This window comes from Emys orbicularis, chromosome 25, assembly GCF_028017835.1.
Source record: "Emys orbicularis isolate rEmyOrb1 chromosome 25, rEmyOrb1.hap1, whole genome shotgun sequence".
Taxonomy (NCBI): Eukaryota; Metazoa; Chordata; order Testudines; family Emydidae; genus Emys; species Emys orbicularis.
This window is the reverse complement of record NC_088707.1, coordinates 10119524-10260428: the sequence shown is the minus strand read 5'-3', so window position 1 is coordinate 10260428 and position 140905 is coordinate 10119524. Positions and strand designations below refer to the sequence as shown.

Sequence of the window (140905 nt, the reverse complement as noted above, 5' to 3'; positions counted from 1 at the left end):
ATCTAGTGGTTAGACCAGAGGGTGCTGGGAGCCAGGACTCCTGGGTTCTAGCACCAGCTTCCTGAGCTCAGCAGTGTATAATTGCCCTGTATTACTGAGTTATGAGGAGGTCACATGCCAGAGTCTGAGCTGCATCCGACCATCTCTGTTCTCTAGTCTCCCCCTTTGGGCCTGAGTGGGATAAATTCTGCAACCCCCACAACCAGACAATGGTCATAAACTGTTACCGCGCGGCAGCCAGGAACAACCTGCTGCAGGTGAGTCGCTGGGGGCCGGGGGGATGAGTGGGGGGTGGAGGACACACGCCATCCCCCACCTGGGCCCACCAGCACCTGAATGTTACAGTATCTCCTGATTGGGCTCCCCTCGCAACGTTAACCTGTCCTCTGCTGTGTCTTCCTCCTCTGCATCTTTACTGTATTCCCCCTGCCCGGGCCCTCCCCTCCCGGTCATTACTGTATTCCCCCCCGCCCGGGCCCTCCCCTCCCGGTCATTACTGTATTGCCCCAACCTGGGCCCTCCCCCTCACCATCTGCTCTGCTCCCACTCAGGCCAAGCTCGCCATGACCAGGTTCCTCGAGGAGCATGGGCCCTTCCCCATCACCGGGGACGGCGCCCCCCGCGCCATCTTCAACAACCGCTTCACCAGCTTCCTGAAGACGGAGCCCTGTGCGGGAGGCTATGGGCTGTCCCTGCAGCTGGAGACGTGTCCTGACTGCTGCAGTGAGCCCCGCACCCCCCTTCCCTCCCCCTTCGCCCCTGGGGCTGCCCCTCTGTCCCTGGCCTCTCCCCCCCCCTCCCCCCCGAGATTGCCCCATGCCCTTGGCCCCTTTAGGAGCTTCAGGCAGTGTAATTCTGTACCTGCAGCGCGGGGGGGCGGGGGGGGGGGGCGACCACTTTGAGTTCCTGGGACTCCAGGGCCCACCCCAGGTGTGACCTCCCCCCCCCGCCCCAGGTACCTGCCTGCTCTGAAATGCCCGTGTGCTTTCTCACTCCTGCCAGTCCTGTGCCAGCCAGGCACCTTCAGCGCGCCCAGGAGCAACGAATGTACCGCCTGCCCTGTCGGCACCTTTAACCCGCTCTACGGCCGGGCGGCGTGCAGCCGGTGCAAGGAGGGCCTGGTGACCAGGGCCACGGGCGCCACCTCCGTGGGGGATTGTGTGGAGGAGGAAGGTGCGGACCGGTACTGTATCTGCATCCCGAGCCGCAGGGCGGATCCCAGGGCAGGCGCTGGGAGGGGAGAGAAGTCGGGTGCTCCCCCCAGGGCAGCGCTGCGATCGGACCCCACCGTTCAGTGGGCAGATCCCACGTCCCTTGCCGGGGGCCCTGCCAGAGACCCCCTCTCCGTGTGTCCCATTCTGCACCCTCTGGGGTTCCCCTGGAGATAGACAACTCCTGTCTTCCCCCCACATTCTCAGGGCAGCTGATTTCCCCCGCGGGATCAGAGAACCCCAGTCCCTTTCCTCTCGCTGTCACTGTCCCCTGGCCACGGCTGAGGCCTCCGCTCTTTCTTCACCCCCAGGAGCCCCCTTCCGGCCCTCTGGAGTCTCTCACTGCTGGTCAGGTGGCAGCTCTGACTCTGGGGTAGCAGCGGCCCTGGCCCCCCGCCCTCTCCGCCTGCCCCGTGCCCAGGAGGTTGAGGAGCCCGTGCTGGTGGCAGTCACCTCTTGGGTGTTTCTGGCTCATAGCAGGGAGAGTGCCGGGGGGCTCAGGCCCCACTCGTGATGTTACCGTATCCCCTGCCTGCGCCGCCACCCCCCCCAAGATATTTCTCACCACCCCACCTGGCGTTAATTATGTTACTGACATTGTTCATCCCCGGTCTGTAAAGCAGAACCCTGGCTTCCCCACTCAGGGCCTTCGCCACCCCTTTGCCCCCCCCCCTCCGCGTCGCCCACACTTGGGCCCTCGGTGACACTCCCCCCCCCCCCAATGACGTCTCTCTGTCGCCCCCTGCAGTCTCCGTCCCGCTCAGGATCCCGGTCATGGTTCTCATCATCCTCTTGCCACCGCTCGGCTGCTCCTGCCTCATTATCTTGTGAGTCTGGGCGGGCTCGGGCTCCTTCCCCCGTCACGCCGTGTTGAATGGGAGAGGGGCTGTTTGGGTGTGGGGCCCTCACCTCCACCCAGGGATCCATCTCCCTTTCGCCCCAGGGGGCTGGCGAGTCTGGGTGCAGCTGAGTGTGCGAATGGAAGAGCCGGGGAGGGGATGCAGGGGGGTCCATTCAAGGCAGGAGCACTGAGGGCCTGTGGGTGAGGAAATCTTTGGAGCTGCCTTGGCCATTGCGGGGGGGGGGGGGGGGCATAAGACGCTAGGAAGAAGCTGCCAGGCCCTGAACCGTCACCCCCTCCCCAGCTCCTCACTCTGGACATCTCCAGTCTCAGCTGCTCACCTGGAGCTGCCCTCGGCTGGCTGCCCCCCTCTGTCCACCCGCTGGCACCAACAGGGCTAGATCTGGGAGCGCAGAAGAAGGAAGAGAGGGCTTGTCTCTCGCATGGGCAGCCCCTGGGGTCTTCCCTCCAGTCCCTTTCTCTCCCCACCTCCTGCGTGGCAAAGCTCGGGGTGTGCGGGTGAATGTGGGGCAGGGGGAGGCTTGGCTCGGGGATCCTGGCCCAGCGTGTGAGCGCTGCGTAGGCGGGAGCTCTGGGACACGGGGGAGATGCACGTACAGGGGCTGGCCACAGTTGGTGTGCAGCTGGTTCCTTGCATTAGCCCCCGTTTCCCCCACATGGGTCCATGGGAGTCTCTCTCTCCTCTGTACAGGGGCTGCTTCTGGTGCCATCGCTGCCGCCAGAAACGGAGAATGCCCCCATGGGCCTTTGGAGGGACGGCGGTGACAGCAACCGCGGCACATGCGCCCAAAGCCCCCTATGCAGCCAGCCCCCCCGACGCTGCTGCAGCTGCCAGCGAGACCGTCCCACCGGCCGTGAGTGCATCTGCAGGGGCTGGCCTGGAGGACACACCCAGAGGCCCGTACACTACTGGGGCCCCCTACACCGCGGCACCTGGCAGCAAGACCACCTCCCTGGCCAGCAGCCCCTCTGCAGGGGCTGGCAAGATCACACCCAGAGGCCCCTATGCGGCTGGGGCCCCTGGTGCTGCAGCTTCCAGTGAGACAATTCCCCTGGGTGCCAGTGCCTCTGCCTTGGCTGGCTTGCAGGACACACCCAGACCTACCTACGCTGCGGGGGCCCCTGACACTGCGGCACCTGCCAGCAAGACCGTCTCCCTGGCCAGCAGCCCGTCTGCAGAGGCTGTCGAGGGCACACCCAGAGCTTCCTACACCGCTGGGGCCCCTGACACTGCGGCACCTGCCAGCAAGACCGTCTCCCTGGCCAGCAGCCCGTCTGCAGGGGCTGTCGAGGGCACACGCAGAGCTTCCTACACCGCTGGGGCCCCTGACACTGCGGCACCTGCCAGCAAGACCGTCTCCCTGGCCAGCAGCCCGTCTGCAGGGGCTGTCGAGGGCACACGTAGAGCTTCCTACACTGCTGGGGCCCCCGGTGCTGCAGCTGCCAGTGTGTCCACTGGGGCCAGCGTGGAGGATCTCCCTCCTGCTCCCTCCCCTGCAGAGGAAGTCAGCAGTGGGGAGTTTGTTTTCCCCTCTCCTCCTGTCTTCTCCCCAGCCGGCTCCAATGGGAACACGCGGCGTCCCTCGTGATTTGCAGTCTCAATATATGTCTCTCCCAGCAAACGGAGCTCTTCGGGGTCTGTTTGAATAGCTGGTCTCTTCGCTGCTGAAGCGTCTGTGGGCGAAGCCTGGCAAAGCTAAAGTGGGGGCTACGCCCCTGGGGTAGCACAGGCTCCCTGCATGTGCAGATCCCGGCCCTGGTGAAAGACGGCTCCGACCGCTTCCCCTCCAGATGGGACCCTCCTGTCTATGTCCCGCCCCAAGTGACACAGCCAGGAGTGAGCTGGGCCTTTCGTTTGTGTTTCTCTAAAGGGCTTTGGGGGTGAGGTTAGAAACCGTGGCGACCAAAGGCTGGATCCGAATGGGGCTTGGGGGACTCCATGCAAGGTTTAACTGATCCCCGCCTGCGGGGAGGGGAAGGAATCGCTCCCTGGCCGTGTGAGCAGAGCCTTAAACTGAAAAGTGTTCTCCAGTGGTGGGCTGAAGATACTCCAGCGCGCCGCAGCGTTACTATGAAAACACGTCTGTCACCCTACCGGGGCACCCGCCACGAAGGTTTGAGTTTTGAGCAGGGCTGTTCTTTGGGGTCAGGTGCGTGCATCTGGCAGGATCCATTTCCTGCAGCCAATAGGATGGGTGCGTCCTGCCTGCTCCCGTGTCTCTGGGTCCTTGTATACAGACACTTCCTATGGACAAGGCAAGCCCTCGGGCAGAGAACAGGGTGTCCCAAAGTTTGGGGTTTCTGCACTGATTGCTAGGTGGGGACTGGGGAAGGTGGTTGTGCTTAGTTTAGTACCTGACCTGCTCTCCTTTGGGCTTAGCCTTTGCCGCCACACCGACTCAGTGATGTCAGAGCGGCTTCCCGCCTTCAGATCTTCCAAGAAGAAGAATTTCTTCTCGATCTGAAAGCAAATTCCTTGGCCCGGTTGCCTGAAGTTCTCAAAGGGACCAGGAGAGGGCAGCAGAGCAGCATAACCGGCCGGGGCTTGGCCCAGTACAAAGTTTGCTCCCAACAAGTACAAGTTAGTCCCACCCCTAGGAAGGGAGAGAGAGACCCAGCCAACTTTTTATGTTGGGAAACTTCATGCTGGAGCAGAGACAGCCCCAGTCTGCCCGTGGAGCTCCAGATCCAAAAGCAGGGCGGGGTTTGGTTCCTCTTGGGACAGAGAGAGCGAGTCCAGTTTCCGATCCAGCTCTAGCAGGGAGGGTGGTGGCTGCGGGGTGCCGAGGATGCAGGGCGCCCTCCGCAGGAGTCATGTGTTTGCTGAGTTACGGGGGGAGTTGGCTTCGTCCGTCTCCTGCAGCTCGGCAGATCCAGCAATGGGCAGACAAGGAAAAAGATGAGAGGGAATTAGTGGGAGAGGTGTGGGAGTGTGGAGGTAGGGGTGTGAGTGGGTGAGGTGGGGTGTGATTGGGGGGGGGGGCTGGATCTGAACCAGAGACCTCTGGCAATTGGACACATGCTCCCAAAGAACAGTGATTCCCATCCGCATCCCCCGGCCTAAACGACAACATCCAAAGATCAAAATGCAGGTGACCTTTGAACAGGGCCGGCACCAGCCCAGCAAACAGGTGCTTGGAGCGGCCAACCGAGAGGGGCGGCAGGTCCAGGTCTGCGATTGCGGCTTGGGGCGGCAAAAACCCTGGAGCTGGCCCTGCCTTTGAACACCCCCCATCACTAGGGTGACCAGATGTCCCAATTTTATAGGGACAGTCCTGATTTTGGGGTCTTTTTCTTATATAGGCTCCTATTACCCTCCACCCCCATCCCGATTTTTCACATTTGCTGTCTGGTCACCCTACCCATCACCATGCTGTGCCACACCACTAATAGAAATTCAGCTACCAGGAAAGCCCCCTTCGTTCCTCTGTTCTCCCTAGCCTCTCTGCAAGCCAAGGGCGAGTGGGGAGCTTAGAGGAATGCTTTCCAGAGCAGGATGGTGACTGTGAAAGCCAGACAGCTGCTGAAGAGTCTCATTGTAACAGGTCCCGCTGGTTCGTTCCCTTGCCTTTGCTTTACCCGTGTAGTGTCCCAGTGCTCGGACACCCCGATGGAAGCAAAGGGAAGCCAGAGTGGCTCTCAGTCTCTGGCGTCCAGGCACTGTCTGGAATGAGTGACAGGGAGGGCACAGGAGACCCCAATGGTCAGAGATTGCTGGGGATGGGAGGTTACAAAGGCTGGGAAAGGAGCAGGGACACCCAGCTTCAGTTCTGCTTCCCTCTCCCCAGACTCTGCAGCTTCCAAGCTCTGTGACCCTGAAGGTTGTGATGGGGATTTGCCAGGGGCACCTGATGTGTGTTCGGACTTCCATCATCTCCGTGGGCTGTCGGGGAACTGCTTGTCAGCGGAGTTAGCAGCAATGAAACAGGAATTGCCAGACCAGATCAGAAAGTCCACCTAGCCCAGTGTCCTGTCTCTGACAGTAGCCAAGACCAGCTGCTGCAGAGGGAGGTGTGAGAACACCACAGAATAATCTGGCCCCCATGTTAGATCTCATTCTGATCCCTAATGGTTAGAGACTGGCTGAAGCCCTGAAGCATGAGGTTTATCCCTTACAAAATGTTATCATTTTCTATTCATAACTCTGGATATTGACCTCAACAACATCCTGTGGTGGGGAGTTCCACAGTCTAATTATGCACTGAGTGGGGAAAGTATTTCCTTTGATCAGTTTGGACTTTGCCAGCTTTTAATTTCATCAAATGTCCCCTTGGTCTTGTGTTATGAGATAGGAGAACAGAAGCTACCCTCTACTTTCTCCATCCCCGTCGTTATATGTTTTTATCCTGTCTCCTCTCATTTGTCTTCTTTCTAAGGTAACAATCCCAATCTTTTCAATCTCTTCCTAGGGGAGTTTTTCCAGTCCCTTGATCATCCTCATCACCCTTCCTTGAACCCCTTCTGCTTCTGCAATATCGTTCTGGAGATGGGGTGACCAGTGCTTCACACAGTATCCCAGATGAGGCCATAGTATTGATTCCTATAAAGGCATTAAAATATTCCCCATATGATTCACAATCCCATCCCTTATGCATCATAATAGCTGTTTACTTTCCATCTGTAGATTGCAAAGCACTTTACAAAGACGGTCAATATCATTATCCCCATTTTACGGATGGGGAAACTGAGACACATGGTGGGCCCGTGACTTGCACACAGTCACCCAACAAACCAGTGGCAGATTGCCCATACACTGCTTCCTGTGGTTCAGTGGGCAGGCACTGAGACTCAGTTTTCCCCTTCCATAGACAGAGGGGGGACCAGGGAAAGAACTCCATAAGAGATAATCCTTGGTGTTCCCGCACGATGGCATGGATTAACCGCATTCTCGGGGGGGAGGGGGAAGGGGGAGATGTCAAAGGTTCAATTCACTTTCTGACTGCAGCTCTCCAAAAAACAAACTGCAGGAGATGCCAGCAGCCAGAGGCATCAGCAGCCCACTTTGCAGATCGGTTGACTTCATTTTAAAATGAGTGTAAATGGCTCCTCCACAAGCCCCTTGGAATCAGCCTGCATGTCTGACAGGGACGCAGCCCATGTCATAATCTGGTTAGTGAATGAGGCAAGGGCATCGCAGTTGGGTGGAGGTTGCATAATTAAACCGTTTCCTTGGCATGGGCTGGGCACGATCAGGCAGGAACAGCTGCTGGTTGGCGAGCTGCACACCCCAGACTGGAGGAAACAGCTTATACCTGACTAATCGTTAGACAAACACAATTAGCAGCCCCCAGGCGTGAGCAGTGGGCGGGGAGACACCCACCTACCCCACTCACACCCAGCAGAGTGGGCTGTAGTTATTGGAGATGGTGGGGGGGAGTGATTTCAGCACCTGGACAGCTCCTCACCCCCCCTTCTGGGGAAGGGGGCGAAACAATTCCTTTTAAGCCAGGCTGTTGCAGCAGAACCATATTTAGCAGCCGGCTGCATTTCCTGGATCGCTAAGCTAGAAGCTAGGCTCAGATCCGGCATAAATACTTACATGCGCTTAGAGGCACGTAAACTCAGGCTTAATTTTAAGCATACGAGCAGCCCCATTGATTTCAATGGGATGACTCACTTGTTTAAGAGTTAGCACGTGTGTAACTGCTTTGCTGAATCGGGGCCTAAGTGAATGATGCCGAGTGGAGTGGATCTGTTGCAAGAGGGCAGCGGTGGGTTCACAGCCGTGCTATGTTAATGCTGCCACAGAGATGCAATGAGAGAGACGAGGTGGGTGAGGTAATATCTTGTAGTGGGCCGGCTGCCCCCACTCCAGGAGAGCAGGGGTTAAAAGCAGCCCTTGGAGAGGGCTGTGGCGGGGACCCAATTAGAAAAGGGATTAAGAGCAGCTGAGGGAGGCTGGCGAGGTTGTTGGCCCCAGGTGTGGCTGGCTCAATCTGGCACAGCTGGCCTGGAAAAGAGGGGCTGCGAGGCAGGAGACAGGGAGTCTCACTCCGGCCTTGGCGTGGGAAGGGCCAGGCTGCCTGGGAGCACAGGATACCTGAAACAGAGCAGTGCTGGGGAGCTCTGGCCTGGTGAGTCCCCGGGCTGAGACCTTGCTGAAGGCCAAAGGAGATATTGGGGCTGCAGGGAGACAGCTGGGCCAGGAAAGGCAGCAGGTCCAATCCCCTTGCCAATGATAAGTGGCCATTACAGACTGCAGTTTGCCCCAGTGAGAGGGGGCTAGATGACGACTGCAGTAGCCACTGAGGCAAGATGGGTGTAGGGGATTGGGGTTCCCCTGGGAGGGGAGACCCAGAGTGTGGGGGTGCTGCGGTGGGCAGAACCCCAAAGGAAAGGGGCACCGAGGTCTGGGAGGGAGATGGGGCCTGAGGCAGGCAAGACACCGGCCAGCAGTGGGCGCTCCGAGGCTGGAATTGAGCTAATTCCCGGATGACCAGCAGAAGGCGCCGTGGCGGTGAGTGCCCGACTTGCCCCATATCTGTTATTGGACCCACTTCTGCTGGTGAGAGACACGCTTCCGAGCCACACAGAGCTCTTCTTCAGAGCATCACCGCTAAGTACAAGATCAAACAGATGGTTTAGCATGAGTAGATAGCACATATTCTAAGGGACCATTCAAGGTGAAAAGAACAGGAGTACTTGTGGCACCTTAGAGACTAACAAATTTATTAGAGCATAAGCTTTCGTGGGCTGTGAAGTGGCCCATTAACAACCCTGTAGTCACAGGACACAAAGAGGGTCAGTGGGTCACAGATTGTTGTAATAAGCCACAAATCCAGTGTCTTTATTAAAACCATGATTTTTAGTCTCTAGCAAAGTTATGAATTTAAGCTCCCAGACTCAGTTTTCGAAAGTGTCGTGCAGGTTTCTTTTGAGATGAGGTCAGCTGTAGAGTGATCACTTTATGAAAAGTGTCAGAGGGGTAGCTGTGTTAGTCTTATCACCACAGACAGCAAGGAGTCCTTGTGGCACCTTAGAGACTAATAAATGTATTTGGGCATAAGCTTTTGTGGGCTAAAACCCACTTCATCAGATGCATGAAATGGAAAATACAGTAGGAAGATATATATATATATATAACAGTACATGAAAAGATGGGAGTTGCCTTACAAGTGCTAACGAGACAATTCAATTAAAGTTGGCTATTATCAACAGGACGAAAAATCACGTTTGTAGTGGTAATCAGGGTGGCTTATTTCAAACAGTAGGAGAAAATTAGCATGGGGAAATTAGTTTTTATAGTGACCCATCCACTCCCAGTCTTTATTCAGGCCTAATTTGATGGTGTCCAGTTTGCAAATTAATTCCAGTTCTGCAATTTCTGATTGAAGTCTGTTTTTGAAGTGTTTTTGTTGAAGAATTGCCACTTTTACATCTGTTATTGAGTGTCCAGGGAGGTTGAAGTGTTCTCCGACTGGGTTTTGATTGTTATAATTCTTGACATCTGATTTGTGTCCCCCCAGGTGATAGGGTGTTTGTGTGTTTTATCATTTTCCTGGGTGAGCTCATTTGAGAGCTTAGGGATTGTCTGGTTGTTATGAGGCATTCAGTGCACTGGATGAGGTACAGCGATGCATCGACAGGAGAAGGGAAATGTCTCCCATATGGTATTGTAACACTGAGCTAGGGCTGACTGGAGCTGGGTCTAGCAATATCACTTTATGTGCAAGCTTCCCCTGGCCAGCCCACGCAGCTCTGCCATATTTTGACCTGATCACAACTTTTATTAAGCCAGTCCAGCCTGCCTGGGGTATAATTAACAAAAGATTCTAAAGGCTTGTCCACACGGTGCCACGGTCAAGGCTAGGGGAGCGTGACTGGTAGAATGATAGCTCAGTGGTTTGAGCATTGGCCTGCTACACCCAGGGTTGTGAGTTCAATCCTTGAGGGGGCCATTTAGGGAACTTGGGCAAAAATCTGTCTGGGGATTGGCCCTGCTTTGAGCAGCGGGTTGGACTAGATGACCTCCTGAGGTCCCTTCCAACCCTGATATTCTATGAATGCTCGAACATGTCCCACTCTACGTGCCCTGTGTAGATCTTACTAGTGAAGACTAAAAGGTACCTAGCGCACACTGATGGAATCCTGTTTGAAGTGGGTTTACATCAGCATGAAATCAAAACCAATATAAAGCGGTGTAAATAGAACTGGTCAAGAATTTTTCAGCAAAAATGTTTTTTCATTGAAAAACGCTAATCTATCCAAAGTGAAACTTCTCAGGAAAGGGACCGTTTCAATACATTTCTCACCTTGAAAAACTTTTGGACAAAAGTTGTCCCATTTTGACATTTTTGACATGAAAAACGTTGGTTTTCCAGTTCAAAGTGACTTTATCTTTTGAAATTTAAACATATTATAGTACAGCTTTTAAAAAAAAACCTAAAAGTGGTCAAAATCAATGAACTGATTTTTTTTTTTTTCAGATTTTCAGTTCACCTAACATGTCAAAATTTTAACTTTTCATCTGATTCAGGATGGGGGAAAAAATTCCAAAATCTCAAGATTTTTCATGGGATGGGAAAACCATCTCTAGTTTTAAACCAATATAAGCGTGTCCACACAAGAGTCTGCACCAGTTCGACTAAACCAGTTTCACTGAAATGGTTTCAGGAACCCCTTGCAGGTTAGTGAGTAGAAAAAGCCTAATGCTGCTTCCTTACTTGTTGGAGCAACATTGATCTAAGCCAGGGCTAAATCAATTTAAAAGCATCCACACAGGAATTGGATTAAAACTATTTTAATTTTTTTTTTCAAATGGGGCAACTTTTGTGAGATGACAGAGGCCTTTGTCAGCAGCCATGGGCTTGTGGGCTCATGAAGCAATCAGTCACAGGTGGTATAGATGGCATTCTCTCTCCCCCTTTCCTTGTGTCTGGTCCCCATCAGTCATTCAGCTTCTCTGGGAAGCTCTTGGCCAACAGCCCCTCCCAGGGTGGGGTTGAGCATTTCTGGCTGGTGCTGGGAAGGCTGGTACACAACCTGTTTCCCATCAGGCACTGAACGGAGCAGATCCCTTGGGAGCAGGGCTGGAATGGGAGGGGGCAGGGCAGAGTTTGCCCTGCTGTGGAGGCTGCCCTCTCCAGGGCCCGCAATCCAGCATCTTTGACCAGTCCAAAATTCATGACATTTTGTGGGCAGCTGTGCAAGCAAATGGGCACTCGTGAGAGCACCTGGGCACCGGGGCAGGCCCCTCCAAGCACACAGACACCCGTGTGAACACATTTACGGGACGGAGCCGGGAGCTGGATCTCCCTCCCCGAGCAAAGGGCCCATTGGTTCTTGTTCTACCCAAAATGCATTGCTCCTCCACCGCAGCAGCCTACATCAAGCCATGCCATTACAAACTGCTGCAGGCCACCGAGCTGGTGTCGATTGCCCATGTACCGTTCACCTCTGTGGAGCGAACCCCAATCTACACCAGAGCACGGGAGGAACTGGCTCTGTGTCATCATGGGCAGTTACCGTCAGCTTTGCTCGTCAAAATAGACCCCAGCCTTGTGCAGAGGTGACGAGTTATATGGGCCCATGGTGCCCAGGAACGTGGGCCCGGCTCCACCAATGTTTTGGCTTCTATTTTCAGAGCCATCCCATCCATAGGATGGACCGGGGCAACCACCCCAGGACCCACACTTTGAGGGGGGGCTCCGCACTTCAGGGGGACGTGGGGTCCAGGTAGGGTGAACAGATGGCAAATGTGAAAAATCGGGACAGGCGGTGGGGGGGTAATCAGTGCCTATATCAGAAAAAGTCCCAAATATCAGGACTGTCCCTATAAAATCGGGACATCTGGTCACCCTAGGTCCAGGGCAGCCTGGGGGGCTAGCAGGGGGGCCTGGCGTTGGCAGCAGCGGGCGACCCAGACCCAGCCCATCCCCCTCCAACCCGCCTCTTCCCACCCCTGCTCCGCCCCCACTCCAGCCCTTCCCCCAAACCTCCGCCCCACCTCTTCCCGCCCCTGGCCTTGTGGGTCCCTGGAATTATGAGGTCTCCTTTTGGGCCGGCTGTTGGCATTACAGGCCACATTCTGCTCTCGCTTAGACCAGTGTGAATCTGAGTCACTCCAGTGAAATCTGTTTGTCTGGATTTACACCAGCGTACTGGTGCAGGATCTGGCCCCAAGGCACTAGTAATGCCATACACTTATAGCTAAGGGGTCTTATTCCTCTGACACTAGTGGAGGAGAGGGTGTCGAATGGCAGCAGACCGGCTTTGTAGCACTTCACCCTGGCGCAACACACAACACAAGGGGCTGAGCCGAAAGGTGAACCGTGCCAGGCTGACGCTGAATGTCCATTGAGCTGTTCTCGGCGAGCTGAGACGTGAGAGAGAAGTAGGAGGGGTTGGTGCGGGGGATAAAATCGTCTCATTAAAAAAAATCTAGGCGACTACCCGAGTGTCAAACTAATGTGAGCAGCAAAAGACGCAGCAGGCTTCTCTTGCAGCGAAGCAAAGTGGCTAAGCCTCACAGAGCCCTTGTTAAAGATGATTCATAAACTGCTTTTAAGCCTACTCAATAAAGGAAGCCCACGGAGGTTTGGGGGACAGTTTTGCCTGCAGCCGTCCAGAGAGGAAGGCTACTCTGGTGGTTACAGCACTCGCTTAGGAGATGTGGGTTCAGTTCCTGGCTCTGCAGCAGATTGGGTAGGTCACTCAGGCACTCTGGGCCTCGGTTTCCCCATCTGTAAAATGGGGCTGGTAGTACTGCCCTGCCTCACAGGAGGGGTCATGAGGCTAAATTAATAAGAGATTGTGAAGGGAGCAGGTATTCTGGGAATGGAGGGGGGGGTAAGTACCTGACACAGATGGTGGGGCGCCTCCCCAGGCCTGCCGCCCCCCAATCTCTACCCTAGTGGCTCAGCTCTAAACCCACATCCCCAGCTCATGTGAGTCAACGTAGCTCCATAGAGACCAATGATGCTTTGCCCATTTCCACCAGCTGAGGATGTGGCCCAAGGCGCCATGTGGCATTGAACACTTGTGGCATTGTGCAGCTCAACGGTGCAAACTACCAACGGGTCCCCCAATGCGGGATTTCAGCTTTCCCCATATTGACTGGGTACGTCACCTCAGGAAGGGATGGAGAGATAAAGTTTCTTGACATCTTAAATGACTGTTTCTCGGAGTAGCTAGTCCTGGAACCCACCAGAGGAGAGGCAATTCTAGATTTAGTCCTAAATGGAATACAGGATCTGGTCCAAGAGGTGACTATAGCAGGACTGCTTGGTAATAGTGACCACAATATAATTAAATTTAACATCCCTGTGGCGGGGAAAACACCACAGCGACTGCAGCATTTAATTTCAGAAAGGGGAACTACACAAAAATGTGGAAGTCAGTTAAACAGAAATTAAAAGGTACAGCGCAAAAAGGGAAATTCCTGCAAGCTGCATGGAAACATTTTAAAGACACCTTAATAGAGGCTCAACTTAAATGTATCCCCCATATTAAAAAACCTAGTAAGAGAACCAAAAAAGTGCCACCATGGCTAAACATCAAAGTAAATGAAGCAGTGAGAGGCAAAAGGGCATCTTTAAAAAATGGAAGTTAAATCCTAGTGAGGAAAATAGAAAGGAGCATAAACTCTGGCAAATGAAGTGTAAAAATATAATTAGAAAGGCCAAAAAAAATTGTGAAGAACAGCTAGCCAAAGACTCAAAAAGTAATAGCAAAAAAAAATTTAAGTACCAGTGCGGCCACATTGCAGAGAAACTAAATGAATTATTTGCATCGGTCTTCATGGCTGAGGATGTGAGGAAGATTACCAAACCCGAGCCATTCTTTTTAGGTGACAAATCTGAGGAACTGCTCCATATTGAGGTTTCATTAGAGGAAGTTTGGGAACAAATTGATGAACTAAACAGTAATAACTCACCAGAACCAGATGGTATTCACCCAAGAGTTCTGAAACAACTCAAATGTGAAATTGCAGAACTACTAACAGTCTGTAACCTATCATTTAAATCAACTTCTGTACCAAATGACTGGAGGATAGCTAATGTGACACCAATTTTTAAAAAAGGCTCCAGGGGTGATCCTGGCAATTACCAGCCGGTAAGCCTGACTTCAGTACCAAGCAAACTGGTTGAAACTATAGCAAAGAGCAAAATTGTCAGACACAGATGAACATAATTTGTTGGGGAAGAGTCAACATGGTTTTTGTAAAGGGAAATCATGCCTCACCAATCTACTAGAATTCTTTGAGGGGGTCAACAAGCATGTGGAAAAGGATACAGAGGATATAGTGTACTTAAATTTTCAGAAAGCCTTTGACAGGGTCCCTCACCAGAGGCTCTTAAGCAAAGTAAGCTGTCATGGGATAAGAGGGAAGGTTCTCTCATGGATTTGTCACTGGTTAAAAGATAGGAAACAGGGTAGGAATAAATGGTCAGTTTTCAGAATGGAGAGAGGTAAATAGTGGTATCCCCCAGGGGTCTGTACTGGGCCCAGTCCTATTCAACATCTTCTTAAATGATCTGGAAAAAGGGGTAAACTGTGAGGTGGCAAAATTTGCAGATGATACAAAACTACACAAGATAGTTAAGTCCCAGGCAGACTGCGAAGAGCTACAAAAGGATCTCATAAAACTTGGTGACTGGACAACAAAATGGCAGATGAAATTCAGTGTTGTTAAATCCAAAGTAATGCACATTGGAAAACATAATCCCAACTATACATTTAAAATGATGGAGTCTAAATTAGCTGTTATTACTCAAGAAAGAGATCTTGGAGTCATTGTGGATAGTTCTCTGAAAACATCCACTCAATGTGCTGCGGCAGTCAAAAAACAGCACAGAATGTTGGACAGCATTAAGAAAGGGATAGATAATAAGACTGAAAATATCATATTGCCTCTATATAAATCCATGGTACGCCCACACCTTGAATACTGTGCGCAAGATATATTGAAATTGGAAAAGGTTCAGAAAAGGGCAATAAAAATGATTACGGGTATGCAAGGGCTTCCGTATGAGGAGAGATTAATAAGACTGGGACTTTTCAGCTTGGAAAAGAGATGGCTAAAGGGAGATATGATAGAGGTCTATAAAATCATGACTGGTGTGGAGAAAGTAAATAAGGAAGTGTTATTCACTCCTTCTCATAACAGAAGAACTAGGGGGTCACCAAATGAAATTAATAGGCAGCAGGTTTAAAACAAACAAAAGGAAGTATTTCTTCACACAACGCACAATCAACCTGTGGAACTCCTTTCCAGAAGATGTTGTGAAGGCTAGGACTATAACAGGGTTCAAAAAAGAACTAGATAAATTCATGGTGGATAGGTCCATCAATGGCTATTAGCCAGGATGGGCAGGGATGGTGTCCCTAGCCTCTGTTTGCCAGAATCTGGGAATGAGCAACAGGGGATGGATCACTTGATGATTACCTGTTCTGTTCATTCCCTCTGGGGCACCTGGCACCGGCCACTGTCAGAAGACAGGATACTGGGCTAGATGGACCTTTGGTCTGACCCAGCATGGCCGTTCTTGCATTCTTATGTCCCGTTTCCTTTTGTCGGGGAAACGCTAGCCAAGGGGCACAGCACGGACCCTCGTCATACTCAGATTTGCTGTGGAGCCTGAGGTAACAGCGTCACCTCCCTGGGCTCCACATTCTCCAGCTGGACAGCTCAGAAAATTTCCTACTGAACCTGTGTGACACCCCCAGCTGGTAGGCCCCTGTACAACCCCCCCCCCTTCCCCCAGGCATGCAGACCCCCATGTGAGCCACCCCTCCGAAGCAGGTGAGCCGCCATGCATGCTTCCCCAAGTAGGCAGGCCCCCATGTGAGTCCCCCCAGGCCCATGTATGAGCCACCCCAGCAGGTGGGCAGGCTCCCATGCACGTCCCGCTCCTGTACGAGGCAGACAGGCCCCAAGCAGACAGCCCCCCCCCCCACGTGAGCTCCCGCCAGGCGCAGCCCCAGTGTGAATTTCGCTTGTCATTATCCGCTCCATGGGGGACCCCCCTCAGCCTCGATGACATGTCCCGTTGCAACGCTGACACCCTGAACCTCGCCGAAGGGCTGGTTTTTAATGACACGGACGAGGCTTCGTTAGCGCAGAGCAAACAAGCAGCAGCCTTTGAAGCCCGTCTCCCTTCCCGGAGCAATGTCAGCAGGATCACGGGGCCCGTGCATCGGCTCATTAGGGGGCTCGCCCAGGCACAGGATGCACCCCTGGGAGAGCGCGCGCTGGCTCTGCTAATGAGGCAAGTTGCTGCCTGAGCTCCTTTGAGGTCGAAGTCTGTGCTGGTGGGGCCTGGCCACCTGACATGCATGAAAGACTCTCTCCCAATCCCCCCCTTGGAGCACAGCCCCTGCCCTAGTCCCCAGGGAAGGGACGGATTGAAATGGAGAAAACTAGTGTCTGGCTTTAGATTAGCGCCTGGCGGGGACGGGCATTCTGAAGGGCGAGGGGGCAGGTGGGTCTGATGACCAAGGCTGTGGCATCCAGAGAGAATCCCACATTCCCCTTGTGAGTGCCGGGAGATCGCAGACAGGTGCTGATGAAAGAGACCCAGAGGGTGGGAGAGAGAGGCCCCTTTACCTTCCCCTAAGCTCACAAGGGGGTATCGTACCAAGTGATCCTTCAGCCCTTTTTACCCCATCCCGTGGTGTGAGAGCTGCACAGAAATGCACGGCTGGGAAACGCAGAACCAACCAAAGGGAACAACCTAGGCACTTGGCACATGGTCAGTCTGTGGACTCACTGCCTCGAGAGGTACGACTCCAATACTAGGCTCTGTGTCTCCATTGCCCCTGCATCGTGAGTGGTCGGCGCAAGCTGGATGTAAAACACGGCCCTCCTGAGCTGGGAGCATTTGGTCCAGGTGTCAATGACAGCAGAGGGTGCATGAGAACCGGGTCCTATGGGTTGGTTTGACAAAAGGCTGGTCACGTCAAAACCAACAAGGTCCCCATAGCTGTGCTGTGCTTCAGGGCATCTGCTGATCTTCTGGACAGCAGGCCAGACCCCGGGGTTTTCAGCTGGCTCTGAAGCATCCCACTTGAATGCTAAACTTTATCCCTGACCTCTCGTGTCCTCATGCCCAAGCCCCCTGGCATAGTCTGTGCTCCAGGAGGTCACCAGCTGTGTGTTGAGGGTGACTGAGTGGAACTCAACAGGGCTGCACTGTTAGGGAGCATCATCCTAACCTGAGATCTTAGCACAATGGCTGATTATTTCCAATGCTGGAAACTCAGGCCTAATCCAAAAAAAACCCCATGGGAACTGCTTTCCATCTGAACAATACAATGGCTAATACCAAACTTGACGTGCAGTTCTGTGGCAAGGAGAGCGTCCACCACGAAGCTAATCTAAAGTATCTTGGCGTTACCCTGGACCGGAGTTTGACCTTTCGACAACACCTCGAGAACACCAGCGATAAGGTCAGGTCTCGTGTCAGGCTTATCAGAAAATTGGCCGGAACATCCTGGGGCTCCAGTCCACGGACCTTACGAACCGCAACAACTGCCTTGGTATATTCAGCCTGTGCAACCAGTGTGGTCTCACAGGCGTCACACTAAACTCCTTGACACTCAACTCAATAATGATCTGAGCCTAGAGTCGGGGATGCTCAAATTGACAGGCTCCCGGTCCTATCGCACTCCCAGCCTCTACAGATTAGAAGAGCTGCTCAGACATCTCGTTTTCTTAATCATGTCAATGCAAATACGAGGATCCCACTGCCCCAGGACCTGCAGAACCCGCCAAAGACGAGATTAAAAACCTTCTATGGAACCGTATCAAGATCCTTACACCCAACTTTGATGCTGAGCCCCAGTGGAGAGTCACATGGAGCACTTGACCGCTCAAAACAAACAGCTCGTCATTGATCCTGTTGAGGAACCACCGGGTTTTGACTGATGTTGGAGAGACTGGTGCAGATTGAATCGCATCAGGACGTCTCATGGGAGATGTGGACAAACCCTCTTTAAATGGAAAATGAGGCAAACACCTGTATGCCACTGTGGTCACCAGACACAAACAACAGAGCACATCATATCTGAACGGCCCCTTCGTTCTTTCGCTGGGGGCCTGAAGGACATTCACCAGCTCTCTGCTGCGGCAACGTGCTGGCTCTCAAACTTAGATTAGGATGACCAGACAGCAAGTGTGGAAAATCGGGACAAGGGGTGGGGGGTAATAGAAGCCTATATAAGAAAGACCCAAAAATCGGGACTGTCCCTATAAAATCAGGACATCTGGTCACCCTAACTTCAATATACATTTGTAGTTGTTGCTACCTACCCAAGCTATACGAAAGAAGAAGAAGAAGGGGGCGGTTCTGGGTTAGCGTGGAGAGCAATCTTGCTGGGGGGGTCAGGTGTCTGTTGCAGGGATAAGGTGGGTGGGTTGAAATGGGGCTGAGTGTGAATATGGGCTTAACTAGTGGTTTCCTCAGTAGGAAAGACACTTGAACCAGCTTAACTGTAAGCTAACGATGATTTTTTTGTCTGGGGCTAGGGCGGTGGTCCCCAAACTGTGGGGTGCACCCCCTTGGGGGGGCATGGCAGGTCCCAGGCCAGCCCCCATGGCGGGGAGGGAGCGCCACCCCGCCTCACTCTGCCCCCAGCTCCACTCCGGCCCCACCCCCAGCTCCGGCCCCAACCTTGGCCACCAGCTTCCGACCCTGCTCCCAGCTGCAGCTCTGCTCCAGGCCGTGGCCCCTGGCTCCCGGCCCCAACCACGGCCCCGCTCCAGGCCGAGGCCCCAGCTGCAGCACCGGCCCCACTCCCGACCATGGCTCCCGGGGTGGGGGTGGGGGGAGGGGTGCGGACCAGGTACGAGGAGGCCGCAGACAAAAAAAGTTTGGGGAACCACTGGGCTAGAGGTGCAGATTCTCTCAGGATCACTTCAGTCAACAGTCACCAGCTCTGCAGGGGCATGTGATAATGGCCCCATGTATTGCTATTTTCATTGGGGTCTCTCAACCCAAGTTGTCCTTCGAGGCAGTGAGGTTCAGTGGTTAGGACTCCTGGGTTCTATACCGTGCACGCATGGCACATGCCGATTCAGCCCGAGGTTAGGGGCCTGTTTACAGGAGTGGGTGGGTGAGGTTCTGTGACCTGCAGGAGGTCAGACTAGATCAGAGGGGTCTCTTCTGGCCATAAAGTCTATGTGTCCCGGGGAAGACACGCTGTGTACTGTACCGTGTGCTCACATGGCATGTGCTGGGTCCAGGTGGACACATGCTACTTTTAAAAGTGCTGCTGACAGGGCCACCCCCTATGTGCCTCGGGGCAGGGCCTCCTCGCCAAAGCCTGAGACAGCACCCAAGCAAACCACCTTCCTGCTTCCACCGCTGAGTCCCGCCCTGTCGCAACAGATTAATTCCGGTGTCATTAAACTGTGCTCCGGGGGAATCCTGGAAGCAGTGAAATTGGCAGAAATCCCAGGACGCTGCACACATGGGGAGAGCCGCGAGCAACTGCCCCCGAGCTCAGTAATGATCAGTCATTGGCACCCACGGCGAGGCCTCTGCTCTCGGCAGCCCGAGCCAGGTAAACAGGACTCGCTTGGTCTCTTGATCAGGCAGAAATCAAAGGACGGACATAGGCTTCTTCCTCCGGCCGGGTCAGCGAGCTGGGAGGCAGGAGGGGCCGATGCGTAGAGCGCAAGGCGAGGATGGGGGAGACCTGGCCGCTATGCCTGCTCCACTTCAGTGCGTTGTATGTCTTGTCTCTTTCTGCTGTCAGCAGTCGGGGCCGGAGGCTCTTTTCCTGTGTGTCTGTGCAGCGCCGAGGGTCCTGATCGCGCCTGGAGCCTCCGGCCACCCTGTGGTTTAAATAACAATCCGCTGAAATGAAGTATAGGTGGACAGAGAGGCAGCGTGGTCCAGCAGTTAGAGCAGAGGAGTGGGGACTCCGGAGTCAGACCCATTACACAGAGGATCTGGCTCTGCTTTTGACCTCAGCACTCCTGCCGGCAGCTCCTTGGTGGAATTAGCTAAGAGATTCCCCAGCAGCTAGAGCCTCTCCTGGCTAAATCTCCTCCCTGCGCTCCGCTCATTCTCTGAGTGCTGGCAGGGCCGGGCTGCTGGCTGCAGCTGTCAGCACTGAGCAATTAGAAGCGCTCCGGTATCGCTTCGGGGATTTGAAGGCCAGAAGAGGCCGTTGTGTTCATCGCGGCTGAGCCCGAGGAGAGAACGGAGCGAAGGCGCGACCAGCAGGGCGACAGCAGGGCTGGTGGCTCGTGGGAGGCGGTCCCTGGTCCCGATTCTCTGCACCCGGTCATTTACACCCGTGCGCAGTGGGGGCGAACGGCTACCATTGGTGCCCACTCTGCCCCAGTGTAAATGGTGGCGCAAGATGCCCGGCCATCACACTGTTGACTCATATTTAGCTTGTGGTCCACTATAACCCCTAGATCCCCTTCTGCTGTACTCCTTCCTAGACAGCCTCTTCCCATTCTGTATGTGTGAAACTGATTGTTCCTTCCTAAGTGGAGCACTTTGCATTTGTCTTCGTTAAACTTCATCCTGTTTACCTCAGACCATTTCTCCAATTTGTCCAGATCATTTTGAATTATGACCCTGTCCTCCAAATCAGTTGCAATCCCTCCCAGTTTGGTATCATCTGCAAACTTAATAAGCTCCTCTCCACCCCCTCCCCACCCTCCACTCGCTCCTCTCCACCTCCTCCTCGCCCGCCGCTCGCTCCTCTCCACCCCCAGGACCTCAGGGGGAAGAGGGCGAGCAGTGGGCAGGACCTCAGGGGGAAGAGGGCGAGCCGTGGGCAGGATCTCAGGGGGAAGAGGGCGAGCAGGGGCAGGACCTCAGGGGGAAGAGGGCGAGCAGGGGCAGGACCTCAGGGGGAAGAGGGCGAGCCGTGGGCAGGACCTCTGGGGGGAAGAGGGCGAGCAGGGGCAGGACCTCAGGGGGAAGAGGGCGAGCCGTGGGCAGGATCTCAGGGGGAAGAGGGCGAGCCGTGGGCAGGATCTCAGGGGGAAGAGGGCGAGCAGGGGCAGGACCTCAGGGGGAAGAGGGCGAGCAGGGGCAGGACCTCAGGGGGAAGAAGGCGAGCCGTGGGCAGGACCTCAGGGGGGAAGAGGGCGAGCAGGGGCAGGATCTCAGGGGGAAGAGGGCGAGCCGTGGGGGCAGGATCTCAGGGGGAAGAGGGCGAGCCGTGGGCAGGATCTCAGGGGGAAGAGGGCGAGCCGTGGGCAGGATCTCAGGGGGAAGAGGGCGAGCAGGGGCAGGACCTCAGGGGGAAGAGGGCGAGCAGGGGCAGGACCTCAGGGCGGAACAAGCGGGCAGGGCCACGGTTCCAGCACCAGGGCCCACAAAAGGTTCATCCAGCCCTGCGTGTGCCCCTGGATTTGGGTGGAAAGCAGCTGAGATGCTTTCCTGGCTTCTCCCCTCGTTTCCTAATATACCCCGTGGCCCCGCTTCAACCAAGGCAATTCAGCATCTCAGAATCACGAGGGGCCCCCCCAGGAATTGCACTCTGCTCTTCTGGGGTGTCCCCCAGCCCAGATACACTGTCCCCACGGGGAAAGGATGGCGTTCTTTGAGCTGGCGTCTGGACATCCGCTCTGCCGGCTCCTGGCCAGTCAATCCCGTCTCCTTATTTCAAGCCGAAGGCTAGGCTGCACTCACGTACCAGAGCTGAAACCAGGGCCCCGCTGTCCGGCTGGGTCAGTACCGCGGTATGCAGAAACCGGGGAGTGTCCCTTTAAATGCTGGGGGAGCCCTCGAGCGGCACCCACTGGGTTCTATTGCAGATCAGTGGTCTCCAAACTGTGGGGTGCAAGGAATGTTTGGGGGGGCTGGCGGCAGAGGCAGATTTGTGGGGCTCTGAGCCAGAGCAAGTGGGGGCCCCTCCCCACCCCTTCCAACTGCAGTCCCTCCCCCCCTCCCCCAGTCCCCTACCCTGCACTCCTGCCGGGGAGTGGGGGAAGCCCCCGCGCCCCGACCCCACTCTCTGGCAGGAGCACCAGGCAAGAGGGCGTACTGGGTCGGGGTGCGGGGGCACCCATTTTTCTGGGGGCCCCCCAGTTGGCCGGGGCCCCTGGGCACGAGCCCTGTTGGCCCAGTGGCTAATCCCAGTAGCGAGTCCTGGGCCAGCCCCCATGGGGCCCCCCAGCCATGCTCCGCCCCCAGCTCTGCCCCAGCCCCAGCTCCCAGCTGCAGCTCCTCTCCCGGGCCCAGCCTTGGCCCCCGGCCATGGCTTCCGCTCCTGCCCCCAGCCCCGCCCTCAGCCGCTGCCCTTGGCCACGGCTCCATCCTGGCCCCAGACCCATCCCCAGCTGCGGCCCCAGCCTCAGCCCCCTTATCCCTGTCCACGCCCCACTCCCCCCTCCTCTCCCGGCTCAGCTCCAGGGTGGGACGCGGACAGGGATAAGTGGGGGCGCAACCATGAAAAGTTGGGGGACCACTGGTGTAGACGTAGCTAGACCTTGTGTATTTGCATACGGTTAGTCCGCCCGGTGGTTCGGATCCCGTGTGATTTGTTCATATTCTGCAAGCTGCGCCGAGGACTAAGGTCCAGAGACGGAAAAGCACCTTCCAGGGGGTTCCCGGCCCAGCCTGCCCATTGCGGCGGCCGGAAGGGCGCCAATCGAGAGGCAGCGGCTGGGCTGCCATCTGGCATGCGGCGGGGCAGGAGGAGGGAAAGGCCAGAGTTGTCGGCAGCCTCCGCGCTTTGCCGCTCCTTTGTCATGGCGCCAATTACTGCGGCGCTGGGCGGGAGACGTCCCAATTAAAATAACACCTATTCAAGACGAAATTATCATGACAGTGGGTTGATTATGCAAATCGGGCAGAGCAAGTGCCTGCTTAACAACAGCCTCCCAGCCTCGAGATCTGTCCTCAGCTACCCGTCCCTTCTAGTAACAATAAAAGGAGAGACAGTTCCCAGCTCTCTGACATTCGTCTCTCTCTTTTTCTCGCTTGCGCGTCTCCTGTCTTCGTTTTCCTCCCCATGCTCTGTCCTGGAGGGCACTGGAATAGGGTGGGGTCCCCTTTAAATCCTTTGTGAGCTCTCGAGTGGCGCTCACTGTGTGCTACGGTTTGGAAGCTGCCAGGACGAAGGCAGTCAGAGCACCCACGGGGCCATAGCTAGGCCTGGCCTGTTTGGGTGTAGTTAGCAAACATGGCTTTAAATGCTGTGACCCGAGGAACCTTTTCATCCAAAAGCAGGAGGCGCCACTGTTGGAGCTTGCTGGGAAGCAGGCGCTGACTTATAAACCCACCATACTCCGTCTCGCTGCTCGAGGGAGGCAGAGAGTTCATAGCCATGAACCGTCATGCGTTCCCAGGTGAGCTGGGGTCTGCACCCTCCTCTCGGGATATGCAATAGCCCTGCAGGGTGGAGCTGCAGTAGCAGCGGGGACTTTCACTTCCATTAGATGCAACCGGAGCCAGCTTTACAATCCACGGCGCGGATTAGCCGTGCTGAGCACGAACTCGCCCGGACCCCGTGGGTGCGTCCTCAGGGCGATTGACCCGGACCCCTGCTTGCCACCACCGTGGCTCCGTTGCTATACTGAGCGTGCAAAGAGCACTCGCACGAGTACATCTACGTGAGCGGGGAATCACAGCCCCAGCTCCGAGCGTAGCCGGAGCCTGGGTCTGAGGGCATTGAGTGGGGGGTTGTCAAGTGGGGCCGGGAATCAGGAGACCTGCATTCTGCTCCTGCCTCTGCCGCTGATCTGCTGGGTGACGCCGGGCAAGTCTCTTCCCCCCTCCGTGCCTCGGTTTCCCCATCTTGCTGGCCCCACAGCTAGGCTGGGGAAGCTGTTGGGATGGAACGGTGCTGGAGAAGGGCAAAGGACCATTCGTTCAGGAAGCTGCCGTGGCCTGGGCCCCTCCCCTGAGCCCGCAGAACGATTCGGATTGATTATTTGTGTTGCAGGCGCCCCCATCCTGCGCCGGGCCCCCATGTCGCCAAGCGCTGAACAGACACAAAGCAAGACGACAGTCCTGATCTCTTGCAGCCAGGCTCGGGAATGTCTCTGCCTCACAAGCTTCAGAGATCTGGCCAGAAGCTGCTTTTAATCTCTTCATTGCCTCGGCTGGGCCCTGGGTAAGCCCAGCCTGAAGGCATGCTACTGGAATGCCAAGCAGACAGTGTCTGGAAGTAGATGCTCTGGTTTGCCCGATCAGTGTGGGGGCGGGGGGGCATCGGGGGGGTGTGGAGCCAGGTCTGCACTACAGACCTACATTGGTGTAACGACATGCTCGGGGGGGTGAAAAATCCACATCCGTGAGCGACGGAGTGACACTGCCCTGACCCTGGTGTAGACAGAGCTACGTCGACGGGAGAGCGTCTCCTGTCAACACAGCAACCGCCTCTCGGGGAGGTGGATTAACTACGCCGGCGGCAGGGCCGGCTCCAGGCACCAGCTCAGCAAGCAGGTGCTTGGGGCGGCCAAGGGGAAGGGGCGGCACGTCAGGCTCTTGGCGGCAATTCAGCGGTGGGTCCCTCGGTCCCTCTCGGAGGGAAGGACCTGCCGCCGAATTGCCGCCGAAAAAGAAAGTGGAGCGGTGGAGCTGCCGCCGATCGCGATCGCGGCTTTTTTTTTTTATTATTATTTATTTTTCTGCCGCTTGGGGCGGCAAAAACCCTGGAGCTGGCCGTGGCCGGCGGGAATCCATCCTGTCAGCAGAGGAGCGTCTTCACTGAAGTGTCACCGGTGCAGCGCGGTACGTGAAGACAAGCCCTAAAGACAAACAGCGCCGCGGAGGAATCTGTCCTGGGTGCCAGAGGACATGTGATGCCCGCCCACAGGAGCAGGCCCTGGCGCGTGCCAGAGGAGTGGAGGGGAGAAGCGGGCTCTATTCAGCACAGGGGTCTTGGCACCGTGTCATCCTACTGCAGTGATGAGTGGACGATGCCGTTTGGGAGGCGATGCCCCTACGGGGTCCCGTTGGGCTCTGCCAGGGCAGGAGGGAACGGTTCATTGCTGGGGATCGTCCAGGACCTGCCTCGCCTGCCATGGTGAATTCCAGCTTCATTAGAATGTCATCTCCCCCGAAGCACTGCCTGAGGCAGGAAGCCGGGAGGACGGGGCCGATCTCACCCCTATGGGATAACTCCAGGGAAATCTCTGCAGGCCCGCGGGGCTGCCCATTACCACCACTGACGACCTGATGTCCTCTCCCTCCCGGCGCTCCGGTAATGAGCTCTGAGCAGTCTCCAGGCAGGCAACGCGGTGTGACGTGGAATCTGCTGTTAAGGAGACAAGTGCTGGCTGCATGGAAACAGCCCCGGGTCCCTGGGCGGTGATGGGCCAGAAGCCTGCAGCTTGGCCCGGCTAATGTGTCTGGGTCAGGGGAGAAGGGATGAATCAGAGTAATACAAATATGTGGGTTTCAATTGCGCTCTGACTTACCCACACTGATGCCAGTGGGGTTCCCCCGGATTGACACCAGCGGGAGAATTCCCCCTACTCCAGCAGGACCGGACGCCCATCTGGCTCTTGGGACGGGATTTAAAGCTGGTCAGGACCTTGCAGGGACGAGCTGTTAAAAATTCCCTTTGTGCTGGGACCTGGCACGGAATGGGCCCGATGGCCACCCCTCCGCCCACCTGCCTCGGCCCCTCGTGTTGTCATTCACTCCTGTGCAAAATGGGTGTCAGTCGCTCCCTTTCAGTCCTGATGGCATCTCATCCCCTCTGGGCACATGACTGCGCCATAGCCCCCTGATTGGACACTCACTGCTCCCACCCAGCTGTAACTGCATGAAAAACAATCACAGTCTATGCCCGACAAACAGACATTACAATGCAGCAGAGTTCATCTGCCTCCCTGCTGCTCCCCTCTCCTACGCCCGGGATGTTTTAGGGCCAGATTCTGCTCTCTTGCCAATGTAATTCCTGGAGGCAACTGAGATCTGGGCCCCACGGCGCTAGGTGCTGTACGTACAGCCCCAAGGAGCTGAAATGGACAAAGCGTAGGAGAGGCAACACAAAGGTGGAGGGGCTCCCACCACAGGGAGGTAGGAATTGAACGCAGGGCTCCCAAGGTTCAGTCTAGCGCCCGACCATTAAACCACACTTGCTAAGTAGAACAAGAAGAGGAAGAACTTGAAGGATTGTTCCCTGCCCTAAATATTTGAGTGTTAGGTCCAGGTCTAGTTTTAAATCTCTCCCACTACTTTTCTTAAGAGCTTTCCACGGTCTACCAGGTCCCACCATCCGACTCCTCTTTTCCCCCATCTCTCTGCATTTCCTTTTGCTCAGTTGAACCCGGCTCCTGCTAGATCCGGGGAAGGCCAGGCAGCCTCTCCGAGCAGTAGCTGAAGAGCCGACGGGTCGGATTTCACTTTGAAATAAGCAGATGGAGCAGACAGATGGAGGAATGGAGCTATATATATATTCTTCTATTACACACATACACACACACACACCAAATAAGCAAGAAGATGAAGATGAAACCGGGTCCCACAATAACTCCGGCGCCGTAGCTATGGTAACGTGCACACACGATTCTGGAGAGTTGCGGGAGAAGAAACCTTTGTGCTCAAATGGAGCTTTTTTTATCATTAATATTTAACTAAGTGATAACAGCTGCACCAGCGGGTGGATTTTCACCTGCCAAAACTCTGCCTTCCACCTCGCAGCCAAAGGGAGGGCAAAAGGGGCACCGGGCTTTGTTCCCATTACCGCAAGCAGTGGTGGGTGGCCTGTTTTGCGGAGGAAGCTCTGGGCAACTGGGCGGTTGAGGCTTGGGGAGGGCATCCAGAGAGCGGCGAGCTGGTGACAGGCTCCCCCTGGGTGAAGACAGGACGTCTCCACAGCTGCTCTTAGCCCGCCAGCCCCACTAATAGCCCCAGACTGGGAGTCTCGTTCCCAGAGGCAATGAAGCTAAACCCTACGCCGAGGCCTTTGTGTCCTCCTGAAACAGGGTCCTCTGGGGGCCAGGGAGGCCGCTGGAGTAACAGCCCTGGAGGCCTGGCTAAGGGGATGTCTCCACTTGTTTCCCAGCTCAAGGAGACGTCCCCCTGCTAGCTCGCCCAAGCGGGAGGGCCAAGCCACCCAGAGAGCGAGCCCATTCATGCTGCTCGGTGCAGACTCGGGGCGGCTACGCTCTAATGGGAGCAGGCCAGCTCATTCGGAGCCCGCATGGGAACGTCTCCTCGAGCTGGAAATTACACCGCACGCCCCAAGCGTAGCCTCACCCTGCGTTAGGGCAGCGGTGGCAGAATCTCCTCAGCATGAATAGAACGCAGGTCCGGCTTCTCTGTGTGTGTGTGTGTGTGTGTGAGAGAGAGAGAGAAACAAAGGGAGATGGGGGGTGTATGTGTGTGTGTGAAATGAAGGGAGATGTGTGTGTGTGTGTGTGTGTGTGTGTGTGTGTGTGTGTGTGTGTGTGTGTGAAACAAAGGGAGATGAGGGGTGTATGTGTGAGAGAGAGAGAGAGACACGAAGGGATATGGGGGGTGTATGTGTATGTGTGTGTGTGTGAAATGAAGGGAGGTGTGTGTGAAACGAAGGGAAATGAGGTGTGTGTGTGTGTGTGTGTGTGTGTGTGTGTGTGTGTGTGTGTGAAACAAAGGGAGATGGAGGGTGTATGTGTGTGTGTGAAATGAAGGGAGATGTGTGTGTGAAACAAAGGGAGATGAGGGGTGTGTGTGTGAGAGAGAGACACACACACAAAGGGAGATGGGTGTGTGTGTGTGTGTGTGTGTGTGTGTGTGTGTGTGTGTGTGAAACAAAGGGAGATGAGGGGTGTGTGTGTGCATGTGAAATGAAGGGAGATGTGTGTGTGTGTGTGTGTGTGTGAAACAAAGGGAGATGAGGGGGTGTGTGCATGTGTGTGTGTGGGAAACGAAGGGAGATGAGGTGTGAGTGGGTGGAGGGGTGGGGGTGTAAAACTCTCCCATGTAGGCAAGCCCCTAGCTAAACCAGTTTAACTAATCCGGTGCTGCAAGACTGCGTGTCGTCACCCTGAATCTCTTCCATGAGAAGCCCACCCCAACTCCAGACCCCCGGTGCTGCTGTCTCCCAGAAAGGAACGACCAGCCTGCTCTGGAATGACTCGCAGACAGGACACACCGGAGTAGACACCCACAGAATGTGTCTTCACTGCAGACTTCGGTCCCTGGGTTAGCCTAGTCCGGGCATGAGCAGCTACGCTGCAAAGCCCTGCCCAAGTTAGGGTCCGTCCACATTACAGCAGCGCAGCTATGGGGTTGCAGCTGTGCCACTATAGCGCCGTAGTGCGGATGCTCCTTGCATCGATGGAAGGGGGTTTTCTGCAGACGCAGAGAAGCCACCTCTTCGAGAGGCGGTACCTAAGTGGAGAGAAAAATTCTTCCATCAGCCCAGCTGCGTTTACAGCAGGGGTTAGGTCAACCTAACTACAGCGCTCAGGGGGAGCAACAGAGCTAGGTCGATCTGATTCTTCAGTGTAGACCAGGCCTTCCCGTGTCCTCACTGGCGCTGCGCTCCCTGGTGTGCATCACTAGGACTTCTGGGGACGTATCCCCTAGGGGTTTGTGCTGCAGTAGGGCTGTGATTCTTTCCCAGGGAACGGTGGGAGAACCCAGCTGTCCTTTGGGGGCGGGAATTGTGAGAAGGCCTTGGAGGACTGTCAGCAGTGCTTAATTTGTAATGAAACAGATGCCAGGACTCAAGCAATGGAGATATCCTATCTCCTAGAACTGGAAGGGACCTTGAAAGGTCATCGAGTCCAGCCCCCTGCCTTCACTAGCAGGACTAGGGTGACCACATAGCAAGTGTGAAAAATCGGGACAGAGGGTGGGGGGTAATAGGAGCCTATATAAGAAAAAGCCCCAAATATCGGGACTGTCCCTATAAAATCAGGACATCTGGTCACCCTAAGCAGGGCCAAGTACTGATTTTTGCCCCAGAGCCCTATGTGGCCCCCTCAAGGATTGAACTTACAACCCTGGGTTTAGTAGACCAATGCTCAAACCACTGAGTTATCAATTTCCATTTATAACTAATGCAGCAAGTGCAGAGGTGCCAGGACTATTAATTGCCAAGCCTAGAGGTGCCGGGGCTCAGCCCTGCCATCCCTGGGCATAAATTAAACCCTGACTGTCAGCACTTGAAGGGTTTCGCCTGCGTCCTCACTGCAAAGTGAGTAGTTGGCCAGCCCTAGTGAGAGCAGCACCTAGCCCCAACTGGGCCAGTTAGCCTGGGTTGAAAGAAAACACCACTTCACTTGGGTTTTGTGTGCGGCTGGGAGGGGGGCCGGGGCAACACCCAAGTACCTGTAACCCACACGCCTCCAGGATGTGGTTTTCTGTCTCATCCAGTGGCACCGAGACCACTTAGAGAGAGCTTATGAGTCTGCTCTACAGCCAGTTGGCTTTTAGCTCATGCAGTAGAGGTTCATGCACTAAGCTCCAAAGGTCCCTTCATGGTCGCCATCCACTTGTAACACCGATAGACCCCGGTCGTTGGTGGGTGAGATCGAACCTGGGACTTCGGGAGCTTAGTGCGTGAGCCTCTACCGCATGAGCTAAAAGCCAACTGGCTGTAGAGCAGACTCATAACCTCTCTCTAAGTGGTCTTGGTGCCACTAGATGGGCCAGAACATCACACCCTGGAGGTGTGTGGGTTACACATAAGCCCAACATGCAGTGAAGACACCTCCACACACATGTCCACTCGCTTCTCCCATGAGTGCTGCCCTCCCAGTAGAGGGCAGAGGGTTCCAACTGTTACACCTGTGCATGGTGGATCTGCTGGAGACAAAACGCATACACATGCCTCCAGCCGGCTGCCTGGCCACCTCCGCTGCCCCGCCACCCTGGGAAAGTGTGGCCTCCCCAGTTCTAACTGCCCCCAAACCTGCCTGCATGGAGTGGCATGGGCAGAGGAGTATGGTCACCCCTTTGGCCCAAGTGGCCTACCCAATATTCAGGGCCTAGCAAGATCGTTCCAGTTAGAAGGAGAAACTGAGGACACGAATCAGATCTAGTCTTGGGGTGATCTCGTGTATTCACAAAGAACATCCACAACGCCCAGTTTTCCTGCACACAGTAGAAACAAACAACAGCAGGCAGCCTTCTTCGTTGCTCAGAAATCCCCACGCCTGACCCTCCAGCAGGCTCTGTGCCCAAGAAGCCCTGTCTCTCTGCTTCCTCTCAGGAGCATGCTCACTACTCCTTCTCCTGGCCGTCGGCTTCCAACACACCCAGCCTGCACCTGATATCCTAGCCCCTGCATTTGCATCCAGGGCAGCCCCTCGGTCCACATAGACCCACTATGCAGGTAGCCTCTTGCCTTGGGCTGTCACCGACATTGTCTTTACTACGGGAAAGGGCTTGATTGCGCCTTCAGCTGAGCCCAAAAGAGAGTGCTTGGCAACCCCCCCCCGCAGGTTTTAACGAGGCCTCTGATTGTCTTTGCCTCTCAACTGCTGGCAGCCATTAGCACCTTTCAGCGTGACAGTCCATTACTGTAGGCTCAGTAGGAGGGCCAAAGGAAGGGGACTGGCTAATTGTTCCAAGAAGATCCTGTAATAGCCAACATGCCTGAACATGTATCAACAGCAACTTGCCTGAAGCCCCAGCATTATTTTACAATCAATATTTCCCGGGCCAAAGGGGTCGCCGGTTGATGAGCGAGCTGGATTTACCAGTGGCCCTTTTTCCCGCATGAAAGTCTGTCCGTCCAAAAAAGGTTCATGATTATTGGCAGCAAATTTTAATTGGGGATTGGCAACGCCGGGTGTGTTACTCACGCTGGTTGTGTCCCAAAATAACACCAAGCACAGCCTGCGTCAGCAGCACGGAGGGCCGGGCACGCGCACCATCTGGGTATGTGTGTCACCCTCTGCGGGTGGGTGGCATGAGCAGTCCAGGGGGAGGTGGGCAGACAGACAGACACAGGAGAGAGACATAGACACAGCGGGGGGGGGGGGGGGGGGGGGCTGGGCCATCTCATCCCAGCCTCCAGGTGGCATTAAAGAGCGATCTCTTGGCATGCGAGCTGCTTCTCTCTGCTTCAGGGCAGGGGCGGGGTACAAAGGGGCAATTTGTCGCTCCCTGGCCTCCGTCTTGGGGAGAAGTTTCTGAACTAGGAGAGGGACAGTGTCTGCAGATAACACCTAGCTCTCACCTACCATAGATCACAGAACACTTTACAAAGGAGGTCAGGATCATCATCTCTATTTTACAGAAGGGGAAACTGAGGCACAGGGAGGGGAAGTGACTTGCCCAATGTCAGTCTCCTCTGGGTTCTAGCCACTAGGTCATGGACGCTGCCCGGCATTCGGCACATCCAGGCTGAGTGTGGATGCCGCAGCATTGGAGGAGGAATGCTGAGCAAATAACCTGCTCAAAAGCCACTCAGGAGCACCAGAGGGTTTGGCCCAGGGTGTAACCTGGAGCCCAAGTCTCTGCTGCCCTGCATTTTGGGCAGTCACTTACACCTGCGCAAAGCAGGGGTGAAAACACCAGCTCTGATTCAATAGCATGTCCCTCCTTCGTCACACGGGTGTCAAGGGAAGTCCACAAGGGGCAAGGCAAGGCTGAATCAGAGCTCTTACCTACAGTTCAGTGAGCCCAGCCCTGTTTTTAACTCACGCTCTAGAGAGGCTGATGCTATTAGCCAAGGGTTCAATCCCCTAAAGCCCAAAGCGGTGTTCATTACACTTTCCATTCCTGCTAGCCATGAGGGAGAGAGGAGGGGGACGGAACTGTGCAGGGAGCTCTTTGATACAAGATTTCCACTCAACTGACTTTAGGTTATCCGTGCTGACGGCTTCAGACTCTCCCTGCCTGGCAGTCGCTTATTCATGAGCCCTGTCCTGACTTCAAAGAACCTGGGCTCCTCTGCAGTCACTCAATGACAAGGGTTGGTTGCATTAATCATAGAATCACCCAGCTAGCGGATGTCACGTAACCCTTTCAGAGCCCCTCCAGCTGCAGAAAGCAGGGGCCTAGCCAGGAGAAACAACCCATGCCGCAGCCTGGTTCTCGTCTCACTCCCACGGGAGTAAATCTGTTGGAGCCAATAGATTTACATCAGAGCTGCCGCTGGAACAGACCGGAATCGCCAGACTGCCAGATCTGCAGACTGTCTGGCCCAGTATCATGTCTCTGACAGAAGGGGAAACTGAGGCACAGGGAGGCGACGTGACTTGCCCAGCGTCGGCATACGAGCCCTACAGGAGCAGATGCAGGATAATCTGTGCCCCTCATTAGGCCTTTTCCTGATCATTAGAGATTGATTTAAAATCCGACAGTGTTTTACCCTGCGGCTAGATGACATTTTTGGACTGAAGCCTTTTTCTGACAAACCCCCCTCCCTCACACACAGAGATTCGGTGACGCTGCAACGTTTTGCGAATCTGGGTTGATTTTGCCAAAATATTTCAGTCCAAAAAAAAAAAAATCAGAAAAAAATGACGACTTTCAAAAGATTTTCCAAGCAGAACGTTTCCATGGTTTGCTTCAAAACGACTCTTTGATTCCAACTGTCCCTGTCCTTTTATTGGTAACCACTTCAAAAAGGCTTGGGATCGACATGAACTGTTTGGGTTTGGGAGCGTTTCGACTTTTCCATTTGCAGAAAAAAATGAAAAAATGTGTTTTCGGGTCGACCTGAAATGGATTTTTTTGTTTTTCAGCATTGCCAGTGACGGGAAACATCCATTATTTGTAGGGCTCCATTTCCCCCCCTCATTGCACCGGGGTTAATGATTACGCAGGGTGCAGGGCAATGGAGAATCAGGCCCTGCAGCTGCTTATCTTGGCAAATGTAATTGCAGGCCCTTATTCCTAGAAACATCTGGCCTCTTGCCATGCCAATGCCTTGTCAATTCCACGCGCAGCTCTTGGGGATAAGCAGCGCCGGAGGGTGGGAGCTGCGTAGGAGGACAGATCGCTCTGAAAGGCCAGGAAGTGCGTGGCTCCACAGAGCCAAGCGCTTGGCTGATCTCATTTATCCTGGCCTGTTGCGGCTGAATTAACAGGGGCGTTGCACAGAAGAGAAATTAGCCCAGTGGAGGCTGGCTCCCCCGGGACTGCGGGCTGCTGCCCACTTGCGACACACTGAGCCAGCTTTGCTTAAATGGACCAGAACAGGAAGGTGCCGTTCAGAGCTCCGCCGTCCTGCTGGACTCTGAGCCTCGGACATGCTCAGTCCGGCTCTCCCCTCCAGCTGCCCATTCACACCAGCAGCAGGGGACTGGCACAGGGCCGCTGGCTGCCTCCCAGCCTTCAATCTCAAACCATCCGTCTCGAGACAGCCCAATTAGAGAGAGCCCCATGGGCTTATGATCGGGCTTGTTCTGGGGTATGGGCTGAGATAGTGCAGCGGCCTTAGAGGGCCTGCTCGGGAATGTGCAGGGAGGAGGAGGCAAAGGTAGGGTTGGGGGCTATCTGGAGGAATACAGGGCATGGTTTATGCTGTGCGAGCTTCTAGATGTCCCTGGCTTTTTATCTTTACAGCTCTGGTCTCTCTCCTCCTCTTTTAACCCTTCCTTTTCCGAGGGCCCCGTCTCACTAGAGCAGTGGTTCTCAAAGCCGGTCCGCCGCTTGTTCAGGGAAAGCCCCTGGCGGGCCGGGCCGGTTTGTTTACCTGCCGCGTCCGCAGGTTCTGCCGATCGCGCCTCCCACTGGCCGCGGTTCGCCGCTCCAGGCCAATGGGGACTGCGGGAAGTGGCGGCCAGCACATCCCTCGGCCTGCGCCGCTTCCCGCAGCCCCCATTGGCCAGTGGGAGCCACGATCGGCCGAACCTGTGGACGCGGCAGGTAAACAAACCGACCCGGCCCGCCAGGGGCTTTCCCTGAACAAGCGGTGGACTGGCTTTGAGAACCACTGCTCTAGAGGGCTGGTCCCAAGCAAAAGACCCCGCCCCAGGGAAGTGAAGCCAGTGTTTGAACAGGGGGGTTCTCTGAGGGGTTGCCTCCCCCACACAGGTGGTGAAAGGGTTAAAGGAGGCCAATTAACCCACCTGGTCGCACCTGGAGGGTGGGCCAGGCCTAATCAATGATGAAACCCAGCTGGGTGGGGAAGCTTGGTGCAGAATGGACTGAAGGGAGGACATCTGCAGTCGCTCTCCCAGTTGTGGGGTGCAAAGAGACCTGGAGGGAACAGGAGGGATCTGGCGGGGGCGGAGAAAGCCCAGGGAAAGGCTCGGTAGGAAGAATTTGGGGGAGGTGGCAGTGAGGAGTCAGGTGGAGTGAACCTGGACTGTTTGTCCCAGGGTCCCTGGGCTGCAGCCCAACATAGCGGGCAGGCCTGGGATCTCCTGCACACAGATCGGACATTGGTTTCTGCTGGACTTTCCATTCCCCGGGCAAGGGTGGGACTAAGCGTGGCCCAGTGGGAGGGCTGATCACCACACCTGAGAAGAGGCCGGACGCCCTGAAGCCGCAGCGACCGCAGGGAGCACTAGAAGGGGGTGTGCCCGAGGTAAGTCCACCCCTTTCCAGCTTCCCTGGGACAACCCTGCTGGGTGGGGGAGAGACAGAAAGGGGAGGGACCGGGAGCCCAGCAGGATGACCCGCGCTACAAGGAGATTTCCACTCTGTTGATTTCCGGTGATTTGTGCTGATGGCTTCAGACTCCCTGGTGGAGAGTTACTTAGGCATGAGCCTTTGTCCTGGTCTAGTTCCAGGCTGCAAAGTGCCTGGGCAAAATTCTTGGCCCTGCAACAGCCCCTCTTTTGTGTACAGGGGCTGTAAAGCTGGCGGGTCCTTCCCCGGGGAACAGCTGCAGCATCAAGGAGGTTCCCTGGTGGTGTAGGGCCAGCAGGACAGACCCCTCCCTGTGCCTCAGTTTCTCCCTCTGTGAAATGGGGAGGATGATCCTGCCCGGCTTTGCAAAGGACTTGGCGATCTATGGGAGGAAAGCCCTAGAGAAGAGGCAGGTGTTAGTGCTGGGAGTCCTTCGCCCCGAGCCCTGTCGCTTCTCTGCGGCTGGGGACACGGCACCTGCGGATCCTATAAACAGCTGCTCGCTGCCAAGTTCCACCCCCAGTTTCAGCCAGAGGGGTAGCGTGGAGGGGTCGCAAGGGCTGATTTTGTTTGATCCTCATGTGGCTGGCAAGCTGCCCCATGGGGCTTTGTGCTCTTCATAGGGGGTAGGGAGATCTGGGCCCTTCTCCGCCCCATTTCAAAGCCCAGGCAGCTTCCCCATCACCCAGGCGGTGGGTGCCCATGGTGCAGAGATGTCTCCGGCTGGGGGCGGGAAGGAGGGGACCCGGCCTGTCTCTGTGTGGGGAGCGGGAAGGCTGCTCCCGGCGCTTGGGCACTTTAAATAGAAACCCATTTCCATCTCAATGCATCTGCAGCAGATTATTGTGCTGGGGCCAGGCCTGCTCGGTGTGCGGGGGAGCAGTTTCCTTCCCTCCCACACCCCCTCCCTCCCTGTCTGTCCTTCCCACACGCTCCCTTCCCTTGACTTGCCTCTCCCTGTCTCCTCTTCCCTCTGTTTTTCCTTTCGGCCCATCTAGCGCACACCCTCCCTCTCACGCTCTCTTCTCCATCTCTCTTTCCCTTTCTCCCTGACCGTCTCTCTCCCACCTTCGCTCTTCCCCTTCCCTGCCCAGGGCCTTATTATCTCCTGGGGTGGATGCAGGGACTGGAACTGACACGCCAACATTTCCTGCGCTGTGGGCAAAAGGTTCTGAGTTTCTGTCCTTAAGTAGCTGAGCTTTAGGGACTCGGCTCTGCAAATCTCCTCTGGCTTTTCTCTGGCCTCCTGCATCTGGGGCGGATGGGAGCAGCCGGCCAGGGGCTACAGGGACGCTCCTGGCCTGAGCCAGCACGTGCAGAGGCTGAGAGAGGAACTGGAGGATCCAGGAGAGATTGATTCTGGAAATAAGTCGCTGGCTGCCTAGGACTTCAGGCCTTTCACCCTGCTGCTCGTCGCAGCCACTCCGAGCTTCCTGGCGACGGTGGCAGGGAAATCTGATCATCCTCCCCCGCCGCTTTAATTCCAGGAGAACCTCTGTTAGCTGTCCCCAGTACAGGGGTTAAGACCTGGAGTTGAGCAGTTCTGAGTCTTTCCAGCAGATGGCAGTGGCTCGTGCAGACACGCTAGCCAGTGACTGTGTTCACCCAGCTGCACAAAGGGGTGAATACAGGGAGTGCACAGGATAACCGAGTTGTGAAAGGGAGACAGATGTGCTGCGGGTTGAACTGAGACGTCCACTGTCCCCTTCCCACCAGGAGGAGAGCAAAGGGAGTTAACCAGCGGGCTGGGAGCAGTATCACCCATGGAACCAGGAGACCAGATGGGCTGGAGCTGAACATGGCAGAGCTGCATGGGCTCTGGGGGCAGCGGCTACTGCGCGGCCGTACAATCCCGTCCTAGCTCCTGACCAACAGCAGCTGCTCCCCGCTCAAACATGCGTCTAGAATCCGCTCCTCCCCCGAGACTGCAAATTAAGGGAACCATTTCCCCATCCCTGTCCCCAGTCCTGCAACCGCTCCTTTAAAACTTCCTCGCCAATGCAGCGAGCCAGGGTCTGTCTGTCTTGGGCCTGGTCTACACTACCCGCCTGAATCGGCGGGTAGAAATCGACCTCTCGGGGATCGATTTATCGCGTCCCGTCAGGACGCGACAATCGATCCCCGAATCGACGCTCTTACTCCACCAGCGAAGGTGGGAGTAAGAGCCGTCGACGGGAAGCCGCGGAGGTCGATTTTGCCGCCGTCCTCACAGCGGGGTAAGTCGGCTGCGATACGTCGAATTCAGCTACGCTATTCGCGTAGCTGAATTTGCGTATCTTAAATCGACCCCCCCCCGTAGTGTAGATGTAGCCTTAGATACTTCTTATTAATGCTTGTTACAGTGACATCTAGTGGCCAGCCAAGATCAAGGCCCCATTGCGCTAAGCGCTGTACCACAGAGTAGTAGCTCGTTGGGGCGGGTCCATCTTACTTCTCTGGCCCCTGTTACCTCCATAGCCGAGCACCTGCCGAGATTTAACTCGGGGGGGGGGGCAGGGCTGTCATTCCCGTGTGTAACAGGGGAAACTGAGGCACAGCGTGCGGCGAAGTCTGAGGCGAGCGCTCGAACCACCAGCCCATCCTTCCTGGCTGTGCGCGCCTTGAATGGACTCAGGGAGAAGACCAGAAATTGGCTTTTGGTGCCCAGCTGGGTCAGGCTATGAGAAAAGAAGAGACCGGGCACTGGATTTCTGTGCCCAAAGCCAGTTGGTGAGCAGCCACCCTTCTGTGGGACCATGGTCCAGCCAGAGCTTCTTGATTGCCCCTCCCAGAGAACCACGTGGCCCTGGCAAGCAAAGGGAAAAGCATGTCCCATTGGCTGCCAGCCCCTACCTGCAGCCTCCTGCCGTCTCTCTGGTTCCGGTGCCAACCATGTACACACACCATATGCCAGCTTTGAATCCTGCAGACAGTGCAGGAGGCAGCAGAGGTGACACACAAAGCGCTTGCCTTCCTGACCATCTGTCACTCCACTGCTGCTGCTTTCCCAAATAGTTGCATGCTCTGTGAAGGAACGACCGTTATTTAGCTTCCATCCCAGGTGGGCCTATGGGTGAAAGTCTCTCTCCTGGCACTTTCATCACTGTGGCAACCAGGATCTGACCAGCATGGATTCCTGCTGGATGTGAAAATCAGTCATGGGACCCAGCCCCAACATTCCTTAGAAATGAGAGATGCTAAAGCAATGGTCTCAAGTGGCAGTGGGGGAGGTCTAGGTTGGATATTAGGAAAATCTTTTTCACTAGGAGGGTGGTGAAGCACTGGAAAGGGTTCCCTAGGGAGGTGGTGGAATCTCCTTCCTTAGAGGTGTTTAAGGTCAGGCTTGACAAAGCCCTGGCTGGGATGATTTAGATGGGAATTGGTCCTGCTTTGAGCAGGGGGTTGGACTAGATGACCTCCTGAGGTCCCTTCCAACCCTGATATTCTATGATTCTAAAGGTCCCCCGTTCACCCCCAGCCAAAGGCTGTGCCAGGATCCGGTCGCTGCAGGGCATTTGCTGGTCAGTTTAAGTGTCTCTAGCACTAGGGCTTGGAGAGGCTATTCCACTGTCCATCTGCTCCTGCCAATGCCAAGGAGGTTCTGGTGAAGACTGAGGACCACGCTTAGCTGGTGTGAATCAGCACACAGTGCCCTTGAAATCAATGGAGCGACACTGATTTGCACCAGCCGAGGATCTGGCCCTAGGTGAAGAATGGTCCCGTAGCCTGGATGTTGCTTCGTTAATGAAGCAGCCTCCATGGATACGTCTACACTGCATTGTAAACTGGGGTCTGTGGGACCAGGCTTGTGGACTCACGTGAGCGTCCGCACTGCACTCTAAACCTGGGCCTGGGTCTCGCAGCTGTGCTAACGCGTCCACACTGCACGACGGAGACCTTCTGACTCGGGTCTGCAGTTTGCGAGGGTGGGAAGCCTTCTTCTATGGAGCCGCGCTACCATGGAGGATCTACCCAGATCCTCAAAGGTATTTAAGCAGCGAACTCCCATTGGTTGGAGTTAGACGTCTAAATACCTTCCAATTCTGAGTAGCTGGGCCTCAACCTCGCCTCTGTAGAGTAAGATTTTTCAGTGACCAAGACCATCCAAGATTCCCTCTGGGGACGCTCTCCACTGGTACACTAGTCAGCACAGCTCCCAGCCATTCCCTTTGCAGACTGGGCCCACCGGGCCGTGCTGAAGCAAGCTGGCATATAGGAGAAGCTCCCCCTTGCGTCCTGTTCTCCAGATGCTTCCCCCTCCGGCTCTTCAGTCACCAGACTGACAGCCCCCAGAGCAGACATGTAGGAGGAAGACAGAGTTTTGACACATTTTTGAAAGGAGCATTAATAAAATGGAGCCGGAGGCTGTTATGTTGGAGAACTCCGAATCTTCCGCGTCAATCTCGCATCAGGCGGTGAGTGACTGCAACTCGTCATCCAGCTGGAATTACGCCCTCGCGCAGAGACAGGTAATTCTCTAAGGTTCAATGGGAGATTTAAAGAGAGAACCCCTCGCAGGAGACCCACGCAAAACAACCCACTGCTCAGGATGGCTTTGAAATGGCTCCCACCTTCCCTGCCCTATTCAGAACCTGTGGGCTGGATAACATAAGGGCCATACTAGGTCTATCCCAATATCCTGTCTTCCGACAGTGGCCAGTGCCAGGTGCTTCAGAGGGAATGAACAGAACAGGTCATCAGCAAGTGATTGCCCATTCCCAGCCTCTGGCAAACAGAGGCTAGGGACACCATCCCTGCCCATCCTGGCTAATAGCCATTAATGGACCTATCCTCCATGAACTTATCTAGTTCTTTTTTGAACGCTGTTATAGTCTTGACCTTCATAACATCCTGTGGCAAGGAGTTCCACCGGTTGACTGTGCGTTGTGTGAAAAAATACAAACTACTTTTGTTTGTTTTAAACCTACTGCCTATTAATTTCATTTGGTGACCCCTAGTTCTTGTATTAAAAATGAGTAAAGAACACTTCCTTATCTACTTTCTCCACACGCGTCATGATTTGATAGACCTCTATCATATCCCCCCTTAGTCATCTCTTTTCCAATCTGAAAAGTCCCAGTCTTATTAATCTCTCCCAATATGGAAGATGTTCCATGTCCCCTAATCACTTTTGTGGCCCTTTTCTGAACCTTTTCCAATTCCAATATATCTTTTTTGAGATGGGGTGACCACATCTGCACGCAGTATTCAAGCTGTGGGCGTACCAGGGATTTATATAGAGGCAATATATTTTCTGTCTTGTCTATCCCTTCCCTAATGATTCCCAACATTCTGTTCTATTTTTTGACTGCCGCTGCACATTGAGTGGATGTTTTCAGAGAACTATCCACAATGATGCCAACATCTTTCTTGAGTGGTAACAGCTAATTTAGACCCCATCATTTTATATGTATAGTTGGGATTATGTTTTCCAATGTGCATTACTTTGCATTTATCAACACTGACTTTCATCTGCCATTTTGTTGCCCGGTCACCCAGATCCTCCAGTGCGTTCTGCCAGCTGACCCCAGCTGAGGATCTGGCCCTGAAGCACAGCTTGGTTTGTTGTTTTTGAAACACATCTCCGCCCTCGAAGTGAGTGCCCTCCTCTGTCACATCATGTCCTCTGCCCAAGACATAGGGAGAGCCATTGGTTGGGGCCGGGTCCCATTCTGCCCTTTGTAAGGTTTTTACTCCCTTTCCCCCTCAGAACCAAGGCCGAGGATGATTTTATTTGTATTCCCTTAGCGCCTCGGTGCCCCTGTCATGGGCCAGGACCATTCTGCGCAAGGGGCTGTACAAGTGCAGAACGAAAAGACAGCCCCTCCCGCACAGAGCGGACACTCTACCAGAGCCAGTTCCTGGGAAATGTCGAGTTACCGTTTTGTGTCGCTGAAAGCACCAGAGGAGCATGTGAGCTGTTCAACAGCCATCTCCAGGGTTGCTCTGGAGTTAAAATCTCCAGCTTCCCCCCGGGGGCTGTTGTTTCTGGGTAACCTGCTCCCTCGAAAACTGCAGGTTGGGTGCCTGGTAGCTGGAGCACCGGGACACTCGTATGGATGTGACCCCTAACTCCACTCCCACCCATGCTCTACGCTCGACCTAGCTAGCCTGGCCGGGGTGGAGAGTCGGGCGTAGAAGCTTGAGTGCAGCTGATGCTCCAGCTAGATGCCGCAGGGATGCCGTTGTTCAAGTTACAACAACTTAGCAGCAGCTCGTCCAATCACGCTTGTTACCTGCAGACTCTAGGGCATCACCTTTACTCTGTCCCTAGGGTTCAGGGCGTAAGCTTCTCTGTTACCTGCACACACTAAGCATACAATGCTCACCAGTCCCAATAAGGCAGATGAACTTTTCCTGGTGGCCCGTCAGGATCAGGTTGTCCGGGCACTCCAGCTTCTGTACAATATGGTTGGCACTGGCATCATGCAGATTCCTTCCAAAGCTTCTGTGACGTTTCACGTTGGCAGAACAGAGGGGTTTATCACAGGGAAACAGGCCTCCTCTCAAGATCCGTGCCTATTCCACTTCGAACGCCGCACAGAAGTACCAGCAACGTCTCCGCATTTCTAACGCTGGCCCCCTCTGGGACCTGACAGAGGAGAGGCTATAGCGGTATTTTATTTTATTTTATTTTTTTAACGGAATGAGAGTGCTGCATCTCAGACTCCACTCGGTTTGATTCTCGGAATGGCTGAAGCGTCGGTGGCGGGGCTGATCGGTTCTGAACTGGTTTGCCCAAGGTGGCGAAGTTAGCCTGGCTCTTAGAGCATTGACTCGGACTCTGGAATTGCCTGGCATTTGTCTCTGATTTAAGGGTGCATTAACTCTTTACTTCCTAGGCTGAGCAGAGAGTGTCAGCCCGCTCAAAGCACGGAATCCCTTTGCCATACAACTCCAGCCTTTCTCAGAAGTCACCGCAGCTCCTCCTACCTGCATCTTATCCTCCCGCCCCATCTCCTCCTTTCTTACCCTGCTGCCTGCCTGCAGTTCCCCAGTTGCAGATGCCACGCTGGTTCCCTCTCCCTACCCCTAGGACCTGTTCTGCCAACCACCTCTCCCTACACACTCATCTGGCTCTCTCTGCCCCTACTGCTCCCATTCTCCCCACACGCTGCTCCAGCTGTCACTGCATCTCTCCATTGATGCAGTGAAAGGGCTATGACACTGTTTGGCCATTGGCTGCGTGAGTCAATGGGGGGGCTGTCAGAAGCAAGCAGATGGGAACCAAAAAGAAGACGATAGAAGGAATACTCCAGGTCCAGCATCTCCTATCCTACTACGGTGCCTCCAGGTCTGGTACAGCAAGGGAGGCTGTGAAATGGAGTAGCTGCAGGGAACGGTGGATGGAGAAGATGCTGTAAGTGTTATACCAGGTGGCCAGCCACCCACAGCTCACGTTTTCAAAGCACAGGGCATGGACAGCTGGGAAGCGAGAGCTCTTGAGCTGGTTTGGGCTGGATTTTAAGGGGAGGGAGGGAGCTGAGAGCCATAAGTGACTCAACGTCCCCCCCCACACACACACTCTCTCTGATCACCAGGACCATGGAACCTTCCATGAGCACTGCTGCCTGGGCGCGGTCGTTGTGTATTCGGTGAGTCGCTGCTCCCTCATCTAGAACAATGGAACATTCCCCAAGACACCCTGCTCCCTGGGTGTGGGGGGGGGGGGGCGAGGCAAAGGAAGACCCTACACATATGTTTTAATTCTGCTGCTCAATACACGGAGCCCTGGCATCCTTTTGGGAGTTACTGACCTTACCGATCCTGCACACCCACCTCAAACCTGCAAATCCCCGTGTAGCATAAGCTAATAAGTGCGGGGAGAAAGCTATAAAAAGGGTATTGGCCCACTTATCCCGTTGGCTCGCTGTGCTTTTCCCGCATGTTGTTTACCAAGCGGTCAGGGAGCATTGATCACAGCCGTCTGTTAAAGGGTAACCTGTTCGTGTGTCTCAGAAAATAATGGCGCTATTAGTCATACTGGAGAGTCGAAGAAAGACACCCACACCCAGCAGGACTGTACTATTTCAAGTTACTATGGGGCAAGTGGCACCTTCGTAACCAATCTAAGCTTTTACTCGCTTTTTACTCCGGCCAGCCTGCCCGACCATGCCCAGCTGTAGGAGACGGAGCTGGAATTTATTCTGGTTCGTGTATCAGCAGAATCATGAGCTCAGTTTCCAGTGCAGAGTCTTTATTGTTGCTAAAGCGTAAGCCAGCAAAACCAAGCATGACTTTCAGATCCCAGGGGAAGTTTGCAGGCCTGGCAGTTGGAAAAGCCTGGGTCTGATTCTTTGTTACCTTATGCTTGTGTGAAGCAAATTGAAAACACGACTGGTCTGATTTAGTAGCATTTTATAGCCGTTTCACATGGGTGCAATTATTGTACAAAGAGCGGGTCAATGGAGTATCAGGACCCAGGCTAGTAAACTGAGCAGGAGTCGGCTGAAATTATTGAGAGGCAATAAACACGCAGACCCCAACATGCCATTTCAGAGTCATTTTTCAGAGAAGAGCTGCACTTAAAAACCAGGGCTGCGCTAGCCCGGAAATGCCTCTAATGTCCAGCAAATGAAAGGCCAAGCACAGTGAAGTGTGGAGGGGAAAACAACACGCTCCAAGAAAAACAAAATGCAATTGGCGACATTCTTCCACCTCCCAAAAAATACATTGATTACCTTTTCCCCGTAACAAAATGACAGCCGTCCAACGCTCAGCAGACTGTGTGTATAATTTTTCATCCCGCCATGCCTTGCTTCCTGAGACGCTTTGTTAAAATACATAAAGAAATGCAACCCCCCGGTATGCAGAATGCTGCTTCTCCGTGGGAAAGAAGGGAAATTTGTCCAAGGATCCTGGGTAAACCCATCCTCTTACTAGCAGTGGCATGGGCTCCTTGCTGTGCCATGAATGTGGGACAAAAGCTTGGGGTGGGGGCCTATACGGTAGACCTTCAGAGTTACGATCACCTTGGGAACGGACGATTGTTCGTAACTCTGAACAAAGCGTTCTGGTTGTTCTTTCAAACGTTTACAACTGAACGTTGACTGAATACAGCTTTGAAACGTCACTATGCAAAAGAAAAATGCTGCTTTTAGCCATCTTAATTTAAACGACACAAGCACAGAAACAGTTTCCTTACCTTGTCAAATCTTTTTTTTTTTTTTTTAACTTTCCCTTTATTTTCAGTAGCTTGCATTTAACATAGTACTGTACTGTATTTGCCTTTTTTTGGTCTCTGCTGCTGCCTGATTGTGTACTTCTGGTTCAAAATGAAGTGTGTGGCTGACCGGTCAGTTCGTAACTCTGGTGTTTGTAACTGAGATTTCTACTGTGTGTATATTTGTATCCCCATCTGATCCCATCAATTCTTGTCCCATTCCAATATGTATACTTCTGTTAGGGAGACCAGACAGCAAATGTGAAAAATCGGGACGGGGGTGGGGGGTAATAGACCCAAAAATTGGGACTGTCCCTATAAAATCGGGACATCTGGTCACCCTAACTTCTGTTCCCAACTGATCCTGTCTTCTCTTGTTCCGTCCCACTCCTCCTCCATACAGCCTGGGCACTAGCAGGGGAGCTCAGCCAGTGACATCGCCGCCCCTAGATAGGACGACCAATTGCAGGGAAGTTCAGACCTAGGCTGGAACATACTCAGTGCAGATGAAACGTTCAGAGAATTTTGCAGCCAGCCTGTATCTCCAGTATGGCGCATGTGTGAACGGAGATTTTCAGAGGCTTATGGATTTGCCAAATTTTAGCTGATTTTCACAGCATGGCAAAATAAACAACTCCCTGACGCCAGGGCAACCCTCCTGCTAAATTTCAAGTCTTTGTGTCAATGCATGGAGGCACTAGAGCGTTTCAATGAAATGGTTGTAAACCTGTTTTAACGCAGGCCCGAGCATGTGTATTTTTTTTTTAGAGCTGATCATGAGTTTCCCAACAGTTTTTGTTTGTTTTTGTTTTCTTGTTGGAAAATGCCAATTCGTCTCAACCAGAACTGTTCAGAAGAAAGGGTTGGTTTCGATTAAAATATGAATTCAAAAGAAATTGGGGGGGTGGGAAGAATCAAAATGATTGAAACAGGCTAAAAAGTTTTGTTTTTTTGGTTCAAAATAACTAAAGTTTCAAAAGTAACTGTCAATTGATACTCTTTTTTAAAAGTGTTTTTAAAACATTTAAAAAGCTGGAAATCCAAAGGAAACGTTTTGAAATAACCAAAATGAAATGTTTGGCCTGACCCCAGCCAAAAAATGTTTCGGATTATCGATTTGATGAAAATAACACGTCCTTATTTACTTTCTCCACACCAGTCATGATTTCATAGACCTCTATCATATACCCCCTTAGTCGTCTCTTTTCCTAGCTGAAAAGTCCGTGTCTTATTAATCTCGCCTCATACGTTCCATACCCCTAATCATTTTTATTGCCCTTTTCTGAACCTTTTCAAATTCCAATATATCTTTTTTGAGATGAGGTGACCACATCTGCACGCAGTATTCAAGATGTGGGCGTACCAGGGATTTATATAGAGGCAATATGATATTTTCAGGCTTATTATTGGTCCCTTTCTTAATGATTCCCAACAGTCTGTTCTATTTTTTGACTGCTGCTGCACATTGAGTGGATGTTTTCAGAGAACTATCCACAATGACTCCAAGATCCAAGTCACCCAGTTTGAGAGATCCTTTTATAGCTCTTCGCAGTCTGCCTGGGACTTAACTATCTTGAGTAGTTTTGTATCATCTGTAAATTTTGCCACCTCACTGTTTACCCCTTTTTCCAGATCATTTATGAATATGTTGAATAGGACTGGGCCCAGTACAGACCCCTGGGGGACACCACTATTTACCTCTCTCCATTCTGAAAACTGACCATTTATTCCTACCCTTTGTTTCCTATCTTTTAACCAGTTACCAATTCATGAGAAAACCTTCCCTCTTATCCCATGACAGCTTACTTTGCTTAAGAGCCTTTGGTGAGGAACCTTGTCAAAGGCTTTCTGAAAATCTAAGTACACTGTATCCTCTGGATCCCCCTTGTCCACATGCTTGTTGACCCCCTCAAAGAATTCTAGTAGATTGGTGAGGCATGATTTCCCTTTACAAAAACCATATCGACTCTTCCCCAACAAATTATGTTCATCTGTGTCTGACAATTTTGTTCTTTACTCTAGTTTCAACGAGTTTGCCCGGTACTGAAGTCAGGCTTACAGGCCTGTAATTGCCAAGATCACCTTGGAGCCCTTTTTAAAAATTAGTGTCACATTAGCTGTCCTCCAGTGATTTGGTACAGAAGCTGATTTAAACAACAGGTTACAGACTACTATTAGTAGTTATTTAATTTCACATTTGAATTCCTTCAGAACTCTTGGGTGAATACCATCTGGTCCTGGTGATTTACTACTGTTTAGTTTATCAGTTTGTTCCAAAACCTCCTCTATTGACACCTCAATCAGGGACAGTTCCTCAGATTTGTCATCTAAAAAGAATGGCTCAGGTTTGGGAATCTCCCTCACATTCTCATCCGTGAAGATGGATGCAAAGCATTCATTTCGTTTCTCCGCAACGGCCTTATCGTCCTTGAGTGGTCCTTTAGCATCTCGATTTTCCAGTGGCCCCACTGGTTGTTTAGCAAGCTTCGTGCCTCTGATGTACTTCTCATATCCTCGAGTTTTGCTCATCTGAAATTGATCGTAGACCCTAGCACAGGACTCCGAGGGCATGAAGCCCATCAGGGGATTGCAGCAGGACATTGGCAGGGAGGAAGGTGTTTCTAGGACTGTCCTCCTATGGAGCCCACAGCAGAAATTCTAACTACCTCCCTGCCTAATTATGACACCACCATCATCACCACCCTGGGATTCCCAGCTGGGCTTCCCCAGGAAGCTCGGCACCCACCGGGGGCTGCAGTGGGATTTTGCAGCTAGGAAAGAAGGGGTGTCTCCCACCCCCGAGCTGCTCTCGCCCAGCTCCAGGACCACTGGTGGTGCAGGCGTTCTCAGCTTCTGCCATGCAGGGCTGCGGCCGGCCTGGCTGCAGCGGGAACTCATCGAAACCAATTAGTCTGATTTTTCAATTATCTGGAAGAAAGAACCCAGCTAATTAAAGCCTAATTACATTTCGCTGGCTTCATCAGCCATCTTATCCTATTAAACCTGCAATCTGGGCCTCGGTGAGGCAGGAGGGGTGCACCGGCAGCTGTACAGAAATCTGTAGCCAGGAACGCGCGTGAGCCCAGCAGAAGGGCCGGCTCTGGATTTAACCCCGTATGCGCCACGCACCGCCCTAGCGTCTAGCACAGTCCAGCCAGCCAGTGGGGAAGGGGCTACTGCAATCCCCACTACAGCTGTGGCTCACCGAAATCAAGGCAGAAAGGGGAGAGGGGCTGGGCAGGGGGCTGCGGCTCTTTCATGGCTCTGGTGGTGGCTGTGCCAGGGTCCCCAGGGTGCACCCTGAACTGTGGCACTGCTAAGCCCTCTGTCCCATCAACCTGGGGTGTCCTCTCACACTGTGGCAGGTCCTGCACTTACACAACCAGCCACAGGCAGGGACACGTCCAGCTGAGTTACATAAATGCTTCTCCCAGCCACTCATGAACCAACACTAGAGGGGCTCCAGCCAATTCCCCCCAGCCCTCCAGCCTTGCACCCCGGAATATACTGTCTTGCCCTGCTCAGAAGCCTGAGTCGTGTAAGTTCATTACCTAATCTGCCCCTCCCTCAATGTGGAGAGGACACGCACTAGCCTTGGTACCCTGAGCTGAGTTTTCCCAAGCACTTCAACCAAAACACACTGTTTTAGGTGAAATATAAACAGATTTATTAACTACAGCAAGATAGATTGTAAGTGATTCTAAGTAGCAGGTGTAGAGATCAAAGTTGATGACCTAAGAAATAAAGTAAATCCGCAGTCGAAGTTCTATAAACTAAACAGGATTTGAATCCAGCCATGTCTCACCCTGGTAGATGGTACAAACAGGTCACAGATCTTCAGTATCCAGGATGCAACTCTCCTCCCGCCCAGGACCACCCTCCCCAGTTCAGTCTTTGTCCTCCAGACGTGTTTCCAGGTGTTGAGCTGTGGGGGGAGCGAGGCCAAGCCATGATGTCACTTCCCCTTTGTATAGTTTCTTCCAGCTTGCTGGAAAGATCTATGCTTGTGACCTGGCGGTCCGCCCCCACAGCTCAAGCAGCTTCCGTTGTCTAGGTGCTGTCTCTGAGAAGTCTTCTGGGATGGTCATTGGGAGAGTGAATTCCCTTTAATGGGTCATCAGCCCCCAGCCAGAGCCCTCACCCCCTCCTGCATCCAAACCCCCTGCCGCAGCCCGGAGCCCCCTCCCACATCCTGAATCCCGCATTTTTGGCCCCACCCCGGAACCCGCACCCCCAGCCCAGAGCCCATACCCCCTCCCACACCCCAACTCCCTGTCTCAGCCCGGAGTACCCTCCCATACTTTGAGCACCCTCCCATACTGGGCTCCAACCCCTGGCCTGGAGCCCCCTCGTGTACCCCAAACCCCTCAGCCCCAGCCCAGAGCCCTCACCCCCTCCCGCATCCAAACCCCCTGCCCCAGCCCAGAGCCCCCTCCCGCACCCTGAGTCCCTCATTTCTAGCCCCAGCCAGAGCCCTCACCCCCTCCCACACCCGAACCCCCTGAACCAGCCAGGTGAAAATGAGCCAGTGACAGAGGGAGGGAGGATGGAGCGAGCGAGGGGCAGGGCCTAGGAGAAGGGGTGTGGTGGGGCAGGGCAAGAGTGTTCGGTTTTGTGCCAGTAAAAAAGTTGGCAACCCTACCACTGCACCCCTCCCGCACCTTCCCGTATCCCCAGCACTTCAGCGCCATGTGCTTGCGAAGCGCCCATCTCTTGTTGAGGGAACAAGCCCAAGTGCCAGCCAAGCGACTGGAAAAGGCCGTTTATTTTTTGACTCACAAATACATTCAATCTGGATTGAGGTTACAACCTGGACAATGTCTCCCTGCCTAAAGAAAAAAATACAGTTACCATAACAACCTGACTCTGTGCTTCATTACCATGGCAATTTGCAGGAATTATGAAATACGGTGTGGCTTTTTTTATGCATGCATTTGGTGCCAGACTCAGGCTGAGGTTGGTTCCCCCCCCCCCAATCTATTTTGTCTCACTGCGGTTTGTTAACCATTTCATTCCTTTCAGTCCCCCATCATTTTGTATATGTAGTTGGGACTATGTTTTATAACGTGCATTACTTTGCATTTATCAACATTGAATTTCATCTGCCATTTTGTTGCCCAGTCACCCAATTTTGTGAGGTCCCTTTGTAACTCTTCACAGTCATCGTTGGACTTAACTCTCTTGAATAATTTTGTATCCTCTGCAAAATTTGCCAGCTCACTGGTCACCCCCTTTTCCAGATCATTTATGAACAGCACTGGTCCCAGTACAGATCCTTGGGGGACCCCACTATTTACCTCTTTCCACTGTGGAAACTGACCATTTATTTTCTCCCCATTGTTTCCTATCTTTTAACCAGTTACTGATCCAGGAGAGGACCTTCTCTCTTATCCCATGACTGCTTAGTTTACTTAAGAGCCTTTGGTGAGGGACCTTGTCAAAGGCTTTCTGAAAGTCCAAGTACACTATGTTGACTGGTTCACCCTTGTCCACATGCTTCTTGACCCCCTCAGAGAATTCTAATAGATTGGTAAGGCATGATTTCCCTTTACAAAAGTCATGTTGATTCTTCCCCAACAAATCATATATATCTATGTGTCTGATAATTCTGTTGTTTACAATAATTTCAATCAATTTGCCTGGTCCTGAAGTTAAGCTTATTGGCCTGTAATTGCCAGGATCATCTCTGGAGCCTTTTTTTAAACTTGGTGTTACATTAGCTAACCTCCCATCACCTGGTACAGAGGGTGATTGAAGTGATAGGTTACATACCAGAATTAGTAGTTCTGCAATTTCATATTATAGTTCTGTCAGAACTTTGGGTGAATACCATCTGGTCCTGGTGACTTATTACTGTTTAATTTATCGATTTGTTCCAACACCTCTTCTACTGACACCTCAATCTGGGACAGTTCCACAAATTTGTCACCTAAAAAGAATGGCTCAAGTGTAGGGATCTCCCCCACATCCTCTCCAGTGAAGACTGGTGGAAATAATTCATTTAGCTTCTTTGAAACAGCCTTGTCTTCCTTGAGTGCTCCTTTAGCACCTTGATCAGCCAAGGGTCATGCTGCCTGTTCGGCAGTCTTCCTGCTTCAGATGTACTTTTAAAAAATTACTGTTAGTTTTGTGTCTTTAGCTAGTTGCTCTTCAAATTCCTTGGCCTGGCTTATTATGCTTTTAAACTTGATTTGCCAGAGTTTATGCTCCTTTCTATTTTCCTCAGTAGGATTTGACTTCCTATTTTTAAATGATGCCTTTTTCTTTCTAAACACCTCTTTTACTTTTCCTATTTAGCCATGGTGGCCTTTCTTTAATTTTTTGATTCTCTTACCTTATTTTTTATAGGAGTATACATTTAGTGTGATCCTCTATTATGGTGTTTTTAAATAGTTTCCGTGCGGTTTGCAGGCATTTCACCTTTGTGACTTCCTTTTAATTTCCATTTAATTAGCTTCATTGTTTTTGTCTAGCTCCCCTTTTTTAAGTTATATGCTACTGTTGTGGGTTTCTGGCATTTTTTTCCCTGCAAGGATGTTAAATTTTATTACAAAAACAACAAGGAGTCCGGTGGCACCTTAAAGACTAACAGATTTATTTGGGCATAAGCTTTTGTGGGTAAAAAACCTCACTTCTTCAGATGACTCCTTGTTGTTTTTGTGGATACAGACTAACACGGCTACCCCCTGATACTTGACACACATTTAATTACATTATGGTTGTGATTACTGAGTGGTTCAGCTGCATTAACGTCTTAGATCAGATCCTGGATTTAGGACTAAATCAAGCCTTGCCTCTCCCCTTGTGGGTTTCAGGACTAGCTTCTCCAAGAAGTAGTCATTAATAGTGTCTAGAAATTTCGTCTCTGCATCCATCCTGAGGTGACGGCCCCAGTCAGTCTGGGGATAGTTGAAATCCCCCGTTTGATTGCATTTTCCGCTTTTGTAGCCTCACCAATCTCCCTGGGCATTTCACAATCACGGTCGCCATCCTTTGTCACCTCCCCTGCTCCTCAACTGTTTTTGTTCCTAGGACACAGGAGGGAAACGACCCATGAGAGCTGGGTTCTGTTCCTGGCTCTGCCGCAGACCGACCTTGCATCGGCCACTTCACTTCTCTTTGCCTCGGTTTCCCATGCTCCGTCTAGACGGCGAGCTCTGTGTCTCTTGCCATGTGTTTGTACAGCACCGAGCACCCTGGGACTCGAGTCTCAGCTGGGGGCCTCCCTATCATATGACAAATAATTAAAATGAATAAAATAATAGTCAACTGGCCTGGTTTAAAAAAAAATGGCTAAAAACTTGAAACCTAGCAGCCGCAGCTGAGCTTGAATTAAACGCGAGGGTGTGAGATGAGAAAGCTGGTTGCAAGAAAACAAAATAGAGCGGAAAAAAATTAGCAATGAATAGTGTTTGCTTTTTTAAAAAAAAATACAAGCCTCAGCCATCCCCCTCCTCTTGCTGGCGGAAAGGTTCACACTGATCCGGCCAGCTCGCGAGACGAGAGAACTCAGCAGAGCTCCGGGGTCCCAGAGATCTCTGGCTGAATAGCTCATCTGCACTTCTAACGGTTCATAAGGATAGGTGGGAGCAAAGCGTCAAGTCCCTTCTGTGTCCCTGCCCCCAAACACAGGTGTAATGCAGCCAATCTCCCGCAGCAGTTTCCATATGCTCAAAACCTCGCTTGGGGTTGGATTTTCACACCAGTGCCACAGGTTGGCTGCTGGTGTAACGCCGACAGATCACGGTTGTCGGCAGGCAGGATCGAACCTGCGACTTCGGGAGCTTAGTGCATGAGCGAAACGCCACCTGGCTGTCAGCTAAGGCAGGAGGCCAGAACACCAGCCCTAGTGTGGGTTACGCTGGCAGGGGAGGAAAGGAGGGATTCAGAATTAAACAGGTGCTGTAATTCCCCGAGATCTGCTTGAACAGGAAGCCGAGACCCAAGCCTGAGGTGTCTGCCGTGGTTAGTGTTGTGTCATTAACCATGGGGCTGAGGGAAAATTACACCTGCAGCTAACTGCAGTGTCTGTTAATTGGAGGCGGGGATCTTCACCGCGTGCCGCCGGTCTGGCTGTATCTGACGGGACCGTAGTGTCTATATTTTATATAAGAGGTCGCGTTAGCTTGGAGACACCTGAGCTGGCTGCTGCACCCGGCTGGCGGCAGATTTACTCACCATAGCCGCTGAGCGGCTGGCCTGGATGCTTATTGGATAAGCTACTCGCACCCACCCCCCCGTGGCTGAAATGCAGCTCCTTCTGGGGTGGAACATGGTAGCTATTGAACGCTACCCAGCCATTTAGAATCATCCTTCTCCGGCAGCTCCCGCGTGAGTCTCTCACCGCCCAGGACGGCGACGCTCACGGATTTCAGCTTCCTCCCTTGGTCAATAACGTCTTACGAGCCCTGGGTGGCACAGAGGGAGGAAGAGGAGCTAGGAGACTAAGGCCAGGATCCGCTGGGGTATTTAGGTGCCCAACTCCCACTGAAACGTATCCAGTGATGTCAATGGGAGTTGGGCACCTCTGAGGAGCTGGGCCTAAGTGACTTGCCCAAGGGCTCGCCAGAAGCCAATGACAGAGCCGGGAATAGAAACCGTGGTGGGCCTGGTTCTCCGCTGCCCAGCGCCTGGTGGCCTTGTTACGCTGGGGCAAGGCGGGGGTAAAACACTGCCAGGCCGGAGTGGGGGCACGTCACACACGCCATGGAATCCCTGAGGGCCACTGCAGAGGGGCAGAAGCCCTGAGGCATAAATACACCCCAGCCCCATGTCCTCCTGCCCCAGACACCTCCCCTTGCTCCTCCTGCCCCAGAACACGGCCTGCCCCAGGGATGGGCTGCTGCAGAGGACCTCTGGGCCGGGGAGGGTGGAGGGGGGGGCTCTCTCTCACGGGGGAGGGGCATACAAGCGGCACTACCAGCCCTTTGCACCGGGTGACTTCGAATGGAGCCTGGGAGCCCGGTTCTCAGACGTGCCAAGTACCTGCACCCCCAGCTGGGGGTTACTGCAGAGAGCTGGGCTGTCCCCACACCCACCTTGAAGCTCTGCTTGTTTCCCCTCAGGGTGGCCCCAGGGAGAGCACTGGCTGCGTGCGTCGCCCTCCGACCCCCTTGGCTTTGGGGCTACAGCGGGGTCAGGTCAGATAAAGGCCTGGATGAGTCTGTGTACCATGCTAGCCGCCTGGGGTCACTGCTCCTACCTGCAGCTCAGGGAAGAGGCAACCCGGCCTTACCAGTTACCCGTCCCGCCGATCCCAGGTCCCCCGCGGTTCCTGCAGCCAAGTTCCTTTTCCCAAAATAGCTCTCCTGGAAAGGGGGTGATTAATCTTTCATTGTCAACCTCGCTCGTGCTGAGCCGGGGCTTTGTCTGTCTGTGTCTTAAATCTGCTGCGAGCAAACCAAGCCCGCGGGGGTCCCCCGGTGCCAGCCGCACACCGTGGGACCTCATGAGGGTCAGGGATCAGTAATTAAAGAGCACGGAGGCCAGGCAGACAGCCCGCACCCTGCTAAAGCATAGAGGTTCCTGATCGGGGGGCTGCCACCTCTCCTCCCCATGCAGCACACACCGCCCCACATATGGAGCCAAGCCGTGGTATCCATTTCATAGTCATAGCATGGAGCCTCTAGGATGCAGGGACGAGACTCTGGGGTGACTGGTGTACTGCAAACTGTATGAAGCTGTCACTTTAAATTTCAGGGGGGTTCTCCTAGTCCTGCTTGCAGGCTAGGGAGCTCTGTAGGGAAGCGTGCGATCCGGGCCTTGGAGCAGTCAGTCTGCAGAGAGCCGGTCTAGAGCCGGGTGGGGTGAGTTGTGCCGTTCTATTTCAGGGAGCAGCCTGCTTTGTCTCTCTCTCTGTTCTAGGGTGCTTGGGTGTTGTCATTCTGGATTCTAAGAAGCAAAGTCACATTACGCTGCAGCCTAGCAGCAAAAGGATTTGTGTTTTTTATCTACCCTCTCTGTCTGTACACCGTGAACCATACCCGCTTCCCTTCCCCTTGGGGGCTGATGGGAGTGGAGTTTAGCCAGGCCGGGATTTAAGGAGACCTGGTGTGGTGACGTGAGGCTGCCCAGGCTGGGAGCCAGAGAGAACCCCAGGGTTACACAGCCTCCGTAAACAATCCTCTTGTCTCTGTGTAACGGGGTTCGTCTCCTCTCTGCCAAGAGCCACGCTGTGGACAGTAGCCCCGATCGACCTCTAGCCAGGACTTGCTAGGAGCTGGGGGAGAAAAGCAAATGAGCAATCGCAGCCGTGAGACGACGCCCGTACTGGACTCCAACCCCCCTGCTACGAGCGGGCGTGACTCATCCCCGGTCGATCGCACTCCCCAGGCTGGCAGCTGGGAGCGTCGCACAATCCCTCAGTTGTGTCCAAAGCGACAACTTCCAGCTGCCTGGCTCATCTGCCGGCCTCGCTCCAGCGAGTTTATGGCCCTCGTGTCTGGCTCCAGCATGCATGGCGGTGAGCTCTCCCCTCCCAGCTCTTGGGATTTCAGGGCCCGATCCTGGGAGATGCTGAGGGTCCGTTGATTTCAATGCTCAGCACTTCCCAGGATCGGGCGGGATGTTTTTAACAAGCCAAGAGACACCAGCGATGATGAAAGCTTTGTCCTGGCACTGACACACATGCTCCAGGCATAACCTCTCCAGTCTCTGTGGATTTAATACACCCCAGAGTCTAGCAGGCAACTAGGGTGCAGGCCAGGAATGGGATCCGCTGCCACTGTCATATCTGGACAGACGAGAAAACTCAGGCCAAACCTCGTCCCAGGGGGAGTCACCAGGAAAACTCCTACTGACGCCAGCGGGGGCGGGACTGGACGGACCTTCAGACAACTCAGCAGATAGGGAGTCGCCTGGCAGGTCCCGCCTTGGTTTTATTTATGACGACATTGGAGAGGAAGGGCCGTCATACGGCTCAGCCTCCAGCCCTGCCACTTGCTCCCTGTGTGACTTCGGACAAGTCACTTAGAGTGAAGTCAATGGCAAAGCCCCCATTGACTTGAAGGGGGCCCGGATTTCGCCCCTTGGCTCTCAGTGCTTCAATTCCCTGTCTGTAAAATGAAGACAAAAAAGTTCTCTCTGTGCCCCCCTTGCCCTGTCTAGACTGTGAGCTCTTTGAGGCAGCGATGGTATTTTACACGTGTATGTACAGCACCTAGCACAGTGAGGCCCTGATCTCATGTGAAGCCATAGTACTGCTGTTAACAGACGGTTTATAAGGCTGTTCGTTACCATCATTCGTACCTGGCTGTTATTAGCCATTTTGTCTCCCAGCCCGCATAGCTCTCTGGTTTATTGGAAGCACTCATGACCGAGGAGCTGGGTTAATCACAAGGTGACTAGTGTATCTACCTCCACGCACAGCCACGGGCACTCGTCGCGTGCCGGGCATGTGGTTCTGAAAGCCACCGGAAGCGGCTGAGATGCCGTCGCTCGGACAGTCACTGCGGCTTGTTTCTGTAGCGAATGCGGCTCAGCGGGGCCCGAAATTCCCCCAGCAGGCTTCCGCCACGCGCAGTCCAGCTCCGCTCCCTCCAGCTTCCCAAACAGCCAGTCCTGACTCCGAACTCGCACGGATGGACACCGGGCGTGACCCCCCCCCCCCCCCACAGCCATCAGGCCTGGCCTACCATGGACGGGCGCCTTAGGGACCTCTTAGCCCTTGGCTCGTTCTTCCTCGCACCCTGGGTTGAATCTGGAGGGAGGGGGTATAGCCAGGAAGCGTGATCCCCAGGATGGCCTCCCGGAACTAGAACGCTGCTTGAATTTGTGCTGGGAACCAAACAAACCCTCTGCCCCCATGAGAACTGGGGCGCGCATGTGGCACACGGCCCCCTTTGCGTCCAGCGGGGCCAGGCTGAACCCAGGGGAGTGCAGTGCACTGATGTAACCCAGTGTCCGTGAGAGCAGAGCCGTGACGGCGCGAGGTGCAGGGGGATCAGGCCCAGTGGGGTCACACAGCCCCGACACCGGTGTTGGGGAGATCAGAATCCCGCCCAGCTCGGGAACTGCCACCGGCTACAGCTGCCAAGGCGATTCAAGTTTCCATTCATCCCCTGTGCAATAGGACCTTGCAAGCTCTCCGGGACTGGAACAATCCTTGACTGTCGCTCGGCTGCTCCTCTGTATAAAGAAAGAACCTGTAACCACGCTCCCCTACAAACTTCCTGTTAAGGTGCAGGCACCTCTGGGGTTTCTGTCCTCCTCCCGGCCGGTTAAGAGTTAAAAGGGAGTCCCCCTCCCCCCATATGTTGGAATGCAAACTCAAATCACTGTCACTCTGCAATGCCATCCTCTATGCAAAGCATCGAAAACATTCCTCACAGAGCACTGGGTTACACACGTGACTCCAACATGCGTGATGAGCGGTCTCCGCAGTGACACTTGCTCTTTTCCCGTGAGCTCTCTCCCAGCATGATCTGGGCGTAGGTGGTTGAAAAACACGGAGACGCGGCTAACCTGGTGTCTAAAGACACTTGGATAATTGGCTGAGATGTGGAATCGTACGACCCGAGCCTTGGGTGTCCGCAGCGTGGCTCAGAAACCAGCCCTCAACAGAGCGCCGGGAATGCTGCCTTCCGTATGCTGCTTGGCTAATCAGAGATTTGCGGAATGATCCGATGGGTGCCAGGAATCACCAGACAAAGGCACCATCACCATCCAGCTAAGATGGGAATATTTTAGCTCCAGTGACAAATTAGCCAGTTTGTGACGAGTCTCTGCCTTCCTCGGGGCATCGCTACGGGTGAGAGTTATGGTGGTTTAGGGGCCTTCTTTGGGAAAGGCAACCGCAGCTCAGCACTTCCTGCGTTTCTAACACTAGAGGGGTTTTTAACTCCCACCAGATCTCACCTTCCAGGTGTGAGGCTGATCGATTATAGCGAAGGGGCCAAAATCCAGTTTAAAATGGAAACTCCGTTGCAGCCGTAGGGCCCAATCCTGCAAATACCAGGCCCTTGCTTCACTTCACTTCCAAGAATAGGCCCATGAATACTCGCGGTAGGGAAGTGAAGCACATGCCTACGGGTTTGCAGAATCAGGGCTTTAATATACATCGGGCTTAATTCTCCATTGCCCCGGACTCAGTTACAGATCAGGGGACTCCAGCGTGGAGATTTACCCTGGTATAATCGACCTTAATCTTATCCCACTCCACATTAGCCAGGATCGCATTCCCACCACAAAAAATAGATGCGACGGGTGCAATATATTACATGATTCCCTGCCTACGCCCACCAGCACGCAACGGTGACCTTGCTGATTTTGGTAGTGCTTTCCACAGATGTAAGGATGCAAAGCAAAAGAGTACATAGCCTTGGGGGTCTGATCCTGCATGCAACTGAGTCAGTGGAAATCGAGGCAGATGGGAATCTTTCCATGCATTTCAACGGGAAAAGGATAAATTCCTACTTGCCCTACACCACCTGTCGCCACTTGCCTCTGTGCAAAGTGGCTGTAAAACGCTCTCCAATCGGAACAGCAGTGCAGGGACCTGAGGCTTATAGAGTGCAATGGGATCAGGCCCCTCGTTGTTAGCTAGTTTCACTGGGGTGGAGGGGTGTCAGAAGACAGACACCCCCGTCCTTCTGCCATAGTTTCTTGGTCATCACGAACTCTTTGCATCCGACAGGCTGGAGAGCGACAGACTTAGCACTGGGCTAGTCATAGTTCACATTACGGATATTTCACTAATATGCTTTGGAATCCCTGGGGGGAAATGTGCTATCAAAGGTCAGCCATGGTAATGATAAGCCAGATTCTGATCTCAGTTACAGCTTGGGTGAATCCAGAGTGGAGTTACTCCAGTTTTACACTGGGGCAGCAGATCCTAATTTTACCCCATTCCGCATTAGCCGGGCTCGCATCCCCACCACAAAAGGGAGAAAGTAGCCAGCATATTTGCAGGCATCGTTTTCATCCTACACCCACACGCGGAGAAATCATTCCACCATAGTGGAAAGGTCAAGAGTCCTCCTTTTTGTCATCTCTTGCCTTTCACTCACATATCTGGGTTTTGACAGCTTTACAAGAATCACAGAGGACGCAGATTTCAACTCAGAATCTTGCTTTGCAAGCTGCCTTTGCTGAACCTTTATGCTTCGGTGCTTGGCAGCGATTTAGCAAGCCCCCAATATACAGTCCCTAGTTAATTTATGAGCTAATGGGACCCAAGAGTGGTATTTTGAATTTCAATCGTATTTTTTCAAAATGTGAGTTCAACTGCAAAGTAAGAGGAGGGTATTTAGCCTTGTGGAGCTGTCATTGGGGAAAAAAATTCACACACACCGAAAAAATGAAGACAACAGCGAAATCATTTGAAACAGGTTTTTGTTTTTTTCAACTTTCACTGGTTTTCAAAACTACAAAAAAAAAAAAAAAAAAAAACCCCAAGGAGTTAACAATGTCGCATTCTAAAAAGGTCCCAAAACAAAGCCATGCTTTTGTTTTACCTTTTCTTCCTTCAATATAGTGTCAATAAATAAGTAGATTTAATTAAATAAAAGAAACTCCCAGTTCATGGACGAGGAGATCTCAGGCATTTAAAAACAAACCACAAAAAGAACGTGTTTTTCCAATTACAAAACTCTTGATTTACAAAAGGATCCATGCTTGAGGTCCGAAAATAGAAACAGACAGGCACATTCATTAGCATGCAGTCTTGGCTTTAAGACCCAAAGAGCACCCCACTTTCCCTGCCCCCACAAACATTTCATTGAATTGGCTTGCACACCACATTTCACTTTTTTTGTTTTGTTTTGTTTTTTAAAAAAAAGCCTTAAGAAACAGGTAACAGTATCCAAGGTAACAGCCAAAAAGATTCCAATCCTTCACTTTGTTTTTGCAAGTTTTCATGCAAAACGTCAAACATTTCTGCATGCAACATTAGGATGACAATTTTATTTTTGTGCTTCACACAGAGCCGGAAAGATGTCTCCGTCCCTTTCGCCAGCACGTATTTCATTCAGCACAGAAGGGTTGATTTACCCTGTACACCAGCAGGTTGCAAGAAGTCCGGATTCCACACCCGGCCCCCCCATGTGCATGGGATTGCACCTCTCAACCGGAATTCCATACCGTTCGCTTGCCTACACACTCCCGGGATCCTCTCAGTACAGCCCCATGATGGCAGCTCCCACGTCCTTAGACGGTCTGCGGTCCTTGACCAAAAAGTTAATCATGCTCTCCGACTTGATGAGCAAGTTGCAGCCCAAAAAGAAGATCCCGAACACCACAGTCAAGGAGAGGATGCAGAGCACCGCAATCTGGACCACCCGCGTAATGTAGAGGCTCCTCTCATCGGGCAGCAGGATGGACGACCCGCCATCGCTGGCCACCACCGAGCTGGTGCCGTTGCAACAACCCATCAAAGTGCCCAGGTCCTGGGTCCTGTTGGAATAAACTCCTTGCTCCATGACAGTCTGGTTGAAAAAGGTCCCGTTCATTTCGCTGTTTTAATCCAGAATCTCCACCCAAGGGGAGAGAGAAAAGCCACTCCTGGTTTGGAGCCAAGACAGGGGCTGGGGTAGGTCCGTCACTACCTCACTCTCCTCACTGCGAAGCGTCAGGTACTGGAGAAACTTCCTCAAGGCAGCAAGCAACTAGGCAGCCAATTTGCGTAGCTGAGAGATGTCTCACTCACTGATTCCTCTGTGCAAGGATATTATAAACCTGAGCCCCCAAACAGAGCAGAGAGAGAAGGCAAGGGGTGCACAGGGAGGGGAAATCTACAAGCAAAGAAGAAGGAGATTGCAATTTACCCCGTCCTCAGTCCCCCCAAATCCCTAGTCTCCCCCAGTGCTCTAGGAAAGCGAAGCAGAGATGCACATTCCCAGTCGTGAAATTAACACAGACAGAAGAGGCTGAATCCTGCAGGCTGGGAACTGAACAAATGCAAGTTCCAATCGAAAGTCTATGCGGTGTTAAAAAATCATCACTTGTCAACTCCACCCTCTCTGGTCCCCCAGGACCGCCTCCCCCCCACTCACTGCTGCCCCAACCCACTCCTGACACCCTGCCTCCAGATCAATGATGCCCCCCCACCCACTCCTAGCCCCCACCATGCCCGCTCATTGCTAACCTCCCCCACTCCTGACTGCCCAGACCGGGCTGGCCTCTGCCTGGTCCTGACACACATGCCTATTGCTGGGTACGGCTGTCTCCCACCCATCCCTAGACAAGGCTTTCCCCACTCCTGACCCCCATCCCCACTCACTGCTGCCCGCTCATCCACTCTGGACTCCCCCCAGGTCAGTGCTGCCCCCCTCACATCTCCCCCCCCCCCCAGTTCAGTGCCATCCCACCCATTTCTGGACCCCCAGCCCATGGGCTGTGCCCCCTACGTCTCCCCCACTGGGTCTCCCATGCTTTGAAAAACAACCTGCTGGGAATGTTAAGGCTGCCAAGCTGAGTGCTCAGAAGTTAGGAGAGGGCACAATGAAGGTTGCTCTGCCCCCTCATGCACATACCCTTAGCTCTGCCCCCTTGGGCATGCACATTATACCAGCCTTAACCACATGCCCGCTTGCTACTTTGTTCACAGGACCCTCGCCCCATCCAATTCCCAGGATGGACTGGGGAGACAGGGAGCTGAGACCAGCAGGGGCTGAGGAGAGCAGAAGGCAGAGGGAAGAAATGGGCTGACCAGGGGATGGAGGAGAGCAGATGGCGTTCTGAAGAGGTGGGGAATGGAAGAAGAATTTTCAGGTGAGTCCTAGCAATGCCAAAACCCCTTCCCTCACTCCCCTGGCTGGGAAAGCAGCTTCAAAGTGGGGGGTAGCTACCCCCTATCTCCAGACCCCATCCCCATGAGGTCCCCCCACAAATTAGTCCGGCCAGGAGTGGAGGGGACTCCTGCTCTGGTCTGTTATTTTGGGAGGATGCATTGGCCCACTGGCTGGACTCTGCCGCTCCATCATTCTTGTTAGGGGCCTCCTATGTCTGACCTGCCGCAGGAGAGGCCGAGTGGCTGGGACAGACCAGCTGCGGACCGGGGTTCAGAGAGTGCTCCCCACCCCCCGAAATCCATGTAGGGACCAAACCCAGAGGCAGCTGATGCGGATGCTGGGGGCAGAGGTGAGAGCAGGGCCAGCCATTGTCTGTAGCCTGATTTTATTATAACCTTCCTAGGGCTGGCGCGTCACGTCCATCCCCTGGGGAGGGGGGAATCGGCGGGTTGGTTACCAGTCGCTCTGTAAGCTCAATCCCCCAGCAGACAGACCCACCGGCGCAGGGTTAATCTCCACAGTCTGTGCTTTGCGTCCTACAGCCCTTTGATCTTCCATCCCGTCTTCCCGCTGAGCCTTGGGAATTCCTTTACAAAGATGACTCACGCCTCTCAGGACCTGAGCTATTATCCCCGTCTTATAGATACGGAAACCAAGGGGACGTCTACACAGTAAAACAAGACCCGCAGGAGTGAGTCTCAGAACTTGGGTCAAGTAGGTCACTCAGGCTTGTGCTACTGGGCTAGAAACAGCAGTGTAGACGTTCCCCTTTGGGGACCCTCCCACCACGCTGGGATTCAGAGCCCGGGCTTCAGCCTGAGCCGGAATGTCTACACTGCTATTTTCAGCCCCACAGAACAGGCCTTGAGTCTGAGACTCGCTGGCACGGTTTGGGTTTTGCAGTGTAAACGTACCCTAAGGCACAGAGCAGTTTAAGGCCAAACTACAGCCACTGATTTGGGATGTCTCTGATTTTTAGGTACTCAACTTGGGTCACCTTGGGGTCCCCATCCGGGCATCCAAAAATGGAGAGACCTACCCCCAAATCACTGCCCACTTTGGGAAATTTCAGCCTAAGCAACTGGCTCCAAGGCCACGCTGTGAGTAGAATAGAAACCAGGGGCTCCGTTCCCCACTGCCCTGCACCCGGTGCTATCATTTACACCAGCACAAAGTGCTACCCAATCAGACTGAGAGCGTTTGGCGCGGGTGCCAATGGTTACGCAAGGTGCAGGATGACTGAGAATCCGGAGATTCCTGGCTCCCTGACCACTGCTCTGACTCTGAAAAGCACACTTCCCCCTAGACCAAGGACTAGAAACCAGGACTCCCCATTGCCAGACCTCTCTCTACCAACCCGGCAACACTTCCTGTTCGCAGGCGGCCCCCCCTCGCTGTCTGATCTCAGCTGGCTGGTTAGCATTAGCCTATTAGCTAACGGTGAACATGCTGGGGCACCATAAAAGGGGAGAACCCTTCTAGAGCTGTCGCTGGCTGGCTTTGTCGTGGTTTCTTTTTTATTTGCTTGGGGTTGGCAGACAAGCCTCTCTCCTTATTGTGACTATAATTATTGGCTGATTCTGCCGTGTGCGGAATGCAGAAGGCTATCGGAGCTGTGGGCTTTAGAATAGGCTTAAATGGAGATTAATAGCAGGAAGGGTGTTGAGAGGGGACTGAAGATGACTGGCTGAGGGAGGGTGAACAGTAACTTTGCAGCAAGGTGGGACAGGACTAAGGGGGGAGGTTTCCTTTCCTTTTAAGGGTGACTTGTAACCCGGAAAGGTATGGGACTCGTGCCCATTTTTGGCTCTTTGTGGCAGATAGAGAAGGCCTGAAAGTTTTAAAAAGCGTATTTTTTAATTGCTTGTTTTTTAACATTCGCTATTCAGGCCTTTCCCTGAAGACCTGCCCGCCGGGGAACGTGTAAGGGTATGACCAGCCCTGGGGGAAGAACTGATTTTTCCATCCGCTGACCATCCCAAAGCAAACCAGCCCATGGTTTGGAGTTGGATGTTCAACCCCAGCCCAAAACGTTTCATGTCGTTCGTAGGGGGTTTCGCTTTTAAATGACAGGGAGGTAAATTTCTAAACAAAAAGTTGTTTTGATGTGAAGATGTAGAAACAAAACATTTTGATTTTTTCCGATTTTTTTTAAGTGGGTTTTTTTTTTTTTTCCTGTTGAAACAATTTAGCAAATTCAACACAAATTCACAGAACGTTTCGGTCAACCCAGGTTTGCATTTTTCAGCGAAGAAACGGTTCAGATGAAGAGTGGCGCCCAGCTCTAGTTAGGATATCACACATACGCAGGGAAGTTAAAAAATTTCCTTTCCAGGGTTTAGGCACACGTTTACATTTACATGGGAGCAAAGTCCCATCCGCTTAACTGGGGCTACTCACAGCCATACCGAATGCAGATGCCTAAGGCTAGGTCTACACTACAGCGGGGGTCCGACCTAAGATACGCAACTTCAGCTACGTGAATACCGTAGCTGAAGTTGCGTATTTTAGGTCGGCTTACCTAGCGGTGAGGACGCGGGAAAGTCGACCGCTGCCGCGCTGCCGCCGACTCCGCTGCCGCCTCCTGCCGAGGTGGATTTCCGGAGTCGACGGCAGAGTGATCAGGGATCGATTTTACCGCGTCTTCACTAGACGCGGTAAGTCGATCCCCGATAGACCGATTGCTACCCGCCGGATCGGCGGGTAGTGAAGACAAAGCCTAAGTCTTTGCCGGATTCAGGCCTTTTATTCCAACTCTTCGGGAGGAAAGCTACGTTGGGGAAATAAACTCTGAAAGCTCCTGCTATGCATCTCTGAGTCTTCCAAGGAGACCTCCAATCAAAGCAGGAAAGCCCAGTTTTGGCCTTCCAGACAGAAATAAAATCTTTTAAAAATCCCAACCAGTCTGCCAGGCCTTCCCCCATCCATCGTTCAGAAGCAAAAAAGAGGCACAAACCCTTTTTGCAGGCCACCTTTAAAGTGCCTAAGGAGGGCGTGTTTTTAAAGTTCACGGCAAAGTGGTTAATCTCAGAGCCTGGTGAGCAATGCAGAGCGAAAACCTTTTTGGGTTTTTTTTTTTTATACGTTGATGTTAGGCTAAAAAATGCTTCCTGTGCTGGTATCCTTCCACCTTTCCTTTTTAAAAAAAAATAAAATAAAAAGAGTCCCTAAGGAAGCAGGAGCTTCAGCCCCTAAAAGTTGAATCCAAAGTTTTCTTGATTGCATCCAATCCAATGACAGGAGTTTGCAAGCCTGGAATTGTTACCATGGTGCAAAACATCCCCCCGGCTTCAGAGAAGAGAAGCAAGGTCAAGTGCTATCCTGCAGAGTCTCCCATCCATACTCCACATCAGGATTTTGGAGCAGCTAAAGCAGGGACAGCTCCCGCAGAAACTGGCCCTGGCCCAGATCCTGAAAGGTATTTAATCTCCTCACTTCCACTGATGTGAGGATCTGGGCCCTACTGTTATTCCATGGGATTCACCCTGAGGGCCAATAAACACCTTGACAGGACAGGTGAGAGTTGAAAGCTTCAGGACGGTAAGGGCAAAGACCGGCCATTGGTTATTACTACATTTTGTAGTGAACAGGCTAGACTGTATGTGTACCACTGCCCCCCACTGGATGGAATCAGTAATGCTCAACTGCATATCATAAGCCCTATATTGCTAACACTTAGTGGAGATTCTCCTTTAGCTCAAGTGACTTTTGGAGCAGGACTGGGCGGGGAATGGGCTTTCGGAGCAGAAGGACCTGAGGTCTATCCCTGCTACTGATTGGTCATGGTGGCAATAGAGACATCTTGACGCCAGTTGCCACCCGTCTCCGGTAATGCGTTGCCAGTTATGACTGCTGTTATTTTTAAATGTGCTTGTGACGAGTTCCAGCTTGACAGCCCGGGAGCCTGGAGGCCTCTAGTTCTCCAGAGATCAGGGACAGCGTGAGCAGCAGCAGCGCAAACTCCCAGCACCCTGTGCCACCCAATGTGTCTCCTCAATCCTTCTCATCCTCATGACCCACCCATTCCTTGGCCTCCGTGCTGGGTCTGCCATGCTGGTGGCAACGTTCTATAAACTGGAAGCCCGCCAGGAACAAGGCGGCCTCCCCCACAGGGGCCAGGAGGCCTGGGGCCAGGAGTCCCTGTCCTGAGCTGGGTGTTGGGCTTAAGAGGAAGGATGCCCAGCAGAGCAGAGGGCCGGAGAAGTGCACAAGGCAGGCAGGGGTGTGTGGCAGGCTCCAGGCAGGAAGGCTGAGGAAGAGCAAGGAGCAAACTAGAGGCTCCCTTACGAGGAGGGGCTGAGGGCAGGGAGGGAAAGAAGCGTGGGCCGGGGGAAAGCTGAGCCCAGAGGGCGGGCAGAAAAGTGTTTGAATCAGAGGAGAGAGGACAGACCCCTGGGGAAAGACAGGGCCGGGCCCAATTGATTAGTGGGGCAAAGGCTTTGTGTTTTGCTTGCTTTGGATTTGGATACCCCAGGAGTGTGTGGGGGGGGGAGTTTTGGTAATGACATAGCCGGAGGGCCCAAGTCACTGCAGCAAAGCACCTCTCCAGTGGGAGGAGGCTGAAGATGGGTGTGGGGAAACTGAGGCAGGAGTGCTGCCGCGCTGGGTGTTGCTGTGGGGGGCAGTGCTCTGGGATGGTGAGCCTCGTAACACCGTCTCCATAGGCACCTGACTAAGACCAGCTCGTTCCAGACCACAAAATGCCAAGCCCTGCTGGTCACTGCCACTCTGAGCAGCATTTGACCCAGGGCTGATGGGGGGGGGGGAGACATTGTACGTGGGTCCTAAACTCAGGGAGGCCTAACATGCCTGTAACTGGGGTGAAATGGGTGGGGGCGGGGCCCCAAATGTCTCTCAACAGGACTGCTTTGACCCTGTCTACTAGCACCAGTCCCATGGGCCAGCCAGTCCTCCAACGGTGAGCGGAGGGTGGATGTACGAGGTGGAATTTCCTGCGTTGTGCAGAAGTTTTGTTCATTCCAGCATTTTGTGTGTGACCGTCAGGGGTTATCAGGGATCATTCCCCCCAAGAAGCTAACCTGGTATGAAAATCCTCTGTCACAGATCCCTGGAGCTGAGGAAGGATCGAGTTCCTGCGAGCTCACTGGCTCTCCCTGAGGCTGGCAAATTCTGGGAAGTTCCCGTCATAGATCTCATGATTAGAAGGAACCATTATGAGGAGACTCACCAAGGTGCTGCAGGGAGTCACTGGCACAGCTGGGAAAAGAACCCAGGAGTCCTGAGTCACCAGCCCATGCTTTAGCCACAAGACCAGCCTTCCCCACCACAAAGGCCTGTCTTCAGCTGTTCGGGGTCTTTTTATTGCCCTCTAGCAAGGCACTGCTGCTCCCCAGAAGCTCTGAGGCTGGCTGGCCGGGGAGACACAAAACCACAGTTACTTTCCCTAATACAAGGGAAGGAGGCCAGAGAGGTTTAGTATACAGCACCAGCCCGGATTTAATGGTACACTGCCCTCCTGCAGCACCTGCCGTCCCAGCCGTGGATCAAGATCCTATAGTGTTGGGAGCTGCACAAACACAGAACAAAAAGACAGTCTCTGCCCCAAACAGCTGACAGTCTCAGTAATTGAACTAAGGAAAGGGCACTGGCTTAAGAGTCAAGAGACCTGGGTTCTGTTCCTGGCTCTGCCACTGATCTGCAGCATGACCTTGGGCAAGTCACTTCACCGCCCCCGTGCCTCAGTTTCCCCGCCTCTTGTCTATTTCGATTGGAAGCGGTCTGAGGCAGGAGCCGTCTCTCATTACCTGTTGGTACAGCGCCTGGCTTCTGGAGCCGATGCCTGCGTTGCAATCACTAGGTCATACTTCCTCCCAGAAGGGGAGGTCTTGGGAGCTGTTCCTACTCATCTCTGCCACCCACCTGTGACGGGGCATCAGGAGCTGGTGCAACGGGGCTAAGAAGAGCAAACTTCAGACAGATAAGGTACATCCCAACTTGTCGGGGCCCTGCCCCTTATTGCCAGCCTAGTGCTGGAGCAAGGACCCCTGAGCCCAGCCAGAGCCATGCATCGGATGGCAGAGAACCAACCCCCCCAATATACCTGCACCCAACCAGACACCCTGGGCAGCCCAGAGCGGAGACCCCCCACCACAGCGTGGAGATCCCTTAGCAAAGCCCACCTCACCCAGAGGCTCCCTGGGCCCGGCTGCACTGGGGGGTCAGTCCCGGGCGTGGAAGGAGCTGTCTCTGCAGGATCACATAGTGCAGCAAATAACCCTCCGTTCATTTCACTCCCAATTTAAGAAGCTTTTGCCCCCTCTAGTGGCTGCAGCCTGGCAGTAGCCGTCCTTGTGTCTCTTTGCCAGGGAGTTTTATGGTCAGCTTTGTGGGGCACCAGGTCTGGCCAGATGCTTTGTAGGCCAGGGGTGACCTGCTGCGGTGGGGTCGGAGTCTCATGTCTGAATGGGGCAGGGGGGAAGAGACGGCTCCAAGTCCCGCACAGCTCCTGAGGGCAGGGGAAGGCCTCACGCCACCCTTGAGTTGCCTCTTCTAGGTGTGCGCTAGGGAGCACTCGGGGGGCGGGAGGCTATGCAGCAGGGGGCAGGGACGACGAGAGGCGGGGAAGCCGGTACAAATTACCGGGGCCTGGTGGTCCAGAAGGGGGCCCTGGGCCCGGCTTCCCCCCCTGCTCTTGTCGGCCCTGTTTAGCCGGTCCGCCCTTGCTGGGGGGCCCGAAAAAACTTTTCACCGGGGCCCGAACCCACTCTCGGCAGCCCTGGCAGGGGGTCCGGGAAGGGTGAGGTAAACGCAGAGGGAGGCCAATCCAGATGTTCAAGGCACACTCTGCACACGTCCCCGGAACCCCTCCGAATGAATAACTCTGCATAAGGAGAGGACGTGCCGAGCAACCCACTGCACAGTGGGTGTGATAGAGTCTCTGGAGTCCTTGGAGCAAGGCTGGAGCTCTTTTCTAAAGGATACGCTCTAGTTCACTCTGGCTGGATGCAGGGATCACTGGCTGAGCGTTTCTGGCCCATGCTAGGCAGGAGGTTGGTTCAGTCCCTGGGGTCCCAGCCAAGAGGGCAGTTGTCAGATGGGCACAGAGCTGCTGGATCCCAAAGCCATTCTGCACCAGTTAGTCAAATAGGAACACAGCCTTGCACACTGGTCCAGGGCAGGTTTCAGGAAGGGAAATGGAGCGTGACCAAATCAGGAAGAGGAGGGGGATGAGGCATTTCTAGAACAAACAACAGAAAGATCCAAAACACGACCCGGGCCGGCTCCAGCTTTTTTGCCGCCCCAAGCGGCGAAGGGGGAAAAAAACCGATTGAGCTGCCGCCGAAGGAGGAAGAGAGGGAGTGAAGGACCCCCCCGCCGCCAAATTGCCACTGAAGCCCCGGCCGTGCCGCCCCAATAGCAGATGGAGTGCCGCCCCTTTCTACTGGCCACCCCAGGCAACTGCTTCCTTCGCTGGTGCCTGGAGCCGGCCCTGAACACAAGTCCTCATAGGACTGGGGGACTTTAACTACCCAGGCATCTTTTGGAAAAGTTACACGGCAAAACAGAATTCCCAGTAAGCTCTTGGAATGTCCCGGGGACAGCTTTTTGTTTCAGAAAGTGGAGGAAGTCACCATTTTCGACTTGGTTCTGACTAACCGGAGGAATCGGTAGTGACTCTGCAAAAAGAACAGGAGGACTTGTGGCACCTTAGACAATTTGGGTGCAAGTGCTCATGACAGATGTCATGATTCTATGGAAAGGAAGGTGTGAACGCCGCAGACTAAGGCCAAAGGACTTCCAAAAAACCAGACGTTAGCAAGCGCTGAGAACTTGCAAGTAAAGTCCCATGGGAAGGAAATTTAAGGGGGAAAGGAGTTCAGGAGAGCTGGCAGCTTCTCAAGCAGACAATATAAAGGCACAAGTGCAAACTATCCCCAAGCGAAGGAAAGATTGGAAGAATATGAAGTGGCCAGTATGGCTGTATCCGGAGCTCTTTAATGACCTGAAAATAAGAAAGGAATCCTACAAAAAGTGGAAACATGGACAAATTGCTAAGGAGGAGCACAAAAGACCAGCAGAAGCGCGCAGGGACAAACTCAGAAAGGCAAAGGCACAAAATGAGTTACACTAGCAAGGGTCATAAAAGGCAAGAAGAAGAGGTTCTATTAGCATTAGCATTAGCAGCAAGAGAAAGACAAAGGAAAGTGTAGATCCTCTACTTAATGGGGAAAGAGAGCTAGTAACTGGTGACATCAAGAAGGCTGAGGGCTTTAATGCCTATTTTGCTTCGATCTTCACTAAAAAGGTTAATGACCAGATAGTCAACAAAATGAATATTAACAACAAGGAGGAAGGAACGCAAAATAGGTAAAGAACTTGCTAAAGAATATGTAGATATGTTAGAGGTATTCAAGTCAGCAGGGACTGATGAAATTCACCCTAAGTACATAAGGAACTAGCTAAAGCAATCTCGGACCCATTAGCAATTATCTTCAAGAACTCCTGGAGGATGGGTGAGGTCCCAGAGGAGTGGAGAAGGGCAAATCTAGGACCTCTCTTTAAAAGAGGGGACAAAGAAGACCCAGAGAATTATAGACCAGTCAGCCTGACTTTGATACCTGGAAAGATACTGGAACAAATTATTAAACAATTTGTGAGCATCTAAAAGATAATAAGATTAAAATAGTGAAGAACAAACCATGCCAAACCAACCTAATTTCCTTCTTTGACAGGTTTCTAGCCTAGCAGATGGGGGGAAGCAGTAGACGTGATATAACTTGATTTTAATACGGTTTTTGACACAGTTCCACATGACATTCTCATAAACAAATTACGGAAATGCGGTCTAGATGAAATTACTATGAGGTGGGTGCACAACTGGTTGAAGGACTGTACTCAGAGACTAGTTATCAATGTTTTGCTGTCAGCCTGGGAAGTGGATCTAGTGGGGTCCCACAGGGGTCAGTCCTGGGTCCGGTACTATTCAATATTTTCATTTAATGATTTGGATGATGAAGCGGAGAGCATGCTGATCAAATTTGCAGATGACGCCAAGCTGGGAGGGGTTGCAAGACTTTGGAGGACAGGCTTAGAATTCAAAATGACCTTGACAAATTGGAGAACTGGTCTGAGTTCAACAAGATGAAATTCAGTAAAAACAAGCGCAAAGTTCTTCACTTAGGAAGGAAAAATCAAATGGACAACTATAAAATGGGTAACAAGTGGCTAGGCGATAGTCCTGCTGACAAGGATCTGGGGGCTATAGTAGATCACAAATTGAACATGAATCAACAGTGTGATGCATTGCAAAAAAAGCTAATGTCATTCTGGGCTGTATTAACAGGAGTGTCATATGTAAGACACGGAAGGTCATTGTCCCGCTCTATTCGGCATTGGTGAGGCCCCAGCCTTAATCTCGCTGGGCCTAGGTTCTCCATCAGAAAAACGAGGCTAACAGCAGCCCCTCATGTGAAGAGGTTGTGAAGATAAATTCATGAATGTCTGTGAAGCACTCGGGTACTCCGGTGAACGCCCAACAGAAGCATCCGGGGGGGGAATCAATCATTCTGTATTGAGTGCAGGCTTTGGAGTGGGGTGCGTTAAATAAGACCTGAGCTGCCCTTTGAATGAGCAGGCTACAAAGAAATGTCAAATACCTGCCTCTTCTGTGAGCACTGTCCATGCTGTGTGCTGAGGGTCCGGTGGCAAACAAAATAGTATGTGATCGTGTTATTAAAGATTGTATCGTTGGCATGCATACGCACAAAGGGGGCCCGTTGGCATGCATACACACAAAGAGGGCCAATGAAAGGTACCTGGGCAACCTTAGTTCTGGCACTTCCTAACTGCCAAGTGCTTGACTTTGCAACCTGAATTTTTTTTGAACCACAGTTTGTATGGAAGTGTTTTTATTACAGTAGAATCCAGAGATCCCGATCAGGGCTGGAGCGTGCTGGGTTCTGGATGGACACATAGTGAGAGACGGTCTCTGCCCTGAAGAGGTCATCGTCCAACTAGACAAAGGGGAAGAATGAAAATAGAGGTAGATGAAAGTGAAGTTACTTGCCCAACATCTCATAACAGGCAGCCGCAAAGCCTGGAAGAGAACCAGGGGTTCCTGGGTCCCATATCTGGTGCACCAGCCACTCGGTCCTTGCACCTACAAACGTTCTCTGACTCTTTCTCCAGTACCCACTCCCAGCTACTTGGACTCAGGGCTGGGTTCAGTTTCCCATGCTAAGGGCGTGTGTTCGCTCAACACCACCTTTGGTCTCTTACTGTGTGTGTGTGTGTGTGTGTGTAGTACTCAGCACATGTGTGTGTACAGTACCCAGCATGTGTGTGTGTGTGTGTGTGTGTGTGTAGACAGTACCCAGCACGTGTGTGTACAGTACCCAGCATATGTGTGTGCACAGTACCCAGCACGTGTGTATGTGTGTGTGTGTACACAGTACCCAGCACACGTGTGTGTGTGTACAGTACCCAGCACACGTGTGTGCACAGTACCCAGCACGTGTGTGTGTGTACAGTACCCAGCACGTGTGTGTGCGTGTACAGTACCCAGCACGTGTGTGTGTGTGTGTGTACAGTACCCAGCACATGTGTGTGCACAGTACCCAGCACGTGTGTGTGTGTGTGTTTGTGTACAGTACCCAGCACATATGTGTGTGTGTGTGTGCACAGTACCCAGCACGTGTGTGTGCACAGTACCCAGCACGTGTGTGTGTGTGTGTACAGTACCCAGCACGTGTGTGTGTGTGTGTACAGTACCCAGCACAACAGGGCCCTGATCCTGACTGGCCTGTAGCTGCTCCTGTAATATAACTATCACTGATACAGACACAGTCAGTCAATTTGCCCAGCTGCAGTGGTGATTTGGGCTCCTTTGCCAAAGAGCTGGTGTTAAATCACTCCGAAGGCTGTGGAAAGCAGGTGGTTGCGGGGCTAAGATCTCCGATTTTCCGGCCACTCATGTGCTGAGTTGGCATGAGGCATATCTACCAACAGCTCATCCTCACTCAAGTGCTCCAGCAGCTTGGAAAGGGGAAGGGCTGGAGGAAGAGGAAAACAGATGTGTCCTTCTCTTTCACCCCCTGCCTCGTGTTATTGTTAGGGTAGCATCTAGCTACCTCGAGCAAGGATCGGGGGTCCCCACTGTGCTAGGTGCGGTATAGACAGACAGAGGCAAACGGTGCCCCAGGGAAGGACACAACAGGGCAGGGCTGGGGTGGGAGAGCACAGTCGTATACGGATTCATCGCTTGGCTCATCCAGTGTCACCTGCCGCCTAGCACGGGCCGGGGCACCTCGCCCAGTGACTCCTGCACCCAGCCCAGCAGCTCTGACTGAGCTAGACTGTATCTTTTGGAAAGAGACCCAGCTTTGATTTACAGACTGTGAGTGATGGAGCATGTCCTGGGGCCATGCGCACAGGGGCTGCTCCCCAACAGAGGGGAGGGAGCAGAGACCGGCTGTCCCAGCCCCTGCTGGCCCCAAATAGCATCCTTCCAAGGGAAGGCTAAACCTGACAATGCCAGGGAGCTGCTGGGGGAGTGGCAGGGCCCCCCGGGGCTGTGCAGGGGTGTTCAGTCCCTGCTCTGGAGCGCTTCCAATCTTAGTACTAGAGGTTCATTTCCTTGAGGCTTCTGGCCCCTTCCAGCCATGCTCCGAGGACTGGTAGGACTCCGGGCTCTGGGCAGATCCAAAAGGATCAGAGATTTCCCCAGATCGGACAAGCCCCCGCAAAGTTTGGATCCTTCCCCACAGTCGAACTGGGTCTGAGACCCAAAGCGTCTCTCACACCAGTGTAAATCTGGAGTGACTCCACTTTGGTCAACGAGGTAAAACTGGTGCAGCTAGAGGGAGAATCAGGCCCCAAGTTCTGAACCAGGTCTAAACTTCCTCCGCCTTTGGGAGGGCTGGATCCAAACGCAGCCCCCCCGCCGCCGAGCTGCTGTCCGTTCAGACCCCGAGTCGGATTCCCCCCAGCATCACGCCAGTAACTTCAGCGGAGTTACTCCTGAGTTACACCAGTGTCAGCCAGAGGAGAACTGGGGCTGTTGGGTGTTTTGCACCCCGGAGTTTGGGGGTGACTCGAAGGGTTTGGATCCAGGCTGCATCTCTAGCTAGAGCAGAGGCAGAGACTAAAGCCAGGGTATATAAAAGCAGCCTCTGGCCCCAGCGTGGCTGCCGGCCGGGGGTCACGGGGCTGGGTTTATAAGGCCCTGGGAGGAGGAGACGGAGGGAGAGGCAGGAGCGCTGGGCTGCAGGCAGACAGGCGGGGGCAGTCGCTGACTCAAAGCTGACGGCGGAGTTTCCTCCAGGCAGCCCGGGCTCTGGCTCAGCCCAGCCGCGGATCTCATGCCCTCCGCCTCATGATTCATCCCCCAAGCGGCTCAAAAGCTCCGGCAGCCCCAGCCCCGGGCTCCAGCCCTCGCCGCCGCCCCACCGCTGCGGTCCAGCCAGGGAGAAGATGCGGGGGCTCCGCCTGGCTCTGCGGACCCTCGTGCTGGCGCTGTGCGCGGCGGGACTCCAGGGTAGGTTCTTACGCTGCCTGGCGGCCGCGCTGGGTTACCCTGGGGCCGCGCTGGGTTACCCCGGGGCCGATGAGCGGGATTTCTCCGGAGGGGGCGGCTGCAGCGATGTCTCCATCCCGCTGTGGCCGGAGGGGATGTGTGTGCGTTGGGGCGAGACGGGGGTAGGTGCCTGGCTCTGTGTTTCTATCTCCTGTTGGGGGTGTGCTGGGGCGTTAGGCGTTGGGGAGCTCTCCAGATCCGAGCTGGCCATTGTTTGCGGGGCCCCTGGGCTGCAGGAGATTGCGGTGTCCTGCCCCGAGCAGCGAGGTGTTGCAACGGCTCGAGAGTTTATCCTGAGGCTTGCGATAGCCTGGTACTTTTCTTCAAGCCCCTGGACTCAAGGGATTGCACGAGAGTCGCTTTTGAAAAGCCTCGCGGCTGCAGAGGATCGCTGGGAAAGGTGACCCCCCCCCCCCCCGACCGGAAGAGAAATCCAAAGAACCCCCGAATTGATTGTTTTTAACATCTCATGATTTTAAAGCCAAGCGCTTGATTTTTGAAGGCTTGGAGTTGGCAGTGCCAGAGCTCCCGGGGCCCCTTTGCTTGGGCTGGTTAAAACTACCTGAGATAAAACACTAACGAGGTGTGTGGTGTGTGTGGGACTAACCTGCCCTGGCCCCTGAGCTCTAGGAGCTCTGTGTGTGTGTGTGACTGCACCCTCGATGTGTGTGAAAGTGTGTGGTTGGTGATGTGTGGTTGCACTGTTAGTTTGTGTGTGTTTGGTGTGTGTGAAAGTGTGTGGTTGGTGATGTGTGGTTGCACTGTTAGTGTGTGCGTGTGTTTGGTGTGTGTGAAAGTGTGTGGTTGGTGATGTGTGGTTGCACTGTTAGTGTGTGTGTGTGTGTTTGGTGTGTGTGGAAGTGTGTGGTTGGTGATGTGTGGTTGCACTGTTAGTGTGTGTGTGTGGTTGGTGTGTGTGGAAGTGTGTGGTTGGTGATGTGTGGTTGCACTGTTGGTTTGTGTGTGTTTGGTGTGTGTGAAAGTGTGTGGTTGGTGATGTGTGGTTGCACTGTTAGTGTGTGTGTGGTTGCACTGTTAGTGTGTGTGTGTGTTTGGTGTGTGTGGAAGTGTGTGGTTGGTGATGTGTGGTTGCACTGTTAGTGTGTGTGTGTGTTTGGTGTGTGTGGAAGTGTGTGGTTGGTGATGTGTGGTTGCACTGTTAGTGTGTGTGTGTGGTTGGTGTGTGTGGAAGTGTGTGGTTGGTGAGGTGTGGTTGCACTGTTGGTGTTAGTGTGGGTGTGGTTGGTGTGTGGTGCTGTGCAATGGCACCATTGGCATGAGTGTGGACGTGCACTTGCCTTGTGATGGGCTGGTGTCTGGGCGTGGGTGTGTATGTTTGGGTGTGTGTCCCTGTCTAGCAGGAAGATTCCCAGCCTCTGCCCAGGAAAGAAACGTACTAGGAAATGCCCAGGTCACATCCTGCAGAGGCGGCTGAGCGCCAGGCCAAGTTTGGGATTTTCCCGGTGAAAGAAACTAACGTCACATGAGAGCTGGATCCCAAATCCCTGAGCTGCAAAGCTGTGTGCGGAGGACTCAGCCGGGTCTCTCTTCAGCCATTCCCACGCCCCATCTCACGGCCCTTCCTGCTGCTCCCCTGAGGTTACCCCCGGCCTGCCCAGGCCTGGCAGCTGAGTTTCTTGCTGCTGACTTACCCACCGTGAGGTCCTGTCCAGCAGTCCTGGGCCAGGGGAAGACTGAGCGCATACGGGGTACATGGGGCCAGACTCAGAGAACAGGGCTATGGTGATGCAGCCTGCCCCCTTGCAGCTCTTTGGGTGTGTATTGCACACCAGCTGTGGTGAACGGGTGTGAGTCAGTGAGACCCGCACCTGACACATCACCTCGGACTTCTGCCCACGCCGGCTGACAAAATAGGTGTGTTTTTACCATGGGATAACAACCACTCAGGTGCTGGCCGCTGGCCGCACTTTGGTTTTACCCTGAGGTAAACTGGGCGGGGGCAGCCCCAGACAGCGAGTTCACAGCTGGCCTTGCCTGGCTACTATGCAATAAAATTACCCGGGCCTTGTCTCTACTGAGGATTTTACAGTGAGAAAACTCTTGCACATTGATTATTTGGCTGTAATAAAACCCCCTTGGTGTCAGTGAATCCACAGCCGGAGCCTAGGGGTAAGTCTAGATGGGGACACAGGTTGTGCTTTCTGATGTGTGGACTGCCCGGGTTTTTCAATGAGGCTTTGTGTACCACAGAGCGAGCTGAGTGGAGGAACACGGCAGTTGCTGGGCTGGGTGAATCAGAATGATCCCTATTATTTACTCCGTGTGTTGTGGTAGGTGCTGTACAAACAGCACAGAAAGAGGGGCCCGGCCCCCAGAGAGCCGACGGGCAGCGTTTGCCACCCGCGTGGCACTGGGGTAGATGTCGACACGAGGTGCACGGCCGCAGAGCATCGTGATGGTCTGGGGGGCGTTATCCCTTGCGGATAGCCTGTCGCAGAGTGCACAGTCTCTCCTGTATGGATTGGGCCGGGCCAGGACTTCGGGGAGACCACATGTGGGGAAACTGGGCAGCACAGGCTGGGAGCTAGAGGTCCAGAAAGAAGCATGGGGGCTGTCTGTGTTCAGCAGGGGCTGTAAAGACCACCACCACCACCCTTTGTATTCCTTGCAGGGGAGTCTTGTCTCAGCGCTGGGGCACTAGGCTAGTAATGCGTGGGGGAAGGCGTGTGTTCAGTCTCATCTCCGGGCGTCTGTTAATATCTCAAACCACTCAGACTTTGCTCCGCCATTACCATGGTTCATCAGAACCTCCAGGGGTGGGTGCATGCAGTGTCCTGCCTCCCAGCTCATCACGACCTGTATAGTACCCCCGGGCAACACCCGCTGCTGCCATCAGAACCAGGTGGCAGCCTGGGGATATGAGTCCTTCTCTCCTGCTGGCATCCCATCTAATTTAGCCCCCCTCCAGCTAATGTTCTCGGGCAGGGAACAGACACTGGCATACAATACTGATCCCCATGCCCGGGACGTTGGCTGGCCAGTCTGCCCCGGGGATAAAATGCTGCTACATCTGAATTCTCCGCTCCCTGCAGCGGGAGAGTTTTACTCCCACTTTGCCCGGGTGTAAGTGAGGACACAAGGGGTCGGACAATGGAGACCCAGCCCGTTGTGTTTGTCAGCTGGCAGCCAGAGTGCTGACTGCGCCATGAACCAATGAACCAGCAGAGCCCCCCCGTCCAGCATGGGAGAAGACACAGATAGATGGCTCTGTAGTGCCAGCGTCCTGCGGGGGTCTGCACGGGACAGGGGACATGGCTCGAGGCCTCCGAGGGGAGCTTGGAATCGTGTGAAATCCGGGATGGTCGCAGGAGCCTAAAGGAGTTAGATGCCTGACTCTCATTGAATGTCAATGGGATTTGTGCACCTAGCCCCCGCCCCCGGCTTCTTTGATCATCCCCGCCCAAAAGGAGACGGCACCAGGGCCCTGAGTCAGATCTCACTGGCGCCAGTTTCACCCCGCTGTCTGCCAGTTACACCGGCCCCAGGGAAGGAGACTTGGCGCTCCGTAGACAGAGACCGGCTCTGGCAGGGTTAGCTCTGCGCAATTCCTTTGGGACCAGCATTGCTGGGTCTGCTTCTCCCTCACCACCTGCCTGTAGCCAGCCCTGAAAACCCCCTGGCCCTTCGCCTTACTGCAGTGAATCAAAAGGAAGTGGCCAGGACGGTAATGGAGCAGACAGGGGCTAAGTGGTAGTGCAGGTTGGAAAGCAGCTGAGCTGGCATTCATCATCGCTGGTGCTTGACTTTCCCAAGGGCGCGGGAGAGAGGGGGGATTTCAGGAGGGCTGGAGAGGAGGCCTAGCCCCAGAGTTTAGCTACAGCTGAGCTCTCGGCTCCAAGTGCTGGCACGACCAGCTCAGCCTCTGGTGAACAGTGCTCCATGGAGTTCCTACTGCAGGACCCTTCCAGAGGAGACCTTCCCACGCCAGGTCCCGGCTGCTCAGCGTGGCTGCAACACTCAGATGGGGAGTCATTTGTCCCTGTGTTCTTTAGCCCAGCGTATTTAGTGCTTTGTGTCCAACAGATGGCCTCTAGCTCAGGTCCACAGCCATGACGGGCGCTGCCACACTCGGCCTAAGTGACTTGCCTAAGGTCACACAGGAAGTCGGTGGCAGAGCCAGCTTCAGCCCCCCCCCCCCCCCCACACACACATCAACCCAGTCCTCCGAGGGCCCTGTCCCTAACACAGCTGTGTGGGGCAAGGGAGGCGCCCCAGCTAGCCCAGGGTTGAGGCTAACGACCACCCCTGTCAACGGGCCCCGAACACGGAGGGGAGAAAACCCATCGGATAGGAAGCAAGCCCTGCAGATCTGCTGTCAAAGGAGAACTAAGCCCCGTGGGCCGAGTGCTGCACTGCGGTGACCGCAGCCCATGAGTCAGCAGGTGGATGTGGTTCTTAGGAAGGCAGTAGTGAAGAATGGAGGAAATTATAGGGCTGCAGCGGGGTCAGGGAGCCTACCCGAGCATCCTCCCCTCTCCCTCCAGCAGCGAGACTGCGGCAGCGCTGGTTCGAACCTGCGGGACGCCGGGCGGCATCACAGACCCGAGAGCTGCCTCCCAGGTTTTGTTCTGAGGGGGGCTGGACACTGCCCACCCCTGGGGCCTGAGCCCCCTTAGCTTTCAAAGAGACCCTCTGTGTTTTATGTATCTAACAGGCGCTCCAGTGGTTTGCAAGACCCAGTGCTTAATCCTGAACCCCCATAATGGCCAACTGAGGGTCTCTTTGTGCCTCTCCTGCAGGCTGCCAGGCTAATGCGTCCCTTGAGATTTCCCTAGCACTAAGCTGCTCTCTGAGCCCCTTTGTGGCTGTCTTCCAGCTGTGATGAACAAACGAAATCCAGTCCCCAGGCTCCTAGTGCCCCCCCGGACTGCAGCTTGGCAGGGTCTTGGCAGGGCTGGTGAGCTCTGACACTGATGGGGGCAGGGGAGCCGAAAGGCCGGGTGATAACCATCTATACCTGTGTATCTATACAGCGGGGGACTGACTGTAATATCACTGTAGCTACGCTGGTAGGAATGCCCTCAATCTAGACGGGCACTTAGTGACGTGTGAATTTGGGTGGTCAGTAGAGATTTATCTTCTTTAATAAGGGTCTTTGGTGGTCTTATGGAAGGAGTGTTGCTCTGGGACTCAAGAAAACCAGGTTCTAGTCCTGGTGATGTTAGGCAAGTTACTTCAGCTCCCCGTGCCTCGATTTCCCCATCTGTATAATAGGGATAATGGCTGTGAAGCACTTTGAGATCTATGGGTGAAAAGTGCTGTATGAAAGCTGGGGATTATGTAGGCAAAGCTCAGCGTTGATGGCCCTTTTCCTCACCCCTGGGCTGGGCACTGACACCTGTGCAGAGTGAATGCCCAATGCTGCAGAACCCGACGCTCACTGTACATGGGTGACGATGGCTCTCCTGGTAGGAGATACAAGTGGGGGGGAATCAGACCCCTTTCCATTAAACTGCCCCCAGCACTCACCACTCTTTGGAAAACCTGGTCCCTGAAGAGTGCTGGGGGCTGAGTTTTACAGTGTGCATCAGCCTGCCTACAGCGCCCCTGCCCTGTGCAAATGACTGACGTGAGCTGCTGCTTACGATAGAGCAGGGAGCCCGGCCTTGTGCCCCGCGCTGGCTAAGGGCAGGCCCATTATGCCCTGTCCCAGTGAGGGCCAAAAGCCGTGCGTACGTTCCTCTGGCCATTTAACGAGCGAGTCCCTTCCTGCTCTGAGGCAAAGAACCAGTCTGGGCACCCCACTTGCTGTTTAAGCAACTTCCTACCAGCCGTTATTGCTTCACCAGTTCCTCTTCCGGCTCTGCTTTCATTTTCCTGCCTTCCCCTCCTCCCATCCTCTTAGCTGGTGCTTCCACCCCCGCATCAGCAGCTGCAGTGCGCAGAGCCAGGCCATCCTGGGGCAGGGAGTCATGTTTTGTGACGGGCGCCTCTCAGTCCAGCCTCTGTCCCATCAACATCCGCTGCAGTGGGGCAAGCGATGGGGCTGGAGCAGGAGCCCTGGTGATTTGAACCCGGCTGAATCATCCCAGGGCCTCAGTAACAGGAGAGTCACCGGGTCACCCTCAGCCAGCTGTTTCCTCTGGCTCCCTTCTTCCCCACAACAGGATCCATTTACATGCAGCATCCCCTCCTGCGGCCAGTCCCACCAGTTAGTATTGTTAGCGCCTTTGTCAGACCCCCCCCCAGGCCTCACTGTGCTAGGCGCGGTACAACCGCACAGCTCCGCCGGGAGAGAACTCACAAACCACGCAGAGGTGGGTTACCAGGTACCTAAAGAGCGCCCTCTCTGGCTGGTGTGGGCACTGCACTGATAAAATCCATAAGCCCTCATTCAAGGGCACTTCAGGTGGAGGCCGGATGCCAAGAAGCCCTGGATGGATTGAAATCATAGACTATCAGGGTTGGAAGGGACCTCAGGAGGTCATCTAGTCCAACCCCCTGCTCAAAGCAGGACCAATCCCCAGACAGATTTTTGCCCTAGATCCCTAAATGGCCCCCTTTGAACTCATAACCCTGGGTTTAACAGGCCAATGCTCAAACCACTGAGCTATCCCTCCCCCCTCAAATCAGAGGGACCAGTCAGTCTATAGGGGCTCGGGGGGGGGGGGGAGGGCTCTGGTGATGGGAGTCTCTTTTCCAGGAAAGCATGTGCATGTGTAACCCACTGCTCAGTGTGTGCTGTGTCTCCCCCCTCCCCCCCGTCTGTGCTGATCCACAGAGTAACAGCATTACACCGGCCGCCAGCCAGAGAGGGCGCTACTTAGCGATCAGTCATTTGCACGAAGGATCCCCCCACACTTTGCAGACCCCAGTTACACGAATGCTCAGCATCCTAGTGAAGACGGTGCAGTTCCGTGTTTCTATGGGGAAACTGAGGTGCAGAAAGAGGCAGTGTCACTGGAGAACCATAGAGTTTAAGGCCAGAAGGGACCACCAGATTAGTCTGACCTCCTGTGTATCGCAGGCCAGCAACATCACCCAGCACCCTGTGACTGGCAGCCTGCCCCTTTAAGGCCTGGGGCCAGCCAGCCCTGTTCAATTAGCCAGGCCCCACCACACCTCCGCAGGGTGTGTGGGCCTTAAAAGGAAAAAAGCTGAGCTGGGAAGGGGAGTGAATCAGTGAGTGGAGAAAAAGCGCATATATATATATATATATATATATATGGAGAAATTGCTCTAAAGATTCCATTGAGTAATCAGGGATTTAAAGGTTAGTTTCAAAAGGAATAACAAGAATTATTGGCCGAGGAGGAGAGGAAGAAAAGGCTATAAAAAAAAAGCCCCAGAATCAAGGCAAATGCACTACTCAGCAAAGTTCGGCACGGCTCAGTGAAGTTCTCACATTTGCAGTGTTGACTAGTCACTGTGGGTTGAATAATCATTGATCTTTATTGAGGCCACACAACAATGGGTTGTGAAAGGCAGGTTAGGTTAAAGAAACAGCTGATCAGCTGATATGGGAATGCAGGGCGTGTTCCCAGGAAAAGCAGGAAGAATTTAGCTACTTGAAGGTGACAGAAGATACTCAGAGTATTGGGAAAGCGCTTTACTGGGATTTTTAAAGATTCTGGAGCAGGGTAAGGGAGCGTAGTGGTGTGACTGTATGAGGAGTCTAGTAGATAGTGCTAAGGGAAGAGAGGGGCAGTTGTTAGATGTCTGATGGCCAGGGTCTGGGGAAGGAGTCCTCGTGAGCCGGAGGACCCTGAAGCTAAGCTAAGCGGACTCTTTAGACCCTCATGAGAGGGCTGGAGGGGACCCTTGCAGTCTGGGGAAAGAAGGAATGGGGGGAGCCCTGTTATAGGGGAGGAAGAAGAATTGGCAGGTCTGAGGTCAGGTCCATGCTACAGAGTTAGGGTGATGCAAGGCAGTTTACAGCGACCTAACTATGGAAGTGTTGCTCCCGGCTACACCGCCATAAGGCCTGGAGACACTGGTGCCCTGCAAAGGGTGGGGCTAAATGTGGCTTAGCTGGAGGGCTAAGTCATCAAAGCAGCTTGGAAGGCATTGGAGGCTGAATGGAGTTTTGGAAGACCCAGGGGAAACTGAGGCAAAGCTGCTGCGATGCTCCCGCCCTCCCCCCCCCCCTCCCGATGTTGCAAGGGGTGCTCGGGAGCAGTGAGTTACACGCACTGGCTGTGTCTGCACTAGCAAACATTCCCGCTGATAACAACCGTTGTTGGCCACATTGCAGCTGGGCTGATGCCGAAAGGCCTCAACTGCAGGGTCCTGCCGACCCCAGGGGAATTTTGCAAAAGTTTCCTACCGCTGCTAACATGTACCCAGCTCCACTGCTGGGGGCCCTAGTGTACAGAGGCTGTGGCCAGCATTTTAAGCCCCATGTCCTCTAACCCTGATGCGAGCAGGTCTGATCGGCACAGTGCCCGAACAGCTGGTGACAGCCAGTCCCTGCAGGAACTCCCAGCATAGCTAACGCTCAGAGAGCCAAATCCCCCTCAAGATGGTTGCAACGTCTCCCTAGTGTAGACAGGGCCGAGCAGCTTTCAACTCAGCACAAGGCTCTACTCTGGCTCCTGGCATGGTGATGAGTATGGCTTGGGCCTGTCTATGCTTGGAGCTCCCTCGCTGAGCCATTCAGCAGCACCCTGTTGTCAGCAGTGGGCAGGTTTCCTGGTGAATGGAGGGCTCGGAAGGCTTGAAAGTGGGCCGGGAAGTGCCCGTTCAAATGGCAGCGGGTGGCAGTTTAGCCTGTCTGTGCTAGCTACACCAGAGCAGGCCAAGTCTGTGGCTGAGCAGGGGAGAAAAGCTCTCTCGAAACTTTGATGTCCCCACTCGACAGACAACACTGCGGGGCCCCAGGTGGATTTGTCTTCCTTCTCTGTGGGTCACGGAAGGTGCGTCTACACTGCAAAAAAAGGAGTGTTCGCAAGCCGGATTAGCTAACTCGGGTTCAAATAGCAGGGAAGACACGGCTTCGAACTTGGGTTAGCAGCGCGACTTCCACCCCAGGCTCTCTTAGGCTTTGTCTTCACTACCCGCCGATCCGGCGGGTAGCAATCGGTTTATCGGGGATCGACTTACCGCGTCTACTGAAGACGCGGTAAAATCGATCCCTGATCGCTCTGCCGTCGACTCCGGAAATCCACCTCGGCAGGAGGCGGCAGCGGAGTCGGCGGCAGCGCGGCAGTGGTCGACTTTCCCGCGTCCTCACCGCTAGGTAAGCCGACCTAAAATACGCAACTTCAGCTACGGTATTCACGTAGCTGAAGTTGCGTATCTTAGGTCGGACCCCCGCTGCAGTGTAGACCTAGCCTTAGTGGCTGTAACTTGCGCTGCTAACCTGGGTCGCTGTGTCCACACTGCTAGTTGAAGCCGAGTGACGGGCTCACCTTTTTCTGCAGTGTAGACGTACCCTGCCGGAGGCAGGATCCCGGACTAGAGCGTTCGAAGCTGCTGTGGCCGCTCCTAGGTTCCCAGGATTGGCTTCGGAGATGGCTTTGTGCATTGTTCTGTATATTGCATGCGCTCAGGAATTCCTGCCCCCAGCTGCACAGACAACAGCTGAGAGCAGGGAAGGAATTCCTGAAGTTATGTGCAGTGCGTTCCCCTTAGGATTAAACTCCTTGGAATGTAGCCGGGTCCTCTGCTCAGCTGGGAAGGAGCCAGTTCTACTTGCACTGGGTTTTGGGGTCGAGTGTGCAGGGACTGGGGGCGGGAGGAGAGCAGGGAAGCCTCACTTCTCATGTTTGCTGGTTTCTATCCCTGCTCTCAAGTTAGTGAGACCTGGCGTCATCGTCTTTCTGTTTCTCTTCCTCTTGCCGCACGTGTGCGTGTAAATATCAGCCCAGATTCCCAGCTGGGTTCTGTCAGCACAGCTCCATTGACTTCACCGTCACGAGGCCGCTTTGCACCGCCTAGCGTGTAGATGCAGCGCCTGATCCTCCCCCACCTGCTCCTTGGGCAGCCACCCACATCAGCTCACTGCTCTCTCCAAAGCCGCCTCCTGCCCGCTGCAGGACAAAGCCCCCCACCGCCTTTGGTGTCACCTGAACCCCAGAGATCCTTCAGCGGGTAGGAGTTTGCCCCTCAACTCACGTCCTTGGTGCACTTGCTTTGCCTCCATCCCTTCCAGTTCTCGGCCGAGCCAGCCCAGCTCGGTTCGCTCGCCTCTTCTCCGGTCCCCCTGCTCCGTTCCCCCGTGACGTTTTTGTGCGCTGCCCTGGCCTGCTTTCCGCAGCCTTCTCGGAGGGGACCCGTGCACCATGGAAGCGCAGGACCAGAGGTGGCACAAACCTTCCCAAGTGCAGAGGAGCGGGACTTTTTTCTGCATTTGCTGGGCTGTTCCTCCAAACCCAAGGGCTCCCGCCAGCCAGTGCCCCTCTCGGGTTGGTCTGTGTGCGGCGGGCGGCCTGGGGGCCAGGGTGGGTGAGCCTCACCGAACTGAAGCCACTGGGAACGGCAGATGCTCCCTTCTGAAAATCAGGCCCTAGAATCCTTGGCAGCTTCTCGTTCTTCACTGGGGACCCGCCATGGCGATCGGAGAGAGTCAGTGTGATCGTCCTGGTGTGCAAGTGTCCACAGAGGCAAATGGCCACTTCCGTAATCAGAGCATGGCGGGGTGGCACGGAAGACAGAGGCAGTGTGGCCAAGGAGGGACGGTACTAGACTGGCACACAGGTGACCTGGCTTCTGCCCCTGGCCCTGGGCAAGTCGCTTCCCCTCTCTGTGGTTCTGCTTTCCCTCCTTCCCTCTGTCTATTTAGACTGGAAGGTCTCTGGGGCAGGAACTGTCCCCACATCGGGGCCCTGATCTTGGCTGCAGCCTCTCGGTCATACCAACAATAACAATGAATTTCAGAGACTTGTCATTTCTTTGTGCTAGGAGGGCTGGGCGCTAGCTGGCCTTCCTGACCAGCAAAGAGCAATGAGACCCCGCTTTGCGTCTGGAAGGAGCCTCTTTGCTTCAGGCCGGGCCGGGGCAGGTGTTAATCGGTGTCTGTCTCTCTCTTTCAGGTAACATCTGTACCACTCGCGGGGTGAATTCCTGCAAGCAGTGTCTGGCCGTGAGCCCGTTGTGTGCATGGTGCTCCCAGAAGGTAAGGGGACAACATGCCGCCAGCCTGTCTGGTTCATCCCTTTGCCCGGCCTTTCCTTGCATATCGGCTGCTGCCCATAGCCCTGCTCTTAATGGTGAATGAATTCAGCCCTTTAGCTGCATGTTAGTTGCATCTGCGTCCGGGGTGTAAACTCAACCATCGTTTGTAATGAGATCGTGGCCCCCTGGGTGCTGGATGCTTTTAAACGTGTGCCCTGGAGTGTCCCAATGGGAGCTGCTGGTGGCTGACCTGACGATGTCACCTGTCAAGGAGCCATGAGTGAGGATAAAAACATTGGTGGGGATATTAAACCTCGTGCTTGGGGGTTTGAGCCAATCTCCGACTGTTAGGGTGTGTGTCAGGCCCACGGTGCCAAGTTTCAGAGCCTGGGTCAATTGCCTCGGGCTTGCTGGGCTCAGGCCGCTGGGCTAAAAATAGCAGTGTAGACGTTCCGGTTTGGGCTGGAGCCCAGGCTCTGAAACTTGGGGCGGGGGGAGGGCTCTGGGGCTGGGGTTTATCAAAGGGGTTTTTCCATCCATGTGGTTAATCCAGGCGCGGTCATTAGGTGGTCGATCTAGCCGCATCTCCACAGGGGGTTAAGTCGGGAAATTTTTCACACACAGCCCTGAGCATCCGCAGCTTGGTCAGGCTAATTTTATGCATCGACCAGGTCCTCAGGGCTGTGTGTTGAAATGCATGTGACAGGATTTGTCTCAAAGCCTATGTGTGCTGGAGTGTCTGACTGTGTGTATTTGGGGGAGGGGGGAGACACTGAGGGGTGGGTGTGTCTGTCTGTCTAGGAAAGGGAGCCATTGTTAGTTGTCCCCATCTGATAACTAAGGCCTGTCTGTTCTCAACACAGGGAGCCGCTTGCTGTGATTACCCCGCGTGTGACAGCCAAACCTCCAGGCAGGACTGCGCTAGCTCTCTCTGGGCCAGCGCGGGGAAATGGGGCTTTTTGAACTGCCTCCGGCACAACCCTTCCCCTCCCTGCCCCTGTTCCCAGGCCGCGGGGGCGGCATGATGTGCAGCGGGGGCTGGGAGTTCTTTGCCCGGATCCAGCCAGAATTTCCAAACAAGGAAATATTCCCCGCGCCCGCCGGGGGCCGTGTTTACAGAGACGTGACAATTAGGGAAAGAGACGTCTGACTGTCAGCAGCCAGCCCCCGGAGCGCTGGGCTGCGCAAAGCCCGCTCCGCTGTGTGGCTGCCCACATCTGGGCCACATTGTTTTAATTTAGCAAATGAGATTCTCTCCCCCCCCTCCCCGGGCCCCCTCCCAGCCTTTCATCACACTTTATTTAAAGGGATAGCACCTTTATTTGTTTGGTTCCTTCCTGCCTCAACTCTTTGCATTCCAGCCGCTTCCATTCTAAACACGGGTCCCCAGTCACACTTACTCAGGCCTGGCTGCGAACCAGGCCAGTTCTGCCTCCGTTACTCATGCCGAGTAGTACAGAGCTTAGTGAGTAGCCTCGTTGCGTGCAGCGTGAGTATGCGTGCCCCTGCCTGAGCAGGGTTTGCAGAGCCAACTGTCTCCTTAAGGGCAGAGGCAGCGGCTGGTTGTTGCAGAATTTTGCATGTTGCCTCCCTTCCTCCCTCTGGGCAGTCTTGGCCCTCCGTGGGACCCAGCTGAAAACCAGGGAGCGGGCCCTGCAGTGAAAGGGCAGGGACATACGTGAGGAAACAATCAAGGGAAACTCAGCTTTCCATTGCATCCTGTCCAGCCTGGGGCATCTGCTGCTGCAGGTCAGGGAGTCGCAGACTGGGGCTGGCTGATTTTGATGGCCATTCATAACTTTTGCATGTGGTGATCCAGGGGACCCAACCCTCAGGCTTCAGGGCATAGTCTCTGGCAGGAGTCAGGAGGAAACCTCCCTCCCCGCACGCCATTGCATTATAAGGGAAGGAGGGTGCCTCTGAGGCATTAAGTATTTGCTACGGCTGAGGAAATGATCCATTGATGTTATCCCGGAGATCTCAGCAGTGGATGCTATTTTCATGGGGGTCTGAACATCATCCGTGAGTGGATGAATAATAAATCATTGTCCTTAGTACCTTCACCCTAGACATCCCTGAAGGTGGCTCTGAATCATTCTCTTCACTGGGGAAACTGAAGCAGAGAGCGGGGAAGTAATACGCCCATGTGCACCCAATAGCAGAGCTGGGATTAGCACTTCAGCCTCCTGGCTCCCAAATCGGGGCCCTGCCCGTAGGAACACGTGGCTTTCAATCAGCGCCGGGCACTACGGAAGGCAGTGACGTCCCAGCCAGTCACCATGGCTATGCAGCTATGGAACAGCATGACCCATGCAGCCCGGCTTGCCTGGATTCAGTTGCTTTCCCCTGGCACCGGGTCCCTAACTTAGTCACAAGCATTAGCAAAGTGCCCAAGCTGTTGGCTGGCAGCCGGACCTACAGAGGCTGCAGAGACCTAAGAAAGGCTCTGCGCAGCCCTGCTTGTTATTAGGACTAAGGGATGGGAGGGCTTGGTAGCCCAGGGGACCATCAGTGTCATGTTGATTTCTCCCTTGCTAGCTTGCCAGTTCAAAACCGCGACTGGTAGCAGCAAATATCTCCAATGGCCAGGTGATAGGACCCTGGATGGGGAGGGCTCCGAGTTACTATAGAGAATTCTTTCCCAGGTGTCTGGCTGGGGGATCTTGCCCATGTGCTCAGATTCCAGCTGATCACCATACTTGGAATTGGGAAGGAATTTTCCCCTGGGTCTGATCAGCAGAGATCCTGGGGCGGGCGGGGTTCGCCTACTTCTGGGACACGGGTCACTGACAGGTTTAAACTAGAGTAAACGGTGGATTCTCTGTAACTCAGAGTCTTTAAATCATGATGTGAGAGCTTCGGTAACTGCCGGAGGTTAGGGGTCTCTTACAGGAGTGGGCGGGTGAGGTTCTGTGGCCTGTAATGTGTACGGGGTCTGTCAAGGCTGCTTCCCCACTCTGAACTTTAGGGTACAGATGTGGGGGCCTGCATGAAAACTTCTAAGCTTAACTACCAGCTTAGATCTGGTCCGCTGCCACCACTCCCAATGTGCTAATTCCCTTCCCTGGGTAGCCTTGAGAGACTCTTCACCAATTCCCTGGTGAATACAGATCCAAACCCCTTGGATCTTAAAACAAGGAGAAATTAACCATCCCCCCTCCTTTTTCCCACCAACTCCTGCTGGATCAGGATCCAACCCCCTTGGATCTAAAAACAAGGAAAATCAATCAGGTTCTTAAAAAGAAGGCTTTTAATTAAAGAAAAAGGTAAAAATCATCTCTGTAAAATCAGGATGGAAAATAACTTTACAGGGTAATTAAACTTAAAGAGCCCAGAGGAATCCCCCTCTAGCCTTAGGTTCAAAGTACAGCAAACAGAGGTAAACACCCTAGTAAAAGGTACATTTACAAGTTGAGAAAACAAAGATAAAACTAACACGCCTTGCCTGGATGTTTACTTACAAGTTTGAAATATGAGAGACTTGTTCAGAAAGATTTGGAGAGCCTGGATTGATGTCTGGTCCCTCTTAGTCCCAAGAGTGAACTACCACCAAAACAAAGAGCACAAACAAAAGCCTTCCCCCCACCAAGATTTGAAAGTATCTTGTCCCCTTATTGGTCCTTTGGGTCAGGTGTCAGCCAGGTTACCTGAGCTTCTTAACCCTTTACAGGTAAAAGGATTTTGGAGTCTCTGGCCAGGAGGGATTTTATAGTATTGTACACAGGAGGGCTGTTACCCTTCCCTTTATAGTTATGACAGGGTCAGACTAGATGGCCTTAAAGTCTATGAGTCTAAAACCGACCCTGGTCATTAGCAGCCAAAGCTAATTGCCCACTGATGGTTCTTCTGAGCCGTGTGGAGGGGGTGTTGGAGGGCTGCTTGGCATTAACTTGCAGTCTCCGGGGAAGAGCACCCCCTCTCGAGCAGCGTGTCTAAAACTTCTGATCCTGACAGGTGCTGAGTGATTCCCTGTGAACTCCATAGGAATTGTGGGGGCCCAGCGCGGGTTGTCTGGCCAGCAGTGTTATTAACTATCCATAGCATGGCAGAGCCCAGCACTAGTGTCACTGTAGAGTATCCCTAGCCAGTGGCATGCTCTGGTTTTGACAGGCTAGGATGGGGAACACAGCGTGGGACCCAGACACCTTTAGCAAGGATCCATCCCAGGGAGTGAGTGTTACCTCTCCCCCTCCATCCCCGATCTGCAGAGGAGCAGAGGCTGGGACAGCCCCAGTCAGGCAACCTTTGGCTCAAGAGGTAGCCGCTCCGGTGTTGAGCTCTTGGGGACCCCGGTCCGTCAGCCGAGATGGCGGCCACACCAAAAGCACTGTACAAAGTTAGTGAGTAGGCCTCTCAGCCACCCGGTGAAGTAGGTAAATACTATCCCTGTTCTGCAGATGAGGAAACTGAGGCACAGGGAGGGGCCGGGTGACTTGCCTGTGGTCACGCAGCAAGTCGGTGGCAAAGCCAGGAATAGAATCCAGGAGTCCTAGCCCACTGCCGGGCAACAAGTTATCAAGGCCCAGCAGGTCCCGTCATCCGGTGTGGCTGGCCATGTCGTAGCTAATATGGAGCAGAGCAGGATGCCATCTGGCCAGTGACTGACAGCAGGAAGCCCAAGCGGAGAGCTGAGAAATGGAAGGCCACAAAGGAGGGAGCTGGCTACTGCTGCATTTCGTGGCTATCGGCCCTGCTGGGGGGGAAGCGAGGCAGATAGCGCAGTCACTTCCAGCGAGGCCCTCCTCCCAACGCCATTTGTATCCTTCCACTCATTTGAGCCGAACAAAAAATAGTCCCTTCTCCTGGGCCCTTTCAGATCCCAATTCACAGCTGGAATCTGTAACGAGCTGACTCTAAGCACCTCAAGCTCTGGGAAGGTTTGGATTCGGCATTCGAAACCCCCCAGTGCTGAATCAGGCCCGCGTAGTGCAGACGCAGATGGACTAGAGACTTTGGATTTAGGAGGACACGTGTCGTGTTTCTTTAAATGTGGAACAAGAAGTCAGGTAGAGGGGGGCTAGAGGAGATTCTTAGCGGAAACGTGACCATGACGCAGAGAGAGAGACACACAGTAGCTTTAGGATGATGCTGTGAGGATTGTGACTGATCTCTGTCCCAGGGAGACCTGAAGATCACGGCTCCTTTGCACTAGGCAAGGTCCAGACAAATAACACAAAAGCAGCTGCCCCAGAGAGTTCTCCATCCGGGGCTTAGACAATGCACAGCAGGTGAATAAACCCACAGGCCAGATACAGGAACAGACATTGTGGTTGCATATGTTGTTATTTGTCTTACGGTACCGCCCCGGGACCCAGCTGAGGCCAGGGCCCTGGTCTGATGCTTTCTGGCTCTATGTTCATAGAGCGGCTAACAGTCTGTCTAGACAAAGCAAAGGGCTAGGGGGTGGGGGGAATGTAATATACAAGCAGAGGGAATAATGGGATGCCTGCGTGCATCACGGTGATCAAAGAGGCTCTGATTTTCAGCAGGTGGGTGCCCACGTCTTCTTTTGGGAAGAGGGGCAGTGCTGCCCAGGGGGTAGAGGTGCTGCACTGGGACTTGGGAGACCTGGGTTTTATTCCTGGCTCTCTACAGACCGTCTGTGTGACCTGGTGCCAGTCACTTCTCTCTTGCTCTCTCTCCCAGCCTTTGCCTGTTTATTCTTTGTGGCCGGGATTGGCTCATTGGCTTTATTCAATGCGGAGTTATTCCAGAATAGCTATTCCGGATTAACTCCAGGAAGCAGGCTACATCTACACTACAGGGGGGGGTTGATTTAAGATACGCAAATTCAGCTACGCGAATAGCGTAGCTGAATTCGACGTATCAGATCCGACTTACCCTGTTGTGAGGACGGCGGCAAAATCGACTGCCGCAGCTCCCAGTCGACGGCGCTTACTCCCACCTCCGCTGGTGGAGTAAGCGCGTCGATTTGGGGATCGATTGTCGCGTCCTGACGAGACGCGATAAGTCGATCCCCAAGAGATTGATTTCTACCCGCCGATTCAGGCGGGTAGTGTAGACCTAGCCGCAGACTAAAAAGCGAATTTGGAATAAGAGCGTCCACACTTGGCGTTAATCAGGAATAGTTAATCTGCTCTAAAGTCACCCCCCCACACACACCCCTTATTCTGGATTAATTTCCATGTGTAGACGTGCTCTGGAGTTGTACCGCACCTAGCACAACAACAGAGCCCTGATGGTGCCAATGTCATTTGAAAATCTTGGCCTTTGTCTCTAGCCCGTTTGTGGACAGCGGAGATCAGGAGTTCAATTATTGCAATATTGGCCTACCTGAGAACCCTCCATCAGGGAAGCTGGCAGTGCCAGCCCTCGGCAGATTAGTAACTGGGCCTTGGGGGAAAGGGCCAGGCAGGTTTCTCAGAAACGCCCAAGGGGCCTGGAGATACACAGTGACTTTGCCACTTAGGTTTCTGGTCCCCTTGTTTCAGCTCTGGCTGTTTTCGGTTCTTTCATTCCTTTTTTGGTGCTCTGTTCCCCCGCAGCGCTGCAGCCTGCGGTAGGCTGGAGTTGGCAGATAAGTCTGTGGTTTCCTCATCCAGGAATTAACCTTGTCAAATGTGACAGGCCGTCCCACGACCGGCTGGCTGCTTGTTCGGGGTGAATTTCCAGCAAGGGGGCTGGTACTACCCTGCAGCTTTGGAACCCCTCGCTTAGGCAGAGCTCCAGGCTTCGCCTCCAGGACTCGGGGAAGTCGGGGCCTGGGAAGGTCTGAACACCATTTGGCTGCTCCGTCCCCACTTTCTGCCGGCACCTAGGCTACGTCTCACCCTCTCCCGGCAAACCTAGCCGCTGTTTGCAAAGCGTCTGCGGAGAAAGGTCTGCGCCAGCAGCGCTCCTGGGTCCTTCCGTCTTAGCCCTGGTGTGACAAGAGTTTTAAACCATCCTGCTCCAGGCCTTCTAATTACTGGGGATCAGGAACAAATTTCCCTAAGGGTGGGTTAGCCCGTAACTGCCTCCCGCAGAGTTTCTTCCTCAGAAGCAGCTGGTGGTGTTGGCCACTGAGCAGGGGCGGCTCTATGTATTTTGCCGCCCCAAGCACGGCAGTCAGGCAGCCTTCGGCAGCACGTCAGCGGAAGGTCCGCCGGTCCCGCGCCCCCGCCGCCAAATTGCCATCACAACCGCGGGACCGGCGGACCTCCCGTAGGCATGCTGCCGAAGGCAGCCGAACTGCCGCCCTCACGGCGACCAGCAGGCCGCCCCCCACGGCTTCCCGCCCCTGCCACTGAGAGAGACAGGATCTGGGCTAGATGGCCAGCGGGTCTGCTCTGGTGATTCCTAAGGGGCAGAGTGGAGTCAACCCCACTCAGGAAACATTTGCCAGCAGCTAAACGCTATTGTCCCAAGTCCACGGGAGCTGGAGGTTTCCACACCTACATGCCCCATGGACAGCTGTGGGGCTTGAACCTGGGAGTCTTCTGCAGCAAAAAAGCACTGGCCTTTACCACCCGAGCTAAAGAAGCAGCTCCCTTTGCACCCAGCACGGAGCAGGCTGTTGTCAGTTGTGGGGCCGGCCAGGGCCACAGTTACACTCACTAAGGGCCAGGTTTATAAAAGAGCCCCTTGGAAAAGAGGGGGAAGCATTTAAAATGGAGCTGAGGAAGGGCCTGCTAAGGGGAGAGAGGCAGGCAGAGCGGCATTTTGGACAGGCTGGAGGGCGAGAGATGGGAAGGCCGGAGAGATGGTCATAGTGGCCCCGGCAGGCCTTGTTGAGCCTGAGTTCGTTACCTCTGGGTCTATGTATTGCCAAGGCTCCCAGCCTGTCAGTGGCTCTTCGCCTCCCATCCTCAATGAGGGGAGGCCCCTATATTGCATCCTGCCGGCCATCCAGCCCAGGTTCGTCCCAAGCTCTGTGCTAAGGGATTTCAGAGCCACAGCCCCACTCCCGACAGCACCTTTTCCGCTGCCCCTATTTCTGGCCTAATCCCAGGCAGCAGCATCAGGACTTTGCTTCTATCTCCGTCTTCTTGCTCACAGGACTTGAAGCCGGGAACCCCTCGCTGCGACCTGAAAAAGAACCTCCTCCAAAATGGCTGCCTGCAGGATTTCATGGAGTACCCGGTCAGCAGCACGGAAATCCTAGAGGACAAGCCACTCAGTAACACCGGCTCTGGACAGACCGTCACTACCCAGATGAGCCCTCAGAAAATTAAACTGTACTTGCGGCCAGGTAGGAGCCAAAAAAAACCCTGTTGGGGTTGAGAGGATTGAACCTGAAACCTCTAGCTCTCAAACCATGAGCTTCTACTGCCTAAGCTAAAAGAATCAGTGCTCTTGGCAGCGTCATCAGCCTCCATACATGACCCAGCCACCCTAGAGAAGGACAGAGCAGCCCACGAGTGGTGTAGGTTACGTACGTAGAGCAACAGCCAATCCGGTAGCTTTACAATCAGGAAGGTTGTGTCTTTGTTACAGGAACCCAGTGTTAATCAATGGATTAACCCTGCAGGCCAGGTGATATGCTGTAGGCCAGGTGAGCTGTTAAGATTGTATCTGTGACTTGATGCGAGACTAGTTACAGGATAAAATTTTCAAAAGCACTTCAGTGACCTAGGTGCCGAAGTCCCAATTTCAAAAGCCACTTAGGTGCTTGGGAGCATAATAATCATAATAATGCCTAGCACCTGTATGGCGCTTTTCATCGGTAGCTCTCAAAGTGCTTGACAAAGAAGGTCAGTATCATTATCCCCATTTAACAGAGGGGGAAACTGAGGCACAAAGCAGGGACGTGACTTGCCCAGGTCAACTGAACTGAAAGTCGGGTTTGAAAATGGGACGGAGGCTCCTAATTCAATGGGGCGCTTAGGAAGATGTTATCCCTCGTCTGATGTGATGGAGAGCCGGGTAATGTAGGACTGTGTCTTGTGTTTTATACACACTGGGTCTGTATCTAACATACACACAGTATGCTTGTTACAGCCCTGGTGAAATGCCGTCGAAACAAACTCGCACACCACACAGACCTCAGCTGAGGTCGGGGCCCCCTTGTGCTAGACAGCGTAATACACAGCGTCCGAGACAGCCTGGGAAACAGCATGAAGGGACTTGCCCACGGTCAGACGACAGGTCAGCAGAAGAACTGGGACCACAGCCCAGGTCTCCTGACTCATTGGGCCATGTCCTGTGCACTGGGCCATGGTCCCTCCCTTATTAATGAGCAGCTATTCTGGAGACCTCGGTTTGCTTACCCTGGACTGCAGCCGAGTCAGTGAGGTCTGTGCGCGTTGCTTATTGTGGGGCCTGGGGCTCCGAGGACCTGGGGACGATTCTGAGCCACGACTAAGAATCTTCTCCACATTGGCATTTTGAAACCTCCGTTTTCACCGTGCGACTCCGTACTGGATCTGCTCCCTGCCACAGCCCCTGGGACTCCCTCGAGCCACCTTCCCAGCAGGGGGGCAGCCACATTTTATCCCCACTCCCCTCAGGTCGCCCTCTCCCTTTTTCTAGTCCTTTCTGGGCAGCCAAGTAGTCTCCTATCCTATTTCCTTGGGAGCTGGCAAGCTACGCCTGCTCCACCAAAATCTGCAGGGAGTATGGTTGCCAACCTTCCAGGATTGTCCGGGAGTCTCCAGGAATTAAAGATTAATCTTTAATTAAAGATTACCCTATATACTCGGTCATAAGCCGAATATTTTTGGTAAAAAAGTGATGCATCAAAGAGCGGGGGTCGGCTTATAAACGGGTCTACACCAAAATGTGATGATTTTAAACTCTATGGAATCATTGAATTGAATATCTAATACATTGTCGTTTTGTTTAACTGGAGCGTCTGCAGGCATGGAGCCCCTCAAGTCCCAGTGGTCGCGGTTCGCCGTTCCCAGCCAATGGGAGCTGCGGGAAGTGGCGTTGGCTGGGAATGGCGAACCGCGGCCGCTGGGAGCTGAGGAGCTCCGTGCCTGTGAACGCTCCAGGTAAACAAAACGTCCAGGCCCGCTAGAGGCCTACCCTAACGGGCCAGGAGCCAACCCCTGAAATATAGGGTTGGCTTATGAAAGGGTCATACAGTTTTTGCTATTTTTACCTAACCATCTTGCGGGGGGGGCGGCTTATAAATGAGCGGGCTAATGAACAAGTATATACCGTATGTCATTTGATGAAACCTCCAGGAATACCGCCAACCAAAATTGGCAACCCCGGCAGGGAGGAGATAGGTGACTTGGGCTGAGTATCTGGAAAAAGAGTTGAGTCCTCGAACGTGAATGTTCTCATCCATGTTATAATTAACCCCGAACCTCCTAAAGCCCTGGCACCCCTCCCATCCCACCGCTTTGGGGGAGAAGATGCTTGGGAAACTCCTTACAGACCTCTGGTAGCCCACCCATGGGGCCGCTGAGCGATGCATTCTGGGTGTCTTTTACCAAGCCAGGAAGTGCACGAGGGTGGGAGAGAAGGAATATTTCTTTGGGAAGAGGAGAGTCTGACGGCTCCGTACAGCCTGGTGACCTGGGGCGCTGAGCTGAGGGCGAAAGGCTCGACTCAGTGCTAGCCCCGCAGGGAAGGAGTTAAGCGATTCGTGACATCAGCCTGGCACAGAGCTGCGGGACCCGCTCCTGCCAGCCTGAAAATCATCGGCACTTCACACGGTGTCTCCTTTCCTTTCGCGGGGAAAGATGAACCCGGCTGCTCACTTACGGCCCAGGATTCTGGTTCTGACCGGCTGGGAGGAGCCCGTCAAGAACTGAGTGCTGGCAGGGGTCCAGCCAGGGTCTGTTTAGGTCTCGGGAAGGCGAAAGGCTGCGTCTATTCTATGCAGGTTCGTATCTCGCCATAGTCACTTGAGCGCTTCGCGGTCACGGGCTAAGTGACATGACTAACGTCTGTCATGTGTGGTTTGTTCTTTCTCTCATCCTGGGGGTTTGTGAATGCTTCCTGGGAGGAAAGTTCCCCATCAAAATTTCCATCAGAGTCAGAGAGGCTGCGTCTTCGTTCTGCCTGTACCCCTGGAATGATTCAGCGGCTAATGCTCTTTATCTGGGGCAGTGAGGATCCGAGTGAGTCACAGCTCGGACCTAGAGGCTCTGGGCTGATAGAAGCCAGCAGTGTGCTGTCTGCCCGTGCAATGCACCCCCCACAACCGTCTGTGCCCAGGGGACGCTTCCGTCCGGCCCCCAAATCAAACGGCATCCTCCGCACAGCGTGACTTTGCACACACCCTGCGTGCCAGTCACGCCGCATGGAGGACACACATTTTGCATTCAGATACAGAATAGCGTGCCTGACAGAAACTGTCACTGCTGTTAGAGGCACATGCTTTTCGTCCCCAGTGCAATCCCTGCTCATGCCCATAATAGATGTTAGTGCCCAAGGATTAAATTATTCGAGGTTGATCATGCCTAGCTAAGGACACTCTTGCATTATCCATGTGGGAGCGTTAGGCCAGGCATGCAAGCTCCTTGCACTTCTGCCCGTATGGGATAAAACCAGCATATATCTTAGATTATGAGACGGGATTATGATAATCTAGCCTGGCTTTCTATACAACACAGGCCATGGGACTTCCCAGAATTAATTCCTGTTTGATCCCAAGCACTGTGCCCTGCAGTTTTATCCCCATTTATGTTTACCCTGGTCTGTCTCACCACAGCAGGTTAAGACCCTCCATGGGGCAGAAGACTCCTGTCCAATGAGGCAAACACTTAGCTTCCATCTGGGTCTGTGAGCTGGGTCACCCTGGTCAACTCAACCTCCTTCCATCCCACTGGGATCCGTGGGAGATCTCCTACACCCGCTCCTAACCCCGCTGCCGTGTTCCCTTTCAGATGACTCCCAGATCTTCTCCGTCCAAGTGCGCCAGGTGGAGGACTACCCGGTAGACATCTACTACCTGATGGACCTGTCCAATTCCATGAAGGACGATCTCCAAAACATCCAGAGCCTAGGCACCAAGCTAGCCACTGAGATGCGCAAGCTGACCAGCAACCTGCGGATCGGCTTCGGGGCCTTTGTGGACAAGCCCATCTCGCCATACATGTACATCTCCCCGCAAGAAGCCATCGACAACCCGTGCTATGAGTAAGTCCCAACCCAGAGGAAGCAGCAACACTGGTGGCCCGAGCTAACCCTCACTGGAGTCAATGGGAGTCTTTGCATTGACTTCCAAGGGGCATTGAGATGGTAGGTGCACAAAGCCAATTGGCTTTATGGCACAAGGATGTCAGCGGGAGACAATCCACCAGATCCTCAGCTGGTGTAAATCAAGGGAGCTTCATTGATTCACACCTGCTGAGGATCTGGCCCATTGTGTGTAATAGTTGGAGAGAGGGAGCTAGGGCTCCTGGGAAGTGCTGGGCGAAGCTTTTTGGGCAAAAAAAATTTCACCAAAAAGCCGCAGATTGGGGTCGACTGAAATACTTCAAGACTTTGTGGCAAATTCGGCAAGTTATTTCAGTCGTGGAGGGGGAGGTGAATTCTGAAAAAATCTAAAGGTTTTTACTTTTTGTTTAGAATTTTATTTCAATTTTATTTAAAAAAAAAAAAAACCACACACAAATGAAACCAAACTTTTCGTTCAAGCTGAACTGAAATTTTGTCAACGTTTTTGGTTCACCGAAACCCTTTTTCCTTTTTATTTGGTTCTGCCACTGATCCGAAAACTCAGCCACACGCGCCGCTCAGCTCCTGGGTTCTGCTGCTCCCTTTCTGTGGGACCGTGGGCAAAAGGCTACATCTTTCTGGCCCTCATGTCCCCATCTGCAAAAGGAGGAGGATAAAACACTTGAATATCATTTTTCACCTATAGAGTGTCAAGCCACCTTACGGGAGTAAGCTGCATTACTGCCGTTGTGTAGAACAGTATCTGCAGAGATGTATTGTTTCCGTCTAGTAACGTCTAGAGATCCCAGCCAAGATGAGGCTCTCTTGTGCAGGGCACTATACAAACCCACACAGTGAGTCACTAACAGCTCTAGGAACAGAATCCAGGAGTCCTGACTCCCGAGCCAGTGCGCTATGCGTTCTTCCACACTGCCGACCTCAGAGGGTTATTGAAGTGTTGATGAGTGGCCTAGTGGATGGAGTACTGCACGGACACTCAGGAAGCCAGGGCTCTATTTTGGGCCCTGCCGTGTGACCGTCCCCTCCCTGTGCCTCGGTTTCCCCATCTCTAAAAAGGTGGTAATAATGCTGAGCTCCTTTGTAAAATACTTGGCGCTCTACTGCTGAAAAGTACTAGATAAGAGTCAGGTATTATTATTACTGCTCAAGCAGCACAACAGGATAAAGTTTGGAATAGCAGTTTTTGGACACTTTTAAATGATGACTTCTTGGAAAAGCTAGCTCTAAAGCCCACAAGAGGAGAGGCTGTTCCAGGCTTAGTCTTAAGTAGCATACAGGAGCTGACTCCAGAAGTGACAGCAGCTGAGCGGCTAAGTAAGAGAGACCGCAATATAATTCACACCAGAACAAGGGGACAGTCAACAAAATGAGAAGAGGAGAAATTTTAAGATGAGTAAAAGGACGTTTTCACCTTCTGTATTATTAGACTGTGGAACTCACTGCCACAGGAAGTTGTGGAGGCCAAGAACCTAACAAGACTGAACAAGAGACTGGACATTCATATGGATAGCAAGAAGATCCAGAGTTGTTATAATTAACAACCACCAATGTTTTGGAAGGGATATTAGATCTTGTGCTTCAAGACTGAAGCCAATCTGTATTAGGGCCCAAGATGAGACCTAATGTAGGGAGCAGACTATCCCACATCTGCTACTGTACAGTTCTGACCACTTCCTCTGAAGCATCTGGCACTGGCCACGGTGGAAAGATCCTGGGCTAGATTGACTTTGGATCTGATCCAGTCTGGCTAAAAAAGAGTAAAGTGCCGTTGTTATTTATTAGAGTTATGTAACTTCGGTATAAGAAATTCAGTGTTTCTCCAATTTCCTACTGGAAAAATACATTGGGGGGAGGGGAGGTTTGTCGGATTTTCTTTTTTAAATGACAGAAGATTTAAAAAGACGGTGAAGTTTTAGTTTCACGAAGTCTGCGGTGATTTATGTTTTTTAAATGTTACAGCGAATGGGTGTTTAAAAACGTACGGGGACGGGCACATGTTTCTGGCGTTACGTTACGCCGTGGTGATCCTGGTGCTTTCGATCCCCCAAAGGGAGCTGCGTGCACTCAATGGGGAGTTTATGCCAAATTTGCAGATGGTATGTGCCAACTTTTCCAAAATGCCCAGGCCCAGCTTTTCAAGCACTCTCCACCCACATTATCACACGTGCTCTGTGTTTGCGGCGTGCACCTTACACTCAGAGCGCAGCGCAATTAGGTTTGGTACCGAGATCCTGCAGGAGTTTGCTCCACAGCCTTGGGCTGGCTGCACCGCTCGATTGCTCTGTGTCCCCTGAGGGGGTTGCTAACACCCTGCTCTTCCCCTATTGCAAAGGGGAGCAGTCCCAGCTGGCTGTATGGAATTGGGGGGGTGGGTGGGAATACAGAAATGATTGAAAACCCCCGTACCAGTAAGGACACTGCAAGACGCGCTGCGTGCTAGGCAGCAGGAGCGCTGTGCCGTCCACGCTCTTGACCTTCCCCTGCGTTGGGGAGCTACAGAACTTCTCTCCATGGTTGCTTCCCCGCAGGATCCACCAAACTTGCCTGCCCATGTTCGGCTACAAACACGTCCTGACGCTCACGGACGAGGTGACCCGCTTCAACGAGGAGGTGCGCAAGCAGAGTGTCTCACGGAACCGCGACGCGCCCGAAGGGGGGTTCGATGCCATCATCCAAGCGACCGTCTGTGACGTAAGAGCTCTGGCCTGGGGCGGATAAGGGTCACCAGGCGGGATGCTGTAGGTTGGATATCTCGCAGCGCGGTGAGGCCAGCGGGAGCAGGTGTGAGGTGCAGGGGGTTGAACGCTGAACATAGGAATTGGCAGGCTGGGTCAGAACAGAACAGTCTCTGGGACCAGTGCCAGATGCTTCAGAGGAAGGGGCATGGAACCCCAGCATGGACCATGGAATAACCTGCCCATCAGGGGAAATTCTTCCTGACCCCAAGGCTGTTCATGCCCTGAAGCATCAGGGTGTCTCCTTTATTAATTTGCATCCCTTCCTAATCATATCCCATGTTTAGGAGTAGCCCATACTTCCTTGCTGGCTTGCCCCTGGTGCTGGTCACCCCTGGGAGTTCCAGGTACCAGAGCTCAGGCAGTAACAGTAATTATGGTGTCCAGCAGTGCTAAGGTACAGAAAAGGCTTAGCTCCTGTGGAGCAACCCGCTCCTGTGTTTTGCTGCAGGAGCAGATCGGCTGGAGGAACGATGCTAGTCACCTGCTGGTCTTCACGACAGACGCCAAGACCCATATCGCTCTGGACGGGAGGCTGGCTGGGATCGTACAGCCGAACGACGGGCAGTGCCACATTGACAAGGATAATCTCTACTCGGCCTCCACCACGCTGGTAAACGCAGGGCCCTGCCTGCGGGTCGGGGGGGAGGGAAGCGGGTCCCTGTGGAACGCGGGAAGCTTGCACACGAGATCACGCAGATACATATGTGTGCATACCTCTGTGTGTAAACGCAGGTGTGTGTCGTTGTGTGTACACACGTGGATGTTCATGGGCCACGTGTGTGCACCTCTGTACATGTAAGACAGTAAAGGGAGGATGTGTGCTGATCGCAGGGCTCCCCCAGCCATGTCCCGGGGGAACAGTCTGTGGGATTGGAACATCCCTACCCCACATGGGACGGCAGCAGGCTGCTGAGGGCAGACAGAGCTCCAGCCTCCGGGGAAGGGAGGGGAATACAGGCCAGGGCCTGGTGAGACGTATGGTGCAGTGGGGCTGGGGGGGTGGTATTCGATGTCTCAGCACCTGCTACGCCCGCGGAAGCGCCAGCCCCCAAGGCCTGACCACTCGTTTCTCTCCCCAGGACTATCCCTCGCTGGGCCTGATGACTGAGAAACTCTCCCAGAAAAACATCAATTTGATCTTTGCCGTGACGCAGGGCGTGGTTGGCCTCTATAAGGTGACTGCTCCACGCTGGCGTCCTGGATGCCCCGCCCAGAGCCCAGGAAGCTCCGCCCCCAATGGCAGCTCCCTCCCCTCCCCTCCCCAGCACCTGAGGAGCTCAGCACACCCAGGGCCACCCCAACACTCTAGACATTCGCAGGCAGGCCCCAGGGCCAGGCCGCCTAGAGCCACCCATGGCCGATGAAAGGAGACGCTGCGTCTGCCCACAATCTGCTCCCAGGTGGCTAGAAACCCATTCGCGATCCCCTCCCAGGCCTTTAATGACCCTCAGCTCTCCACTCTCAGGTTTTATGGCCTGACCAGAGTCACCCAGCAAGACAGCAGCTGAGCCGGGAACAGAGCCCAGCTCTCCGGGCTCCCAGGCCAGCGCTCTGGCCATGGCCTCACCCTGCCTGTGGTTGCAAACACTCCCCCCGCAGAGGTTTAACCCCCGCCCCGGTACACGCTGGGCCACGTGGCAGTTGCCGGGTTGATGCCCCGACAGAGCAGCCACGCTCCATAAAGCTAGCGATCCGAGCTTAGCGCCAGGCCTTGGTACCGAACCTCTGGCTGTGTGTTTTCTTGCCAGAACTACAGCGAGCTGATTCCCGGCACCACTGTGGGGACCCTGTCCAGCGACTCCAGCAACGTCCTGCAGCTCATTCTGGAGTCCTATGGGGTGAGTGTGAGCAGCAGGGACTCCATGGCCCCGGGGCAAACCTGGGGCAGCCTAGGGCATCTCCCAGGGCCGCTGCCTGCAGCAGTTTTGGGGGGTTCCTACCGGGGTCTCCTCACTTGAGAGGACCCTCATGTCGGAAGCAGAGCAAAATGGGGGGTGCTTCCACAGGATCTCAGCCCTTAAAGAGGGACATGCACTTCCCCCCCACGCTCCAGCCCCGAGCAGCCCAGAGACACTCGCCAGCTGTTTGTGCCCTGAGCAACCTCCCCGGTTCCAGCTGTGAACATCTGCCTTAGCGATGCACAGAGGAAGTGAGGTCATCCCATTCCTCACCTTGTCCCTTTCCCCTTGGCAGCCGCTTCTTCCCCTCTCCCGGCAGACAGGCCGGCCCTCTGGCTGATGCCTCGGCGGCAGAGGAAGGACCTTTGGCTAGCGAGCCTTTTCCCAAGCGCACCTCGGGGACGTGCGCTGAGCTCGCTGCTCTAGGAGCGCCTCCCTCTCTCCCTAGCAGGTCACCGGTTCCGATCCAGCCCAGGGCGGCAGCTGAGGAAAGTTGTCACCATGTGACATCTGCTTGGTGACCCCTGGGAGATGGAGCCGGCTGGCCCTCTCTGCGTCTCCATAGGCCTGCATCTCTGCGCTGGGTACTGGTGCAAGCTCCCCACTCCCAGGGCTCGATGCCCTTTCCTAAGTGCGGGGCGTGCGCTGTTCCTCCCTCCCTCCAGAAAATCCGCTCCAAGGTGGAGCTGGAGGTTCGAGACCTGCCCGAGGAGCTGTCCCTCTCCTTCAACGCCACCTGCCTCAACAACGAGGTCATTCAGGGACTCAAGTCCTGCGTGGGCCTCAAGATAGGAGACACGGTGAGTCTTGTCAGCTGGCGGCCGGCTGGGAGGGGGATCCCGCTGCAGGAGCCGGCCCAGCGCCCTGGGATCATCCCCAGCCTCTGCCCCTGCGGGAGAAGGGATGGCTCAGTGGTTTGAGCATTGGCCTCCTAAACCCAGAGTTGTGCGTTCAATCCTTGAGGGGGCCATTTAGGGATCTGGGGTAAAAATCTGTCTGGGGATTGGTTCTGCTTTGAGCAGGGGGTTGGACTAGATGACCTCCTGAGGTCCCTTCCAACCCCGATATTCTATGATTCTATGAAGGTCACAGGCATGTAGTGTCTTCCGGAGCAGGGCTCGGCTGGGACAAATACAAAAGGGGATGCTGTATAGAGCCTGCGGGTCTCTCCGAATGGCTCGCTGCCAGCCTGGGCTGCCCCATGTCACCAGGCAGCGTCGGGTCGAACGTGCCTGGAAGGGACTGGCTGACGGCTCCGGGTCATAGGCCTTGCAGCCAGGTGACCCCAGCTGTGCTTGGAGCAGCCCGGCCTGAATCGAACCCCGGCTGCTTCCCTCCCCAGGTGAGCTTCAGCATCGAAGCCAAGGTGCGGGGCTGCCCCCAGCAGCAGCAGAAATCCTTCACCATCAAGCCGGTGGGTTTCAAGGACAGCCTGACGGTGCTGGTGAACTTCGAGTGCAACTGCACCTGCCAGGAGCAGGCTCAGCCCGACAGCCCCGCCTGCCACCAAGGCAACGGCACCTTCGAGTGCGGCGTGTGCCGCTGCTCCCCGGGCCGGCTGGGCTCCCGCTGCGAGTGCTCCGAGGAGGAGTACAGCCCCGCGCAGCAGGACAACTGCAGCCCCGGCCCGGGGCAGCCCCTGTGCAGCCAGCGGGGCGAGTGCCTCTGCGGCCAGTGCGTTTGCCACGCCAGCGACTTCGGCAAGGTGACCGGCAAGTACTGCGAGTGCGACGACTTCTCCTGCGTCCGCTTCAAGGGCGAGATGTGCTCGGGTGAGTGGTGCGAAGGGGAGCTCGGAGGGGTGTGGGGTTCCCTAGGCCGTGATCTCCCCATCTGGGTTAGCACTGAGCCGGTGCTGGGTCTAAGATGCCGGGAATCCTCCAAGATCTGACGGCAGCTCCGTGAAGGAAAAGGGGGGTTCACTCTGATTGTATTCCAGCTTGTGTTATTCCACACGGGCTGCCTAAAATTCCTCCATCGGTGTAGTTGGCTGCGGGATGTTTGTTGTTGTACCGTGCTGTGTAGCAGGTGCCAGGTCCCCTCCCCAGAGGTGGCTGCATTTCAGGGGTGTAACCTGAGCAGATGGCATGAGGAATGCCTGAGGAGACCCCTTGCCACAGGGCAGGCTGGCCCCCGTTGCCATGCTCCCCCTTCTTAAGCCAGTTGGGTTAACGCCGCATCTGTTTCTTTCCCTCGCCGCTTCTCACGGAAGCAGCCAAGCCAAGCTGTGCAGAGTTCACGGCGGGAGCAGGCGGCGGGCCTGACTCAGAACAGCATGTCCTGAAAGGGGACCAGCGAGCCCCTGCCCTGTTCCCCTCCGCGCAGGCTCCCTGAATGCTGGGAGATGCACACACCGCTCACTCCAGAAAGAGCCCCCGGCCGTTCCCTGGCCCGTTCCAGCCGCATGTTCAAACCGATCACATCCCCAGGGGGCAGCCACTTGACCCTGCAGCCATCAGCACTCAGGGAAGCCCCCAAATCCCCTAAGAGGCCTTACCCCCTGCCAGGCACCTGGCCCTAGGGCGCAGACCTTGGGGGTTCCCATAAGGTCCCTGGGGGCTGGTCTTTGTCTGAACCACCCTGCATGGGAGAGATTCTGCCTTAGGGCTTTGCAGCCTGCTCCCGGGCTCCCCTTCACAGCCCCGTGTTTGCTCCCCCCTCCCCCCCCCGCTGAGCCCCCCCCCCCGGCCAGATTCCCCACTGCGCTCCTGTCCCTGGCACACCCAGCGCCCCTGTTGCTTTCTGCCTCCCTTGGGGCTTCCTTATCTGCAGTTAGCTTGCCCCAGCAGTGGAGGCGGGAGGGGCGGGCCTGTTTTTCCCTAGTGAGCCCTCCAGATCCTCCGTGGCAATGGGGGAGTGTCCCGGTGACTCACCGCGATAAGGACTGGCTCCCCTACCCCCCCCTAGTGTAATCTGGGCCGGTTCGTCACACGCTTCCCTGGCTGTTGTGCAATGCAGTGGCTCCGGATGTTTGGCCTGAGATGGGGCCAAGCTGGTTATCAGGACAATGACAAATTGATGACACCCAACAAACAAACAAGCCATGGGGGGAAGGGGGTGAGCGGGCAGTTTATCACCCAGACAGGGATCTGTCATTGTGGGGGAGAGGGTGGCAGCATCAAAGCCCCATAGTGGGCGGGGGAGGGGGGGCAGCCTACAGAGGGCCTGCTCTCAGTCACACTGCTGTCAATCCGGAGTCACTCTACTAGGGGCCGAGAAGTTAACGAGATCAGCATCGGGATCTTTCTTCGGAGCTGAAAGGCTCCTGGGTGGGGCTGGTCCGTATCTCACATTCCTCCACCTCCCCCACTCTCTCGGTGCCTGTTGTGAAATTAAAATGGGGGCGAGAGGGAAGTTTATACTAACGTCCTTCTCCCGGATGCCTCGTGCCAGCTCCCGGGCACCTGTCGGGCTACGTCTGCACCCCCGCAGCTTAACCATCCTCCCTCCATCCGGACCCACTGCACCCACTGCTCTTCAAGCCTGGGGGTCCCTGCACGTCGTTCTACTAATGCCACCTGATGCTGACCACTGCCCCCCCCCTCCACACCACACACACACACACACACACACACACACACACACACACACACACATGCACAATCCAGCCCCGGCCCTGCCCACCCGTAGCTCTCCTGAGTTCTGTCTGGCCACTTTTCCTCTGACTCATCCCTAGTTTCCCATTCTCTAAAAAGTGACACATTCAGTCTCTCCGGCAGCGACGCTGCGCCCGGGGCTGAGCGGGAACTGGAGCCACGGACAGTTTTCCCAAGGAAAGCCGAACCCAGGGGCTGCGGTCCGGCTCCCAACCGCAGCGACCGGCAGAATTCCCCAGTGCTCCAATGAGGGCAGGGGCCGGGTCGGCTTCGCTGTGGGTCCAACACTCCAGCCAGATTCGCTGGGATCTTTGGGGCCCGCGAGCCAAACAGCCCCAGGCTCGGAGAGGATTTGAACCTGGGTCTCAAGGAACTTGGGTCTGTTTCTGGAGCAGCCCGACCCAAGGAGAGGCCCTAGGACTTAGAGGTCAGGGGAGGAAGTGAGCAAGAGTCAGGATTTCCAGCCAAGCCTCTCTTTCGCTTTCTAGGCTCATTCCAAACGGACAGAGAAAACCCCCGTGGCCCAAACTCGGCCTCCCGCCATCCCCAGGGCTGCGGGCCGGGATAAGGGGGCAAAGCTGCTGGTGGGGACTGGAATAGCAGAGGGTGGCGCCGGTCAAGATGGTGGTGCATTGGCAGAGCCGTGCGGGGCGGTCAGGACTGATGGGTCTTGGCAGAGCTGAGGCTGGGGTGAAGAGAAACTGCCCCAGCCTGGATTAGCCCCTCGCTATCCCAAGGCCCCAGGCAAACCTAGGTGGGCGGCCTGGGCTCACACCTCACGCCCTTGCGTTCGCCCGCAGGCCACGGGCAGTGCAACTGCGGGGACTGCCTGTGCGACTCGGACTGGACCGGGGACTATTGCAACTGCACGACCCGCACCGACACCTGCATGTCCGGCAACGGCCTGGTGTGCAGCGGGCACGGGCTCTGCCAGTGCGGGAAATGCGAGTGCACCCAGGCCGGCGCCTATGGGGACACCTGCGAGAAGTGCCCCACCTGCCCCGACGCCTGCACCATCAAGAAGTGAGTGGGGCTGGGGGGCAGAGCGGGCGCTGCTCGCTTGGGTTCCGGGCTGCGGGGATCTCGGCAGGTGGCGCTGGCATGGGCTCGGTGCATGGGTCCGGCTGGCACCTCATTGGGAAGGGTCTGCGCTGAGCTCTAGACGTTGTGGGATACTGTGACTGCAATCTGGGGGGAGTGGGGGGCAGGTTTGCGAGACCCTGATGCCAAGAGGCGGCCGATCTTCCAGCGTGAAATCAGGGTGGATGCAGGGCAAAGGGTCGCTCCTGCGTGGGAGGGTCAGAATCAGGGTCCCCCTCCCTGGGGGAAGCCTCCCACGCACCCAGGGGCTTGGCAGGAGGCAGGGTCGAGACCAGTGGCTGTGTCAGGTGCCAGGCCCCATCGGGGAGCACAGGGGATCCCCACTGGGAATGGAGGTGCTGGGAAGCAGGGACATAGGATAGGGGAACAATGTGAAGCAGTTGGGGTGATTGGGGGGGCCCCTTCTCCCCTCCCCTTCTCCATTTGGTAGGGCTACTTCAGGGACCCTGCGGGAGCCCCCAGCCGTGAGTCTGATTTTTGAGCCCCAAACCTAAAGGCTTCCCAGGGAGCCCTGGAGCTGCACGTAGCATCCCCTGATGATCCTGTCCTTCATCGCTCTTTCCTCCTCCTCCTCAGGGAATGTGTGGAGTGTAAGAAGTTCGAGAGGGGGACGCTGATGGAGCAGCAAACGTGCGGCCGCACCTGCCGTGACGAGATCAAGCCGGTGCAGGAACTCGGTGAGCGAGGGAGGAGCTGGGCTGTCAGCCGGGGCCCCGAGAACGCCCAGCAGGGTGGTGGATCAGCGGCGTTTGTTGCCCCAAGTGCTGGGGGTGGCGGGGGGAGCAGCGTACGGCAGAGAAACCAACTGCTGGATGCTAGCAGCGAGATCTTTGGGAGCCGGAGCTTCCCCTTTGATTCAGAGCCAGGAAACCGGAGCCAGAATCCGAACCTCCCCCTCCGCATGCCCCAGGCAGAGGTCACCCGCTGCAGGGCCCGAAAGACGAGACGCTAAAAGCTGAGCGTTCCTGGGGTGACTCACTTGGGCTGTACAGAGACACCCCACCCCACCCCCGGGAGGTATAAATGTGTGCCAGCTGGTTGGTAAGCCTGCCGGCAGGCGAGCTAAACTGGGCACTCGGACACTGAGTGTCGCTAGCACCCGTTAGCCTCACCTGACCTCCCACTGGCCACCTGCCTAATGCAGCCGGAGCTCAGCGCCCTGCCCGCCGAGCATCGTCCCGCCCCGCGTGGCCAGCCCCAGCCTCCTTTCCCAGGGCGCTGGCCAGGAAAGCGAATACAGAACTGGGGCCCCATCCCGCTCCCGTCGAGCTCCGTGGGAGGTGGGCCCTGCCGTCCGTAAGAGCAGGATCAGGACCTGGTGGATGCCCCTTGGGATTTCACACCGTGCTCGGACACGCCCGGCCAGCGCCGGGATCCTGGGGCCCACACAGCAGCGGCCGCTCTGAGCAGCGGGTCCGGGGCTATCGGTAACAACCCCAGTGCTGAGGTGCGGGAAGGGGATCTCACGGCAGGGTTCAGCTCCTGTTTTAGCCTGGGACCTTCTTCCTCGTTTAGACAAAGCCTGCGGGGGAACTCGCAGACCCGGCCCCAGCTTCGCTGTCTGCCTAGCGGGGCAGCGTCTGCGTAACCCCCCTGGGGCGCACGGCTTGGGCTGATGGCCTCTCCTTCGCCCCCCACAGGTGACTCGGGTAAAGACGCGGTGAACTGCACCTACAAGGATGAGAACGACTGCGTGGTGCGGTTTCAGTACTATGAGGACTCCAGCGGGAAATCCATCCTTTACGTCATCGAGGAGCCAGGTGAGACAGGGAGCGAGCGACGGCCCAGGAGCATCAGCCCCCGGGCTGGCTCCGCTCCTGCCACTGGGAGCGGAGATATGCAGCCAGGCGTCCCGGAGGAGCCCAGCTGCTGCATGGGATCTCTGCAGGGCAGGTCGGCTGCCCTTGGCTCTGTCCAGCCTGGACAGCTGCTTCCTCTACGGGCGGGTGTCTAGCCTGTAATCACAGGGCGGGACGGCAGCTTGAGCCGACCGCGTTTGAATCCCGCTAGCGGTGAAGCTGCGGAGCCCAGGGTGCCGGGCGGGTTTGTACAGCTCCGGACCCAAGCTGCTTTCACGCCCTGTGATCACAGGCCGGACATGCCCTGGGAGTACACAGTAGCTAGGCCAGGGATAATAGGCAGGGTGTGAATTTCAGCCCAGGCCTATTCCATATGGTGGGGGGAGGTTTATGGCACACTGCAGGGACAGGACCTGAGCTGCTGGGGTGTAGGTTTCCTGCTCCCTTTTCTTCCTTGAACCCATCCCCTGCCATTCACTGTCTCCCGGTGCGGCCAGTGGGAATTCACCCGGGAATTGGGGAGGAGTTGGCATCCGGTGCCCCAGTGGCTGCTCCATTGGTTGTCCAGCTCTTCTGGGGGCTCCTTTCCCCCCCCCCCCCCGCCTGCTGCCTTCTCCCCCTTTTGGCTAATTCTCTGTCCTGCATCTGCCCTTTCTCCTAATCCCCCCCCCCCGCTTCACCCTTGGCCAGGAGACAGAGGTCCCCGGCTCATGACGGAGCTGGAGACAGGCCCAGATCGAGCCCACCGTCCAAGATCTGAATTCAGGGGGCCACCAGCAAATGGGCGATCGTCCCCGACGGGTTCCCCAGGGAGTTGGGGCATGGCACACGGGGGGCTGCTTAGGAAATCTCCCCATGGCTGGGTGATGTGGATTTAATTTCTAAAGGCCACAGGCATGCTAATGCATAAAGCAGGAGCCAGGGGGTCAGGACGGCTAGGTTCTAGTATTATTTATATGACAGTAGTGCCTAACAGAGGGGTGTGTGTACACACACACACACACACACACACACACACACGGGAAGGGCCAGACCATGTTGTTACCCAATGCTGACTAGGAGCATGCTCAGACCCCTAATGCGGCTGGGGGGTGTTGGGAAATCCCAGGGACTAGCGCCAACCAATTACCCCCATTACGTGCCAGCATCCGCACGGCGGGTGGCAAACAGCCTTTCCTTGCCCTAGGGGCTCCAGGCACTTCTGTGGTCGGACTCTTCCCTGGCTGCTTTCGGAGGCTGAATATGATGATCTGAAACGATTCTGCCTCGTGTCTGGCAGCCCCGGCTCGGGAGCGACTTCGGGCCAGAGTAGCTGGAGCCCGGGTGGGCTCTGGTGTCCGTCACCCAGAGCTGTAAGCGTCCATGCTTCACGCCGCCGGGAGACCGAGACCCGTCCCCTTGCGTTCGGCAAATGCGACCGAAACACGAGGAACAGAACAAAGAACCTCTGTGGACACAATAGGGCGACCAGACAGCAAATGTGAAAAATCAGGACAGGGGGTGGGGGAGTAATAGGAGCCTATATAAGAAAAAGACCCAAAAATCGGGACTGTCCCTATAACATCGGGACATCTGGTCACCCTAGGACACGATCCATTTCCTCCTCCAGACCCTGTTCATACAGACTGGCCCCATGTAATGAGTTCAGGTCCGTCAGCTTCCCCAGACGTCTGTGGGGGGTGGAAAGTCTTGGCACCTCTCAGGGTTTGGTCCCCCTTGGGCTCTGCTGCGGCCTCAGCGCGACAAGCCACTGGGGGATCCTGGCTGACCGGCCTCAGGCCAAGAGAACGGCCTGGCGGGAGCAGTCTGCAGGTTAGACTAGCCGCGGGGGCTGCCCGAACGTACACCAGGGAGCAGGATTTGAAGCCGCCGTTTGCCTGTCCTGGCTGGTGCGGCTCAGCCGCAGGGCCTGAGCGTCTGAGAGGGCTGAGTGAGAACGTGACTGGATTGTTTCACACCATTCAGCACAGGGACTTCCTGTCTCCGTCTCCCTGGGCTGCTGCTTTGCTCAGCACTTCCCTGCAGCCGGCGTGGACGGCAGAGACCCTGCACGGCCCTGCCTTGTCTCCACAGCTCAGGACAGTGGGCGCCCGTCAGGGGGCCGAGCTCGGTAGAGACCTCGCCCTGGGCAGAGAACACCTGGGGCTCCCTAGCTTTGCACTGACCCCTCTGCACTGCAGCGTAATCTGGGGGAGCCTCGGGGCTCTTTCGGCCCCAGCCTTGGGCATGGATAGAAGCAGGCTGTCCCCTGTACGGAAGGGGTATAACACCACGCCCCACGCAGATCCCATTGTTGGGGGGCCGTCAGCACCCCAAGCTTTGCCCCGAGCGCCTTGGAAAGCAGAGGCAGGAAAGCGGCCGCCAGGTGTAATTGCTGGCAGGCTGCCGAGGGCTGGGCTGGACCCCGCGGGCCTGACAGACTGGAGGGCAAAGGCTCAGGTTTGTTTGGGTTGCACGCCGCGTCAGAGGCTGGGGAGCGGGTGTGTCCCCTCCTCCATCAGACACGGACACACCCAGGAGGTATTAGCAGACGCCGGCTCAGGACGGGGGAGTGCGGAGCAGAGCCAACCTGCCCGGTGCGGGGGAGAGAGTTTCAGACAGATCGAAACACGAGCAAAGCCACAAGACGAGCAAAGCAGCCTGTCTGGGGGTGTTAGACGCCAGGGAACTCCTCCTACCCAGCCCTGGAGCCCTTCGTTCCCCAAGGGGAGCAGGGGCCAGGCAGCGGATGTCCTCTGCGATCGCCAGCTGCCTCGCCCATCGGGCGTGTGGAGGAAAGCAGGGTAACGAGAGGGGACTGGCTGGCTCGAGGACAGGGGAGATCCCAGCCCAGTGTACGACCTGGCCCCTGTTCTCAGAGCATCAGGGCACCTCCCAGTCTGTACCGCGGTCGCCCTCCCAGCACCCCGGGAGGCAGGGCGCGGGTCCCCATTACAGTCAGGGCAGGGAGGCCCAGAGAGGCTCAGGGACCTGCAGGATGTCCCCGCTGCCGCAGGCTGTGCCCCTTACATTTCTAGCTGCGTGATGTGAAGCCAGCGTAAGACACGTGGGAACATCCAGGCTTTGGCCCAAGGTTGTATAGGTCTGTAGTGGAGCAAGGGCTTCAGCCCTGGTCTCCCAGGTCGTAGGCTCATGCCATAGTCCTTGGGGCATCCCTCCTCTCCAGGGAAGGCTGTCAGACACCCACTTCCCGGGCAGCGGCGGCTGTCAGGTGCCCTAGGGGCAGTGAGGGGGCAGATGCCCCCTCGACATCAAGCACTGCACCGCTGGCACTGAATGCAAGGGAGTTACCCGCATTCGCCGGCCCTGGCACTGGAAGGCCAGGCAGGTTCAGAGACGGGCAGTGCCCACTCAGCAGTAGCACGAGCTCAGCTTTCATCTGTGTCTGGTTCCCGCTGGCTTCTCTGTCTGGGAATCTCAGCCCTTTGAAGGCGTGGCCCCCTGGACTCTAGCATGGAGTGCCCTGGCCCTGCAGACGCGTCGGCTGGGGCGTTCAAAGGGAGTGAGGGTGCATGGCAGGGGGATTTGGGTGCTCAGGCCCCTTTGAAAACCTCACCTGTCGGCCCAAGAATAACTCAGTGGAGCTGCTCATGTGCTTCAGTGCCGGACCCAGCCCTGCATGTGGGCGAAATGCTGCCCTCTAGTAGCACAGGATAAGAGACCCGCTACTGCTGCTGGCCGAAGGCGTTCTCCTGTTGCTTAGCTGCGTGAGGGAGCGGCAGTAGATGCGCTGGGTTACGCAGGGAATGGCCGAGCACTAATTCCCTCCTTCCCTTGCCAGACTGTCCCAAGGGGCCCGACATCCTGATGGTTCTGCTCCTGGTGGCGGGGGCCATCTTGCTCATTGGCCTGGTCGCCCTCCTCATCTGGAAGCTCCTGATCACCGTCCACGACCGGCGGGAGTTCGCCAAGTTCGAGGAAGAGAGGGCGCGGGCTAAATGGGACACGGTAAGGGTCGGGTGGGCAGCCTGCTCGTCTCCCGCCATCACGGTGTGTTGGAGTGACTGCTCTCGGCTGCCACGCCCCACCCCCCTCTGTCAGGGGCAACGTGCGGGATTCAGGCAGGAACCCAGATGCCCTGGGGATCTGGGCCTGGCGGGTCAGAGGGGACCTGGGTAGGCACTGGGAAGCCAGGAGATGCTCTGGCAGGAAGGGTGCTGGGAGGGGAAGATCAAGGGCCTTGGGGAGGGAGAGCCCAAGTCTGGCTGTGGGACACTGCCCTCCGGACATATGCCAGTCAGCAGGGCTGCACGTGTGCAGGAGAGAATGTCCCAGCAGCTTGCCCCGTCCCCTGAGCGCTCGTCCCCAGCACATCCTTCTGACTCACTCTCCTCCTGCTTTTCCATCCCTGTGCACGGCCTGGCCCGGCCGGAAAGGCTGAGACACGGAGTGCGGGGAATTCGGCACCAAAGGGGGAGGGGGGCGACTGGGTCTGTGGAAGGTCGTTTCTCTCGCCCCGCCCGGGCAAGGTTCGAGACAGCTCCGCAACTCTCCGGGGGCCCCCGGCAGGGCACGAGCGGCTGATGAAATTCTTAGGCCCTGTTCTTTGAAATATAGCGGTGCTGATAACAGTGATACTGTCCACCTTGGCTAGAGCCGGACTCTGGGCAAAACTCACTGCCCACAGCGCTGACCTGCTACCCCAGCCCTGAGCTTCCCACACCCAGCTCTGCCAGTGCCCCTCAATCCCGACCCACAGCCCCCCGCTATCCCGGCCCCGGGCTCCCCATCCCCAGCTCTGCCAGTGCCCCTCAATCCCGACCCGCAGCCCCCTATCCTGCCCTGGGCTCCCCACACCCAGCTCTGCCCGTGCCCCTCAGTGCTGGCGTGCAGCCCTTGATCCCTTCCAGGCAGACACAGTCCTTTTTGAACTGGGTGGCGAAGTGGAGAAATGTCCCTGAGGGCGAGGCTTTGGCATTCTCTTTGGTTGAGCCCTAGGGGGGATTTGAACTGGTGGGGAGAGGCTGCTGCAGCCTGGCCCCTGTCTGTTGGCACACAGGCACTAGAACGCAGCATCAGAGAGTGAGGGGGAACCTGGGTCATCCTCTCCATTTGAAATGACCCAGCCCATTTCTTACCAGTGCGTGGGGTCACATGCGCCAACTTTTGTGGAAGCTTGCGCCCCCGGCCCTGCCCCGACTCCCCCCCTCCCCGCCCCATTGGATCCCTCCCCAAATCCCCGCCTTGGCCCCGCCTCTTCCCCAACGCGCCGCATTCCTCCTCCTTCTCCCCCCTCCCTCCCAGGCTTGTGTAAAACAGCTGTTTAGCGGCACAAGCGCTGGGAGGGAGGGGGGAGAAGCAGGACGCGGCAGCCCGCTCAGGGGAGGAGGCGGAGGTGAGCTGGGGCGGTGGGGTCGTGGAGCTGCCGGTGGGTGCTCCAGCGCCGGAGCACCCACGGAGTCGGCGCCTATGCGTGGGGTCAGGAGGCCTCGGTTTCCCCATCTATAAAGGGGAGATGATGCTATTTACCTTCCCTGGGTGCTTTGCGGCCTGCTGGCGAGCAGGGCTGTGTGACGCGACGTCCGTTGTGTTTCTGTTACAGGCCAACAACCCCCTATACAAAGGCGCCACCTCCACCTTCACTAACATCACGTACCGCGGGAATTCATAAGGAGGCCCGCCTTCCCCTCCCCCGGCGCCGGCCCTGGGACCCGCTCCGGAGCAGGGACGGTTCCTGTTTACAGAAGAGCCGGCGTGGGCGCGTCTGTGTAATTTAATGACAATCCCAAGGACCTGGTGTCCATGTCACTCCACTGTATCACAGGGCTGGGCCTCTCCAGCCACGCCACTGTCCCGTCGCTACCTCGGCGTGCCCGGGGGTGGACCCGGCCTGCCCTTCTGCACACGGAATAAGGAGAAGCCGGCCTCGCCGCGGCGGGCGTGCAGGCCAGCCCACGGGGACTGGGAGCTCCGTTCGAGATGGGACTGTTCGTGGCTGAGTCTGACGCAGGATGGATGAGAACAGCCCGACCTCAGCCCGTCTCCCTGCCTTTCTCCAGCCCGCAAGGAAAAGCTCTGAACGGCCGCCGGGGGGGGCCCCGCTTGGCCAGGAGTCCCTGGCCCGGCTGCTTCCCAGGAAGATAGAAACCACGTTACCCCCGAGAAAGCCCTGGCCAGGCCGGGTGCTGCTTCCTTGCCCCTCACCGCCCCCCACATTTGTACACAAAGCAGATGATTGTAGCATGGGCTCTGCCAGTGCCCCTGCTGGGCCGAGGCCCCTGTGTCAGTTCTCACCCCTGTGACGCAGGGGAGCACAAGGGGGTGTGACACCAGCTCCCCCTGGACGTGCCCCACCCCAGCCTAGATCTACCAGGATTTCCAACCCACAGCAAGTAGCTGACACACCTGGTGTGTCACACAGGGCCACTCAGATTTCCCCCCCTGTGCCTCGGTTTCCCCCTCTGTACCATGATGCTGATGCGCCTTTGCAATCCAGCGCTGGGACGTGCCATCTAGTCATGCAAAGAAATGAATAAGGGGTGCTCCAGCCACTAGCGTGGGGCCAAATTCCCCCCAGGTGTCACTGCATGGAAGCGGGACACTGGGGAATTGGCCCCTGGGACACCACCTCTTCTCTCTCTCCCTGGACCAGCAGCCAAAGATTGGGGAGAGCTTCCTGCCACGAGGCTAGTGCAAGAGACGCGGGTTCTCCTCCTGATTCCGCCACCAGCACCCCGCACGACCTTGACTGTGCCACGCCAAGCCTCAGTTTCCCCATCTGCCAAAAATGGGGCTCCTGGCCGTACCTACCTCCCAGGTGGCTTGTAGGGCTTTGTGAGTGAATGTTAAAGTGCTTTCAGATCCTCAGCTGGATGGTGTACCAGCCAGGATACGTGAGATTGTCACCCCCACCAGTGGTTTTGGGGGGCCAGGGAAGGGGGAACATTGTCAGCTTTCCAGGCCCGAGCTGGGGCGCGAATTCCCCTCCGTGCAGGACAGCGGCCAAAGCCTGTTTTGGGGCCATGCTTGGAACCCCGCACTGCCCGCGAGTTCTTGGTGGCTACTCTGCAGACCAAGCGGCGGCAGAGTCAGACACGCTGCCCTCTGCCCTGGATGGGCACCAGCACTGCCCCCTCTGCCAGGGCAAGGAGCTACCCCCCAGCTCTTCCCTTCTGAGCAGCTGCAAGCCAGGCCCCCAGAGCCTGCAGCACGGGGCAGGGATGGCTGGCACCCAGGCACAGCTCCGCTTTAGCTACTGTACGCTCCCTTTGGAGTCTAGACTACATCACCCCAGGCTAGTCACAAGGAGCCCCCCTGACCTCCCAGAGGCACCCGCAGGGGAATGGGGGTGGGGCTCTGATGCCAGCTGGCTGCCCCTCTGAGAACAAGGGTAAGATCCCGAGGGCTGGGGAGAGGAGGGGAGTTTGGGTCTGTCTCCTACACGGCGCAAACTCCAGAACTGATCACAAACGAGCCCAGGGCCCAATTGAGATCGGCCCAACCTCAGACTTTTCATACGGCACCAAATAAAAAAGTTTTGCACTAACAAGGGCTTCCGAGCGTGTCTGGTCTTTAGCTGCAGGCTGTGGGGGCAGCGCCTGGCGACAGCGGTAATGGCTGGCATCTCCTGGGGGCGGCTGCGGGCAGCAGCGAGCACTGGGTGAATAATGGATTTGGCGGGCGCTGGCAATTTCAAAAAGGCAGGGAAAAAATAGTTTTTGGTCCGACAGTGAATTTTTTGACGGTTTCAGCAAATCGGAACGTGGGAGGGGAATGGGTTTGGATTGCACAAGATGTTTTTGTTTCGACCAAATCAATTTAAAATAATTAATTTAAAGGAAATTTGGCACTGAAAAGTTGGGGGTTGGGGTTGGTTTGTTTCTGTCAGAGCCCTGATGCACACTGCTCCCTGCAGCCGCTTGCCTCTTTATTAGTGGCTGGGGAAGCCCCAGTCAGGGATCAGGCTCCTTCTGGCCCCGGGCCGTATGAACGAAAAGCCCCGGGGTGCAAAGAGAAGGGAAGCACAAGGTGGGCGGGGATTCGCCTGCTCCTGCCATGCCAGGCTGCAGCTGGCTTCTGGCCCCTCTAACGAGTGCGACTCCAGATTCAAATGCTCTAAACTTTGGGGCAGATCCACAGGGGACATTCAGCCCGTGCTCTGGCCTGCAGGAACTGGTATCTCGGCTGAGCATTACGTGCCAGGACGGGGGGGACATCTAGTGGCCACTTAGGGCCATGAGGGGCAGGTTTTGAGACTGCAGTTTGGAAAGCCTGCTTCTCGGTTGGGGAGATCGTTGACCCTCCCTCTTCTTTCGTGCACGAGCAATCCGGGCATTAACAATGTTGACGTTTAAAAGCTACGATTCTGGGGGACAAACAGCAGCAGCTGCCGAGAGGGGCTGCCAGGCTGCACCCCCGGGTGCCAGACCAAGCCAAGCCCTGGCAGTGAGGGTCTGGCTGCACCCAGTCCAATTGCCCTGGTGTTCTCGGCAGCAAGCGGCCTGTGATGGAGAGGATGGAGTGCCGAGAAGAGTGAAACGGATGTAGATGCTGAGGCAATGTTACGTCCTGAGTTCCCCTTCTTGCACTGACCCCAGCGTTCTGCCTTCTCAGGCCTGGGCAGAAAACATAACATGGAGTTAAACCGCAGGGCAATTGTCTGAACACCCTGAGCGGAGGCCTTAACAGTCCCCAGTCGGCTTCAGAACGAGTCCTGCGCAGGGACTTCGGAAACAAACACATAATGTACACAGACTACGTCGTAAATAGCACTTGGACCCCTTCCACGGCCCTTTTAAACAACAGCTACCGGGCAGGGAATCTACTGGCAGCCTGCCTCGCTGTGTTACTCTGACCTATCTCCGGGCACGGTTTCAGCATATCATCTCCCCATCTCGGCTTTAGCAAACCAATTCCCCTGGGCTCTTCTGTCAGAGGGGAGTTCCCCGTCTCCGTGTGTGGCCATGCCCGGGGGCGGGTGCCAATAGGACTTTTCAGAGCCGGGGAAGAGGGGCAGCCTGGGGACCCCCAAAGCGATCAGCATCCCAGCCGGGGGGTTAGCAGCTGACTGGTCTCCTCAGTTGCTGGTGAAACAAACCTGTAGCCTACAAAAACAACAAGGAGTCTGGTGGCACCTTAAAGACTAACAGATTTATTTGGGCATAAGCTTTTGTGGGTAAAAACCTCACTTCTTCGGATGCATAGAGTGAAAGTTTCAGATGCAGGCATTATATACTGACACATGGAGAGCAGGGAGTTACTTCGCAAGTGGAGAACCAGTGTTGACAGGGCCAATTCAATCAGGGTGGATGTAGTCCACTCCCAATAACAGATGAGGAGGTGTCAATTCCAGGAGAGGAAAAGCTGCTTCTGTAATGAGCCAGCCACTCCCAGTCCCTATTCAAGCCCAGATTAATGGTGTTAAATTTGCAAATGAATTTTAGTTCTGCTGTTTCTCTTTGAAGTCTGTTTCTGAAGTTTTTTTGTTCAATGATAGTGACTTTTAAATCTGTACTAGAATGACCAGGGAGATTGAAGTATTCACTTACTGGCTTATGTATGTTACCATTCCTGATGTCCGATTTGTGTCCATTTATTCTTTTGCGGAGGGACTGTCCGGTTTGGCCAATGTACATGGCAGAGGGGCATTGCTGGCACATGATGGCATATATAACATTAGTAGATGTGCAGGTGAATGAGCCCTTGATGGTGTGGCTGATGTGGTTGGGTCCTCTGATGGTGTCGCCAGAGTAGATATGGGGACAGAGTAGGCAACGAGGTTTGCTACAGGGATTGGTTCCTGGGTTGGTGTTTCTGTGGTGTGGTGTGTAGTTGCTGGTGAGTATTTGCTTCAGGTTGGGGGGTTGTCTGTAAGCGAGGACTGGCCTGCCTCCCAAGGTCTGTGAGAGTGAAGGATCATTTTCCAGGATAGGTTGTAGATCGTGGATAATGCACTGGAGAGGTAGCCTGTGTCAAAGCAGTACAGGGACTAGGACCCACGCTACGCAGCATGTCTCTTGAGCCTGTGTCAATCAGCCGCTGGGTCCACGGGCACTCTCTTTAACGGTTACAGTTATAACTTCTCCACCCCAGGCTGTGCTGGGCTGCTCCCTGATAGTGAAGGTCTGGAACCCGCAAGACGGCTTACCCTCAATGAGCACTGCACAGCTTTGGAAACAGCTAGTCTGCGTAGCAGAATGGTCATGATGGGGGAAACCGAGTTAGCTGGGTAATTACGGGACGGAGCCATGCTTCCCCCGCCCCCCCAGCTCCTGTTTGCTCAATGGGAGTTTCCCACTCTCTCACACACTCCGTTGGGCTGCAGTTAAAGAAAGCAGCCAGTGCCCAGCCTGCAGTCCTGTGAGTAGATTTCTCTTTGGTGAGCGGTCTGGCCCCTTTACAAAACTGGCACTAAGGGAAAACCTGAGAATTGCAACAGCTGGAGGGGGTTCATGCAGAGAAGGAGGAGTGGCAGCCCTCTAGCCAGCAATTGGGCTGCTGTTGTTTTGCAAATGAGACTTTAGATAAGGACCCTCAGGGAACAATTTTCCTTGGGGGCCGTGGCAGTCAAACCTGAAGAGTGTGTCACCCCCTGGCAAAGCAGGAGATCGCAGGTTGCCAAGCAGTCCTGTGTGGCCTGTCTCAGCTCAGGGTGTAGCAGAGCTAACCGCACAAACTGAATAGTGCTGAGGTGGAAATGCCCTCCAGGCTGTGCTGCAGGGGAGATTGGCTGGGGCTGTGTCTCAGGAGAAGTCAGGCCCCAGGGCGGGCGAAGGGAAATTGAACCTGGCTCGGGGCAATGTACAATTAGCAACATGGAAGCAGCAGTGATTTGCGGGGATAATCACACTGACTCAATCAACCAGCTGCAAGGGATGGGGCGGGAGGGTGCTCCGCTGTGGAGGATTTTCTCCTGCAGCCGTTTGTACGTTTCCGGTGGCATAAATGCCCCCAAGACTTAGTCAAAAAAGACAAGGGTGACTATCAAACAGCATCTCAAGGCCAGGAGGGGAGAGCCCAAAGGAGCGGAGGCCAGGGAAGAAAGCAGAGGGCATTTTAGCTGGCGCGGGGGCGGCACAGCCTAAAAGGGAAGCGAGTGGGACCTGATGAAATACCACCAGCAGAGTTCAATAATCTGTCAGTACCAATAGAAGTAGCTACAGGGGCGTCAGCAGATGTGATCAGTGGGCATGTGGCCTGTTGGTGGCACAGCTGTTGTTCTGACTGGCAGGGGGCTGGTAACCAGGTTTCTGGGCCTGCTAGGAGTCCTGGGTGTTCCCAGAAGGGGGTCGGGGGAATAGCCAGGAGGCCAGAGCGAGAGAGGGAAGCCCACCCGTCCACAGAGGATGAGCCCTCGTCCTTGTCCCACAAAGGAGAGCTGCCCCTTTCAGCGCCGTCTGGGCACCCCCAGGGTCCTTTCGTTGGCCGCCCGCCTCACTCCTCGTGCGGGGATGGATCTATCACTGCCTGCTGGGGGAGACTGAGCGGGGACCCCGGGGAGCTGCTGAGCTGGGAAGCTTTCTCTGCGATCGCCCTGGCGGCTCGGAGCCAGATCCGAGCCCCGCTCCGGCTGCTTGGGGTGCCCTGGCCATGCAAAGCTGGCCAGCTTCCAGGCATCTCCCCAGGAATGACACACCAGGCTCTGCGCCAGTGCCCAGCCCAGCCCCTGGGGTATGGGGTATTTTGGGGTGAACACGGGGACCAGCGGGAGTGGCCACAACTTCCAACAGATCCTGTCTGTTGGAAAGGCCCCTGGGGCCATGGTGCAGCGAGGTGTAGATAGGACAGCCCTGAGGCTGCACTGCCTTGCTCCCAGGCTCAGGTCAGTAAGAAGAGGGCAGAGCCCTAGAGCCCAGCTGGACACAGCCCGGCCGGGTACCAGGATCTGCCCCTCCAGCTTCTCTTCTCTCTGTCACCCGGCACACTGTGACATCAGGCCGGAACAGTGACATCAGGGAGCCAGGTTGGACCCTGCCCTGGTCCAGAGCCCCGACGGCCCAGGGCCCCTGCACGGAGCCAAAGCTGATGTCATTTTCATGAGCTTGTGGCAGGTGAGTCGGCCTTGGGGCATCCGCCCAGCCCTGCCACACGGTGCCAGCCGTGCCCCTCACCCCGCCTGGCCAGTGCCCCCCTCCGATAGTCTGCTTTCAGCCACCCGGCCTAGGGCAGGCTCTTGCTCAGGAGGGTGCGTGCCAGGCCAAGCAGCTCCGGGAAGGTAAATTGGGTTAGCAGGGGGCTGTGGGTCAGGATTATGGGGCACTGGCAGAGCTGTGTGGGGAGCCCAGGGCTGGGGTAGCAGGGGGCTGCGGGTCGGGATTGAGGGGCACTGGCAGAGCTGGGTGTGGGGAACCCAGAGCTGGGATAGCAGGGGGCTGTGGGTCAGGATTATGGGGCACTGGCAGAGCTGTGTGGGGAGCCCAGGGCTGGAGTAGCAGGGGGCTGTGGGTTGGGATTATGGGGCACTGGCAGAGCTGTGTGGGGAGCTCAGGGCTGGGATAGCAGGGGGCTGTGGGTCAGGATTGAGGGGCACCAGCAGAGCTGGGTGTGGGGAGCCCAGGGCTGGGATAGCAGGGGGCTGTGGGTCAGGATTATGGGGCACTGGCAGAGCTGTGTGAGGAGCCCAGGGCCGGGGTAGCAGGGGGCTGTGGGTCGGGATTGAGGGGCACTGGCAGAGCTGGTTGTGGGGAGTCCAGGGCTGGGGTAGCGGGGGGCTGCGGGTCAGGATTATGGGGCACTGGCAGAGCTGTGTGGGGAGCCCAGGGCTGGGATAGCAGGGGGCTGCGGGTCAGGATTGAGGGGCACCAGCAGAGCTGGGTGTGGGGAGCCCAGGGCAGAATAGGGGGCTGCAGTTTGGGATTGAGGGGCGCTGGCAGAGCTGGGTGTGGGGAGCCCAGGGCAGAATAGGGGGCTGCAGTTTGGGATTGAGGGGCGCTGGCAGAGCTGGGTGTGGGGAGCCCAGAGCTGGGATAGCAGGGGGCCTCCATCCAATATGAACCCTCTGATTGGCTGCCTGCCCCACTTGCCTGCTTCCTTGGGTTGAGCAGCCTGCTGCAGGCAGAGCTCTCACCCCATCTCCCTCCTCTCGGCTCGGAAGCTGCTCCCACAGGCAGGAAAGGGGGGAGCTAAAGAGCCCAGCAGCTCAGGGCAGCCCGGCCCCCTCTCCTGTGAGCAATGGGGTCAGGACAGTAGCTCTGCTCCTTGCCCTCCCTGCAACACCCAGCCTGGGAACTGGGGGGAAGAGCTCCTGGCGCTGCCTCCCCCAGCCCGGAAGGGGCACCCCGCTGCAGCCCCCTGGCGCTGGGAGAGAGGTGTGAAGAGCCCCGGGGGAAGCAGTGGGGCTGACCTGGGCGCTGGGGGGCTCTTTGGAAAACGTTGCCCATTATCCTTACAATTGGTTCAGGCTCCTTGTGAAGAACTCTGACCGCCGTGTGCTTACCCCTGTCCCAGCTTGGTACGTGCCGGGGTAAGTGCTACAGAACATAGATTTACAGCAAAGTAACAGCTGGGTCAGGACAGCTTGTCACACCCCCAGGGGTGTTTATTACCACTCACAGGCAGTCCTGAAGCTGCAGGACGCTTTTCAGAACACTCCTCCTCAAGCCACACAGGAATTGAACTAAAGAAAAGTTTCCTCAACTTTAAAGATCACTTGATAGACTTGTCTGAAGCCCCAACATGCTTCCACAACGCAAACTAATCGCAGTAACCTCTGATCTAGCGCCTTCTAGCCCCAATCTCAACGTGCTTTACACAGGAGGGGGGGCAGTATTATTTTCCCCATTTTACAGATGGGGAAACTGAGGCGCAAAGTGGGGCTGTGACTTGCCCAACATCACCCAGAAGCTATTGGCAAAGCTGGGCATGGAAACCATGTCTCCTGAGTGCCAGTCCAGTGCTTTATCCCCTAGGCTGCCTATGCAGGTGGCACCGCGCTGATTTAAGGGTCCACCCGTGCAGAGCATTATGGCATCAGGGCCTAAATGTATAAGGAGAAAGAGAAATGCAGGAGGGAAATGCAAGGAAATCCAGAAAGTGAAGTAGGAGGAGATACAGAGTTGTGACTTTTCCAGCTGGCCACTAGATGGAGCCCTTGCACCTCAAGTACCCAGCCGGCGGGAGCCTTTACCGAGCAGCAGTTCAGGGACCAGATTCTGGAGGGTGGATGGAAGCCTTTGCCGCATTGCTGAAGGATGGGCTTCACAAAGCCGGTGGCTGTCATGGCCTGACTTCTGTTTTGCAGCGCTAGCTGGTGGAGGAGCCCTTTGGGAACAGCAGCCTCGCTGCGTCAGGCCTGCGTGCAGCTCCAAGCACAGGTCGGCCTGACTCGCAGAGCAAAGTGCCCCGAGTCGTTGCAACCCATCGGCGAATGGGAATCGTTGTGTTCGCACCCGGGCTGGGTGGGAACCAGTGTCTGTATTTGCGAGAGTGGGACACTTTTTTTTCCCCGCCCCCGTCTCAAATCGGGACGAAAAGTCAAAGGCTGATTGTGAACCAGAAAACCGAGTTGTCATTTTGGGTTGGGCCGATCGAAGCATTTGCTTTTGATACGTTTGAAACGTTTTGTTCCAATTTTGATCTTTTCTTTCTTTTTTTTAACCCTTTCTCGCAGTCTAATCAGCTTCGGTTTCTAAACAAAAAGTGGTTGTGAGCCAGAAATCCAGATTATTATTTTTTTCCACTTTGAAAATGTGGAAATGAAACCTTTGGACAATTTTTGAACCTTCCCCCTCCCTACTCCCACCCCTAACATTTCTCAAGTCGGGAATGTCATCAAACCCGGCTCTGTTTCTGTTTTGACAAACCACCATTTTTCAATGGAAAAACCGCTGGGTCGGAAAATTCCTGCTCAGTTCTTGTTCGCCTCCCTAGGCGGCCGGGCCCTTCCAGACACATGGATCACCCACTCATGTCAATTGCCAGCTCCACTGACTTCACAAACTGGGCGGCTTCTATATAGAAGTCTCCGTGCAGAAGGGCCCTGATCACAGCAAGGGGGAAATGTACCTTCTGGAGTTCTTACGGCAAGGTTTTAACATGGGTCTAAAACCTCAGCCTCTAGACATCCAAGTGGTGGCCAGGTGACCGTTTTCCCCATCTGTGGACCTGCCCCAGAGGTCCCTGCCCCTGTTTGCAGTTTAAGGCCCCAATCCTGCAATCAGACCCCTGCCACTGATTGCCGGATCGGGCTCTCGGCTCCTGCCAACGTTTATTCCCCAGAGGAGTTCTCGCTGTAGCGAGTAGCCTGCATGCCCTATACCTGGGACTGAGTGTTCTCAGGGCTGGACTTGGCCTTATACTTCATTTGTTTCTCTCATCTGGTGTCAGTCAGGAAACAAATGAACAATTCAGAACAAGCGACAAAGAGTCCTGTGGCACCTTATAGACTAACAGACGTATTGGAGCATAAGCTTTCGTGGTGAATACCCACTATAAGATGCCACTTTTGTTGCTTTTTACAGACCCTGACTAACACAGCTACCCCTCTGATACTCTTCCTAGAGGGTTGAGGCAGGCATCTCCCATTGAAATTAATGCATCTAAATTCCTAGGCCGTTCTGAATCCCTCGGCTTTAGTCACCAACCCCTACACAAAGGAGTGCACTAGAGGGTGCGGGACAATTGCTGTATTACATTCCTTCCTGTTTTCCCAATGATCCCCACCCCCTTTGCATCATTAACCCTTGCTAGCCCAGCCCCTGCTCACCGAGCTATTGTTGAACCCAGGCTGAAATTCCAGATCGCTAGTGTCAATTAACCGTTCATTTTCTAGCTTGCTCCAAAAATCAGTCCGTGGGCCCTGGGTGCTGAAGGCCATTGGCCTTCCCTGGATGTTCTGACAGGCTTTGTGTCGCCTTGACCCCGCCAGGTTTCTGCTGGAGGAAAACCCTCGCTCCAATTCCCATCAGTCTACTCCGGGAGGATTGCCAGATTTCAAGCAGAGGTGAGTCCACCCTCCTAGTCCAAGGCAGAAGGATGGAGCCAGGAGCACTCTTAGGCAGAGACAGCTCCGGCCATAACAGGGGACAGGTGTAATTAGCAAAGCAGGGACGTGACTCTGGTTATCAGACCCCCACCTGAGCTAGGACATTGCAAGCAGAATCCAGCCTGTAGTGCCCCTCCCTGGAGAGAAGACAGGAGTGGATTGTAACAGCTCCAGAGAGGGAACCCAGACAGACTCTCTGGCTCACGGCTCAGGGTCTCCCAAAGTCCTGGCCCGGACTCAGCAATCACAGAAGTGACTCTGGTGCCTGAAGCCCATGTGCTAAGTGTGACCAGAGGAGTCCGAGCTCTGCACCGGGCCCCGTCCTGGGGTTGCTAGTGGCAACCCACATCTGAGGAGCTGTGGTGTTCGGGGGACATAAGTGACCTGTGAGAAATGAAGGATTTCAATTAACAGAGATCTAAGCAGAGTCGTTAAACGTGCAACTGCCATGCACTGGCCTCTGGGTGTGTGTGTGTGCACGTGTGTGTGCACACAAGCCACCACTGCCCCCTACAGGATGGAATCAGAACAGCTCAGCTGTGAGCCATAGACTGCATCCTGCCGACAGCTAATGGAGCGTCGTAGGTGTCTGTCTGTGAATACAGACGCTCCTGTATCAGCCTGTCTCCCTCGTGTGGCTGCTGATTAGCTCCGGGGCAGGCTCCGCCTGATCTCCCCTGGGTGCGTGGGTGAGCAGGCTGCCCCGGGGAATGCCCCATCGTCGAGGCACTTCGTTCTGGGCCTCACTGAGGCTGCTGCCGTGGGAGTGCGGCTGGCCATGCTTAGGGGATGTTTGGTTCTTGCTCCTTGTCTCAGATTTAAAGGGGCCGAGGAGGAGATGGAGCTCTGGGAGCCGCCGGATCAGCAGACCCTGCCGCAGCCACCCCGCTCCTCCGTCGTGCAGGCTTGGCAGCAGGTCTCCGGCCATGGAGCAGCCGCGGGGAAGGCCAAGCCGCCGTTCTCCCCAGCTGCCGAGGCGTGGCGGCAGCCCAGATGCTCTTGCCCGAAAGCAAAGTAAGCGAGGACAGCGCGGGGCGCCTCGTGGCCTAGATCCGTCCCTTCGGGGGCCTGGGGTCGTGCCCTTTCTCTTGCACCCAGCCTCAGTGATGTGTGGCTGTCAGCAGCCGAGCCCCCCGGCATGGGGTGGCGTGTGTCCATCGGACCCTAATGTTAAACTCCAGGCCTGGGAGGGGAATGGCCAGACCCTTCCTTCCGTCAAAGCCAGTGGGGCTTTCCCGTCCTTGAGGCCTGGCGGCCCCGAGCAGAGGTAACTGGGCTTCCCTCCCCGCCTTTGGGTCTCCCGTGTGCTGGCAGGCTGACGCCGGCTCGTTGGGGCTGTGGTGGCCGTTCTCTCCAGGGATATGCAGCGAGCTGGGATTGCATCCACACAGCCATCCCAGCCGCCCGTGGGGAGGGAACGGGGGGACCCCGACGCCAAATCCACAGGCCCCTCCTGCTGCACCTACAGGCCCGACGCCATGAGGTGTATGCCGGTCGGAGTCCTACATCGCCCGGCTGCGACTCTCGTGGCATCTAGTGATGTTCGATCAGTCTGACCTCCCGATTCGGCCATCGCTTGGCTCTGGGGGATCCCATTGGCTTCGCCCCAGCGTGAGTCAGAGGGCTTGGGTTTCTGCCCTGCGTGACAGCCCACAGCTTGCAGCTGGAGGAATGTGCGTTCTCCTGGCCTGGTCGGGGAATGGCTCGCTGATATTCAGGTCCAGAGCGGGATCCCTCGTGAAGTTTTCCCACAGTTCAGGCTCTTTAGAGTTGGGTTGTGGTTCGGCCTGTTGTAGAGACAGTCCCAAGCCAGGATCTGGTAGCTCAGCTGGGACCCAAACTTGCCCAAGGTTTGACAAGGCCAGATCCAGCGTCCCTGCTTGGGCCCCTCTTGGGTAAAAAGCAGCCGGCTTGAAAAACAAGGAGACACAAAGAGGCAGAAAATAATGCCCAGGCCCTAATCCCTGGGGGTTTCTCGGTAATTCAGGCGAGATTCTGCGCCGGCGTCGCCAACGAGGCACGTGAGATACAGGAAGCGGATAACAAAGGCAGATAAAGCAACTGAGGTGAGAACCGGCCCGGCTGGTCCATGCGCGCACAACGCACACAAACACACGCCTGCACGTACACAGACAGTGACGCAGGGGCACGCGACGGCAATGCACGCATGCTCACGCAGACACACCCACCTGCTCACATCGACGTGCACACACAAACTGCCGTGAGCACACAGAACACCTCTGCTCCCGTGTGCACGCAAGCATGCCCGTGAACACACAGATAGGCATTCATAGAATCATAGACTAGCAGGGTTGGAAGGGACCTCAGGAGGTCATCTGGACTAAACCCCTGCTCAAAGCAGGACCAACCCCAACGAAATCATCCCAGCCAGGGCTTTGTCAGGCCTGACCTTAAAAACCTCTAAGGAAGGAGATTCCACAACCTCCCTAGGGAACCCATTCCACTGCTTCACCACCCTCCTAGTGAAAAAGTTTTTCCTAATATCCAACCTAAACCTCCCCCACTTCAACTTGAGACCATTACTCCTTGTTCTGTCATCTGCTACCACTGAGAACAGTCTAGATCCAGCCTCTTTGGAACCCCCTTTCAGGTAGTTGAAAGCAGCTATCAAATCCCGCCTCATTCTTCTCTTCCGCAGACCAAACAATCCCAGTTCCCTCAGCCTCTCCTCATAAGTCATGTGCTCCAGCCCCCTAATAATTTTTGTTGCCCTTCGCTGGACTCTTTCCAATTTTTCCACATCCTTCTTGTAGTGTGGGGCCCAAAACTGGACCCAGTACTCCAGATGAGGCCTCACCAATGCCGAATAGAGGGGAATGATCATGTCCCTCGATCTGCTGGCAATGCCCCTACTTATACAGCCCAAAATGCCGTTAGCCTTCTTGGCAACAAGGGCACACTGTTGACTCATATCCAGCTTCTCATCCACTGTAACCCCTAGGTCTTTTTCTGCAGAACTGCTGCCTAGCCACTCGGTCCCTAGTCTGTAGCGGTGCATGGGATTCTTCCGTCCTAAGTGCAGGACTCTGCACTTGTCCCTGTTGAACCTCATCAGGTTCTCCCCCAGGCGTGCACACACGGTGACCGTGGCCCCCAAAAGGCTGGAAATGAGTTTCCCTCACGGTGCTCAGGGGTCCCGCCCTGCTCATGTTGCTTCCACCTTTGTATTCCCCACCTCCCCCGTCACCACAGCCCTGGGCTACATGCTGGTTTTGTACCCGGATCGCTATGGCAGGTGGGGGGATTTTTTTACTGATATCCGTATACCAGTACAAGCCCTCGTGTGGATGCAGTTCTACTGGTGAACAGGTGCCTTGTACCGTGCAGGCTGCTGGCCTGTCCCTATGGCCCATGATGGGCTCCCTGCCACTCCCAGAGTCTATTTCCAGTTTTATTCTCCAGACACACGGTTCTCGGGGGCTTTTCCCCTTTGCCCCCTCAGTTCGTGCTACCCTCCTCCTGAACCTCCCCCAGGCCGTCGGCCTGGACGTTACCCTTCTCTGGGGCCGGCCAGAGGAGCTAGCTGCCCTTCTGCAGCCGCTCCTGCTAACGGAGCGCTCTCACCTTTGGGAGGGCAGCCCAGGACCCTTTCCCAGCCAGGCCTAATCATGGAACCGGGCCAGCTGACCCCCAGCTGATGGGGCCAGCTGGGAGGGTAGCCGGTCCGTCAAAGACAAGGCTGGACCTGACTCCCCTTAAAGGGCCATGCTGGCCTAGCTTATTCCCCCATTAGCTATCCTGGTCTAGGGCAGTTTTCCCCTTTATGCTGGCGTCATAGGTCCAGCCACTCCCCAGGGTAGCTGCTCCGTACCAGGGGCCTCTGCATGAGCCGCTGACCGGGGCAGAGCCTCTGTTGTTGGCCCTAGATCACCCCCTCCTTTGAGACGATGCTGAAGCAGAGAGCAGCGAGCAGGAGGAAGAAGAAAAGCGAGGACAAGGGGTATGGCCGGACTCGGCCGCGGAGGAGCACGGCCCCCTCGCCCAGCTATCCCAAGCAGCGCTTCTCCCAGGCGCCCAGGTACCGAACGGCAGGCGTCCGGCATCCCTCCTGGAGCAGGAGACGCTCGCTCCCTCTCTGTGCCCAGCGTGAAGCCTCTCTGGCCAGCCCGCGGCCTGTTCCTGGGTGGGCTGAGCCGGAGCATCCCGTGCGAGGTCGGGGGGTGGCCCAGGGAAATGAGAGGGGGCCCAAGGCCAGTGGTTCAAAGGCCAGCAACCAGCCGGTTCAGATGCCGTGGTATTGGGGGACAGAGTCAGAGAGCGCACCCACGGCCGTTTGCTGGCCTCTCTGCGCTGTGGGGCTTGGTCCTGCCCCCATGCAGTGGGGAACTCCCAGCGGTGCCGAATGGAACCCTGCATTGGCGAGTCCCCATCCAGATAGATATCCACATATCTCCCTGCTCCTTGGCCTGTTCGGGGCCATGGAGCGGGAATTCCTGGCGGTCTCCTTCCCGCCCGATCCCTGTGGCAGCAGTGGCCCACGGCAGAGCACGGAGTGAGGCGTCTCAGCGGGATGCTGCTGCCCGTGATGCGCTTGTCCCCGCCCGGCTGTAAGCCTTTCGCAGTGACAAGGGGGGTTTGAGATCTGCGTCCCCGGGACCGTTTGCGGTGAGTGACCCGGCCCAACGCCGAGACTCTGTGTGCGTCTGCTTCTTTGACAGGAGGAGTAAAGTCTTAAACAACCTCTACATGAATCTGTACGAGGAGGTGGGGGAAGACGAGCCGTGGGCTGTGCAGAGAGTGGAAGGTAACCCGGACTCACGCGTGCCCCCCTCGCACCCCAGAAATCGAATCGGCTCAGAGAGGCCGGTTGCAGCTGGTGGGAAATGATTTCTTTGGTCCTCCCACCAAAAAAAAAAAAAAAAAATGCTCGGCGGAAATGAATGGGTTTTTTTTTTTTCCCCATGTGTGGTGAAATCTTTCAGGTGTTTGTTGAAAAACTAAATTTTTGTGGGGGGTGGAGAGGCCAGGAGGGTTGGGGGGGGTTCACTGTTTTAAATAATAACAGATCTGTGTCCCCTGTTCACAGGCTGTCCATGCACTCAGACATGCTCAGGAAGATGATCTGAATCATGTCTGAGTTTCTGAGGGGCGGGGTAATTGGGAACAGAAAATGCTTTAAGAAAAACCCACGATTTATGGAAGGGATGGTTCCCTCTAGCTGCGGAGCCCGGGTGGCCTAGGACATGGAGGCCTGGGTTCTGTTCCCTGGTCTGCTGGGTGACTTGAGCAAGTCACTTCCCTGCTTGGTGCCTCAGTTTCCCCATCTCTCAAATGGGACTAATGGCACCTTTGTAAAGCTCTGGGAGATGGCCAGAGGAAAAGCCAGCCAGCCCTAGGCAAGCGGCAGGTATGGGGGTCAGGAGGAGACTTTACCTGGGGACAGGTAGCCACAGCTTCCTGCTGCAGGGGGGTCTTACCTTCCTCAGAAGCAGCTGGCACTGGCCATTGTGGGGGGCAGGATTCTGGGCTAGCTGGACCTTGCTGTGACGGGTTGGATCACAGAAACCCCCTTGGGAGCTGCCACCTAATGTGCAAAGACTACCCCTGCTTCTGTTTTCCCTGCCAGCTCAGGACTCCAGCACCCTGTCTTGCTGAGCCAGCCACTCCCGTCTGCTCCAACACAGACCCAGGGTCTGAATCACTTGTCCCAAAGCTGCAAGTTTACCTGAAAACAGCTCACAGAAGTGTGCTTGTCTTTGGCACTCAGATGCCCAACTCCCAATGGGGTCTAAACCCAGATAAATCCGTTTTACCCTGCATAAAGCTTATGCAGGGCAAACTCATAAATTGTTCGCCCTCTATAACACTGATAGAGAGATATGCACAGTTGTTTTCTCCCCCAGATATTAATACATACTCTGAGTAAATTACTAAATAAAAAGTGATTTTATTAGATACAGAAAATAGGATTTAAGTGGTTCCAAGTAGTAACAGACAGAACAAAGTAAGTCACCAAGCAAAATAAAATAAAATGCGCAAATCTATGTCTAATCAAGCTAAATACAGATAATCTCACCCTCAGAGATGCTTCAGTAAGTTTTTCTCAGACTGGACACCTTCCAGGCCTGGGCACAATTCTTTCCCCTGGTACAGCTCTTGTTCCAGCTCAGGTGATAGCTAGGGGATTCTTCATGATGGCTCCTCTCTCCCTCTGTTCTCTTCCACCCCTTTATATATCTTTTGCATAAGGCGGGAACCCTTTGTCCCTCTGGGTTTCCACCCCCCCCCCCCCCCCACTGGAAAAGCACCAGGTTAAAGATGGATTCCAGTTCAGGTGACATGATCACATGTCACTGCAAGACTTCATTGCCCACTTGCCAGCACACACATATACAGGAAGACTCACAGGTAAACACAGCCATCTGTGGATAATGGTCCTTGTTAATGGGAGTCATCAAGATTCCAAACCATCATTAATGGCCCACACTTTACATAATTACAATAGGCCCTCAGAGTTACATTTTATATTTCTAGTTTTAGATACAAGAGTGGTACATTTATACAAATCGGATGATCATACTCAGTAGATTATAAGCTTTGTAATGATACCTTACAAGAGACCTTTTGCATGAAGCATATCCCAGTTACGTTATATTCACTTATTACCATATTTTTCTAAAACTATCCCAGTTACATTATATTCACTTATTATCATGTTTTTATAAAACCATATAGACTGCACAACGTCACACTTGCGCCTGACCCAGTCTGGCCATTCCTGTGTTCCTAAAAGGGCTGAATTGAAGTAAACTACGGACAACAAAGAGATGGAGGTTTCCTGCTCCCTGTGTTTTCCTGGGTTCGGTCAGGCTGTTCACAGGGCTGCAGGCTTGTCTTCACTGCAGAATTAGTTTGGGGTGTATCTCAAGTGTTGCCTCTCTCCTGACTCCTGTCCACACACACAGACCCTTAACTGGAGTGCGGACTTGGTGGGGCTGACCCATCGCGGGGACAGGCTACAGCTGGATTTAGCACAACTCGCCAGCAGCTACCACGACCGCTCTGTGTTATTTCTCAGTGTGGCCGCTGTCACTCGAGCCAGAGGAGTGAACTCGAGCGGAGGGAACTCGTGTAACTCTGCAGTGAAGTCACAGCCCTGCTGCAGCAGGCTGGGGCCCCGGGGTATTTGCTTGTCTCCGCAGCAGTCTGAATCATCGCTCACAAGCAAAGATTTCCCTCTCGCTCCTCCCCATTGGCTTTTCCAAGCAGCCCCTTGGTTCTGGTCTGAACAGCCTGTTTGCTTGCTGCTGGGGAGTCTTTTGGCATTGCAGTGGGTCTGAGTCCACTGAAATCAGTAGCATGAGTCTGTGTTTGCCCTGGCTGATGAGATCAGGAGTTGATTCTGGGACCCACGCTAACACCCTGTGCTCTTTGTCCCCATCTAGTGGCTAGAGGCTGCTACTTTCAGTGGCTAGCAATGGTTAGAGAGTTAGCTCAGTGAGTCAGCTTTTGTATCAAAGGGCCCAGACAGCTCCCTGCAGGATCGTGCTTCGTGCCATCGCTCACACCCTGTGCATAGCGGGGGAGGAATGTGACCGGTCAGATCTGGTGGCCTCGTGCACCCGCTGGGCGTACATGGCAACGGGAGGCCAGAGGGAATCGGTTCCCAGAATCTGGTCTGGAACTTCGAAGGGTTGTGTTAATTATCCCCGCGGGTGGCCTGGGTTGCAGCCTCCTTGGTAAGGCACATCGGTTCCTAGAGCGAGCCTTGTGCAGGTCCATGGCCTGCCCCTCTCATTGCCAGGCTCCTGGGAGCAGATTCTGAGTCCCTGTGGCTAGCTCCACAGCATGCATTCTGGCCAAGAGCAGGATGGTGCCCCCTGCCTTGGGAGCGTACCCTGACCCGCTGTCCCCTGGCTTGCCTGCTCTAGGATTGCCGAAAGCCTGCTTCGTCTTCAGCTCCATCCGAAACGGGAGAATTCACGTCAACGACCTGCTCCTGACCCTTCACACGCTGGGGATCCTCGTGACCAGCACGGAGATGCGGAACATGTTGAAGGCCATCGACATCGACGGTGAGCAGCCCCGCTCGTCTCGTTGGCTTTTCCCAGCCCCTCCCCCTCTGACCCGCTCTCTTCTGTTGCAGCAAACGGGAGCCTGAGCTTCACCGATTTCCTGGAAGCTTTGGATGAGACCTCGCCCTTTGCCCAGACTGAGGGTGAGTGAGGGGAAAGGAGGAGGAGACAGGGAGGCCGGAGATAGAGCAGTGGGACAGAGCATTGCATTGCTTCTCTGTAATTATCCGTCCATCCACCACAATAACCTAGCTCAATTTCATTGATTTTTTTCCCCAATACACATAGTTATATTTCCTAGAGTAATCTGAACACTGCACGAGGCCTGGACCTCATTAGGGTGAGAATTCAGTCGATACCAGCTGGATTCTACCCTGGTCTCTGTGCCAGTGTCCTGGGTGATGTTTCTCTAGATACAAAGAGCAAAGTGACTTGCAAATCAAAGGAACCAAATGAGGAAGAACTCGAGTTCACCTTGATGGTCCCATGAAAGAACACACTGTGATTATATGCGTGTGCCTGTGCACACATGAGTGTGTACATGGCCCTTCCCACTGTCTGCATCGAAATTCAAGTGCACAGTATGTGAAAATAAAACCCTCTGGTACGTTACTAGACTAGATCTGGGCAGCTACCGGATTTTTCATTTTGCAGGAAAATCCACAATTTTGAAATTTTTGTTTCCATTCGGAAACAGAACAAGAACAAAAGTGCTCAACCTTTTCCGGTGCCATGAAATTCTGGAAAAGAAAAATCCATTTCAGGCCGATGGAAAAGTTTTGTTTTGCTAAAATGGAAATGGTTTGTTCTGATTCTGATTTAATGGGACATATATAATATCATTTAAAAAGGGAAACAAAAAGTCTTATCGGAGCAGGAAATCAAACCGCTTCATCCCCAAAGGAAGTAGAGACGCATGTGTTCAGATTTTCTCTCTAAATCAAATCACGTCAAAATTGACACATGTCCCCGAACCGTTTGGCTTTCGACGGCTCGGCATTTTCCATCAGATTCTGACCCGCTCTAAACTAGACACACCTCAGCAAGCTCCTCAGAAAGAGGAGTCACTGGTGGTTGGGTCCTGCTCCTGCACCGTCTTCTTGGACCTCTCTGGGGCTCAGTAACCTGCTATTGTTCCCTGTGTCGCGTGCAGCCTTCCAGAACACCTACCAAGCCTTCAGCAAGATGAGGAAGGGCCTGATCGCCGTCGACGACCTGCAGCCTGCTCTGATCAGCATGGGCGTCAGATTAAACTTTGAGACGCTGCAGGAGGCGCTGAAACACGTTTACGTGAACAGTGAGTCTCTCACCTGCTGGTGCGTGGCCACGGGTCCCTGTGTGGAAGAATGTGTGATCCCTTTAAAGTAAAATGTCAGCACCTAGGGGCAGATCCTGCCTTGGGCTGGAAGAGCATTTGGCCTCCTGACCCTGTGCAGGTAGCAAAGCAAGATCTCCCCTTAGTGCTCCTGACAGGTCCTGCTGCCATGATCCCCGGTGCTGCCTGCAAGAGGGGTGAGCGAGACATGCGCACTGCAGCTGGAAGCAGGCATGGTTCCTGGTCAAGGGAGCGGTCACACACTGCATGGGCAGGGTGGCATTCACAGCCCCATTGCAGAGGTAGAGAATCCCAACGCACACGGAGTTGCGAGGCGGCTGCTGGAAGGGGCAGCGTTACAGGGCTAAATCCTGACCTGGTTTACACCAGTGCAAACTGGGTATGACTCCAGTGAAATCCATGGTCTGAAACCAGCATAAGCGAGAAGAGAAGCAGATACATAAAGTCCTCTGTGTGTAGGAGGCTCTGGGGTGGGAGGGAGACGCCCCTTCTCCTTTCCAGTGGCTGATGGGACTGGAAGTGACCTCCAGAGGATGGAATCTTGGCCCTCCCCGCTCCCAGCAGATGTGGCTGGGGAGGAGCCAGAGTCCAGTGAAAAAATGGAGTGTGGAGGGAGGGGGGCTCTGTCGTAATCTGGGAGCAGCAGGTGTGGTAAGACAGTGCCTGACAGGCATCCCTCAGCCACCCAGCTCAGGTTTTCATTTTTGTGAGTATATGTTTTTGGCGGGGTCTGTGACCCCTTGTGCCCTCCCCACACCCCACTTGGAGCACTGGCAGAGCTCCCCACCCGGGTATGGCTCCTGGACCTCACTTGCAATTTTTCCTAGCAGCTGCTGGCCGGTAGGCGTCCGGTAAATGTGCCACGTCCGGTCGAGCCATTTGCCTTTCACTCCTGCCCTGGGTTTCTGTGGCTGAAATACTCTGTTGCTTGTACCCCCGTATACCACCCAGCCCATGGTTTCGGAGCTAGCTACACCTCTACCGTGTAGTGTAACCTCCCAGGCGGGAGGCGGATGGGGCCCTCACGCAGAGGCCCTGCTCCAAGCCTGGCCGGCTCTTTTCCTTGCAGAGGACAGGCAGCTGAACATCTCGGATTTCCTGATGGCCATGAGCGACCTCGAGCATCACTACGAGGATGTGGGTGAGTGAGAGGCCCAGGCTGGCCCAACCCTGGAGCGCCGGATATGGTGGCCGCCATCTTGAGGCTTGAACCAGGGACCTCCTGAGCTGCTACAAGCTCAGAGCTGTCATCGACTCACATCGTCCGTGGATTTGGCGCACGGACCGGGGCGTCGCACGGAGTCTAAGTCCCGGCGAGGCCAACTGGCCCTGGCTGCTGGTGTCAAACCTGGGCCCAGCTTCACCCAACCCAGGCAATTTGATGCCGCAGCACGTGGCACCTTTTCACGAGGTTTCCGTGCAGACCTGAGTGAGGCTCATGGGCTGGCACTCAGCTTCACTGTGGCTCTTAGGCATCAAACTCAGAGCAAATCGGGGCGGGCGTGACCCTCAGCAGCTCAGGCTCAAAGCAATTGCCGGCCTATGCCCCGGTAGAGTGACCGTGACCCCCTTTCAGAGCTCCCACTGCCTGGATTTCACACCAGCCCATTGATTTTTCTTTCCTTGCCAGTCCTACTCCATTGCACCCCCATATGCTCCTGGCTCGGGGCTCAAACTCCCTCCCTGCCAGTCCCCGACCAAGGGCTCCCCTCCCCCACAAAGACCCAATGGGAGAACGCCATTTGCCAATCCACAAGCTGTCCGATATTTTGACTCCCGTCCCCCAGCCTCCTGGAGCTGTCTGGGCTGTGGGTGAGGCCCACCTGTTGTCGTGGGGTCCCTTCAAATAGCTAGGCCTTAAGCAATGTCCTCCCTTTGCCAGTGATGCAGATGGACTCACGTGAGTGCCCCTGCCCTGTATCTCCACAGAATCCCTGGGCCTCTACGACGCTTTGAAGCCCAGGAAGCCTGGGTGTGAATTTGACTTCGATGCAAAGCCCAGGGTTAGAAGAAGGACGCGGTTGTCCTTTGACGTCAAGTACCTGCAGAAAGCTGTCGCACCTCAGCCGGATTCCTCTTTAGCTCGTCAACAAAAACCACCCAGGGCTGGTAAACAATCTTCATCCCCACGACCAAGGTTCCTTTCCTTCCAAGAAAAGCTCCCAACTAGATTTGATGTGGAAGACGGGCTGGAGGAATCGCCTAAAACCACCAAGAGGCGTTTGACCCAACAGAAGCCTGCTTGGAGCACTAGTGTTGAGGAAGACCTAGAGGAATCTCTGGAAGAAGTGGAGAGCTCTTTCGGCCAGGAGAGGATCCGGAAGTCACAGCGATTCGCTGCAGCCAGGGGTGAGCCTTTCAGCACGCATGCCCTGGTAGAGCACAGGTGGGCAGTCCGGCTTGCACAAGCGTGTCCACGTGCAGGGCTGGCGTCCGCTTGTGCGTCCGAGTGCGAAACGAAGACGGCTCATTTGGAAACAAAAATATTGCGTGTGAGCCCTAAAGTAGCCAGCTGGTTAGCTTGGAGGGAGAATTGCCTAGTGGTTAGGGCATAGCGCAGGAGTCAGTGCTTCTGGGAACCATTCCCAGCTCTACTACTGCCTTGCTGCGGGGAACTTGGGCCAGCCACCTCCCAGGAACCATCCCAACTGCCCTGGTAAAGGTCGTGCATTTTTTGGTTGGCTAGGCACAATGTTTATTTACAAATTGTGCCCAGCCGGGCAAAACTTATAGGCAGGCAGGGAAGAGGCCGGTCAGGAATTGGCACCTTCCCTGTGGCCTGTGCTTGGAACAGAGCATCCCAGGCAGTTCACCTCTGAAGTTAGTGCTGGAGACGCCTGCTGGATTGGCTCGTCCGTCTCTCTGCCAGGGTCTGCATCCAGCCCCCGTCCTAGATAGGGACCCCGTTGTGCTAGGGGCTGTACAAACACAGCCCAAACAGATGGCCCCTGCCCCACAGAGCTTCCAATCCAACTCCATCTCTGAGTCCGTTTGCCGCTCACGATGATCCCCACGTATAACCTTCCTATTGGAACAGGTGCCTTCTCCTGGCTTTGTACCAGTGGGACAGGGGCTTTCGGGGCAGGGCGCAGAATGAGTTCTGCCCAGCATGCCTCTGTCGCATCTAATTCTACGCACAGTCGCTTCATCCACGTTCCGGCTGGGAGGGAGCCGTCGCACGGCTCCCTGGAACTGACCTGTTCTTGATTCTGCAGGGCCAGTGGGGACAGAAGAGCCGGGGATGGCGTCTGCTGCTGGCAAGTGTGTCAGCGATTATGAAGGTAACTGAAGGAGCAAAGGCGGAGAGAATTCACATGTATCTGATTTAAATCTGGGGGGGGGAGGCGGAATTTCTTACATTGGAGGCTGGGCTGAGGCCCCTTTAAAGTGAGCAGTTTTACCCCCACTAGGAGGTTAATTTCAGACACGCTGGCTAGTTAATGGCAATGTCTAACCGCTAGGTGGCAGGACTGGGCCATGGGTGACCTGACTTCTATTCCCAGTTCTGCCACTGGCCTGCTGGATGACCTGAGGCAAGTCACTTCCCCGCTCTGTGCCTCAGTTTCCCCATATGTACGAGGCTCATGATCGCGACCTCCTTTGTAAAGTGCTTTGGGATCTACTGCTGAGCTCCGTGCATGGGCGTTGTTATGACCTGGGTGTGCAGGCCCAGTAAAGCAGCTAGATGGCTCCACTCTGGCATCTGCCTAGATGGAGGTAGGAGGTCCGAACCCGAGCACCTGCAACACAACAGAGGATCTGGCCTAATCTCTCTACACATACCTCCATACGCCCATCTAGCTACCTTCAGTATTTAGGTGACCGGAGTATCTGAGCTCTTCTCATCTTTAATTTATTTACAATACGTCTGTGATGGAGGGTGGGCCCATTACGCCATTGTACAGATGGGGATCTCAGGCGAAGAGAAGCTAGGGGACTAGTCCGAGGTCACGCTGGGAGTCTGAAGCAGAGCACGGAACTGAGCTGAGGTCTCCTGACTCCCAGGCCGTGTCCCATTGCACCACCCCACCTCTCATCTCAGTGGGCATCGGCTTTGTGATTTCTCCAGGATTCCTCTTCTGCTAGAGGTTTGACAAGTCCAAGGTGGCCTCACAATCCTAGCGTATGTCTACACTGCAATGCAAGCCCAGGGTTTGAACTCAGGCTCAAGCCTGACTCCCTTCTGTCTACACACAAATTGTGCTAACCCAAGGATCGGGAGTGGAGGATCCAAGCCTGGGTCAAGCCCTTTTGCTTTGCAATGTAGAGGCAGCCTCACTGGACTCGTGCTCTTGGGAGTCCGCCAAAAAATATCCCACAATCCCAGGAGCCAACGTACCAGCTGAACAGTCAAGTTTGGTGGACAGTCAAGTTTTCCCACGTTGCACCAGGAACAAAGGGCTAGAGCCAGTAGCATAGCTGGGGGGGAGCAGGGGGAGCGCCTGCTCCCCCGAGCCCAGAATTCCCCAAGTGGCGCCTTTTCCACTCGTCCGTAATTTCGGTGGCCTTGCGCATGCGCCGCTCCGTCTTTCGGCGGCATTTCGGCGCCTGTGCAGGGCCACCGAAATGCCGCCGAAGGACATGCGTCTTTTTTCTCCGCCACTCCTCCTCGGCAGCAACCCTGGCTACGCCACTGGCTAGAGTGTTTTGGGAGGGCGCTAGGAAGTCTGGGATATGGGTGGACTTGGGCCTGCATAATGCAGTGTAGTCATTGGAGCCCCAGGGTTCAATCATTCCTAACCTGGGGTTACAAACCAGTGCAGACGCTCAAGCTCTAGATCCGTGGTTTTCAAACTTTTTTTTTCTGGCGACCCAGTTGAAGAAAATTGTTGATGCCCGCGACCCAACGGAGCTGGGGCAGAGGGGTTTGGGGTGTGGGAGGGGCTCAGGGCTGGGGCAGAGGGTTGGGGCCGGGAATGAGTGGTACAGGGTTTGGGGGGGCTCAGGGCTGGGGCAGGGGGTTGGGGTATGGGAGGGGGTCAGGGCTCTGGGTTGGGGATGAGGATTTGGGGTGCAGGAGGGGCTCAGGGCTGGGGCAGAGGGTTGGGGCCGGGAATGAGTGGTTCAGGGTTGGGGTATGGGAGGGGGTCAGGGCTCTGGGCTGGGGATGAGGGTTTGGGGTGCAGGAGGGGCTCTGGGTTGGAGGGGGCTCAGGGCTGGGGCAGGAGATTGGGGCGTGGGGACGGACTTACCGGAAGCGGCCAGCAGCAGGTCTGGCTCCTAGGCGGAGGCACTCAAGCACTGCCCCCACCAGTTCCCATTGGTCAGTTCCCAGCCAATAGGAGTGCGGAGCGGGTGCTCGGGGCGGAGGCAGCACACGGAGCCCCGTGGCCCCCCTGCCTAGGAGCCGGACCTGCTGCTGGCCGCTTCCAGGGCGCAGCGCGGTGTCGGAAAAGGTAGGCACTAGCCTGTCTTAGCCGGGCAGCACCGCCGATGGGACTTTTAACGTCCTGGTCAGTGGTGTTGACCAGAGCAAGGCGACCCAGTGCCTTACATGCCGCGACCCAGTACTGGCTTGCAACCCCCAGACTGAAAAATAGGGCAACAAACTGAGTTTTACTGACCCTGGGCTTACACGGCAGTGTCGCCAGACCCATAGATTTAAAGGCCGGAGGAACCATGCTGATCTGCTAGTCTGGCCCCCTGCAAAACACATTGCCCCTGTGGGCTGGGGGCGATAGAGAGCACCAGAGTGTTCCAAGGGAGCGTGGTCACTATGGCTGAGAACAGAATGCTGGGCTGTCACGTGGAATGTGGCTCCCCCCGCGCCCGGCCCCGGCAGCAGGCTCAGGGCCCCGGGCGCTCCCCTCTGATGGCAGCGAGCCGGGCAGCGGCTCAGGATGGACGCGGCTCAGGAGAAGCGCGGGGGGGCACAAAAGCGGCGCGGCGCGGCAGCCACAAAGAGGAAAGGGTCGTGAGGGTAATAGGGAGCCCCATTGGCAGGACTCCTAAACTTCAGGGTGAGAAGGACCTGGCTCGCTTGGGACTCTTGGTTTAAAAGCTTGTGAGAGAACCCAGGGGAGGAGAGTCAAAGGTGTCTCTTGGGTACGTCTCTGGCTCTCTTACCATAGTAGCTGCTGCCCTTGTAACGTATTTCTGCCGTCCTGTGTGATTAGCCCCGTTGTACAGACGGGGAGCTGGGGCACACGGAGACTAGGGGACGTGTCCGAGGTCACACAGCAAGCCCGTAACAGAGCCGGCAATTGTACAGGGGTCTCCTAAGTTCCAGGCAAGCTGCCTAGCCCCGGGTCATCCTTCCTCGGCCACTTCTTCTGCCAGGATTTGAACCTGAGTCCAGCTGGGTGTACAAAGCGAGTGAGACCTCTTGGGGCCAAAGCGTTAGCAGGTGCAAACGCCATAGACAAAGGGCTGAAGTCTGCTCTCATTCACAGTAATGTAAATCTAGGATAACTCCATTCACTGCAGTAAATGATGGCAGGATTGGGCCCCAGGAGCGCTGGGGATGGTGCTGGGATAAATGAAAAAAAAATGCAGTGTGGGGCTGTGTTAGCTTATGCCCGCCTGTTAATTGCTTTTCCTGTTTCCCCACTGCTGAGCCTGAGTCCCCCACCCCTGCCCTGCACCGTGGGTCATTGCTCACTTCTCTGCGCTGGGGGTGCCACATGATACCGGTGCAGAACGGTTGTGTTTCACGCTCATTCTCAACCGGTGCGAGTGGCATCCCAAGATGCAAGGAATCAGACCCACTTACTCTGAGATGAATTGGGCACGAGCATTTTGAGACACCTTTTGCCTTTGCTGCATTTGAAAGGACACAGAGTGAACCCTGGTGCCCTGGCATAGCGGTATGGTGCCTCCTGAACGTCCCCCTGCTGCTTCAGCTAAGTACAGTATTGCTTTTCACTTCCTGTCCCAAACCATTGCATAGTGTATCTGTACACTGTCATGCAGCTGTTGCATTCCACTCCAGAGATGCTCCATTTCAGTGGTGGATGACAAGTTTTATTTATTCATTCTCACACACACAAATCCTCTAAGATAAAAGACTCTATAAATATCAGTTTATTACGACTTATTATTACTCAATAATGAAATTGGTAACTTCACCGGACCCAACTAGTGCTGACTGGAAAATGTCTGGGTTTTGTCCTCATGGAAAATTTCAACTGCTCAGCAAAAAGTCAAATGCTGAAATATTTCACCCCAAACATTTTGATTCCAAAACCCGGCCTCATGGGAGGTGTAGTTCAGGAGCCTCATGCTCCCCTTCTCCTCTATAGTCCAGGCTCCTTGGTCAGACTACCTCTCCTGTGATGCATCACAGCCTCACCTTATGGTGAGGGGAGTTGGTGCATCATGGGAGCCTTTAGCTTTGGTGTATCATGGGAGATGTAGTCCAGCCTGGAAGTCTAGCCCATAGACAAGAATATGAGCATGAGACAACTGAACTACAACTCCCATGAGGCACTGAGGTAGGTTAGCTGAGTAGATTTTATTTGGTTTGGGGACATTTGGCTTTTTGATGAAAACAGTCATTTTTCAGGAAAAATTCAATGTAATCAACAATCCAATTTTCTGTCACAAAACAGTTTAGATGGAAAAATGTGGAGCCGCCTAGAAAGCAGCTAGCATATCATGGGCACGCCCATAAATAAATCACAACAGCGATTGAATAACCTGCTGTGCGTTCTCTGCCTTGCAGCCTTACAGGACGCCTTTGAGATCGTCAGCAAGATCAAAGCGGATAACATTGAGGTCGGTGACCTGCGCTGCACTCTGCAAACCATGGGCATCCCTTTCACTGACGAAGAGTTCCAGGAAGCGCTGCAGAAAGTGACACTGGAAAGTGAGCTGTCCGTCTGTCTTTCTGTTTTAGTAGAGCATGTGTGAGGGGAGGTGTGTACACAGGTCAGAATACAGCCAGCTGGTGCGTGCAAGCTTCCAACCACTATGGGACCCCTTTGACATAAAGTGCCAGGGCTGGATGCTAATCTCAGTTATACCAGGATGCAATCTAGACGCAGGGGTTCTCAGAACACATTAAACCCTGGATTGGGGCGGGGGGAGGCAGCAGGGGCCAGGAGCAATGGAGGTGGGTGGGGGGGAGTCAGTGGGGGCGCTGGAGCCCGAAAATCTGTGGCCAGAGCCTGCTGCCCTGCCACTCCAGGGCTGAAGCCCGAAGCCTGAGCCCAACCGCCCCTGGGAAGGTGGGGAACTCATCATCTGCCTGGTTCTCCGGCATTGTGCCCCAGGTGTGTCTCCAAATGGGGGGGCCAGGGCCCAACTCCCATCAACACCAAGACGGTGCATCCAGAAGCAACAGGGAGGGGGAGGGGACACTCGCTACTTTCCCCCTCCTCCCCCGCAATAACAGCCCAGGAGGTGTGAGAAATGCTGGAGTTACTCCAAATCTGCACCAGAGTTGCCGAGAGCAGGACTGGCCCCCTGAACTGCAAAGCAGAGGCTCCAGCGTGCCCATTCACCGCATTGACCAGAC

General features: G+C 55.0%; 2 protein-coding genes across 2 annotated transcripts; one reads left to right on the top strand and one right to left on the bottom strand.

The window, feature by feature from the left end:
• Positions 1-58715: 58715 nt before the first annotated feature.
• Positions 58716-59051, bottom strand: RPRML (reprimo like). Its single transcript, XM_065422849.1, has one exon. It carries the CDS (start codon positions 59049-59051, stop codon positions 58716-58718), a length of 336 nt encoding a protein of 111 aa, XP_065278921.1.
• A 13500-nt stretch (positions 59052-72551) lies between these two features.
• Positions 72552-114642, top strand: ITGB3 (integrin subunit beta 3). Its single transcript, XM_065422768.1, has 15 exons — positions 72552-72828; positions 83862-83944; positions 91942-92134; positions 95727-95979; positions 98550-98712; positions 99208-99369; positions 99839-99934; positions 100508-100597; positions 101323-101457; positions 102000-102429; positions 105054-105276; positions 105931-106031; positions 106995-107114; positions 110935-111101; positions 112696-114642. Exons 1-15 carry the CDS (start codon positions 72765-72767, stop codon positions 112762-112764), a joined length of 2349 nt encoding a protein of 782 aa, XP_065278840.1. The 5' UTR covers positions 72552-72764; the 3' UTR covers positions 112765-114642.
• The last annotated feature ends 26263 nt before the right edge of the window (positions 114643-140905 follow it).

Bases quoted from the DNA above. Each gene is read 5' to 3' on its own strand.
- ITGB3 (XM_065422768.1), top strand. From the start codon at position 72,765: ATGCGGGGGCTCCGCCTGGCTCTGCGGACCCTCGTGCTGGCGCTGTGC. The intron at 72,829-83,861 runs GTAGGTTCTTAC...TCTCTCTTTCAG, and splicing joins GTGCGCGGCGGGACTCCAGG to GTAACATCTGTACCACTCGC. The intron at 105,277-105,930 runs GTGAGTGGGGCT...CCTCCTCCTCAG, and splicing joins GACGCCTGCACCATCAAGAA to GGAATGTGTGGAGTGTAAGA.
- RPRML (XM_065422849.1), bottom strand. From the start codon at position 59,051: ATGAACGGGACCTTTTTCAACCAGACTGTCATGGAGCAAGGAGTTTAT.